The sequence below is a fragment of the Sciurus vulgaris genome (genome assembly GCF_902686455.1).
Source record: "Sciurus vulgaris genome assembly, chromosome: 6".
NCBI lineage: Eukaryota > Metazoa > Chordata > Mammalia > Rodentia > Sciuridae > Sciurus > Sciurus vulgaris.
In genome coordinates, this window is record NC_136466.1 from 65,665,159 (window position 1) to 65,801,355 (window position 136,197).

At 37.4% G+C, this 136,197-nt stretch overlaps 2 protein-coding genes across 4 annotated transcripts; both read right to left on the reverse strand.

The window, feature by feature from the left end:
* Positions 1–295: 295 nt before the first annotated feature.
* On the reverse strand, positions 296–1,623 carry POU4F3 (POU class 4 homeobox 3; the record flags this gene model as incomplete). The annotated part of the gene is made up of 2 exons (XM_079145477.1): positions 296–1,192; positions 1,504–1,623. The coding sequence occupies 2 exons, from the start codon at positions 1,621–1,623 to the stop codon at positions 296–298; spliced, it is 1,017 nt and encodes a 338-aa protein (XP_079001603.1).
* Positions 1,624–48,326: 46,703 nt separating this feature from the next.
* On the reverse strand, positions 48,327–121,487 carry RBM27 (RNA binding motif protein 27). 3 transcript variants are annotated; one of them, XM_079145469.1, is made up of 21 exons: positions 121,235–121,487; positions 108,011–108,129; positions 102,102–102,226; positions 98,436–98,527; positions 97,587–97,780; positions 96,494–96,754; positions 94,026–94,319; positions 91,915–92,049; positions 82,471–82,635; positions 79,568–79,717; positions 76,917–77,061; positions 75,670–75,823; positions 73,862–74,158; positions 71,160–71,300; positions 66,578–66,697; positions 65,102–65,176; positions 64,806–64,970; positions 62,437–62,541; positions 62,131–62,322; positions 52,859–52,969; positions 48,327–51,472 (listed from the first exon to the last, which is right to left on the reverse strand). In XM_079145469.1, exons 1-21 carry the CDS (start codon positions 121,291–121,293, stop codon positions 51,389–51,391), a joined length of 3,183 nt encoding a protein of 1,060 aa, XP_079001595.1. In that variant the 5' UTR covers positions 121,294–121,487; the 3' UTR covers positions 48,327–51,388. The 3 variants fall into 3 exon arrangements, with proteins under 3 accessions (XP_079001595.1, XP_079001594.1, XP_079001596.1); XM_079145468.1 differs by having other exon boundaries at positions 96,494–96,757; XM_079145470.1 differs by lacking the exon at positions 62,131–62,322 and having other exon boundaries at positions 96,494–96,757.
* Positions 121,488–136,197: the final 14,710 nt, after the last annotated feature.

The window sequence follows — 136,197 nt, forward strand, 5'->3', positions numbered from 1 at the left end:
ATGTCGCGCTGTCCAACGTGCGAGGGAGAGTTTCAGCACCACGGACAGCACAAGTACCACCAGGCCGGCCTCTTGCATTTTTCCCTAGCGCCAAAACTTTTTTGGTGGGAATAGAAAAAAGAGAAAGAGAAGGCCGGGAGGCAACTAGGCAGGAAAAAGGGAAAGTCTGTGGCTTCGAGGGAGAGAGCCTGACCTGCTAGGAAACACTTTAGCGTTTCCCATAACCGTCCCTCCCATCGGAAGGGGGCGATGCGCACTAGGCTCTCCCGACTCCCGACGCTATGCCCCGCCGCAGTCAGTGGACAGCCGAATACTTCATTCGTTTCTGTTTCTGTCTCTGGTTACAGAACCAGACCCTCACCACGTTCTTTTTAAGGTCCAGTTTCTCAGCAATGGCCGCGATCTTCTCGGAAGAAGGACGTGGCTGAATGGCGAAATAGGCCTCGAGTGAGCGCTTCTCAGGCGCGGCGATCGACGTGCGTTTGCGCTTACGCTCACTGCCGTTGAAGAGCTCCGGTTTGCTGTTCTTCTCTCGGTAGGCAGCCTCCGCTTCCTCCAGCCAGGCCTGGAGCACCGGCTTGAGAGCAATCATGTTGTTGTGCGAGAGAGTGAGAGACTCGAACCTGCAGATGGTGCTCTGGCTGAGTGAACCCACGCCAGGGATCTTGAGATTAGCTAGAGCCGCGCCCACGTCCGCCTGGGTTACCCCCAACTTAATGCGTCGCTGCTTGAAGCGCTCTGCAAAGGCCTCCAACTCGCGAGGGTCTGACTCCACGTCGCTGAGGCATGCGGGCATAGTGCTGTGAGGCGCCACGGCGTGCGGGTGACTCATGCCCATAGCCTGGTGCAGGTGGCCCATGGCACCTAGATGGTGCGGGTGGATCTGTGCCGGCATCACCGAGTGCTCCGGGGCGCCCAAGCCGCTCACACTGAGCGTGGGCGAGATGTGCTCCAGTAGGTCACCTTCGAGGCCCTGGTGCACTGCGTGGTGCGGGTGCGAGGTGAGCGCTGCCGGGTGGGAGATGGGCACGGTGGACGAGGTGGACGTGCAGGGCACGCTGCTCATGGTATGGTAGGTGGCGTCGGGCTTGAACGGATGGTTCTTGCCGTGGGAGACGATATCCACTGCCGCCAGAGCTTCGGCGCGTGCCAGCAGGCTCTCATCAAAGCTTCCAAATATATTACCCTGCAGCTGCAAGCGAGAAGGCGCACAGCACGGTCAGTAGGGAATACTGTCAACTCAGGATTAAAACACATTTTCAAGCAACTGAGATGCCTCTCCTCAAAGCCCAGGTCATAAAAATTAATACGGAGGCAGCAGCTCTGCTGGAACAGACGTGTGGATCAGAGACATGAATGAGAGAGAGCGCCGGGAGAGAGCGCAGGGGAGACAAGGAGAGGGGTTCAGACAGCGGCGATTGTTCTGGGCGACATGAAAAAAACATGAAGCTAGTGCCTGTCAAAAACTGTGCCTTAGAGCGGTAATTATGCTCCACTACGTACCTGCGGGGCTGGGAGACAGACTCGGCGCATGGCCTCGGAGCCGGAGTGCAGGCTGGAGAATTTGGGTTCTTGCAGCACCGGGTGCATGCCGAAAGGCTGCTTGGCGTTCATGGCCATCATCTTCGCGCGTCTGGCAGGGAGGCAGCGGGGGACATGGAATCAGGCTCGTCTTGCTTGCTCGCCGCGCTCCAAGTGAGCGCCGATCAGCGCCCGCGCTCCCCTCGCCCTCTCGCTTGCTGCCTCCCCTCTCCCCCACCTGCTTCTTCACTCATCTTACAAGCAGCCTGCCAGGAAGGGCCCGGGCGCGCGCAGGCGTGCACACGCGTCCGGGAGTCGCAGGGGCTGCCCCGGAGGCAAGGCGAGACAGCAGCTCGCGGCGCGCCTCTCAGTGCCCGCCGAGGCCGCCCCCTCCACAGCATTTATACCCCGGCCTGCCCGGGTCTCTCCCAGTCCGCCCCGCCCCGCCTGGCTCCAACCTGCCAGACCTTACGGATTCTTTCTTCTTCCTGCTGGACTCCCCTCCCCCTCCCCAAAGTCCCGAACCTCTCTGTCCTGTCCCGACTCTCACTGCCTGGATCGAAGGCAGCCTCGGGTTGAGCAGGGGCAGGAAGCTGACCCTACTCCGATACCCCACCACACACACACACACACACACACACACACACACACACACACACACACACACCACAGTCGGCCGGGCTGCCGCCAAATTGCCCATTTCCAAGGCGCTCCTGGCCCCAAGCCCCAGCGGTCCACCAGAGTCCAGCACCGCGGCTCAGAGAAGAGGCGCCTCCAAGAACCCAGACCAACTCCCGCAAGGGCGCAAAGGCGAGAGGTTGCCAGGATGAGTCCCAAGTGACCAACCCCATCCCAGCAGCCCGCCTGGGTGGAGGTCCGGGCAGTAACTGCTTTCCCCGGGCAAAAGGCCTGAGCTTCCTCCGCACGCTTGCCTTTCTTGCTTTCATTTGAGAAAGGCAACTTAGCCCACTCTCCCTTTCTCCAATCCTCCAACAGAAGGAAGCTTGCTGAGTGTTCTCTAGAATAGTGACAGTTCAGATCGGTCCACCTGGCCTCCTTTAATTAAGATCAGTGCACTTCTGCTAAGCCACCCCTGCTTACAAGCCCCATTACCCATAACAAGTTACCGTTTTTTGAGCTACTAGTATGTGCTAGGCCATTTAGAGTTGGCCAATGGTTCCGCTACACCAATCCTGTGGAGCAGATGCTATTATCCCCTTATACAGATGGGGAAACCAAAGGTCAGAGGGTTAAGACTTGGCCCAAGACTACATAGTTGAATTAGAGCCATTTGCTCACTTATTCTGTTATCCATCACCCAAATACTTCCAACAGCCTACTGTGTGTCCAGCGCCACATCTGACTTCTGGGGCTCTTGAGTACTCAGCCTCTGAGTCTTCCTGAAGTTTCGGGACTTGTGGGCTCGAGTAATTCTGCCCGGATTCCTCCTCTCTCCCCACCCACCCCACTTCTCCCGCCCTCTCTTCTCCTCTTCTTCCCTCTTCTTTTCTCTCCTTTCCCCCGAGGTAGTAAACATCGTCAATAATGGATGGGGAATCCTGGGACTGAGGCCGCGGGGGCGAGCCGCGCTCGGGGTTGGGAAAGAAACTCTGCGCGCCCAGCTGTCCCCGCAGCTGCCTCCGCCAAGAGAGCAGTTTTCAGGTTTTTCGGCACATCACCTCAGCTTTAAGAGTGTGTATGCCGCATTTCCCAGAATCTTAACGCGGTTGGGGCGGGGTGATTGAGGAGATTCTCACACACACACACACACACACACACACACACACACACACACACACACACACTGCCCTAAGAGGAAGTCCTGTCTAGATCCGACTCTCCTTTCCACTTGACACCCTCAATCCCTTCCTATCCGAACTAGCCCAGTTGGGGAGGTTGTGGGGAGGGGGGCGACATTGTGGGGAGGCGGGCGGGACTCGACCCAAGTAAAGGAGGACAAGCCCAAGCTAAATTTCTCTGTGCCTGTTTTCTCCGCTCTAATATGGGAATTGCGTTCACGTGTGCTTTCTTGGGTTCTAGGGAAGATGTTTTCAGCTAGAGTAGTAAAGAAAGCATTGAGCACCCAAACTAGTGCTCAGTAAACTTCCTCACAGCCTGGTGCACCCTTCCTTAGGCTCAAAACGCACCGCTACCTCTCGCAGGAGAGACCATGAGACCGTCTCAACGCTTCTGTATTGCAGTGTCCTGATCTGTAAAATGGCGATAACAGTTTCTTCCCCTCTGGTTATTGAGAGGGACACTCTGAGAGATACACTTGACACAGTACCTGGCACACTGAAATCATAGAATAAATGTTAGTTCCTGTCTTCTTCCTCAACTTAAACAGAAAGCGATGGAGTGTGGGAATGGTCGGGGGCATATCCCTGGAAAAAGTTTCCTCTGAGGGTGCCAACTGTGTTTCCGTCCTCTCTGTTCTTTTAGCTCCAGCTTTATGGCAGAATACTGAGGGCTGGGACACAAATGTGAATCAGATTCCGTCTCTGCCTTCAGGGAGTCGCTAGTCTAAAATCACAGCAGGAAACTGTACACTCATAAGTGTATGTAGGGCACATAGATCAGGAAAAAGACTGAGTAGGGATGGTGAGATTCTTAAAATACAGATGATATATCAGAAACGTGGGTCTCAGAGAGGGCTAGGTTTGGAGCTTAATTTTGATGCTGGACCTCAGCTTACCTACAAGGAGATCATTGCTAAATGCTTCCATCTTTAACCAAAAACTGGTTAATTTAAAAAACATTTAAGCAAATCAGAAATTTCTGTCCAGGACCCGATTTCCCAGAAGCAAAATGCAGCAATATTTTATCACTCACTAGCATTTAGGATCACTCAGTCTTGTTTCTATCCAATGCTGGAAGCCCAAAGAGAAAAGGAGGATGAAAGTGAGGGTACTGGATCTGCATCATGCCTGGTCTCAAGGTGCCCTGGGACCCACGCTCACTCCATAATATCCTTCTTGTCTGTGAAGCTGAATCTCCAGAAACTAGGAGAAGTAGGTTCATCCACATCCATCTTTTTTCTCTGTTCTGTCTCCTCAGGATCCTGGGAGATGCTGACTGGATCAAGGTCAGGTAGCAGTCAGTGACAACAAAACCAACTGACCTCCTCCTGCTGTCTCCAGAGTTGACCCTCACCTCGCCAGCTCCACTTCCACCATCCCACCCCAAGCATTAGGATCACAAACCAGAAAACATTCTCCCATCCTTCCCTCCCAGAAGTTCTACTAGCAGTTCTCTGCAGCCAGCAGTAAGCTGATACTAATCACTAAGGACCAGCCTTCTTGGAAAGGTCCTGGAGAAAACAGACTGGAGAAGACAGGAGGAAACAGACCATGCAAAATGCAGTTGGAAGGGGAGACTTAGAAGACAATGGTAAGATCCTCTACACCTTCCAGGACTTAAAAAGTTAAATTCTATTAGGGACAAATCTGGTAAAAATAAGTTAGTTACTCCAGTTGGGTACATAAAAGGAAGATTGGATGATGATAAACTGGACAGCACACACTCATCCCATGGCATTAAATTACAATTAACACATACACATAGTCCCACATGTGCACCGTGTATATGGGCCAAACAAAATTTGTCCAGGATCCAAGTAAGGACCACATGGGCATTAATGCAAGTGGCACTAAAGGAGTCATATTCTTTATTATACAAGCATTCCAGAATGCTTGGGATGCAGATGGCTGGGTCTTGTAGTAGGTTCTGTGGGTACAGATAGCACTGTTTCAGGAACTTAGAGCCTAGCAGAGACATAGAATTGCCACATAAACACTAAATCAGGACACAAGGTACTAAATGCTCCAGAAGGACTAGCTTTGTAGGGAACAAAGGGATGGGGAGGGGGTGCAGTGGCACTTTCCTATGGGTTAGTGGCTCTCACCTTTAGTATAAATAAGAATAACCTTAAGTCTTTTAAAACTACAGTATTGGGGCTGGAGAGATAGCTCAGTCAGTAGAGTGCTTGCCTTTTAAGCACAAGGCCCTGGGTTTGATCCCCAGCACCCCCAAAAAAATAGTTAAAAAAAAAAAAAAAACTATAGTATCCCAGCCTCATACCCTGAGATTTTTTTTTTTTACCACAAGGACTTTTTAAGAGATAACCATGATTTGAATGCAGATGGGACACTCAAATTGTAAAATTTATTCTGGTCACTTATCACTGGACTCATTATTGTTTCTGTCCTAGGCTAAGAGTGGTGCCACATGCCTGTAATCCCAGTAACTCAGGAGGGGGAGGCAGGAGAATCATAAGTTCAAGTCCAGCCTGGGCAACTCACTGCAACATTGTCTCAAAATAAAAATAAAAAAGGGCTGGATTTAGGGGGCTGGGGATATAGCTCATTTGGTAGTGTTTGCCTAGGATGCACAAGTCCCTGGGTTCAAACCCCAGCACCACCTAAATAAATAAATAAATAAATAAATAAATAAATAAATAAATAAATAAAGGCTGGATTTGTGGCTCAGTAGTAGAGTATCCCTGGATTCAAGTCCCAGTAGCTGGGGGAGGGAAGGCCCTGTCCTAACTATGTGTTTCCTGGAGACTCAAAGTTTTCCTTTTTTGAACTCCCAATGTCTTTTGAATCTTCCTCTATTATTTCTTAGTAAAAATGTGATGTTTTATGGTGGCCTTGGTTCCCTTGAAGAACTCTGGGACTTCTTTAAAAAAAGAGTTTTTTCTGTCTCCAGTACCTATGTCTATGGGCCAGGCACCATGTAAAAGCTTACTATAACTTGTGTTGAATGAATGAATACATGAATAATGTTCTCCCCAGGACTCTAGCACGGGAGATATACATGATGACGGTGACAATAATAGACTTCTTAAGAGTGGTTCTTATTTGCAAGGTTCTGGGCTCATTGCTTTAGAAGTACTGAATTTCTACATCAAGCCTACAAGGTTGATATCATTGCGCCCATTTTACAGATGAGAAAACCAAGACATACAGAGATTAACATTCTTGAAACCCAGGTTTATCTGCTCTTAACTAACAATCTGGGCTGGCAGCAGTTAGTCACCAGGCAAGCCCAGGGGCTGAGGGAGTAGGGTGAACACGGTTCTACTTTTCTCCTTCTTCCAAAGGCTCAGAGGCTGGACAGGCTCCAAGCAGACTTCCGCCAGAAGCATGTTTGGAGAAGCAGCAGCTAGCCCCAACCACCTTCATACCTGGTCAATCAAACCTCACCTTGGAGCTGGAGAGGGGGCAAGCAGGGTGGAATGGGAGATGGCCTCCTCCACAGGACTCCCGAACTCAAGATGCCATCGCGGGAGGCAGCTGGCATGGCTGCCTGGCCAGGTGTTCGCAGCCGCCTGCCTCGCCTTCCTCTCCCTTTCTCTCATCTCTTTTCACAAACTTCTCACATGTACTCGCCGCCGCCTGTGCATCTGCTGCGGGACTCGCCTGTCGGCCGCTGCCCCTCATTGTCTGCACCAGCTTGGACGATCCGAGATGCCCAGAGGGACTCAGGAGCGGGAGGCCAAACATCCGAGATGTTTGATCTGCTTGATCGGCACGCGACAGGAGCCTTACCTCCACCCCCACCCCCACGCCCATTGTGGACAGCGGGTCAGAACTCCAGGCACTTCCTGCCTCTCTCAGCCTCAGTTTCTTTGCTTGAAAAATGACTGAGCCAGGGGATCTCTAAAAGCACTTCCCAGACACTTTTTTTTTTTTACTGAACACATATTTATTGAGCACCTAATATTAGGCAGCCACTATGACAGAATTTAAGAATTTAACTGCAAAAAAAGACACACAGCCCCTCACCCCCACTAACCCCCTGGAGCTGACATTTGAGCAGAGGGTAAAGAATAAAAAAGATAGTAAACAACTACTACAGAGAAAATAAACCAGAGTGATGGAACACAGAATATACCCTCTGAAAGGGAAGAAGTGAACTTTAAGCCAAGGCCGGAGGGATAATATGGAAGATAAAAGGATCAGCAAGTACAAAAGCCCCCAGGTGGGAACAAGCTTGGGGTGTTCAAGGAAGGGGGAAAGGCTTGAGTGGGGCTGTGTAGTGAGTAATTGGAGAACAGAGAGAGATGAGGTTGGCCAGGAGGGATTCTGAGAGGAGTGGGGGTCCAAGAGAAGGTTTTAAGTAGGATAGTGATAGGATTTGAGGTCCACTCTCAGAGAATCTTTCTGGTGCCTTTGCAGGAATTGGATTGAAGACATGCAGAGTATAAAAGAGAGGTCCCCAATTTGGGGGATTAATCTAGCGAATCCAGGTTGCTAGTTTGGACCTAAGATGCCGTTGCCAGGAGACCCTTTTTAATAACTTCCTACCTCAGTACTTAGCTTTTTGACATGCCCCCCTCCACCCCAGTACTGTAGGTCCTGCTGTTTTCAACTGTGAGCTCTACACTTTAGATAACTGGGTGGCAGCAGTATGGCCAGCTCTGTGCTATCTGGACTCTGTGATACCAGCACTCGTCTTGTAGATAAGGACTGGTTTTGCCTTCCTTGTCTCCAATTCACAGGCATCTTAGAGTATAGAATCTTAAGGTCAATCTCCTGTGGCCTACTTGATTTCCCTCTCTTTCATAGTCAAACAGTTAGGCCACTTCTCTAGCCGGTTTGGTTGTGAAGACATAGCAAGGGAGTAGTACAGTGGACAGAGCACAGGAGGTCTGGGTTTACATATGGATATGTAGCCAAGCTGCTGTGTGACCCTGGACAAGTCACTCATGTTCTCTGGACCTGTTTCCTGATCACTACTGTAAGGCTAGGGAGAAAGGCTTCTTAGACCCTTCCTTTGTAGATATTTCAAGGCTCAAAGTATGGGTCTCAGAAAGACAATGGAGGCCAAATCCATCACCACAAATGGAAATCAGGTTCTGATGTTTCTCTAGGGTCCTCTGAACAAGATATCTGTTGCTTCAGGTATTCCGCAAAGGCTTTCTGATCACCTCAGACACTAGCACATTCTAGTCCTGAGGATAAAATGAAAAACAAGATCCCCATCATTCCCATTTCAAGATACTTAGAGTCTGCTGCTGTCTTATTCAACTTTCACAATAACTCCCCCAAATAGGTACTATCCCCTTACCCTTTCTTTATAGATAAGGAAACTAGAGCTCAAAGACGTAGAGTGACTTGTCTACCAGTATTTAGTTCTCACTTGAGAGCCTGGCTCTGTGCATTCTATCAGTTAATCCTTACTAGCTATGGGGCAGGAACTGTTATTACCTCTCTTTTACAGAGAGAAGAACAGAAGATCAGAGAAATTAAGCATATTATTTGAGGTCACACAGGAATAGGTGGCAGGGATAGGATTTAAACAAAGGTCTGCTGACCCCAGACCACAGGTTTTCCCCACACAACAGGCAACCTCCAGGAAAAGGGGGTAAAACTTTCTGCCACTTTTTCATTTCCCCTTAAGCCCCAGAATCTGCAAAGAAAACCACTAACCATCCCCCTAAATTAAAAAAAAAAAAAAAAGAAAGAAAGAAAGAAAGAAAGAAAAATTAAGATAAAAAGAAAAAGGTAGAAAAGAAAAAGGAAGAGGGAAAACAAGTGCAGGCTTTGCTCCCATCAGGGGGGAAATCGGCGTCTTGTCGCCTAGCTCCATGCCCTGATTTATGATAAAAAATTTAGAGGAAATCATTTATATTTTAAAGGATCTAAATAGCTGCATGAAAGTTTTATCTAAAGTGCCACTGTATTTATAGGCAGTTCTTCCATGCTGGAGGTAATTAATAGATGTATAAATCGCTGGGCTCCCCGCTCTCCTGCACGCCTGGCTGGATGGCGGTGCGGCCTTGGCACTTGGGGACCTCGGCGGCGAGAGAAAGGGGAGACAGCAGCTCAGGGATCTGCCCCACAGCTCACGCCTTCCGCCTTGGTTTGGGAAGCGTTTGCCGGTGACCCCAAGTTCATTTACTTCAGACCAGCAGATGCGGCTCTGCTGGGGTTCCCAACCGCCCACCTACTCCCATTCCTGGTCAGGAGTCCAAAAAGAGACCCGAGGCTCTTCGGCCCCTTTTGGGTTCCCCTTCGGTCCTCCCAGCCACTCGGCCCAGCGCCACGCAATCTGCCGCTCCACTCTTCCGGGGGTTCCATGAGATGGAATCCTGTGCTCCCTCACTCCCCCACCCCACCTTGAACCAGCTTCCCATTTCTCTCTGTGTGTGCCCCTGCCCAAGATGCCAGGTGCGTGTTTTGGAAAAGGGAGCCAGTTGCAAGAGGCCCGAAGCTCTCGGCTTACTTTAATCACGCTGTGAAATATTGATGGTTTTGGCTCTCTCTGTGGCCGCCACACCTTAGGAGAGGGAAGTTAAGCCCAGGGATGAACAGGTTAAGGAAGGCCAGATGGTTTCCCTTCAGATGCACCGCGCAGACCAAACGAGGTGTCACTGCCTGAGATCATCACCGGCCACTAAATAATTGATGGGTCTCCTGAATTTGAAAAAGAAAAAAAAAAAAAATGCACCAAGTTGGAAATATCAGTAATGACTCATTCTGGTTGAGCCTTTGGAAATGGGAGAGAGGTGTGTTCACCTAGCTGGTGGTGGGTGGAGAGGCTGGGGACAAAGAGCAACTACCTTGCCCCTCCTCCCTCCCTTGGGTTCCTTCCAGCTGACCAAATTGGGTAGCCTTTTTGGTCAGGAGGTGGAGCCATTAGAACCTTGTCCCTCTAAACACACTTTTTTTTCCTTGGGAACTAGGAGCAGGCAATTCTTACTGGGGAGAGACCATCCGGCTCCTCTTTCAAAGTGCTTTCATTTACAATACTCACCAAACAATGGGGTTCAAAACATTTACCCAGTGACTGTTTATGGCATCATTAAATTTGGGTCTGTGCTTTTTCCTCCTCCTCTCCTTCCTTCCTTTCTTCCTCTCTCCTTTCCTCCCTTCCTTTCTTTCCTTTCTTGTCTTATGGCCCTCCTCAAGGAGTTGCCATCCTGGGAAAGAGACATTTGGACCTTGTCACTTCATTCGGGAAGTTGGAGAGGAAGTGTGGTGGTGATGTTGCTGGTGGAGAGGGGGAGACCTCTCCTTCTAAGACCCATGTCTTCTGTCAGATTTATCTTATTTGGGATGGGCTGGATGGAGTAAGAGGTTTTGACATGGTTTGACCTTGCCCTTGACATATCTAAATTCATAAGCCCAGAAGGATTTTGGAGTTGCTTTCTCCTTACAAGCCAAGCACTACAAGCCACTACTACCCCATCCCACTCCTTCCCTTGTATATTTATCTAGAATTTATTAAATCTCTCATTTTTTAAAATCTAACAAACAGGACAATGAAGATATGGCCCTGTGATAGGGTTTAGCACATGAGTTCCAGTAGAGTAGGAATATGGAGAACCTGCAGGCTTTTCTCTACAGTTCTTTTTTCAGACATTTTCCCCTGCTATGGAACTAGGAGTTCATCCACTTCTTTAGTGCTTGCATTTTACTTCCTGAGCAGTGCAGAAACTTTTGCATGCACTTGCAACTGAGTCTTTTTAAAATATTTAAAAATTTTAATTAACACAGTATTTTGGATACAGTGTAACATTTCAATTCATGTATACAATGTATTATGATTAGATCAGGATAGTTGTTATATCCATTACCTTAGACACTTATCATTTCTTTGTTGGGAACATTCCAAATCTTCTCTACTAACTACTTTGAAATAGAAAGTTCATTTTTGTTAACCATGACAACTAAATCTTTCAAAATTTAAAGTCAGGTCTGAGAGTAGACAGAAGAATCTGGAAATTAATGTCATATTCTAAGGGGCTATAAGACTCAAGATATGGCAAGTGGGTACTCAGTTACATTTCACATTTAAAATATTCTTTTTCTCCAAAGAGCATATTACACTTAACCAGGCAGCTGCCCTGTAAAAGGAAATGCCTGTGTCATCTGTGAGTAAGTGGCAAGTAGCCCTAGGTCCTAGTCAGAGACCTTGATGGTTACCTGAGTGGGAAATGGTTATACTACGGAGTGTAGCCAAAGGGTCTGAGTGAATCAGGGAAGCCATCTCAGGGCTGCTGAGACCTTCATGGGATGAAGGGACTAGCCACATGATAAGCTCTGGGAAGAGTATTCTAGGCAGAGCCCTGGATAGAAATGGGTTTGCATATTCAAGGACCAGGAAGAAGACTGCTGTGGCTGGAGCCATTGGAACAGGGTTTAAGAAAAAGTGAGTTTTGAGAGGTGAAGAGACTATGACCTTAGAAGCCAACATAAGCAATAAATGTTTAATTCCAAGTACAGTGGAAGGTATTCTTGTTTTTGTGTTTTGTTTTGTTGTTGTTGTTTTTCGATATATATGACAGTAGAATATATTTTGACATATACATACATGGAGCGTAACTTATTCTAATTTGGATCCCATTTTTGTGGTTGTACATGATGTGGAGTTTCACTGGCCGTTTATTCATTCATGTATGAGCATAGGAAGGTTATGTCTGATTCATTTCACTGTCTCTCCTATTCCCATCCCTGCTCCCTTCCCTTCATTCCCCTTGCAATGGAAGGTTTTAAGTAGGAGAGTGATAAACATTTTGATAAAAGTTTCACCCAAAGGGCCAAATCTCAGTCTTAGGCAGGTAGATGGAAGGGAAATTTTTCAGGAAAAAAAAAAAAAAGTTACTCTTGCCATTCCCTCTGCCTAAAACGTTCTTCCCTGAAGAGCTCACTTTCACATTTTCCTCAGGTGTCAGCTCAAATGCCACCTCAGTGCAACCTTCCCTGACCACCCTGTTTAAAACTGCAGTCATCTCCCCTTCCATTTCTTAGACTTTCCCCCATTTCGTTTTTTTTTTCCATAGCATGCACTTATTGTCTTACATATCTTATAGCTCTATTTTATTTATTTATTAGTCTACTGTCTATTTTCCTAATAGAATCTAAGCCCAATAAGAATAGGAACTTGACTTTAATCACAGCTGTGTTCTGCCACAAATACTGACTAGCACTCAATCAGTATATGCTGAATAAGTGAATTAACCTGAGCTGAACTTTGATATCAAGTGATTTTCATACATGAAGAAGGTCATTGTCTGTACCATTGGGGAGGCAGGGTTTTTGAAAAGTTTAGCTCTATCCATATTCTCTCATTCACACCATCAGTGACTGAGAAGTGATTCACAGTTGTGGGGGTTGTTTGTTGGTTGGTTGGTCTTGGAAGGTGTCAAAGGTGAGTGGCCAACGTGGACATCTACCTCTTCTCATACCATGGTCCCCATCATTCTTCTCTGGCCCCACATCCCTCCTCCTGTTCCCCAAACTTGTTAAGCTCATCTCAGAATCTCTGTATTCATGTTCCACTGTCTCGAATCTTCTTTCCCCATTTCTTCACACTACTGACTCCTCTTTGTCATTCAATTCTTAGCTCAAATATCACCCCATCAGAGAGGACTTCCCTGGCCACCAACCAAAATTATTTCCTTCTGTCCCTTCTCCATCAGTCATGCCTATCCCATTACTCCACCTTTATTTTTTCAGCCTAATACTTATTGCAACTTGAAAACAACCTGCTCCTTTACTGCCTGACTTGTCACCCTAGAATATAAGCTCTATAAAAGCACACAAGGTAACACTCTGTGCCATGAATCCTCAGTATCTGGCAGAAGGAGTGCTCAAAATGTGCAAATGAATGAATAAGTGATTGAGGGAGGCAGACAAGCCAGGGTTGGCCTGGAGCTGCAGAGTAAATGATTGGCATTGCCTGGGAAACCTAATTCCCAGTCCCCTCCTCCCCTTTAGCCCACATTGCCTTCCCGATGTATGTGGGAAAAGATACCTGAAAAGATAAACATGAAGAGCTGGAACTTTTCTTAGCCCATCAAAAGGGGAAGTGCTGAACTCTTGTGGAGAAAAGGGAAAGTGTGTCCTGGCTTTGGGAGGATCACTGCTTCCATTGTTCACCTGAGACTTTGGGTCAAGAAAGCAGATTTCTGACATCATAAAACTGATTAAGATGAAAAGAAAAAAAAAAAAAGACTTGACACTGGCTATGACATGACTGTTCCATTGTACAATCTGATCGAGGAAATGTATCTAGGATTACCCAGACAGTCAATTATTCATGAGCTAAATGTCCAGGCATCAATTACCTGGCTTGATGCTCTTATTCATTAAGGAGATTGAACAGCCCAACTTAACAAAGCTGGAGAAAGTTGCTAAGTAACAGAAGTTACCTGACCAGTTACAATACTGCAACCTCTACAATATGAGTCCTTTCATGGCAAGAGAGGGCCTAGGGATCACCAGCATAAGAGATCAAGTGGTAAACTGCACTGGGGCTAATTTCAGCTACAGAGAAGGAGTCTGAGGGCATATGGGTTGGATTTAGAGAAGGCAGAAATAATGAGCAAGATATCAGCTAAGTCATTTTTTTTTTTTTTCCTGCTGTGCTGGAGATTAAACCCAAGGCCCTGTATACACTAAGCTGGAGTTGTACCACTGAGCTACCCCCTAGTCTCAACTGTCACCCTTCCTTAATGAGGTGGACATTTATCAGAAAGAATGAGAATATTTCACTGGGAGGAGGAAAGTTGCAATTGGGTTTCTGGGGCAATGCCAATCACTTACTCTGCAGCTCTAGATCAACCCTAGCTTATCTAACTCACTCATTCATTTATTCATTCACTTAGTACATATTTTGAGGACCTCCTATATGCCAGGCTCTGGAGATTCCATGACACACAGGGTTAACCTTTTCTGCTATTATAGAGCCTATATTCTAGGGAGAGCTCACAGGTGATATATATGATTTTTTTTTAAGTCAAAGATGCTTATGTAGCATAAAATTGAACAAAAGTGAAATACTAGAATAACGCAATTCCCCTGGGTGATAAATTCTTAGATTTTCTGTTCAAACATTTATTAGGGTAAGTACAAAAAATTTTTTTTCTAAAGATAGAGAAAATTTTCAACAGAATACAAGAGTTTATATGGAAAACATAGAATTTTATATACTCAAAATAATAAACTTTCTCTTCATAAAAATCTCACTCTACTATGTATAAAACTACATATAATCCCCTTCACTACCACCCTCAGAGCTTGTCTGCATGCCTTTTATCATCAGGAAAAAGACTTATATATGTTTAGATTTGAGGACACAAATCTTGAAAAAAGGAGTTTGTTCTGGAGTGTGCTGCCTACAGCATCTCATACAGGGCCATCCAAAAATCAGGATGCTCACTACATCTGTTGTGCTGGTACCAAACACAGTAGTGCAGGCAGAAACAGCTCATGCTCTGCAGAGTCCAGTGTTAGAAAAACTTTGTCCAAACTTATGAAGAATTTCCAGATAGCAACTGTAAACCATCTGTCTGAATTCAGGGCCTTTCTCAGCACAGGGTCTTGTGCAACTGCACAGGTCTGGTGACCAAAGCTGGTCATGTGTTGAAGGTGGTCAGGAGGTGAGCTTCTGAGTGAGACACAGCTGAGTGTAAGCCTTAGCTCACCCTTACAAGCTGTCAGCCTCCATGCATCTCCATGTTCTCCTTTGTAAAATAGAGATAAGAATCAGGTTTGGGGAGGATTAAGTGAGACTATGCCTGGCACATGCTAATCATACCACTGGAGATAATTATCTTTAATTCTGTGGAAGTGTTAGTGACAATTTAGTGACTATGGGGCCAGTCTGAACCAAGCCTGGTGCTAAGCATCTGCATGGGGTAACCTTGTGTGTGTGTGTGTGTGTGTGTGTGTGTGTGTGTGTGTGTGTGATGCTGGGAATTGAACCCAGGGCCTTGTGATTGCAAGGCAAGCACTCTACCGTCTGAACTATAGCCCCAGCTCCCTGCAAGGGGTGATTTTAATAGAAGTATAGAAGTATGCAAACTCTAAAATGACACAAATCTTCCCTCTCTGTGCTTGGCTATCACCTGGCCTTGGTGTTCACTGGAATTCCTTTCTTCCTACATCTGTCAACACCTGAGAGGAGCCTGATTTGCAGTGATGTGAATATGTCACGTGAGGTAGGGCTATTGTCAATTTGATAACTTAGATTCCTTACCAGCCAACATAATTTGGCTCATCTATTCATGAAATACTTTTATGGTTGTTTACTGAGCACTTACTGGATGCTGGGTACTTTGTCAGGCATTGAGAAAGCAAATAAATTATATGCAGTGACTATCTTCAGGGTGGGGAAGTGGGCATGGGGATATACATTCTGGAAAATACTGCCACCAGCCCTTCATGTGATAGACTTATTCTCATACTTTTAGATCTCAGCTCAAATAGTCCCTCAGACAGGCTTTCTTCAACAACCTTTCCAAGAAGACTGCCTACTGACTATCATATTGCCCCACTTATTTCCTTCCTAGATCTTGTTGAGTTATTTGTAAATGACAGGGATCATATCCTGTTCATTTCTGTAAATCTAGAACAAAGAGCAAGGCCTGGCTCACAATAGGAGCACTGTAAATACCTTCCAATAAATTAATAAATAAAGTACTAGAGAAATTTGATGTTACTGTGGGAACAGAGAGTTCAAGCACCACATTCTGCCTGAATCATTACAGATGGAGGTGTCATTTACAGGAGGTGTCATTTCAGATGACCCTTGAGGGAAAAGAGGAAGTTTGACAGGTAAACAAGGTGGGTAGATATTGCAGACACAGAGGACAGTGTGTGCCAAAGCAAGAGGACATGAGAGTTCAGGAACCTTAAGTATTTTCACAGAACAAAGGAGCAGGGACCAGATGACAGGAAGGGCAGGAACTAGAACCAGAAGTGGGAGTGGGATCCACATCATGAAAGACCTTGTATGTGATTCCAGGAAATCTGAGTTTTATCTTGCCGACAGTAAAGTATACTCCACTTATCTGCCTGCTGTGCAACAGATACAGTGGTGAGGAAGATTATGTGTGGTCCCTGCCTTCAGGGAGCTTACCTTCTAGCAGGGAGAACAGATATAATATAAATATGTAATTATGTAGTATTTAATCATTAGACAAAAATAATGAAAAGAAAGCATAGTGATTAACCATTACAGAGGAGAACATGGTGTAATGAGAACCCATAACAAGAAGATCTAACCAGGCACAGTGGTGTACGCCTGTAATCCCAGAGACTCAGGAGGCTGAGGCAGGAGGATCACGAGTTCAAAACCAGCCTCAGCAAAAGGGTGGCACTAAGAAATTCAACAAGACCCTGTCTCTAAATAAAATACAAAAAAGGACTGAGGATGTGGCTCAGTGGTTAAGCGCCCCTGGGCTCAATCCCAAGAACCAAAAGAAAAAAAAATATCTAGCCTGGTCTGAGATCACAGAAGCATACCTCCTCCCACCACCCATGTTTTTTACTCTCAAATTGATCTTGAAAAAAATATGGTGCTTGATGTCAAAAGTTAACTGAAGCCACACATATCAAAGAAGAAAGAAAGCTCACATACATACTGATGAGTTCAGTAAGTCTATTCCCAGAAAGACCTATTTGGTTGGATGCCATTTATATAAAATTTTAAAACATATAAAATACTATTATTATCTGTGGATATATACACATAATTTAAAGACAAACAGGGAAACAATGAATACCAGAATTGGTAGAGTGGCTCCCAAGGGGGTAGGTTGGAGGAAAAGATATCACTGGGGAGGTTCAACTATACTTATTTTTATTTCTAAGCTGGGGAGAGATACATGGGCTTAGTCTCCCTCTCTGTGTCTCTCTGCACACACACATACACTTTTTTTGAGGGGGCTATGCTGGGGATCAAACTCAGGGACTCACACATGCCAGGCAAGCTCTCTAATGTTGAGCTACATTCCCAACCCTCTATATGTTTATATATTGGAAATATTTCACATTTTTAAAAAGTCAACTGAAGTCTACACTGAGTACCTTTTATTAGCCACCATTACCATAAAAGAGTTTCTAATACCCATTCTCCAAGAAAGCACAGGAAATGGAATGAATTGTAGCACCAATTCTATCACATATTGCAGGGTAAATAAACCCCAAGCTCATAAAGAATTTTATTGGGTCAAAAACTTTCCCCAGTCCTATGAGTTCTTCCTGGGGATTCTGAATATAAAACAAATAAGTGAAGGAAGGAAATGCTTTTTTCTTTCTATTAGTCTGTCTTTGTGAAAGGAACTCCTTTTCTAAATTAGGACCATTTGATAGCTAGTTGGTCCCGATGAAAAGTCCCTTTATCTTTATTTGAGAAAGAGGCAACTAAAATGTAAAGCAATCCAGGGTAGGCAGAAATAGCTGGAACCCCAGATTCTCACCAACAATATCGAAGTCTGAGCACCAGTGGGACAGGTCCCCTGTCAATGGTGAAGTGTAGGGGAATGACTGATCCTTTGTCTTTTCATAAATGGCATTCAATAGGACCCTTTTGAAGGGAGGCCTGACTTTGCATGCCTGTCTAGGTTCCATGACCAAGGTCAAAACCAAGACCCTGCTATAGAGGAGGAATGATGGACTTCATTGTTTCAGAATGTTCTCTCGTGAGTCCACAGTAGCTCTCTGTGGCACTCCTTAAAATAGCCAGTGAGGAGTAACTGGACTGGCAGCCAGTTATTGATCATCCAGCAGAGTGCTAGCAGCTGTCATCAATCCAGAGTAATACAGAAGCATGTACCTCCTCCCCTAGCAGAATATATTTCCCTAAATCCTTATCACAGACCCAGAACTAAAAGCCCTAACTAATTTGCTACCTCAGCAGTTCAATCTCTAATAATATCCTCTGATAAATGGAGATAAATGGTGTTTGGAAGGTGGACAGTGCTTTCTAGATTGACAGTCCAATCCTAGGAGACAGAAAGGCGTCAAGCCATCATCTGAAGTGAACGTCTATAAAACCATAAGCAGAGGAGGCTCTTTTCCACTGTGGACTTTTTTCCAAGGGTCTATTCAATCACTAACTCCATTCATTCATCCATCCATCCATCCTTTCATCCATCCATCCATCCATCCATCCATCCATCCATCAAAACATAGTTTAGTGTCTATCTATCTGTGTCAGATTCCATTCTAGGTTGTGGAATATGAAAATGACAAAGATTCTTCCCTGGAGGGGTATACAATCAGTGTTGACCACATACCCACTGGAAATAGGATCTGGCATAGTGTTTCTAAGGGAAATAGTCTTTTTCTAGTTTTAATATGTTAAGTTGACTAAATGATAATATCAATTATGAAAGCCAGATTAGCCTTGTCCAGAAATGTCCAGTCAGTTAGTTGTGACTCCTGAGCTACTTGTATTCAACTGGTGATGGCTGTCTGGACCATTGTGATAAGAATGATCCCAAGCATGGGTTCAGGTGGTAGGAAAGAATGTTGTGGCTGATTAGTAATATCTGTTACATTTGAAGGAAGAGAGAGTGGCTGCCCATATTTGTTTTATGTTTTGTGGCGAAAAAACAACAGAAGCTTGTGCACAAAGTATTATGGATTGGATACAAGGTATCCCCCAAAAGCTTCTGTATTGATGTGAGAGGTGAAATGATTGGGTTTTAAGAGCTGTAGCTGAAGCAGTCCTTCCTAGTTTGAATGGACTGACTGGGTGGTAGCTGTAGGGAGGTGGGTCCTGCCTGGAGGAGGTGGGTCACTAGCAGTATGCCTGGGAAAGGTGCATCTTCCCTGGGACTCCTTCCCCTTTCTCTCTCTGCTTCATGGACGCCATGAATGGAGCAATACTCCTCTGCCATGCCCTTTGGCTATGGCTTGGGCTCAGAACAGTGGAGTGCACTGACCTTGAGTCAAAATAAACTTTCCCTCCTCTAAACTGCTCTTGTCAGATATTCTGATCACAGTGGTGAAAAGTTGACTAACACATAGTCATACTGATTTTATTTCCGTCATTAATAACTAAGCACTTTAGGCAAGCTAGTTGCTTTCTCTGTTTCCTCATCTATTGAATAAGAGTAATATGTACTTTACTCTATCTTTTGCTCAAGTTTGCTGATATTAAATGAGATAAAGTATGAGAAAGTACTTATAAACTGTAAATTGCCCTATATGTATTAGGAAACCCTTACAATGATTATGTGGGGTTTTGCACTAAAAAAAATAGGGCTTTAGTCAGGGGGTGGTCAATCAACTTACTTTCCTTTATTGAGGAGCTTTCTGTTGCATCCATCCTAATGAAAGAAACACTTGCATGAAGTCAGCTTTTTCAATGTCAATGGACACTCAAAATAGGAGAAGAATAACGTAAGAGATCCTTAAAAGTGAGGAGAACAGAATGCTCATGGGAATCCGATTCAAGAGAAGGTGAACGTTTGCCTTATGATCAAATGTTCCTCAAGAGTAGAATTCTTTGGTCCCCCACATCATGACAACTCTCTTGTGGTTACTCTTCTCTGTGACATTGATGATGATAATGATGAAAACAAAGGTAGTTATGAGACTGTGTTAGGCATTGTGCCAAAGACTTTACTGAGATTTCTTCATTTATTCCTTCCAACAGTCCTATGGGTAGAAACTATAATTCTTCTCATTTAGAGATGAGTTAAGCCAAGTCTTAAAAGACTAAGCAATACCCAAGGCCACTGAGCTACTGAGGACCATTTGAGAGCATGGTCTATTGCGGTCTCTTCCATTACACTCTGATGCCAGTCATCTGCTCAATTTGGTCAATTTCATTCCCCAGGATCTCTCCCAGGAAGATAGATCCACCCAACAAGAGATTACTCATATCCAGGCTAGAAGTTGGATTTGCCAGCCTTGACTGTCTCTATAGCTTGGCATTCTGTGATTCTAGCCCTACAAACACTGGTATGAAGCTGCTTTGTTTTAAGCCAAAGGTTTATTTTTCAGGATCAGGCAACTTGATGGAACCAAAAGAGCACAATTAACCCTGAAATGTTGTAGCTCTATTATTCATGATTTTAAAAGTATGTATTTTGGATTATTAAGTTCTAACAATGCAGCAAAAATTAGAGTTTTCCCTCATTTCACTCTCATCACCTGTTTCTGTTCCCAGAACTCGTAAAATTTCCATTTTCTAATATCACATTTTACAGAGCCCTTGTCCATAATGTAGACCACATCCTTTTAGCATTTACATCCTAGCAGGTAAATAACATTAATTTTAAGAAGTTCCCATCATATGCTTCTTAAGAACTAGCTAAAGTCTATATATAGTACAAATGCTTGGGCCTGTCTAGACCACCAAAAGGAACTATTCTGCCATAGAGCATTGGGTAAAATTTGTTGAACTGACAGCCCCATTATATCTACTGTTTCCAAAACATTGTGTTGCAATTTCACATTTTAAATTGTCATTTTTGAGCCAGGCACAGTGGTGCACACCTGTAATCCCGGCAGTTTGGGAGGCCGAGGCAGGATTGCAGGTTCGAGGCCAGCCTGGACAACTTAGTAAGAACCCGTCTCAAAATAAAAATCAAAAAATGGACTGGGGATGTACCTCAGTGGTAGAGCACCCCTGGGTTCAATCCCTAGTACTGGAAAACAATTTGTCATTTTTTTGTCCACAAAGTGGTTACAGAGCATTTTTCCATGTTTTTTTTCCTTTCCTTTTTTATTGGTGCATTATAATTATGCATCATATCATAATAGTGGGATTCGTTATTATAACATAACAATTTAATTTGGTCATTTTCATTCCCAGAACCTCACCTTTCCCTTCTTTCCTCCCTCCCCCTGGTTCCTTTCCTTTATTCTACTGGTCTCCCTTCTATTTTCATGAAATCTGCTCCACCTTTTTTTTGTCCCTTTTTCTCTCTAGCTTCCATATATTAAATTGAAAATATGACCCTTAACTTACTGAGTTTGGCTTATTTCACTTAATATAATGCTCAAGTTCCATTCATCTTCCTGCACATGACATAATTTCATTCTTTTTTATGAGTGAATAAAAGTGTTGTGTATATCTACCCCATTTTCTTTATCCATTCATCCATTGACTGACACCTAGGCTGGTTCCATAATCTGAGTGTTGTAAATTGCACTCCTTTAAATAAGAGTGCATATGTTGTTCCTAAATATATTGACTTTCATTCTTTAGGATAAATACCAAGGAGTGGTATGACTGAGTTATATGGTGGTTCCCATTCCTAGTGTTTTGAGGAACCTCCATGTAAGTGTAGGGACTTTTAAATGGACAGCATGGCCAGATGGAGCCCACTTATTCAGTACTAAATTCAGTTCAAGTTTAGGGGCCAGAAAGTCCTATCCTTGGGAAGAAAAATTACAAAAAATAATTTGTCTGTATCATAGTGTAATATGTAGTATCTGATCATAGAGTTGTTTTAGGCTGGGGTTGTGGCTCAGTGGTTGTGTGCTTACCTAACATGTGTGAGGTCCTGGGTTCCATCCTCAGCACCATGTAAAAATAAATAAATAAAACAAATGTATTGTGTCCATCGACAACAAAGAAAAAAGTTTTTTTTTTAATAAAGCAGCGAATGCTTGGAAAGGGTTTAGTATCTGAAACATTTAGGCCACCAACAAATGGTAGCTGTTGCCACTGTTGTGGTAGGACAGGGGCCATAGTGGGCATCTTGCCAGATCAATACACAGAGCTCTTCTTTAGTCTTTAAACTGCTATATATTGTTCCATGATAAAGATATTTCACAATTTATTTACTAATTTATATTTTCTGAATTTTTAAATGTCACAGAAGTAATAATGTATCTTTTAAAACTGGTGCTTACATATTTCCCCCCAACTCACATGTAATAAAACCACAGCAATAACAGTGCTGTTGTAAGAAGAAAACTGTGGACTTTTGTTGTTGTTATTTGTTCTTTAATTCTATGAGACACCAGAGAACTTTGCTGGAGTCCCATACCCCTAAGTTATAGCTAGAAAAATAAATTTCTCTCCATAAAAATATTTTCATCATTGCATGTTTATTATGAAAACATTAGAAAATATGGAGCGGCACAGAAGAGGTAAGAAAAGTAATTTGCAATCCACAATTACTCTAACATTTTAGTATCTATCATTTCAATATAGTTTTCTGGATATCCCTATTTATTCATACAACTATTAATTTCCACTACCTTTTCCCTAAGTTCTCTCCTCTCTCAATGCTTACTGTCCCCAGTAGTACTATCAGTGGTCCATTTGCTCAGGACAGTATCAGAATCATGTTTGATTCCTCTCTTTCATATTCCACATTAAATCCATTGACAGATCTTGTCACTTCCATTTTCAATATACTTCCAGAATCTCAGTACTTCCAAGGCCATTGCCTGTGACCAGGCCACCAACTTTTCTTGCCTTCAAACTGACCTCCCAGTTTCTGCCCTTACCTCTTTATTTCCCTAGTCAATTCTCCCCATACCCTGCCAGTTTGGGGACTGAACCAGGGCCTTGCACATGCTAAACAAGCACTCTACCACTGAATTATAGCCTAGTCCTCCCTAGTCAATCCTTAAAACAGTAGCTGGATTGATCCTTTTTTAAAGAGTTTCATCACAACATACCCCTGTTCAAAATCTTCCAATAGTTTCCCATGATGTCAAAACAAAACCCCAAGACTTTCCCAGGACCTATCTAAAACATCCTGCCCTTATAATACCATCTCCCTCCTATTGTCCACTCCCACTGGGGTACAGGAAGAGCAGGGCCCCACAGGTGGTTACTAATCTCTTTGTCAAGAAATCCTCTCCCAAGATGGCACCTGACTTGTTTTCATGCAGGTCTTTGCATTTTTTTGTGGGGGGAGCAGAGGCTTCATGAGAGCAGAGGCTTTATTGACCTTGCTTGCTGCTGTTCATCCAGGTTCTAGTACGATGTCTGTCCCCCAGAAGACAGGCATCTTTGTCGAGACAGACATAGGGAACTGCACCAGCAGGTGTTGAACGACAGCCATGATAAGTGTGTGCACAGATCAAGACAGGCTGGGTTATGTACAGGTAGTGAACACCAAATCTCAGTGGTCTATACAAACAAACAGTTGTTTCTCACAATGCACATCATGCCTCAGTGGGGGCAGGAGGTGGTCTCTGCCTAGGTCACCTTCACTCAGAGATAAAGGATGAACGAGTCTCTCCCATAACATAGTTGCCTGTTCACGCAAAGGGGGAAGAAACTCGAGCAAACTTCTTTCTTTCTTTTTTTTTAATGCACACAATACCTTTACTTTATTTATTCATTTTATGTGGTGCTAAGGATCAAACCCAGTGCTTCACACATGCGAGGCAAGCATGACCCCAGCCCTAGAACAGATTTCTTAAAGGTTTCTGCAAGGAACTGATACATGTCATTTCTGCTCCTGTTTGATAGGCCAAAGCAGGGTAGGTGGCCACAAAACTCAGGAAGCAAGGAAGCATGATCCAGTCATGTGCCTGGAAGAAGAATAATCAAGAGTCCAGTGTGGAACAGCAGAGATGGCTTGATCAGGGGCTGGACACAGCTTTCTTGGCCAGATCCCTGGATCTTCTTTTGGGTCCCACTCAAGTATCCACAGTGTTACTGGCTAGCAGGTGATTCCAGCCCTGTCCTGGCTGGGGCTCCTGGATGCCTATGGCCTACCTGCCCCGTAGTAGCCCCAGAGCAGGGCACTCAGGAACAAGGCTCAGTCAAGCAAGAGAGAACATAAGCACAAACAAGAGTGGAACTGGCTCTTGAAGGCACAGACATACCAAAGGCCAAGTTATCCCTATGGAATGCTCAAGGACAAGTTGCTGAGCCATTGAGGAGAATGACCTGATATGGGATGAGAAGTCCTTCACTGCTGACTTTGCCTAGTGCTGTTTTTGCCAGGTGCTAGGGAACAGGATGACTTCTACATGAGTGCTCTCCAAATTGTGGGACTGGCCCAGGGGAAGAGTTCCACTAGGGCTGAAAGGGAGAGTGGGAAGTCAGACCTTGCCAAGTTCCATTTTATGCTTCTGAATTAGAAAGAATTTCTAACACACTCAACAGTCCAGAGTAGTACAATGAACCCCCGTGTACCTGGTACTGGATATTCCTACCTATATGCAGAATATAGTAGCAGTTCTGGTCACCACTGCCCACAACCTATCTCCTGTGTTATTTGGGGGCAGATAGTGATTGGGTTACTTCTGTAAGCATTTCAGAACATGTCTCTCCAAGACAAGGGCTCCTTAAAACACAATCACAAAACTTCTCATACCCCAAAAATTTACCAATCATTTCTTAATGTGATTAAAGTTCTAGCAAATGTCTTTTTAAAAGTACATTTGTGGCCAGGTGCCATGGCATATGCCTGTAATCCCAGTGACTCCGGAGGCTGAGACGGGAAGATCATGAGCAACTTAGCGAGGCCCCAAGCAACTCAGTGAGACCCGTCTCTAAACTATAAAAGAGGGCTGGGATGTGACTAGGGGTTGAGTGCCCCTGAGTTCGATCCCAGGTACCCTCCCTAAAAATAAAGTACATTTGTGAACTTTTTATTTGCCTGAAAACATAGGAAAATATACAAGTAGCTCACTAACATTACAATTTGTGAGAGAATTATATTGCTTCCAGAGTTTGGGCTACCCTGTAGTGTCAAGGTAGTCATTACTGTCAATCACAGTGCTATATTGAAAATGTCTGTCTCAGATATGGTGACTCAAAGAACATTAGAGATCCAAGCCCTATGTGGGGTCAGAGAAGGCTTTCCTGAGGAAGCGATGTTTGAGCTGCTATCTGAAAAATGTGTCCCTGAAGGAAGAAGGAAGATGTTTACAGAAGAGGGAACTTCTTGAACAATAGGCCTGTGATGACAGGGAGACATCACAAGAATCAAGCAGGAGCAGAGCTGGAGATTGAGTAAGATAGTAAGGAAGGACCAGGATTCTGCGTGTGCATATTTGTGAGGGTACAGAATGTATACATATATTATTTTTGTAAAGCAAGTATCAAACCCAAATTGTCTAACAATTTAAAAAATTAACACAATAGCATAAACAACTTTCCTTGTCACTATGAACTTCAGTAAAAATGAGTTTTAATGGTAGTATATAACACCATTATATGGTCTTGTAGAACTTATTTAAGCAATCTCCCATTGTCTAACTTAGAAATGGCTTCAGATTTATTTTTTTTATCATAGTGAATGATACTAAAGAGAATACCCTTGTAATTCAATCTTTAAACTCATCCACCACTATTTGCTTTCCATAATTACTTAAAACATAATTTCAGGGTAAATGGGTGTGCACATTTTTAAATCTCTTTATTTCTTTTCCACAAATCAACAAATCATCCTCAGAGAAGCTTCTGCTGCTCTGTACTCACACACAGGCATGGCTTTACTTTCAACATTATGACATGTGAAAAGTCTTTTTATTTCAATATTTTCTATTAAAATTCATTATACTAGAGACAAGGGAAGAAGTTGGAAGGAAAGCCATCTCCAAGCACACAGGGATATTTCATTGAGACAAAACAGCAAAACTCATCTATCAGGCAATAGTTTCCAGTAAGTACCCATCTCTGCATCCACAGTATAGATCTCTCTGGCAGCGAACATTTAGGGGCCATATAATTCAGGAGTCATTGTCGAAACAGATCAATGGGTCCTGCACATGATAAGAAGCTTTCACCCGCAATTGAGAGCTGGGGAGTCTGTGCTCTCTTGACTGAGCAACCAGGACTATGAATGGCAAATCACCATTCAGTCCTTGCTGGGAGGCAGCACTTTCCGTTCCAAGCCCAGCCCCGAAGCAGCGGAAAGGGAAGCAGTGTGGCTTTGTGGTTTGATCAGAGGACTGGGCCATTAGAACTTCAAGTTCTCTTTTGGGCTCTGCCAATGACTTCTCTGATAGCCTTAATACTGTCTGTCTCCTTTTTCTTTGGGGTAAAATGGAAACAACAAAACTAGTTTCTTTCACATAAAGAATATATCCCAGTGCTTAAAGATCTTTAACACATCTGGACTGCCCAGGGCAATTCATTTTTGCTTTTTTTTAACCACTATCATGTTTATCATTTTGTTGTTATCACTTACTTCAGAAAAATCTAGATTTAACCGTCATGTAGAGGGAAATCAAAACAAAGGCACTAAATGAAAAATAAGAAATGTAGTTGATTTTTCTTTGTCTCAAAATTAGCAAGTAAAAAAAATCATATTGACATATGATGCTTATTGAAAGTATGAAGGCAATGTAGAAGAAGTATTTATAATTATGGAAAAAAACAACATTGTTGAATGAAAAAGATAATGAAAATAATATGATCAGTATGTTTCCTTTTTTAAAAATTGTGACCACACCTAAGTAATGTATTATACACAGGGAAAAATCTAGAGAAAGACATGTAAAAATTATCGAATGGTTGTCTGTGTATTTTCATTTTTCTTTCTTTTTGTCTCTTTCTGACTTTCTGCAGTGAACATAAATTACTTGAATGCTAAAATTTTTTTAAAGTAAGGGATTAATATTTTAGAAGACAATGATCTTTGTGAACCTAAATAGAGACTAAACCGGGAAGCTATTATAGAAAGAGAAAAAGTGAAAGAGAGAGAGACATGATCCCAAATTGAGTAATACGAAATATTTCTTTTCATTAGAAAGAAGTAAGTAGATCAAGAAGAGCAGACATACTCTGGGACCTGATTAGGAATAGTTACTAATATTACTAATAGTTACTAATAGTTATATAACCTCTTAGAAATTCTGTCTCTGTTGTTACAGATCAGATTCCCCTTCTCTGCAGATGATACCGATTTCAGTTCCAATCACAGATCTGATTGACAGTGAAGTGGAACACCTACACACCCATATTTCTTCATATTCTAAATAACAGTCACCATCCTAACACTTTGCACCAGGAAGTCTCATGTAAGCCTTGGGGACTCTCAAACCACAACACCTATATCCACGCACATCAAGTACAACAAGCCTGTTGTACTAAGTAACGTAGAGCTGAGTGAGGTCTTGGTCCATCCTTGTCGATCACAAGTCTGTACACAGGGTGGTTCTTCTGATAAAGACCACTCTTGGAACTGGTCAAATGAAATCCTAAAACATAATGGACACTTGCTTTTAACTGAACATCATCCATTCTCCCTTCTACTGATATACACCTCAGTTTTGCTCTGGAGAACCTTGCTGAGTAGACACAATTTTGGTAGGATTGTCAGTCAGAAGTCTACCCTCCTCTGGCTGATGGGTTGACATAGTCCAAGCCTATGGTCTCTACACAGGGTCTGACAGGGGCTGCAGCAGCTCATTCTCAGCAATGGCAACACTGAAAGTACAGTCCCCTCATTGCTACTACCTCAGACCTACCTGCTTCCTGCTATTCCTTGAGATTTTCAGCCTTTCTTCAATTCTGTAAGCTACTTTCTATTGCCAGTAAATTCTTCTTTATTAGTCAGATTTGGCCTTTACTGCTCACAACCAAGTAACCTCAAGAGATTCCAAACCCCATTTACGCACCACTTTCACAACCAGTCCTATGATTTACTATTAAGTCACACTGTTTCTCCCTGAAGATGAAATGAATGCAAACCAACGCAGATACCATAATACTGGGCTCTAAAAATAGCACTTTTTAATTTTCAGTGCTAGGGATCAAGCCCAGGGTCTTACACATGCTAGGGAAGTGCTCTACCCCTGAGCTATATCCCATCTGAAATAGAACTTTTGAGATTGAGCTAAGTCTCCACCACTACAATCTGCCAGAAGAAGACACATATTCTGAAGTATAACTAATGTAAAGTAAGTTAGAATCCTGGAAACCCAAACTCAAAGCAATAATGATGTAACAGCAGAAGTCTTAGTAACCCTCAAGTAAAGTATTCTGAAAAGGGACAGGATAATTTAAAAAAAAAAAAAAGATACAAATATGGCACAATACATTTAAGCTGCTCAAACTGAGCTAGTCTTCAGGATATAATTTTAAAGCTAATGACTTCAGGAATTTCTAAATGACATCACAGTTCAAGAAAGGAGATGGCATTATTTTTTCAATTCTTTTTTTCTTTTTCCAAATTCCCAGAAGACAGTCTGGCTGATTCTGCCCACGAATAATTGCTTCCCCCAATTATCAGATGTCTACCTATGGTTCAGTCCTCTGAGGCCACAAACGGATGTGTAATATTAAAAAAAAAAAAAAAAAAAAAAAGGTGCAGAGGCCCAACCCTGGAAGAGGAGAAGGTAGTCATTAGAGGTGGGGAACAGAGATGCAGGCTGCAGCAGGGTAATTTTAGATCAAGAGAGAGGATTAGAGGAGAGGTCCCAGTTTCAGACTAAGGCTTCAACTACTAGGCCACATTGTCACTTATAATACAGGATTTATGACATCGAGGGTCATGTGAGTAATTCCCAAAGCCCTACCAGCAATAGAGCACTGTGGCAGAGTTAAAGTACAGTTAGAGGATTATTTGTTAGTAAACACAGAGCATTTATTCACAGCGTGAGTTTCAGTGGGGGAACACATATTATGTGGTGACAGATGTAGCATAGATTTTGGAGTCAGGCTCCCTGGGTTCGATCATGACTTACTCTGCAATACTATGTTGTATGTTTACCACCAGGAATAAATGAAATCGCCGACACAAAGGACTCGTTGCAATGCCTGGCATTTGATCATCGTGAAATATAAAAACTTGACTGTGGTTTTAGCAGGAAAACAGTGTATGAACAAAATCATTTCTCCCTCTGCCCGATTCCAGTTCTCAATCCCATCATTAACTCATAATCTTGTATCAACCTTTTGCAAAAAAGTCAATGTGATCTCAGAAATAATTCTTTACTGTGATGACCTCTAAGGACAAAGTAGAACGAACAAAACAGAAGTCCGTATTTTATCACCTAAGCATTGATAGTTGATGTTTTTGTGATGAGGGGAAAGGAAGGACCTTTCTCATTAACTCCTGGCTCACATAGTGAATGTTAACAGGACTCCCACCCTCCGCCCCCTGCTCACACCCGCCCCCTCCCCCTGCCTTCATCCTTCCTGTTAGTATCTCCCTAGCACTGTCCCAGCTTCTGTGATGTACCCTCCCAGGACTATCTTCAATAGAGGGGAAAAATACACTTTTTATTGATTTCATTTCATATACATTTATGCTGTTGGTTGGCTGCTTTTATGTTACATCCAACCTTCAGAATTCAGGTTGAATATGTCATGTCATGATGTGCAGGAGGCTTCGCAGAGTCAAAAAGAGACTGAGGCCTGCAGAGAGAGCGCCCCTGGACTTTAATGGGAGCTGAGTACATTCAAAGGAAGAATTTTGCTTTCAGTGTATTTAACACTGCTTGCCTGGAGTTCTGTCTCCACAGGGGCTAACATCTGTGTACAGACAGCAGGGAGAGGAGCTCCTGACCTAGGCCCTGCTGAGAACAAAGCCAGGACACCTGAGAATTAAAGGGCCCCCATTCTTCAAAGCATTGCTTATCATTCTACTGAATATCTGGACATTTTTACTACCTCTGCATGCATCACTAAACAATTCATACATAGCATCCTTGTGTGAGTTTATAAACTTGATATAAATGGCATTGCATTGGATGCCTCCGAAGATTCTGAATTCACTTGCTCTATTTGATCAACATTATGTTTTTGAAATTTATCCACATAGCTCTGGTTTATTTATTTTAATAGCTGTACAGCATTTTATGGTTCACAAGGTTTTATTTCTTAAGCAAATGATGGATACTTTGGGGGTTTGTTATATTCTTTTCTAAACTTTATAGGACATCTCAAATAGTGATTTAAAAAATAAAGTGAGTACCATCCTTTGTTTTTCCTGGATGACATAATGCTTCCTGCTGTAACACTTGGCTGCTCTGGTAGTTAGCCACACTTTCACATTCCTGGCTCTGGAGGCTTGAGCTCAGCAAGCAATAATTGTGTAATAATACGTAGTTGTATTTGTTGAACATTTATGCTAAGGCCAGGCACGGTGCCCAGTGCTTTGAGAGGGTGATCTCATTTAATCCCCATAACAATCCTAGAGGGAGGAGAGTATCATTATTACCCTGTATTTATAATTTTAGCAAACTGGGGCTCAGAAATTTGGTAACATGGCCAGTATCTCACAACTAGGAACATGCAGAGTCAGAATTTGAGAGTAAGTCTACTGGATTCATGGTCTCACCACCTCACCATTGTTTCAATAGTTGGGATAGGGAGTGATGCCCTCGGTTTGGCATAGACACCCTCAGTTTGCCTCACCCAGGTGCCAGTGGTAGGATGGGAGAATAAAAGTAGCACTGGGATTGTGATTCTCACCTAAACCCTTCTTCACTATAGTCTTTGTGAAGAAAACCTACTTTAAGATGGTTTGACCTACGTATTAAAGTAGTTCAAAGGACCAGACATACCCATGCCCACCTCCACCCCACTGAAGGCAGCAGAAATTGCCCCATCTCTGTTCTTCCATGCAAGGCTCACCAGTGCTGAGAACCTACTTCAGGGTCAGGCCCAGGTTTGGAGTAGGGCCTAAAGCTTTTGAAATTTTTCTCCAAATAAGATTATACTTAGAGTGCTTTTCATTCTTTTCTTTCTTTCTTTTTTCCTTCTGGTACTGGGGATTCGACCTAGGGGTGTGTTACCACTAAACTACATCTCCAGCCCTCTTTTATTTTTATTTTGGGACAGGGTCTCACTAAGTTGCTAAGGCTGGCTGGTCTTGAACTTGTGATCCTTCTGCCTCAACCTCCCCAGTCTCTGGGATTACAGGCTTGCACCACCACGCTTGGCTCATTTTCATTCTTCTTTTCCCCTTTAACCATTCTTCCTTTTTGCCTTCCTCTTCTTTAAATGCTAAAAGCATTTACATTATTTAATGTGAAAATTTAAATATGTCAATTTCATAGTTCTGTTTTGACATTTTAAAATTTTGGAATATATAAGGAGCCTTTAAAATATAGAAGTAGCCTGGACCTCCGAGAAGGCTTACTTCCGCTCTGGGGAGTGGACAAGGTCCTAGGATCTTGGAGATCTGTCCCTGGGTGCTGGGAACTCCCTTGGATGGCATGGGAACCTCAATTTTTATAACAGCTGAACAACACGAAGACTCTCGGATGATTCTGAATTCACTCTCTGTTAAAGGTCTAATAAAGGGTAACATGAAAGATATGAGTGTTTTTGTTTGTTTGTTTGTTTATTATGTGTTAAATCCAAATTAGCCCTGGCTATGGATTAGTAACTATCTGCAATTGCTCTTGGAGAGCCAGGCTTAGAGGTTGACACCACTCCCCAAAACCTGTGCCAATGTCCCTGTAGCTATTAGTCCCATTTTGCAGCTGTACTACCAAAATCCAAACCAGAGGGTGAAAATGAGAGAAATTTGGTGCCTCTGAAAATTCAGCATTGTATTCATCAATCAGACAAGAATGCTTCTAGCCAGGGATCTGAGCCACAGTTGTAATAATTCCAAACATTTCTGAGAAGGACTGCTGCTCTTTTTAAAAGACTGCAGTAACTCCAGCCACTTGTGACAAAACCTGGGTGAATTATTAGACAATTTCATGCTGGTTTGCAGAGTGATTAAAACAAGTGGCCTTGAATGATAGCATATGTTATAAAGAGATGGAGCCTTTTGGTTATAAAAGATGTATCAATCAGGGGAAAGCAAATACAAATTAAAGTTTGATGAGCAATTGGATATTAATTGGTACTAACTCTGCTTTTTATGTCACTTTGATGTGGAGTGGATCATAAACATGGTAAGCGATACTAATAATGTATATTCACTTCAATACAACTTTATGGCTCCATTTATTAAAAAAACCAATATTGAGATTGAGTTGTGAGTGCTGTAGTGTGCTCTTTTCCTATTGTACCTTCACCTAACTCCTGCCATGCCGGCTCGTGGCCACCGCCTGCAGGGTCCACTGCAGTTCATTAGACATGCAAGAGTCACTGCCTAGTATTTTCCTTCTGCATCAATTCTAAATTACAGTGGGAACCAAGTGAACAGCAAACTGGGACTTTATGCTTTTTTTCTGAGTTTTTTTCACAAGTTTGTCTGCTCTTCTAAATTTAAACAGAAATCACAAAGGAAGGAATGTCAACTTGACATCATCAAGGAGACACTAAATAAACATTGTAGTAGAGTCCTATAAAGAACCACTATGTTCTATGTCAAAGATAACTCAACACATTTAATTTCAAATATAAAAATGACTTTTTCCAATCATAAAAATGCAAAGATGATACATGATACCTGGTAAAAGAGAAAAATAAAAACTATTCTTTTAAAAAATTTAAATGAGGATAATGTTTCCTATTGTCATTGTTTCCTTTAACAATTCATTTGCATAATTTTTAAAATTTAATATACCTGGATTCCTAGTCCGGTTCTGCTATTTTTTCTCTGATCCTGAGCAAGCTACTTAATCCCTTTGTACTTTACTTGTCTTACCTGTAAAATGGGCATAATAATACATACCTTAAGAATTGTTATAAAACTACATGATACATGTTTTAAACATTCCTTAAAACTATTTAACACTCATAAAAATAGAAGGGAGATCAGGAGAGCAGAGGAAGGAAGTCAGGGGAAGGGAAGAAGGAAGGGAAAGAGAAGATCCTGGGGAACAAAATTGACCAAATTACACTCTTATACTGTGTGTATGGACGAATATATAACAACAAATCCCTCTGTTATGTATAATTATAATGCACAAATAAAAAAGGGGAAAGTCCTATTTAATACTTAGCATTATGCTTGACTTGTTCTAAACAGTTAACTATTTTTATTATGACAATATTATTTATAATTAGTGTAGTCTATTCCATTATATTTCCATCCCATAATTTATTTAATCCATCTGCTATTGTTGGTCTTTCTGGTTGACACTAACATTTCTCGTTAGTACCTGGCACTGTTACCTTGGGGGTAACAGACCTTCAGGAGCCAGTAGGGCTAAGAAGACTTCCAAGAAATACTGCTCGTCTGTTCCACAATGGCTGCCACTGCTTAGAAGTTTAGCACAGCCACTTGGGACTTACACACTGATCCTGCATTTGAGGAACATGCTTCTGTGTAATCAACGTAATTTGCTAGATTTTTTGTTTTGTTTTTAAACCAACACCAACTTGCCTTTGATAAATGAAGTCTAGCCCAGCTTACAGAGAGGCTGAATAACTTTCAAGATCCTTGGAAGAACAAGAGGATGTATTGCTTGCTGATACTTGGGAATTCGCCTGCCCTGAGTGTCAGAACCAGGCAAACACTGATGTGTCCTTCTTTTCATAGAAGGAAATCAACTATTAATCAGGCAAAAGTCCTTAGGGAAGTATTTCACAGGGCTATTTGTCTCAGAACCTGTATTTTTTATTACCTCCTCATTAATTGCACCAGCTCATTTATACTAAATGTATATTAATAAATTGCAGAGTGGGAACTAAAAATTAAACTGGGACAAGGGTTCTACTGTGTATGTATCAACTCAGAGGAGTTCCCACCACCACCACCACCAACAGGCAAAAAAATGGGCTGTTTTACAAAGCAAAGGGAGAAAAAAGGTCAAGTGCAAGTTTAGGAGAAATTCTTGGGTTTTGGATCTGTTTGATTAAAAGGCAGACTTGTGTGGAAAATTAAAGAAATGGATTGACCAGCAGACACTTTATGATGCAAGGCCCTAAGCAAACAAAAGACATGATGCATCTCAGTAAAATAGGCCTTCCCTTATTGCCACTGATGGACTCAGATGTCATAATTTTCCCTTAAAAGTAAATAGCCTATTTTCAAAATAGGCAGAGTCCCTGCTCCTTATATCTGGTCTTAATTCAAGAGATATATCTAACTGTAGTCTAACAAGAGTCAGTTTCAGAAGAAATTAATGAGGAACATCCATTAAATATTTATGCTCTGAAAGAGTAGGTTCACTAATGTTTCTGCTAATCACCAAAGCTAAACAGATGTATCTTCATAAAGATGCTTTTGAAGAATAGAATGAGCATAAAAGAGGCACAAATAGAAAAAAATGTGTATATAAGTGATGACAGGAAATAATAATAGTGAATGCATCACTGCCCCAAGACAATATTTGTTTAAACTGGAAGGCACAATAAAATTGTCAGAGCAAGTTCTCTTCATGTTTTCTAATATTTAAATATTACATTAAGCAATAATAATAGGAGTTGAATTTATGGGGGCTAAAACTAGTGCTAGGGAATGAAAAGAATTAGGCTTCTACTCTTCTAAGCAGCATTTGGAAATTTCTATAACCATTCTAAGAGCAGCCTCTTTTATGGTTGACTGCATGGTAACTTTATAAATTTTAAAATCATCCTATACAAATCTGACATGCTCCAAACTTTCATTTTTGCGTTCATACAAATTTGGCCAGAATAAAACCTGTTGGTTCTTTTTTTTTTTTTTTTAAGTTTGTAAAGGTGGCATAAAATAGCCTGCCTGTTGTACTGCCATCTGGGATATGGAGTGGCAAGGTGGGGCCATTTGTGAGAGCTGGACCATGTGGATTGAAACATTAACCCTACCACTCACTAGCTTTGTGATTTGGGCAAGTTAACCTCTCAGTCCCCTGATCTCCTCATTGGTAAAATGGAATAATACAAGTACCCACCTCAAAAAGTTATGAGTTCTTAGGAGAGCCTAAAATATGTACTCAGCTTTTGTGAGTTATTCATCATCAAGATCAGCTTCCTGTGGTCAATTTATAAGAACGACAGCCCTGGGTATTTTACACAGAATTCGCCCTTTGTATAGTGATAGCTTTCACCATGTACTGCTAGCCCAGGCTCCACCTTACCTCCCTGCATATTCCCAGTCACAGTGACACTTCTCACAGTCCTTTGAATGGAGCATAATTCCTCGTCATGTGCTAGAGCATATCTGTAGAAGATGAGTATTAACATGGTGACCAGGGTGAGGGCATAGGAGACATGATTTGCTAACCTTTTTCCAGTGCTCTGCCCCTGACCCATGCTTAAGACTGGGAATTAGATGCCTTCAATGACACCTGTAGCACTCAGATCTCATATACAAAATGTCACAGTGACTGTGTCTTTACTGTGTCTTAGGGAACATAACCTATATCCTGCTTGCTGAATTGTGTGTCATCAATATGTGGAATGATCTTAGGAAGCACTTCCCATGCTACATGACTGAATCACTTGGGAAAGTTTACTATATAATTTTTTCACACACCTAGATACCTATTTGTATACATAGACATGCATCTTTATACTGGGAGCATGTGTTATGCACTCAAACTTCTCTTTCAGGACTATTAGAATCTTCAGAGCTGGGGTCCAGTAACCAGTAATTTTTAAACATTCCCTAGGAACTCACTGGTGTGCAGTCAAATTTCAGATTTGCTATTGAAAGGCAGTGATTCTCAACATCCTGTGTAATGGCACATTTTCTCTGAAGAGTGTCAACGTTTACGAAAAATCCACTGTCATAAATTAGGGTAGATTTGTATCCCGTACAATGAAGTCACTCTCTCCCTTGCATTCTCTAATGCTTTTGTGTGGAGAGGAGAGGGAATTATATTGCTGTGCATAAACTGGCATCCTGTGTAATCTCTGCAGTATTCTTTAGTAAGTGAGTGCCACTGATGGGCTGTTAATAAAAATGTTGAAATATTGCTTTACTTGCCTGAATAAAATTGAGGATTGATTTCAATAGCTAGTCATGACAGTATGCTGCTCATGAGAGTACACAGTCCACATGGAGTGGGACAGGGCCGAACCCTACTCTACCTAGGACAGACCAACAGCATGTTCTCCTGTGGCCTGGAATGACTATCTCATCTCTCAAGCAAGGACCTCTGACTGACACGAGTCCACCATCAACCACTTCCTAATGCCCCTCTATGATTTCCTCTCCATTCCTGCTCAACTGAGATGGCTACAGTCGGGGAGTCACAGGAGGTCCTAGAGGAAATTAAGAACTGAAACAATACAAAACAGCAGATTCCTTTAGTGTTCACCCTCCCACTGATTTCCACCCACCCCCATGAATGTACGCTTTAGCATCAATGATTCCTGAAGCAGATGCTAGGTTGTGAAATTAAAATAGAAATACCACAAAGAGAAGAGAGTCTATTATCTAAAACCAAGCTCTCTGGAAGTAGCACATTAGCTCATTTATCCAAATGTGGGGAAAACACGCAGGGGCTGAGCAAAGCATTCATGCCATTAGCTATAGTAACAAAACAGAAGCCAGCGTGCCACCAAAGCTTTCTCTGTTACTTCTAGATTTTATTAGACAACACAAACTACAGACCATGCAACTGCCACTGGTTTCTGTACACAGACCAACTGGACTCCAAGCCCTACTCCAGTGTTGGGCAATGTTGTCCGTAGTTCTTCCTACCCACACTCTTCATGTTTCTATTTTCCTCTCCACACATTTCTAACCTGCAGGACATGCTTAGTTTTTGGGTAGTCATAAAAATACGTAAGCTGTCACATAGCAGAATGCAATTAGTCTGAAGTAGAATCACAAGCACTTTGTAAGCCATAAAAATTAAAAAAAAAAAAAACAATGAAGAGATATTTTAATGACCACCCAAAATGCTTATATTTACATATTTTGTGCCACACTGCAGCAAAATCTTCTAATTTGTCTATGCAGCTATTCGAAAATCACAATTTTCAAGCCACCTTTTCACTTAACTGATCTTCACCAACTTCTGCCCAGTTATTTTTACTCTAGGATACATATTATTACCTTTAAGAAGAAATATCCAGAATTAAATTCATTACCAAAATAACTACAGAGTGTCTTAAAATAGTGGGAGAAAGGAAGAAAATTAAACAATTATTTCAGAGTTTCTCTTCTCAGTGTTACCAGGTTCTGATTGCAGAATATGGAGAAAATTCTTATAAAAATCTGAGCTACTAAGGTTATGCAGAATCAGTATGCACAGTGGGAAATGGCAAGAATCTATCTATTCATTCTCTGTGCTTATCATATAATGTAATGTGCTCTTTAAACAAATGTGCAGATGACAGTCATTTGTTCCTGTCATAATGCCGTGGTGAAAAGTTCTTCATATATTCTCAAAGTTGAGTTTTACTGTTAAACTACTAATGCACAGAGTGGTGATAGCAAATCATCTTTTCTTGCATGAAAGACCCAAACTCACATGCAGTTTGTGATCCCACAGTGGAAAGTACTATGACCATGTAAAGGTTTGAACGAATACATAGTTCTTGAGCTTGTTGTATCAGTTATAAGATAGGCTTGTTCCGCAGATGCTTTCCTTTCTTGGTTACAGTGTAGTGTTAAAATGCAATCCACAGGTAATATTATTGGTAGAAAAAGTCCCTTCATCTAATGTTCCAGATCTAGTCCCGATAAAGCCATTATCAAAAATTCCACACCTGCTATCCCTGTTTTGCTTTTAAGTTTGAAATGCAACTTTGCCTCTGGCTTCTGGGTAGTCACATTAAGTTAATTACTCCAATTAGAAGAAAGAATAAAGCAGAAAACAAAGAAGAGGGTCTACCTGTGAATTGAGCATAGTGCCCCTGGTTTATCCCTGAGGGAATCATGTTGCCACAACCTCCTTTCTTCCTCCTTCTAAAGAAAACTTTGCCACAAGACATTGGTAAAAATAAATAAATAAGACTTCGAATTTTTCTAAATAGAGAGTCATAATGTCCTAAGGAAGTGTAAAATAGAGAAATAAAAATAGTCTCACAGAAGAAAAAGATTCCCTTGGGTCACCTTGATGGATTGATTGATTTTCATGGTACTGGGGATTGAACCCAGGAGCACTTTACCACTGAGTTACATCCCTAGACATTTATTTATTTATTTATTTATTTATTTATTTAGTTAGTTAGTTAGTTAGTTAGTTAGTTTTTTTTGGGGGGGGGATTGAACCCAGGGGAGCTTTACCTCTGAGATACATCTCCAGTCCTTTTTATTTTTATTCTAAGACAGGGTCTCACTGTAAATTGCTAAGGGTCTCACTAAATTGCTGAGGCTGACCTCTAACTTCTCATCCTCCTGCTTCAGCCTCCTGAGTAGCTAGAATTGCAGATGTGGGACATTGCCTGGTGAAATGACGATTCTTTACTGTGCTTTCCTCCTTCCCTTTCACTTTTTATACACCTCTATTAAAGTGACCAGGGAGCCAAGCACAGTGGCACATCCCTGTAATTCCAGTGACTAGGTAAGCAGAGGCAGGAAGATCACAAGTAGAGGCCAGTCTAGGCAACTTATCGAGATTCTGCCTCAAAAATTAAAAAGGGTTGAGGATGTAGCTCAGTGGTAGAGCACCCTGGGTTCCATCCCCAGTACCACATGCACGAAATCATTTCCAGACAAAATGTGTGGAATATTTTCATGTATTTACATCTTTTTTTGTTATGGACTGTTCAATAAGTCATTTGCTTAATGGTTATAATAGAACCCATTAAAAATTAAAAGTTTGTTTTAATAACATATTTTTCCAGAATATCATTGAGCAATAATTTTATAAAGTTGTGGAATGGCAAAAATGATAGCTTGCTTTTAAGTACTTTTCTGCCTTTTACCCAGAAACAAAGTTCATGAATGAGTTGTGCAGTTACTTAAGACTTTATACTAAAAATACATCTATTCAACAGCTATTCTAGTGTCTCCCAAACAAATCTGTTCTCTATATAAAATAGTATCATCAATTTTTCTATTATAATTTTCTTCTGTCACATTCTGAAGCACAGTTTCTAGGTTGCCTTTATATATGCAAGTACATATACCTCACAGAATTAAGGGAAAAAAATCTCATTTTACATAACTAAGAGATTCACTCTAAAGGATTCATCAGACTGGAGCAGATCATATGACACCCAACAGAACAGCCAGTAAGGATCTTCTGAGGTATGACTGCTAAATAAATACATCAGAGTAAAAGACTGGGGAAATATCTATGCTTTTATGTGATATAAAGAAAACTGGTAAGAGAGGATTCTTAGTTTAGAAAGGGGATTCTTTCAATTGGCTGCAGTAAGAGACTCATATGACTGTCAAAACAGACTGTACTTGGTTTCCCTCATGGCTGCAAGTATTATGCACCAAAGATTAGAAAATATTGTCACCTAGAATCTGGTAGTCTATACCTTTTTGATCATCATGGTGTATTGTAAAACACAGAGGTGCACAGTCAGGTATGAAATGTTTCCTTCTCGTTTTTCCAACATTGCTAACACATTCTCTTAGGTGATTCCGTATGATTTAATAACCCACATAGGAAATTCAATTGTGGTTGAAAATAACTCCATTCAGGCAATATAATGAAGGTTAGATGATGTGCTAATTGTGATAAACATTTTGCAAAATACCTTTAGCGACATTATCTCATTATAATGCTCATTCCAATTCTGTGAACATTAAATGGGCACTAATTTTAAAATACCCATTTAATATGAGTAAACTGAGTTTCAGAAGACTTAATTAAAAATCTCAGCTCACACAGGTAATAAGAACTGAAATCTGAACAGAGTTACTGAACAATGGTTAAACACCCTACTTGTACAAACTTAGCAAAATCAGGACCTATACTAAAAAATATATGTCTTTTGACCCTGCATGGGGTCCACAAGGGGCATTGCTGGCCAGTACCTGAGTTGTAACAATTTATGTCTGGGCCAGGTGGGCAAAGCCTGTTTCCTCCATGTCGCAGAATAAAGCCCTGCTTCCTGATGTCAAAAAAAAAATTTATATGGAATATATCACAATATCATAATAGTTTTTACAATTTCATTTCCAAGTTTGCCACCATTTCTTCTTAACACTATTAAAATTGTAGTGAGATGAAATGAAAAAGAGCCAAATGAAAGGCAGAGATAGGTTGCTTTTTAGTACCTCTTCTGGTTCTTCATGAAATTATTTATTCAATAGTTCCTAAAGGGCCTTAGTGTGCAGAATATTTTACCCCATCACACCTAATATGTTTTCGTAGTTTCTTTGTATGGCACACATACAAAAAAAATCCATGTTTTTGGGTAAGAATGATAGATGATGTTGAACATAATCAAACCTCATTGTAACTTCCACCTATTTTAATGGCACAAATTTTCTTTGAATTCTAACTTATGTAGGCTGCAAAGAAAGGAAAACAATTGAAATCTTTAATTGTAACCAATTCTGCCACCCTAAGCCTATGGAACATGAAACTATTGCCCACGACAACAATCAAAACCTCAGAATGAATAAAAAGGCAATTCCTGAGTCATAAAATAGGAGGGACAACAGGAGGCCAAGGCAGGAGGATGGAGAGTTCAAAGCCAGCCTGGAAAACATAGCAAGAAAAAATAACTGGGGAGGTGTTTTTGCAATGTCAAAACAGCTTTGTGCACATCTGAATGCTCCAGTTAGATACACTTTTTATGGGGAAGGGGTAGAATTGCTGAGAAATTAATAGGTGTCTAGACTCACAAAAAGCTTTCCAAACTCAGAACAGAAGGGTTACATAAAGATCCTTATATAAATATGTCCCCACCCTTAAGTAGATTTTAATAATTTACTTCAATCTTTAAAGACTTTCTCAACTTTATCTGATTTATCAATAATATTCACTTGAAAATATAAAACTAAGAGTGGATTAAACTTCTTTGACATACTTGGAGCCTCAAGAGACCACACAGCACTGTTCTATTGAGATGACTCCAAATAATTTTCACATGAATGGCTAAAGTGCAGAAATGTATAATTTATTAGGATTTAAATAAATCACAGGGACAGAAGTGCTTTAAAGCTATTGGTAGACAATTTTCAAAAAGTAAAAAAGTTTTAACTCTTAGAAATTAACTTCTCTATATAAAATTCTTCCCTATCTTTAATATTTCAGAGCAAAACATGTTGAGAATTCTTTAATAACAGCAGGCAAACTTTTTTTTTAACCAGTCAATGGTAGAAGTATTTTTAAAACACATAATTCAATTTTATTTTTAGGGAGAATTATCTTACTAAAATTATGTTCTGTGTTACGAGCAGAATGTTATAATCATTCTTTTTGTCTCAGCAATTTCCTTGATATAGTTATACTGGAAATATTCCCTGTGGCTATAAAATTTGTCAAAACCAAAAAACTTTCCATTGACCCTATTAGATGGTGCCTAGTTTTCTCATGGGCTGTCAAAGAATAAAAAGTCCCCACTCCTTTAAGATTGATTACATTTTCTTTTTCTTTTTTACAGATGACTATTACTACCATAAAAATTATTAGTCGATAAGCATTTTCTAGTTGCCAAAATAGTGAAAACTAGAAAACATTACTAAAGGATTATAAAAGCATTACTAAAATTTAAAGATCTGAACATGTAAAAATCAATTCTATAAACCAAACAAAGACATGAACATCAGTTATATACCCTGAGAATGTATTCTTTTTTAAAAAAAATCTATGGCATAAAGACAACTGTAAGTGAACACTGCTATTCTCAGCACTTCGTCTATAAAATTTAGTATACTATATTAAAACACCATTAAATTAAAGCATATAAACTTATTTATGGACAACACAATTTTTCTAATGCCAAGGTTAAAAGGAAGAAGGCACCAGAAATATTAAAAACACAAAGAGGCAGGGTAGAAATACTGTAAGATTATCATAATTCAGTTTGCCACAGGGAAAACACAAGATAAAATTGAAAATAAAATAAACATAGGTTATGATATAGCCAAATTGTTGTGAAATGTATCAAATTGGCTGGCTGTACATTGTAGAGGTCACAGAAGATTATTACTTCAAAATGTTTTTCTACAAATTAGCATAAATAAACAGTTCTCTATGATTTTCAACATGATGCTGCTCCCCAAGGGAGCTAGGTTCCAATGCAAGGCAGATGAGATAGATGGAGCCAGAATGGCAGTATTTGACAGACACTAATATAAAAGATCAGTGACATTCCACAGGCTTGCAATTTTCCATTTTATTAGAAGCAGTAGAGTACAGAGAACATGGACTCTGGAGTCAAACCCATGTTCAAACCCTGACCCCACCTCTACACCTCTACCTCTACAGTGACCCTCAGGGGAGTCACTGAGTCTCTCCAAACTGAGTCACTCCAAAAATCAGTTTTCAAAGCTAAACAAGGAGGTAAAAGCATCTTTCTCAAAGGCTGTTGTAAGCACAGAATGCAGGCAAATTACTCAACCCATTACCTGGGTCCATCAGTCTACTTTTGATATATGGCAGTTATTCTTTTTTAAGTGTGTAGTTGGAAATTATAAATCATTTTAACTGAAAACATTTACTTAAGACTATGGGAAAGTCAGGTTTATTACCTAAGGAATTCTAAAAGTACAAGAGATTTAGAAATGCTATACTTGGTGCCTTGTTGAGAATCAGTTGGCTGTAGATGTCTACTTTACAGATTTCAATGGTTTTCTTTTATGGACGTCTGAAGATACTGCAACATTTTCATCAAGTTTCCAATCTTTCTGTTTACATTTTAGAAACTGAAAATGCTCAGTCATGTAATGAGAAACTGCATACTTGCCCAAGATTAAGTGGCTAGACCTCTGAAACAGAGTTAAGATCCTAGAAATAAACCAGGCATCTATAGCCAACTGATTCTCAATAAAGGCACCCAAAGATGTACCCTAGGAAAGCACAGCCCCTTCAAATAGTGGTGGTGGGAAAGCTGGAGATCATAGGCAGAAGGTTGAAATTTGACCCCTCACCATATACAAAAAAAATCAACTCAAAATGGATCAAAGACCTAAATATAAGACCAAAACTATGAAATTACTAAAATAAAACATAAAGAAAACATTTCAAGATGTGGATATAAGCAATGGCTTTTTGGATAAGACCATCAAAAGTAGAGGCAACAGAAGCAAAAATAGACAAATGGAATTATATTAAACTAAGAGGCAACTAAACAGCAAAGGAAGCAATCAATAGAGCAAAGAAGACAACCTGATGCACAGAAGAAAATATATGCAAACTATTCATTGACAAAGGATAAACATGTAAGATAGGTGAGGAACTCAAAACCTCAAGGAATAATCCAACTTAAAAATGAGCAAATGATCTTAACAGACATTTCCCAGAATACAGATGGCCAACAAGCATATGACAAAATGGTAAACATCAGCCAGGTGCAGTGGCTCACACCTGTAATCCCAGCAGCTTGGGAGGCCGAGGCAGGAAAATCACAAGTTCAAAGGCAGTCTCAGCAACTCAGTGAAGCCCTGTCTCAAAATAAAAGAAAAAGAAAAAGAAGAAAAAGGAAAAGGAAAGGAAGAGAAAGAAAGAGGAAGGAAGGAAGAGGGAGAGGAAGGAAAGGGAAGGAGGAAAGGAGGGAAGGAAGGAAGGAAGGAAGGAAGGAAGGAAAGAAGGAAGGAAGGAAGGAAGGAAGGAAGGAAGGAAGGAAGGAAGGAAGGAAGGAAGGAAGGAAGGAAGGAAGGAAGGAAGGGGAAGGAAGGAAGGAAGGAAGGGGAAGGAAGGAAGGGGAAGGAAGGAAGGAAGGAAGGGGAAGGAAGGAAGGGGAAGGAAGGAAGGAAGGAAGAAAAAGGGCTGGGGATATGGCTTAGTAGTGAGAATCCCAGAGTTCAATCCCTAGTATCAAAAAGGGGGCGGGGAGGGTAAATATCATTAGCCATCAAGGAAATGCAAATTAAATCTATGAGATATCTCACCCCAGTCAGAATGGCTATTGTGAAAAAAAAATTGCTGGGAAGGATGCAAAGAGAACTCTTACAGACTGCTGGTGGGAATGTGAATTAGAACAGCTATTATGGAGAATGGTAGGGAGGTTCCTCAAAAAGCTAAAATCTACTGACACAGCCAACACACTTCTGAGATATCCAAGGAAATGAAGTCAGAGTATCAGAGATACCTATGCTGCCATGTTTAATGCACCATTCACAATAGCCAGGATGTCCCTTTAATGAATGAATTGATACATAAGGAAAATGTGGCATGTATACACAATGGAATAGTATTAGGCATAAAAGAGAATGAAATCCTGTCATTTGCAGCAAAATGGAGGCACTTTAGGACATTAAGTATAAAAACACACAGAAAAACAAATGTATGTTCTCTCACATGTAGAGGCTAAGGAGGAGAGTCAATCTCAGGAGAATAGTAATCACTAGAGGCTAGGAAGGTCAGGGGAGTGGAGGCAGTGGAAGTGAAGGCTGGATAAGAGGTCCATAGGAAGAATTAAGTTCTTGGGCTAGGGTTGTGGCTCAGTGGTAGAGCGCTTGCCTAGCATGTGTGAGGCACTGTGTTCGATTCTCGGCACCACATAAAAATAAATAAATGTCCATTGACAACTAAAAAAATACTTAAAAAAAAAAAAAAAGAATTAAGTTCTAGTGTCCCATCTCAGGGTAGGATGGCTAACGCTCACAATAACATACTATATATTTCATGAAGGACTAGAGAGGAGCTTGAAGCTTCCAAATATAAATGATAAGGAGACAAATTACCCTGTTCTGATGAGTACACATTGTATACATGCATAGAAATATCACACTTTACCCTCTATGTACAAGTATGTGCTAAAAATAAAATTTTAAGTCTAAAAACTCAATACAGAAATTTTAAAAATCATCTAGATTTTTGAAAAAAGGAAAAAGGATAAGTAATTTTATACAGGGTTTTATTATATTTCTTATAAACTTACAGGGGCATTTGTTCAAAAAGTGTGAAATTCAATGGCACAATGTTAGAATATGCACAATTTTCTCACAGAAATTAAAATTTGTTTTGAATCACTGAAGGCTAAGGTGAACTCTAAAATAAGTGCAGAATTAAATTCAAAGCCAAGCAACCTTTTATTGATTTATACACACTAAGTATTAGTAGTAGTTATGGACTTCACAGGCAGTTTATATATATATATATATATATAATATATATATGTGTGTGTGTGTGTGTGTGTACACATATTTTTTTTTCCTGCAGTGACTTGATTTGCATAAAAAGTAGCACCAATACACTAATATTCCACCTCCTTCCCAAGAGGACAAATGACAAAATACAAAATATGGATGCAAGTTTAAAAAGTCACTCAGAAGTCATCTTTTTTTAAAAAAAACTATAAAATACCTTTCAGGTTCAAGAAAGTTTCAAGTAATTAAGTTAATGTATGCATTTCCACTCTGTAGACTAAGAAACAACTTCAGATTCTAGACCACTTTTCTGAGCAACATAGTTATATCATTTTATACTCAAAATAGTATTAATATCACAGTGAAAAAGACAGTAACTTAAAAATTCAATCCAACCTGCAACTCAATAGTTTTCCAAACTGCAACCTTGAAAGTTCAAGAGTGGATAGACAAAAATTTTTATTTAAAAGAATAAAAATGGGGGCTGGGGTTGTGGCTCTGTGGTACAGTGCTCACCTAGCATGTGCGAGACACTGAGTTCCATCCTCAGCACCACAAATAAATTAAAAATAAAGGTATTTTAAAAAAGAATAAAGATGCCAAATGCTTATTGGGTAGTAAGCCTAAATGTTGTTTGGTAAACTTGTTTGGGGTGTGTGTATATACTGGGTTATAGTGTGAAATGTCTCATTGCAAGTTGTTACCAAGATTTAGTCACTGCTCTAAGACTAAATTTACCTTTTGGAGCCCCCTACAGGCTCAAAAAAAAAAAAAACTCAACAGTAAATAAATGGCCTTTTTGTTGGAGGGCAGTTCAGGGCCTAGAACTCAGTAATTTATGCAGAAACACGTTTACATAGACAAATAGGAAGCACTTGGCCTAAGAACTCAAACGTGTGAGCAACCTCAATCCTGAGACCAATTCATCCTCAAGAAAAATTCACCAGGCCTGGTTGTGCTTGCCTATAATCCCAGCAACTCAGGATGCTAAGGCAGGATTGCAAGTTTGAGGCCAGCCTAGGCAACTTTGCAAGACCCTCAGAAACTTAATTAGACCCTGTCTCAAAATGAAAAATAAAACTGGATGGGGATGTTACTCAGTGGTAAAAAACCCTAGGTTCAATCATCAGTTAAAAAAAAAAAAAAAAGTAAAACTCCATAAAGTGGTTAGAAAACTGATGTTTAAAAAAAAAAAAAAATGAAAGCTTATTTTCATCCAAAGCAAGCTATTAGATTAAGGCTGCCTTTTCTTTTGTTGCTCTTTCACCAAAAGGAAAGATAATTTAACACACAAACACAGAAAAATGGTAATGTTTGTCATACTTAATGACTACAACCACCAAAAACCAAATACTTGCAAATAATAAAAAAAAAAAAACAAAAAAACACTGCTCTGACCTAAATTTCACCTGTATCAAGTCACTTATCTCAGAATATTGGAATGGCTTAGGTTAACCTAACGTTGACTTCAGAACTGGTAAAAGGCCAGAAAGTAGATGATCCTGCTGAAAGCAGATCTCTTGCCAATAAGAAAATCAATTTAACATAAATGGTTAATTCATAATACATACAATAGTAGCTCTTTTTGGTCAGTGATGGTTGGCCCTTACATAGGTCTTTGAGATTAAAAATAAGTCCAAAGTGCTGGGAAGTTATATTGGCCAATTTATATTGTGTGCATGTACAAATATGTAACAATAAACCCCACCATTGTGTACAATTATAATGTACCAATAAAAAGTGTAGACTTTAAAAAAAATAATAACATGAAGTACAAAATGAGCAGGTCTGCCCAACAAGATAACATTGGTCCCACTTGGACAAAAGCAGTCTTAACTGTTATTCAATATTCCATAAGTTTCCAGGTGTGGTGGCCCATACTTGTAATTCCAGTGACTCAGGGGGCTGAGGCAGGAGGATCACAACTTTACGAGATCCTAAGCAACTTTGCAAGACCCTGTCTCAAAATTAAAAATTTAAAAAAAGGAATGGGGATGTGGCTCAGTGGTTGAATTCCTGGTACCAACAAAACAAAACAAAAAGTGTTGATATATACAGTCATATCTGTGTTTACTCCTAACAAAATTCAGACTAGGAAATATGCTGGGGCTCATGATTCAAAGTCTGTCCTTAGTTTTCGCACAATTTACCTCAAAATCAGTAAAACCATCAATAAAACCAATAATTTCTATTAAGGAAAGTGTCATCTTAGTAAAACATTTGATTTGCTACTCTTAAATAGATATAACTATGTTCAGAATCTCACCCCCTATAAAAAGCCCCAGAAGTAAAGTTTATAAATATACACAGGATAGGACCACTTACAATCTATTTGAAACAAATGGCCACATACAGCTTATTTGCGGTTTACACAATACATACAAATGAAATTTCTCTAATTGTTTATATGAAAAGAATGAAAATAAACTTAACTTCATTCTTTACTACTTTTCTGAAATTTATAAATGCCCTTTCAGACAATGCAATTAAGGGGAATTTTTATAAAAGGAGCAATTTTTTAAATGAGAAAACAGGAGCCCCAGTGATATACTCCCCTTCCCTTTCCCATCACCACCCAGTCACTGCCTTCTCTGGTTAATCCTTACAAATCTTCATCATGTTTAAAACTGATGTATCTTTATAAGTCATCTCTTCCAGGTATTCTTTACCTTTTTCCTGTTCTACTTAAGGAAAATGTTCTTCCTATTATTGGCACACAAAGTGAATATCTTCCCAATAATATAACTGCTTTCAGAATATTGTTTGTGCTTTATATCTGGATACTAAAATCTATCCATGACCAATAAAATATGGCTATCAATGGTTATTTAGAAGGAACACTTTAATAGACTTCTCTTTCAGTCTCCAGACTACCCTGTTGAGGGAGTTGTTCTACTGAACATTTAAAAGCCAGTCAGTGACTCTGAGCCCAACTTCGTATTGAGTGACACTCGTTCATGTACTTGAACCCAACAGAAAGCACACATACATACCTACACTGCTCACACTCTCTCTCATGAGCAAGCATACACACGCATATTCTTTCTTTCCAGAACAAGCCAGAATTACAGCTCTTTTGGTGATTGTTATAATTTTTGGAATGGTTCATAAATTTTCCAAATTCTTTTAAATTTGTAATACTTTCATCTTTTTTTCTTTTTTCCCCAATTGTGAACCATTCCATATTGCATCTTTATTGCAAAAGTCAACATGCTTCTTAGAAATTCAGATTGTAATCAATAAAACAAACATTACATATATGAATTTAAATGTATAAACAGTTAGAAATTCAACAATATCTCCTATTTTACTATTACACAAGTTCACAATTTTGTAAAAACTATAATACAGGCATACTATACATCAAGAGGAACCACTATTCCTTTTCACATGATTTTTTTCTTCTTTTTTGAAATAATGATCCATCACAATGGACCTTTTTCACCTTAACAAGGCTGTTTTCCAATTTATCATCTTAGCTGGTGACAATATTTTCCCAATGTTACATGAAAAAACTGAGAGAAATTTTGCATTTCTTAGGGTTACCTTTTAGGCTTGGGCAGAAAACCTGTAACTCAACCTGACCTAGCCATATTGGTGGCTGTTATTGCTGATCAACTACTTATAAAGATATCATACACATTAAGGAGAACAGCAGAATTTGCCTCTGATGCTCTATGTTATTTCTGTAAATAAAGATGACAAAAAAAAAAAAAAAAAAAAAAAAAAAGTCATGGTAGTTATTTGCTTTTAAGAGAAATTTTAAGAGTTTGAGATTTGAGGGTGCAGGTACAAAAATTCCCCAAAGAGTAAAAAGTGTGTGTGGGTATGTATGTATTCAACTATTATATACTAACCTTAAATTTTATAATATAATCAATCCATATTTTGAATTCACTTTTGAGAATCAAGCATGTTTTAGAATTCTTAGGACATTTTAATAGTTTTAGTTCTATTTAAGGTACACTGAAAATGAAATTTTATACAAAGGACCTCAAACCTTAATGAAAAAAAACTGTTATTCACTTTAGCACCCTGCTCTTTTATCCCCTGCCCCCAGTAACTAAAAGTCAAAGAAATCCTCAACTTTCTATAGTGAGAGTATAGTAAGATGTCAACTTTGAAGTTAAAAAAATCATATGAAAAGGAATCTCATTCTGTTGAACTGTCAGTCTACTGAAAATTTTCTTACAGCTCCATTAATTTACTGTAATTTTCAGTTTCCAAATACAAAAATACAACAATTCTTATTGAAATCTATACGCTGGTAGTTTTAGTACACAAAAGAAAAAAAAACAAACAAATTATTTACAAAATTATACAGTTTAAGAAAAAACTTTGTACAAAAAATATATAAATCCTTTGTTCCCTCTATCACGTTTAAATTGTCAGGACTCAAAATATTCACCACAATGAATCTTTCAAAATATATACTGACTGAGCCACAGACAAGAAAATTTCATTAGAGATGATGGAGGAGTAAGGAGCAAGATTGCTTATTCTAGGTACCCCATTCTAATGTTCTCCTTCTTTTATAAGCTTATTTTAGCTTCAGTGCTATCAGAAATATAACTATAGCCTAGAAAGAGGAAGTCCTTATTATGAAGGGAAAATTACATGAACTTAAAAATGACCCTGGTTTGATACATCATCCCAGGAAAATATGTAGAAGGAAAAGGATGATCAGAACATGGGATTTAACTTTTTGAAACTAAGTAAATCTAGAGTCCTGAAGGTTTTAAGTTTCTTAGTGAATAGTTTCCATTTTCAGAAACAAGTCTTTACCTCAGGAAACAAAATCCTTGATATAGTGATCACCAAGAACCTTCTGAAGCCAAAAGGAGGTTTCAAATTTTCACACCACACACATTAAAAACACAGATGTGTATATCCTTGAAAAAGTGACATCCTATGTACAGTTTATTTCCCCAGGGGTCAGTACAGTGTAGTGTTGCTCCTCTGCTTTTCCATCTAACATTTAGAACACGAGAACATAAATTTACACATATATTTTACTTAACAGATATTCTATACAGTGTACAGTAAAAATGCACACAGTAAAGGAAGCTGTCTACTAAAGGATGCATATGTTCATGGATAGCAATAAGCTACAAAATTATGAAAATATAAGGTCATCTGATCAAGGTCAAGTTATGACTCCCATTTATTACTAGCATACCCAGCCTCCTACCCCACCCCCGACCTACCCCCAGTCACCTTACCATCATGGTTTAAATTTAGGAAAAGAATTTCAGACACATGTTAAACCTTTTGTCTAACTATAACTAAACCTTTAAAGGAGGGGGGAAGGAGAAGCTGGTGACTCTCCCTTTTTATTCTCATCAAAATATCACTTATTTATTAAGGTGGTGGTTTAAACCTTTTATTGGGGAACGACTCTTGAGGCCCAACTAAATCATTCATCTCAATAATGGGTAAGTCACATCTATGACTAAAAAGGCAACAGGAAGAAAACAGGAGACAAGAAAGGGTGAACAGGTGAAAGCCTTTTACATTTTGAGTTTAAAAAAAAAGGACCAACTGAACCAATTTTCACTAAGTATCAAAGCAAAGATCAGCAGCAAGGAAAGTCCAGGAGTTAATATGAGGATAGAAATATCTGTAGCTAGCTACCATTGCCTTATAGCATTTAAGAACAGAGTTTGTTGTGGTTTTCACTGAAATAGTACTACTGCACATAAAAACCCTGAAAAAACTAGAATGAATACAAATTGGGCTCCTCAACAGTAAAAAAATTAACTTTTCTTCCAAGACAACTCTTGAAAGCAAAAGGATATTTTAATTACAAATATCTCCTACTGTCTGACGACCCATTCATAATAGCTGAGAGTTAAGAGATTCCAGGCGATTTTGACATTTAATGAAATTTTATCAGCAGATTATAATCCAAAATAAAATTTCTGAACACCCTGTCATTTACATCATAATCCAACACCAGTAGCAACAAAAACAGGTGGTGTGGAAAATAAGGCTCTAGAGATTATCCATGTCATTCCTGTGGATCTTCATAACTGCATAAAAGTCACTAGGCCTTTGGTGCTTTAATATCATGTACAATTATGAGATGTGTTTAAATAGCAAACTTGCTGTCTTAAACCTACTGTGTTGAAAAGAAAAATAAAGAAAAAAAATTTTTTGGCTCATTGACTTCTTTAAATAATTTTAAAAAGTTGTTCTTCTAAACAATATTCCTAAAAATTATACAGCTTGCATCAGATTTCATCTTCGCCATGAACGAGACTCATATTCATCTTCATCTTCGTCATCATCATCATGTAAGAACAAATCTGAGGTTTCTGTTTCCTGAAGAAAGAGGGTAAAATCTGCTTAGTGATACACAAATATTAAATAAAATACTTTTTAGGCCAATGGAGAACTAGACTAGTATACAAAACCCAGGCAATATTTACAAGTGATATACTCAAGGGTTATCTCTCAGGGCAAAAAACATCCAAAACTTTGTTGTTGTTGAACAGGGTGGAACCTCTCTTTACAGAGTAAAGTATGATGTTTTGGTATATTCAAACATTGTGTACTGGTCAACTCAGGGCACTTTGGTTATCATCATCTCAAAAGATTTTCTTTCTTCCTGATGAGAACATTCAAAATGCTTTCTTCTAGCTATTTTGAATTATACAATATTGTCAACTATAATCATTCTGTGTAACAGAACATCAGAACTTATTCTTCCAGTCTCACTGTGCTTTTGTACTTGTTAACCAAGCTTAGCCCTTTCCCCAAACACTTTTTAAATGGATATAAATTCTCCTCTGCTAATTTTAATAGATTTTCATTCTAATTATCATCAGGAAAATAAATACTATGTGAGTGGTGTGTGAATGATAGAAGAAATTTAAAAATATCTATGAGCGATGTCTCTGATAAATTAAAATTCTTTTTATTCCATTAACTTCAAAGTGAGAAAAATAAATGGCCAAACTACTAAATTTTTCCTTTTATGTTTATCCGATTATTTGTAAGGAGTGAATATACTAACCTCCCATGACACTGACATTCCAAATCATATAGGAGAATCTAAAATCTGACACAAAGTAGAAGTAGCCACAAACATTACTAAAGTTAAGTCTTAACTTTCTGTTATGAGGAGCATTTCTGCTTCTATTATGTAAAATTACCAATACAGTCAGAAGACACTTGATCAATTCTAAATGCTTGGCATCTTTTAAAATCAAGATTATGATGAATCAGAAATAATTTGCAACAACTTAAGTGTTCACTTTAATAAACTAATTAGAAACAACAGTAAACCAAGCACAGTTGCACATGCCTATAATTCCAGCAACTTGGGAGACTGAGGCAGGAGGATCTTAAGTTTAGGCTAGACTCAGCAATTTATTGAGGCCCTAAGCAACTTAGTGAAACCCTGTCTAAAACTTAAAAAATAAAAAGGGCCAGGGAGTGGCCTCTTGGTTAAATCTCCATTACCAAACCAGAAAGAAAGAAAAAAGTAAAGAAAAAGAATAAGAATAATAAAGCAAAATTAATTTTCTCAATTTTCTTATATTTTAAGACTGATTATTACTTCTAGGCTGATCTGAACTAAATGGAAACATGAAAAAACACCCAATATATAATATTTTTAAGTTGTACTATTTAGTGAGAAGGAAAATATCTAATTGGGAAGTGGGAGATGATCTAATTGAAGTCTTAATCATTCAATTTTTTTACCTCTTCCTTGACTTCTTCTTCCTCAGTCTCAGTGGATATAGATGGTACCTTGGGTTTGTGCCATGATATTTGTAGCCGACGGTCTTTGAACTTTGACCCTTGGTTTGTAGCCTAAAATATATTTTTTAAAAAAAACATGTAAGTTTGCATCATTTTTATAATGATTTTGTCAAATTCTATATTACTTAGAAAGTGTAATGATCTTGGGGGGGGGGAATCTGTTAAGGTGGATCCACAATCTAGAAAAAAATGAAATCCCTTTTATTTAGAGTAACCTTATGTTCTGGTCTGTCTTGAATAGTCCACCATTTATATATGTCAGTAAATTTTTACCATTTGTCATAGTTGGGATAGTTTATATAGTCATTCTTCTATACACATTATGATGAGAATAACAAATATTCTTTTCTTGATCACTGACCTTTGACTTTGATGGTTACAGACTTAGATTCAAACCTTAAAATATCTAATTTTTTAAAAAGGTGAATCAAAGAGCCAGGCACAGTGGTGCATGCCTATAATCCTAGCTACTTAGAGTTCTGAGGCAGGAGGATTCCAAGTTTGAGGGCAGCTTGAGCAACCTGGTGAGAACCTGTCTTAAAATTTTAAAAAGGACCAGGGATATATAACTCAGTGGTAGAGTGCTTCGCTTAGCACGTACAAGATCTTGGGTTCAATCCCCAGTACTGCAAAACAACAACGACAACAACAACAAAGGAAACGAGTCTCATGTCTATTCATTTCATTGCATGTCTTACAGTTCATTTACTTTTTAAAAAAATAATTATTTGGGCTGGGGTCATGGCTCAGTGATAGAATCCTTGCCTAACACGCATGAAGTACTGGGTTCATTCCCCAGCACCACATTAAAAAAAAAACTAAATAAACAAAATAAGGTATTATGTCTATCTACAACTAAAAATATTTAAAATACAATAATCATCGTATTACATTTATGTGGTGCTAAGGATTAAACCCAGTGCCTCCTACATGCTAGGCAAGCACTCTGCCACTTAGCAACAGCCCTAGCCTCCTATTTCCTTTTTTTTTTTTTTTTTTTTTTGCAGTACTGGGGATCGAACTCAGGGCCTTGTGCTGGCAAGGCAAGCACTCTACCAGCCAAGCTATCTCCCCAGCCCACCTATTTACTTTTTTAATATAGCTCTTCCCATTTCCTCTTCTAAAATGCTATTCAATGACAAGTACTCCCCAGTTCATCTACATTAAATTAGCATTAATCAGACACTACATCCTAACTAGGTAAAACTGCTCTGTTCAAATGTGCTTCTTGGTACTAGATTTCCTCAGCAAATTTCAGTAACAGAAGGCAAAAAGTTTCATTTTTAAAGACAATGTAACAGAGACAAAAGAAAAAGAATTCAAAGCTTCATGAAAATGAATGCTCAGTCACTCTGACAACTTTTCTATCAAAAGTGCTAAAATGCAGAATATGCCCATTCTGGGTGCAGTTCTGAAAAACTTAACAGAAAGAGTTCTTTCTAATTTCAGTCTGGTTTGTCTATGAAAAAGCATTTGCCAAATATTTCCAAAGAACATATGGATCATTGTATGGTAAGTGTATACATCACCCAGACAAGTGATGTCAATTATTGCCTGCACAGGATATCTTCCCGAGACCTAAGGAAAAATTCCTTGTGGGGGCTAAATGCTTAAAATCTAACACAAAACATTCTGACTTGAAGGACATCCCAAAATAATGCATCAAAATGACCGCCAAAGATATATTTACCATCATCGAGCAATATGTGTAGTAGATATAATTTGCCTTTATCCTCTAAACACACAGCCCAATTATAGAGGCTTTCACTGTCTTTTGTTCATTGCTGTATTATATAAATTCTTAAGTAAAAATGTATAAATTATATAATCAGAAAAGGCAGCAGGTTCTGTACTCCAAAAGGAATTTTAAGGCATTACCTGTATTGCACACGTCTTTGAAGGAAAAACTAAGAATGTAAGTTGCATGCTGTCTGGCACTAAGAACAAATAACTCTCACTAGTTAACTTATAACAAAGAAAGAACAACAATTATAATAAAGATATGTTCTGATGATACTGAGTCAAGAACACAAACATGAATCTAAAAGAGAGGTGGTTCACTCTGCATGTGTGTACATATGCAGTAAAATACATCTCTAAGAATGCTTACAGCAACACTTTATAAAAGTCATAAAGTGAAATTAATCCAAATACCTATCAATGGAAGGATGAAAAAGTATGGCATATTTATACAAATCAATATTATAAAGCAATAAAAAAAGCAAACTAATGTCAAATAACATGATGGTAAATAAAAGAATCAAGATCCTAAGTACATACTGTGAGATTGCATTCACATACAATTTAAAGACAGGTAGAACAATACAATATCTAGGGATGCACATTTGGGGATGTACTGTCAATTCTTGTTATTTCTGGTAATGATGTTCTAAAAAGTTACTACAAACACTGAATTAGCAAATACCAAACCAATGCTTCCAGAGGAAATATAGGGTTAGGTTCTTCCACGCCTTTAGAACATCATGATATTTTTGTCAATTGATTATTACATAACCTTGTTTTATGTGCATTTCTGCTTAAGTACATCTTAACATATATTATGATCAAACACTGAGCCCATATCCACTAGTGTAGACCAATCTCTGTAAGAATTTAATAGGTGTTAAATGAAAAGAACATATGCAAGGCTGGGTATGGTGGTGCATGCCTGTAATCCCAGTGGTTTGGGAGGCTGAGGCAGGAGGACTGCAAATTCAAAGGCAGCCTCAACAATTTAGCAAGGCTCTCAGCAACTCAGCAAGACCTTGTCTCAAAAATACAAATTAAAAAATAAAAAGAGCTGGAGATGTGGCTCAGTGGCTAAGCGCCCCTGGGTTCAATCTCCAGTATTAAAAACAAAAAAAAGGAACATATACAAGAATGCTGTATAACATGTTACCATTTCTATTAAAGAAAAATAATATATGTAGAAAGAATATCTTTGAGAAGATATGTGGTGAGAAATGAGTGAAGGTAAATGCTTAAAGATAGTGAAACTGAGTGAGTGGAATTAAAGGGAATCATTTTTTCATTATAGTACACACTTGTACATTTTGTATATGTGTGTTGGCAAAAGGCATAAAGAAGTTCAAATTAAAACATACGATTATAAGATCAATTATATACCATAAAGGACAAGTTATATGCAGTCACTTAAGAGTTCTTGGAACTATATTAGATGTTGCTCAGAGAGAAATTCATCTATTCCTGCCATTTTCCCAGATTGGAAACTGATGCCAAATCTATGCCAGTCATCACTCATCAATCACAAAACTGGCAAAGATGAAAAAAACACAAAACTCAAATTCTGAAAATATAAACAAACAAGTACTCTATCCAAGGTCACTATTAGAAAAAAATTATTGAAGGGTTATTTGGCAAACTGTATGAAAACTTTACATATGCATGCCTTTCATTCAGCACATTCCTAGGAACTTACCCAAAGCAATGGTTTTAAATTGGAGATAATAACATCACTCTTGGAAATATTTTGGTTATTACATTGACTTGAAAAGCATTTACTGGCCAAGCATGGTAGTGCACACCTGTAATCCCAGTGACTCAGGAGGATAAGTCAGGAGGATCACAAGTTTGAGGCCAACTGCCTCAGTAAATTTAGCAAGGCCCTAAGCAACTTAGTGAGACACTGTCTCAAAATAAAATATGAAAAAGTTGTTAGGCACCCCTGGGTTCAATCCTTGGTACCAAAAAACAATTTACTGACATTCAGTAGGTAGAAACAGGGGGTTAAAAAGGTCTTCCAATGCAAAAAGACTGTCTCACATAAAGAATAATTGAATTGTCTTCAAACAGTAAAAAAAAAAAAAAAAAAAAGAAAGGAATAAAAGAAAAAATACTCAGTATGAAAAAACAAAACCTGTCAAATCCAGTAAGATGCATGTAACATTTTTCATAATAGTGAAAAATAGAAATTAACCTATCATTAATAGGGGGTTGAACACAAATTATGGTACATCAGAATGCCTTTTAAATAAACAAATGTAGGGGGCTGGGGTTGTGACTCAGTGGTAGAGCACTTGCCTAGCATGTGTGAGGCACTGGGTTCGATTCTCAGCACCACGTATAAATAAATGAATAAAATAAAGTTCTATCAACATTTTGAAGTGTGGGGAATATGTATATAATCATGGACACATGAAACGGGCTGTTCATAAAACATAACTGATGGGATTTCAGATTTGTGGTACCCTCTCCTTTATAATTTGTGTTATTTTGGAGGTACTAAGAACAGGAATTATCTATAAGGATTTTTTTTTTTAGTACAGAGAGAAAATGAAGTTTCAATGACTTTATAAAGATTACAAAACATTTCTGCATTTCACAACTATAGCTGTCTACCAAAATTGCATTTTTATCTGAAGAACCCTCTGTGCGGTAAAGTGTACAGAGAAAGTAACTTCCTGATCACCTGTGACAGATAATAACAGTAAATATGACCAAAATTTACTTTACTAAAAGTGTTTATAACAAAGTCTGATGAAAGGCAACCAATGAAGCATTATCCAGCAAATTTTTCCATATATTAAATTCGGAGAAAATATAAAATTTTATTCTGGTAAACACAAAAGAAAATTATTTGCCTCACTATAAGGTATCACTTCCATGTGTAGTAAAACTAAAATATGTTTTTCAGACACTTGAAAGATGAGTAAAAACTCTGGAATAGCTATGGGGAAAAGGTAACTGTATTTGAGAAATTTTATATTACAGTGGAAGTACTCAGGTGCCTTATACAAAGTTCTAGGAATGGCAGGGTTGAGGAATTAGAGTGTTTTGCCAGTAAGAACATAAAAAATGATATAAATATTTTCAGAGAGACAGTAACTCAGACTTCTAAATTTATTTTTCAAGACTCAAAGGACTTTCTGACTAAAGATGAAGGACTAACTATGGATTTTATGCAACCCACTGAAGTGACAGCATGGTGATTAAGTTTTAAAGATATAAATCCAGCAAGAGAAAATATAACAAAGCCAAAAACTTGGGGAGGTGGGAAACAGAAAGACTAATGGGCAATCAATATATGATGCCTAAAATTTAAAAATCAAGAAGTGGTAGCACACACCTGCAATCCCAGCGGCTCAGGTGGCTGATGTAGGAGGATCATGAATTCAAAGCCAGCCTCAGCAATTTAGCAAGGTGCAAAGAAACTCAGTGAAACCCTGTCTTTAAATCAAATACAAAATAGGTCTGCGGATGTGGCTCAGTGGTTGAGTGCCCCCAAGAACAATCCCCAGTACCAAAAAAAAAAAGTAACAATAAAAACAAAAGTGAAAGCATTATTAAAAGAATCAGCTAAAAAGTCAGGCTGGGGTTGTGGCTCAGTGGTAGAGTACTCGCCTAGCATGTGTGAGGCCCTGGGTTCAATCCCCAGCACCAAAAATAAAAAAAGAAAAGTCTATCAACACCTAAAAAAATGAATCAGCTAAAAAGGTAAAAGTATAGGTCTTTAATGAATAGAAGAAAATGGAACAGAAGATTTGTAGTGGTTAAGTTAATCTGATTCTTCAAATTATGCATGTGTATGAACTTTTATGTAAATAAAGTAAGAAATTTCTTAAGATGAACACAGTGGCACATGCCTGTAATCCCATATTCTTAGAAGGCTAAGGCAAGAAGATGTGGATGTAAGCCCAGTAGCAAAAGTGGTCCTGAGTTCAATTCCCAGTACCAATAATTAATTAGTTAATTAATTCTTTCCTTTTTAACAGATCCAGAATTTCATCAGCAATAGTAGCCACAAGTCTCAGCTCAGAGGTCAAACCATGATTAGTTTAATTCAATCATAGTAACTCTGTTTCCCTCAATAGGAATTAGTTTAGAAATGGGTACAGGACACTTCTGGCTAAGATGAATGCCGATATATCAATGGGTGGGACTGGTGGTGGCTGGGAGATAGGCAGAATAGTATTTGGGAAGGTTTTCTTCTCTACTTTAACAACTGGCATAAGAAAGGTAGTAACCTTATTTTTCTGCCTTTGTTCATTCTTGTTAGAGGTTGTGTATGATGTTTATTGTTGCTGTGGTCACCCTAGTACCATGAAGAAAAATGCCCAAGAACAAGAAGAGTCAACATATTTGGATAGCAGAAATATCTTGTGTAGTAGCTAAGTTTCTGAATTAACCAATTCTCAAACTTTTAGATATGAAGTGCCCCCCCAAATCTCCTGTGTTAATGCAGGAATGTTTGGAAGCAAGTAGATTAGGAGAGCTGTAACCATCCTTTGAATAAGCTGGTGGGGAGTGGCTAGAGTAGGCAGGTAACTATGGACATGCCCTGGAAGGATGCATATACCTGGCAATCCTTTCTCTCTGCTTCCTTTTGGCCACGAAGGAAGGAACTTCCCTCTCCCGTGCCTTCCCCCCCATGGTATTCTACCTCCACATGGGCCTACAGCAATGAAGTCAGACATCCATGAACTGAGATCTGTGATACTGTAAACCAAAATAAATTTTTCCTCCTCTAAGTTGTTCTTGTCAGGTATTCTGGTCACAGCAACGAAAAGGTGACTAAAACGTTCCCTGCCTCATGATTTCTTAAAAAGGAAGAAAATACACATTTAAATGTTCAAGTTATTTATCTGTTACTTGAAGTCAAACATATTGAGAGATGCATATGTTACCTTCACATCCAGGAAGAAAAAAAAAAACTAAGTTCCATCAGCGAGTACAACGGCTAAACCACACTACCACAATTCAACACTACGCAAGTTAACTGATGTATGCTACTTGAAAAATGCCAACTCAAGTCCAAATATTCCAAACACTTAGGAAAATAACTTGCCCCTGCTGAAGTCTGCCAAATGTCTCTTTAACCTGGGATTAATGAATGTACCTTAGCTCTTGTCCTGTGTCTTTAAGTAAGATTTATGACTTAAAACTTTCAGCTGCTGAACAAACCTGTAACGTTAAAATACTCAATGGAATTCTTTGAAAGAATCTTTAATATCCTCAGATCTCTGTGAGGTGAAAGATATATAGGGGACTGGGGTTGTAGCTCAGTGGCAGAGCATTAGCCTAGTAAGTGTGAGGCACTGGGTTCGATCTTCAGCACCACATAAAAAAAAGACATGCTGTCCACCTACAATTATAAAACATACTTAAAATCAAAAAAAGATATATAGGCAAAGATTCTCTTTTTTAAAATTATTTCTGAACTCACTGATTTTGATCTTTAAAATACAAGAAATTGTATTTATATTTTTACATATTCCACATTTGTAAAACAAATATTTAACATATAAAATAATTTTAGGTAAAAAGCTGATTTTAAAAGATTTATATGTTCATTGAAAGTTAGAGAAAAAGAAGTGCCTACAAAGATAACAATTAAAAACTTGAATTCTGCTACCTAGAACTAACAATTTAATTGTTTAGTTTCATTTACTTTCATTTCAAGTTTATGTGTAGTTTTAATCTAATCTTTTTTTTCTTTTCTTTTTTTTTTTTTTAAACTGGGGATTGAACCCAGGGGCATTACCGAGCTACATCCTCAGCCCTTTTATTTTCAGATAGCGTCTCACTAAGTTGCCCTGGCTGGCTTCAAACCTACAATCCTCTGCCTCAGCCTCTCTGAGTTGCTGGGATTACTGTAGGTACTTAACCTTTTCTTAAACTAATAGTTAATCCTGAAATTTCCCCCATATTGTTAAATAGTCTTTCAGAACATGTTTTTAGGGGCTGGAGTTGTAGCTCGGTGACAGAGTGCTTGCCTAGAATGAGTGAGGCACTGGGTTCCATCCTCAGCACCACATAAAAATAAATAAAATAAAGGTATTGTGTCCATCTTCAACTAAAAAAAAAAAAAAAAAAGAGAGAGAGAACACATTTTTAATGACAGTAAAATACTACTGAATATTTACATTGTTCCCATTTTCACTAAGAGTGCCACAATGAGAATATTTGGGCACCATTTGTGCAAAACCACAATTCCCTTATGATAAATTCTTAGAAGTAGACTACTAGTTACAAAAACAAACTACAAAGACCTCCAGAGTTAAATTATTATTCTAGCTTGCCTATAACCCATCAATTTTTTATATAGATGTGGTTATATATCTATATTCACATACATATGGTTTGTTCTTTCACAAGCACTAAGGACAGCATAAAAGTATTAAAAATATAGATTTCATCATCTTGGCCTTTGTGGGATATCAAAGATCTTAAGAAGAGTTCATTTTAAGTATGCTAAATTTATTCACAGTAACATCTGCACATTATTCAAAGAAAGCATACTAACTTGCCCCGAGTAGCTAATCCTAGGGTGTTTTCCTAGTACTCAATATTGTCAGATGACTCTCAAATCTGGACTTTCATAATAGCCTGCCATTCTCCAAGAGTCAGGGTAAACAAGATTAATGAGCATCAAACTACTAAAAACATTTGGAGTGAGGCCTTGCCCTTCATGATTTGGCTCACCATCTTTAACACATTTTAAATCTCAAATCTAATAAGAGGAAACCTACTTATCTTGGTTCTGGCACTTAACTGAATGGTCTTAGTTGGCATTTTAAGCTTTGATTTTCATATCTGAACACAAAATGATACATGTAGAGTTTCACATTTTCATTTTCACACTTATATGATTATTTAAGATTAATTGAGATCATGTATAAAAATGTTCTAGCTCGATAAACACTTATAGAATGAATGTTGGTTGGGGCTGGGGAAATAGTTCACAAGGCCCTGGGTTCAATCCCTAGCACCACAGAGGCAGAATGAGTGGATGGAAAGACAATACACTCTGTATGTCAAAATAATAAAGACATATGCCTGTAACAAATTTCTCTCTGTATGTTTGTCTTAAGGGAGGTGGTTGCCATGGCATACAGAATATAACTAAACATGTCTACTATCTTCATAAATTCTTTGGCTTTTACCTCTATTCCAATTAATTTTACTTACCGACTACAACTACCTGGTATACCATGTAATAATCCAAGAACAAAAATCAAATGCAGCTTTGGAACAATTTGTCCCTACACATGCATTTACATGGAGTATCATGGAATTATAAAGCAAGACCTACATTTTTGACCTTCAAATATGCTAAAAAGAATTTGCTAATACACGTTTTTACAACTAAAATTTCCAATGTATAAAAACATTTAGTAGTTATACAGACTGTAGCAAAGAAAATGCTGAACACAGTGTTTTCACAGTTAGCATTTGCTACTTTAAAAACTTACTGAGAAATGCTGAAGTAATTCATCTTTTTCTTCCTCAATGAATCCCCTAACTGTTAGTGCTTTGGGGCGGTGATCCACCACCATGTGATTTAGTGAGCCCCTCCCTCTTCCTCCACGGCCTCGGCCTCTTCCTCGACCTTGAGAGGACATGGTCTTTCCTCGACCCACAGGTAAAATACCTAATCGTGCAGCCTGAATAACAACAACAAAAAGTAGAATGTAATATACACTGTAGACTAAATCTTAGAAAATAGAGGAAAAGAAAGCTATTTTTTGAGATGTTAAATGTGATGGATCAAATCTCACCTCAACTTGTAACTGATTGAGTTTTTTCCTTAATTCTGTTGTGTCTTCTCCAGAGGATAACCTCTTATGGAGGTCCAATTCAGTATCTAATAACTCTTTCTGGGCCTGTGGAAAAATTAAGAGTAAAAAGATATTTTTTAAGATAACTTCCAAGATCTTATCAGAAAATTACAGTCACACAATGACATAATTCCTTTTTTGGAAAATAAATGAGAGGATGCCATAAACATGGGTGCTTTAAGGAAAGCAACTTTACAAAACAAAACTACAAATGTGTAGTGAGCATAATGATATTACTGGAAAATAAAAAGTAGTATAACAGCATAAGATCACCTATAATTTAGATCCTGGAAACAGTCATTTGAGAAGAGGGAGCTGAAAATAATGTTCACATAATAATGCATCATAAATAAAACATATTAGGGTAAAGAAAATTAAATGGTAAGCATTTATTAATTATACAAAGGTAACAGTTACAGAATTACTTTCTGATAAGAACTCTATAACTGTTTCCACTCTTTCTTGTATAAGATACAAAAAAAAAAAAAACAACCCAAGTCTTTAGGTGCCCTGAGAGAGAGACATTTTCCCTTCCATGACCTTTTCTTTCTTTTTTTCTTTTTTTTTGGGGGGCGGGGTGGGTACTGGGAATTTTACCCAGGGGTACTTTGCTACTGAATCACATTCCCCAGCACTTTTTAATTTTATTTTTGGTAACAGGGATTGAACCCAAGGGTGCTTAACCACTGAAGCACATCCCAGTCCTTTTTTATGTATTTTATTTTGAAACAGGGTCTTGCTAAGTTGCTGAGTCTCACTAAGTTGCTAAGGCTGGTCTTGAACTTGTGAGCCGCCTGCCTTAGCCTCCTGTATCACTGGGATTACAGGAGTACACCACCATGCCCAGCTCTCCCATGCACTTTAATTTTTTTTTTTTTTTTGGGGGGTGCAGGGGAGGATTATACTCAGGGGCACTCAACCACTGAACCATATCCCCAGTCCTATTTTGTATTTGATTTAGAGAGAGCATCTCACTGAGTTGCTTAGCACCTTGCTTTTGCTGAGGATTGCTTTGAACTCACCATCCCCTCCTGCTTCAGCTTCTCAAGCTGCTAGGATTACAGGCATGAGCCACAGACCTAGTTCTTTAATTTTTAAAATGTATATATGGTTAGGCATGGTGGTTTGTGCCTGTAGTCCGAGCTAACTGGAGGTTAAGGTGGGAGAATCACTTGAGCCCAAGAGTTTTGAGACCAGACAGGGCAACTTAGTGAGACTCTCTATATGTCAAAAAAGAGTAAAGCATATTATATTCTTTCTAGAATTGGGAAATAGTTCAATAAAAACAAATTTTTATATTTTGTAAAAGCAATCAATCTTAACTATTTTATTTTTCTACAGTTATAGAACCATAATTTCAAATGTAATATATATAATAAATATATTCTCCATATCTGCCAAATTTATTCCTAGCTCTCAAAGGGTAGAAGTGGTCTAAAATCCATTATAAAGATGTGGTATAATGGAACCTCTATGAAGCTATGGTATAAGGGTATAATGGTACTCTCCCAGGGTATAGAAACAGATACAAAATAATAAAACTAGACTGAAATGGATCTTCTTATTGTTCTTTCTAATAGCATACCACATTTTTATTTCTATTAAGACCAGTGATATCTTTTGAATATTAAAAGGGAATGGTTTTACCAAAGGCCGAATGATTTCTCTGATAAGTGGATGATGATACATAATGTGGGGGGGCAAGAATGGAGGAAGGATGGATTGTATAGAGGAAAATGAGGGGTGGGGAGCGGGTGGGAAGGGAAGATAATAGAATGAGACAAACATCATTACCCTATGTACATGTATGATTACGCAAATGGTGTAACTACTTCGTGTACAACCAGAGACACGAAAGTTGTACCCCATTTGTATACAATGAATCAAAATTTTAAAAAAAGTTTTAGACAATGTAAATCTAAAAAAAAAAGGAATGGTTTTATAGAATATAGTCCTTTTCTTCCCATCACTTGAGCAGTTTCCTTTTCATCAGCACAGAGGACAAAAAATTCTATTAAAAAAACCACATCTTTAGGGCTGGGAGTGTAGCTCAGTGGAAAAGCACCTGCTTAGCATGCACAAGGCCCTGAGTTCAATCTCCAGCACCAAATGAAAATAAAACACACTTTTGTTCCAACAGAGGATTATCACCTCTTCTCAAAGAGAGTACATACTCTATCTATAGAAACACTAGAAAAAAAAATATACTATCATTGTTTACCTGTCTCCCCATCAGAGTTCCACTGCACTTTCAAAGTGCCAAGAATGTGGCAGATGTTCAATAATCTTTGAAAAATATAAATAGATACCTCTGTTTTTGTCTTCACTTTGGATGGTGTGGAGACTGCAGAAGAAGTTTTTAATTCATCTTTCAATTGTGAGATCTTTTCTCCAAGCTCTTTCAAAGTCTTCATTATATTTGCTCTTTCTTCCGGTTTCATGTTTTTGTTCTTTTCAAGCTTCGATATCAGCATCTACAAAATAAGCAGAAAAAGTAAAACTATGCTTTGTAAACTGCAGTCTTAAAAACTCAGTACTACGAATATCTTTGTAAATCAATTCTATATATCAATTCCAACATGCAAATAATAAGTTCTTATCTTACCTTTTGACATTCTATTTGTTTTTCCAACACTTCTTGCCTCTTTTTCCTCATATCCTGTTGCAGCTTCATTGCTTCCTGTATATACAGGTAAAAAAGACATTAGTAATGGATAACAAAATGTACCAATTATACATAATTCTACTATATCTCATTTCTTCTGAATTATTCCTAAGATTTTCTTTCTAATTAAAAAAAAAAAGAGAGAGATGAAACCAGGGACACAATCTTGGAGTATGTTTTCCCCAAAACTTACAGAATAAAAGAATTCACATTTGTAACTGTGCATTTAAAAAATACTTAAAATACTGGACACTTATTAGCTCTATGAGGTTTACTGACTAGAATGATGTCTTTAAAGAAAATAAAGAGCTATTTTCAACTTAACAATGTAATAAGCCAAATCCTTATTTTTGAAGCTCCAAATTTAATAAAAATGTGAGATGCAATTATAGGTTAGAAATCACCAAAATCTGAATTTTTGCCAGGAAAATTTTGCTCTCATCCCCTTAGAAGTAAATCTCTCTGAAACCATACATATAAATATCTGCTTTACTTGAAAAAAACCTCTGAGTAGCTTAAATCTAATATGACAATGAAACTAAATATGACTACACATGACTGTGTTCATAGCTATATGAATAATAACTACATAAACATTATGTTTTATGTGAAACATTATTCAACTAACAAAACCAAAAAGGATGCAGACAAAAAAATACTAAAATAAAAGTATCTGCTCTTCATTAGGTGCTGTGGGCTAGGAGTGTTGCTCAGTGGTGGAACACTTGCTTAGCATGGATCAGACCCTAGGTTGGATCTCCAGCACTACAGAAAATAAAGAATATATATTATATCTGCTTCTCGCCACTGGAAAGAAAAGGAAACATGACAGAGCAAGGCACAATGGTGCAAGCCTGTAATCCCAGCAACTCATGAGGCTGAGGCAGGAGATCTCAAATTCAAGGCTAGACTCAGCAACTTGGCAAGAACCTGTCTCAAAATAAAAAATAAAGAGGGTGGGGATGTGGGTCAGTGGTAAAGTGTCCCTGGATTCAATCCCTCGTCCTACTCCACCCTTCTCCTTTCTCCCCCCCAAAACACACACACACACACACACACACACACACACACACACACACACACGGATATATGAGAGAAAAAAATTTAGGGCTGAGGGTATAGCTCCTTGGTAGAGCATGTGCTTATTTATTAGCATGTGTGAGGTCCTAGGTTCAATCTCCAGCACCAAAAAAAAAAAAAAAAAGTTATTCCTGTGTTTGACGGGGTCACTGAAAGGCATTGTGAAACATTTTTCTGTTTTTTCATCCCTTTTTGGTTTTTGACTAAGCATTAAATGGAGAAGGTGTAAGTATTATGATGTTCTGTAACATGAACTTATTTAAAAGTATTAACATAACTTCTTAAAAATTCAATAGGTCGTTTCCTCTACAAACCAAAAAAGATTGAGATTGGTACCTGTTTTTTTTTAAGAACTTCTTGAACATCATGAGATTTAGACCCAGAACAAAGTTTTGAAGGTGTCTTTAAGTTTGAAGAGCTGTAAATCGTTTTTGGATGGCCTGGACTTGAAAATATCTATTTAAAATACAAAACAAACAAACAAAAAAACCAAGAATATGATTAAATCAAATCTTACTAATACTTATAGTTTTAAATTTCCTAGGGGTTAATGTTTTTTATTTTAAAAACTTCATTTATAAAAGCCAGCTCTTCAACCATGACTTCAACTGTCACTCAAAAGACAAAAAAGATTATTAATTTTTAGCCACAACATTTTGTTTCTAAATACAACCCATTATTTTTCTTCAAGCTTTAATTTTAAGAAAAAGAACCCCTCCCCCCCCACCTAGAACCTGGCCTACCACTCAGATCTTAGTGCCCTTTGGTTAAACACAATTTCACCGAATAGCAATAGTAGACAAAACCACTCTTCTGACTGAGATGCATCAAGACAAAAGACAAGATGACTGCATAATCATGACTGAACACAAATTAAAAACACTAACACTAGCCAAATCATAAAAATGACTGAATATCCTTCTATTCATGATCATAAAAAATGACGGATGCTTCTTTACCAACTACACTTTTAGGTTCTAGTCTACCCTTTCTTCTCAGTGATACTGGGTATTAAACTCAGGGCCTTATACACATTAGGCAAGTGCTCTACCCCTGAGTTACAGCCCCAACCTTCCCTTTCTTGGTACAACTCTACTTCTTTAAATCCTGTTCCAAAATCACCTAAATACAGCCCAAAGCTTAAAATAAATCCTTTTAAAATCCATGCTTTCATTGTGTATGACCCCTCACATTGAATAATGAATTCAGTTTGTTTGACTATGGTTGTGTACCTGGCTGTCTTTGGTTGAATTATAATAAGTTATTTTCCAGAAGCAAAATGCCAAACAAAGACCCATATTTCTTATAACTGAAAATCCTTCTAACAATCAAGATACTTCACAATTATAATCTCAATATCAATTTAATAAAATATGTGCTCATAACAAAATATAAGTACTTGGCTTACAGATTTGACTTTACAAATAACCAGGAGGCATCCATCTTCGCTATGCTGGTTTTGGTATTAGATTCCTTTCCATTTCTAAACAGATGACTCTATAATCACTCTCTCCTCTTTAAGGCACCTCTAGTAGAGCTACACAGGACACTAAAATTTATATGGTTCAAGTCTTGCCAATCACATTGCTTTTTTCTCTCCTTTTTAATTAATTTAGAATACATGATATAAGAGATGCAGAAGATAAAATTAAGAAATTCATAGAAAATGTAAAAACATACCTAAACATAAAACTTCTCTCAATCTCTATATTTAATTATCCTCAAAATTAAAACTATATTAACTATACAGGAAAGTCCCTTAGATACTACATAGCTGACATTCACATTATTACTTATTATTCAAATTAAAATCAACACCTACAATGTACAGAGCACTTATGTGTTAATAACTTCTTACTTATACTTTATTAACGACACAATTTTAATTTCCATAGAAACTCAGTTTATTGAAAAGGAAATTAATGCTTATGAGTTGTTTAACATAGCCAGTGAGACATATCGACTCAGGATTTGTCTTCAAAATCATTTTTGTTTTTCATAATGGAATTCTGGACATTCAAGAATAGACCTGTAGAAAATGCTTGCTATATCCATCACCAAGCAGCAACAATGATCAATACAGAAAATAATCTTATTAATATCCCTAATTACTACATTCTTACCCAAACACTTTACTGTATTATCTGTAATATTTCAGTTTTATCTCTAAAAGAACTTCTTTCTTTTTTCTACATAAACAACCACAATACCATAATCACCGTATATTTCCTTTAATCCACATTTTCCTTCTCCATATCTTCCTATTTTTCGTACATTACTTATTCAAGAAAACGGGGCACTTATTCCTATAGTATCCTGCATGGGTTTCAGTAAGACCCTTTAACAAGTTCCTCTGTTCCCCAAATTTCTTTTAAATCAGCAAACAGGATCTAGAGCTTTGATGATATCTTTCTCCTTTGATAATGCTCTGGTAATCTTCAACAACTTAGGGTTTGATAAAATATTCTATATCATCCATAACACCAGACTTTAGACAGCCAATTCTTCAAGGACCTAAGGTTCCTATGAATGTTACGGGTATTCATTGTCAGTGAGTTGCACCATCTTTAGACCTTTTCAGTGAAGAGAACTAGAAAACATTTGGGGGTTATTTTGTTGCCCCCCACCCTTCTTTTTAAGAAAAAGTATAAGCTGAGTCTATAATGAACTTTCAACTTAAATGCAGGTCTACAGTGTTGTTACATAATCTCCCCTTTTCAACTATTTTGAAAAATCTCAGTTGTCAATGACATCAGCTTAATTCCTGGTTTGATTTATCCTACAATGCCCACAAGTTAGTTTCAGAACACAGGCTGAGCATTCCTAAACTGAAAATCCAAAATCTGAAACATTTTAAAGCACCAAGATGATATCACAAGTGGAAAATTCCATACCATGAAACTGTTTCACACACAAAATTATTAAAAATATTGTATAAAACTACTTTCAAGCTATGATTATAAGGTATATTATGAAATATAAATGAATTTCATATTTAGACCTGAGTCCCATTCCTAAGGTATCTCATTATGTATATGGAAAGATTACAAAATCTGAAAAAATTCAAAATTGAAAATACTTCAGGTCCCAAGTATTTTGGAGAACAAATACTCAACCTGTGCCAACACTGCCAACATGAGTTTTAAAAAGAGCTTATTAAAATTGCTTTTGGGGCCTACAGGTTTAGCTAAGTGGTGGAGTATTTGCCTACTGTTCACAAAGCCCTGGGTATGATCACCAGCACTAGAAAAAATAAAAAGCTTCTTGTCCTCAGGATATATCCCATTAGGATTATATAGTCAAATCCCTGTTTTAAAGGACTCTACTATTTTTATTTTCTATTTTTTGGTATTATTTTTATTTAACTTTATACATATCAAAAGAAGATATAGTCAGTCATCTTGCTTCTTTTATACTTGCCATAATCACTGAATTTTAAACTATATAAATTAATATTTTGTTCTTCTGTATAAGCAAATATTTATGTGTTTACTGCCCCTACATTCTTATGCCAATGAAGGCCAACTACTCTGCTCAATCCTCACTCCTTTATGAAGTTACATATATTCTGTTGTATGAATGTACAACATTTTTATTTTTTTTTTTTGGGTGCTGGGGATCGAACCCAGGGCCTTGTGCTTGCAAGGCAAGCACTCTACCAAGTGAGCTATCTCCCCAGCCCCATGAATGTACAACATTTTAAAGGACATAGGCCCTACTGATAAACACTTGGGTTTCCTACAATTACAAGGAGCTTAAAATTAGTATTAGCTTGCACATATACCTTTTCATATTTTGGCTAATATATGTTTGGCCTAGATTCTCAGACTGAAGATGATAAGTTTAAAATAAATACATACATAATTTTGCCAGATACTGCTAAAATTTCCTTTCATGGTGGTTGTATCATTTAGCATTTTTCTATCAGCATCTACATTTCAGCTCTACTTGGAATTATCCTGGCTCATAAAGTAATTTAAAAGGGTCTAATTTTATCTTTTTCAAATGGCTATCTAGTTATTCCAATACCAAAAACCAAAAAACACTTTCTTTTCTTCACTGACATGGGATACTTTGTTAGAATATAAGTTCCTAGTTGCCAATGATTCAATTTCTAGACTTTCTATTATTTTTTACTTGTCTGTCTATTCATATACCAATATGTAATTGTTTTAGCTAAAGAGACTTTTTATAGTATTTTTTGGGGTAGCTCGGTTGTTGTTCTTTTTCAGGATTTCCCTTGCTCACTTATTTTTTCCAGTCATCTCCATGCTAGATATTGACTGTATAGGTATATTCCTGAAAGCAAAAGAAGCTACTTAAGACATATTTCAAAGTACAGCTTTTAGGAATAGGGGTACAGCTCAGTGGTAGAATACTTGCCCAGCTTGCATAAGGAGCTGGGTTCAGTACCCAGTACCAGTTAAAAAAAAAAAAAAGGAAATGTAACTTTTTTTTTGAATGACAGACTTCCCTTCACTATTTTTATTAATGAGGGAAAATTATTAAAGAAATGGACTATGAAAAAATATCTACCTATTAATAAGTAGCTAAAATTCTCAAATGCCTACTTAGCCTTTTTATTGGTCATGCTCAGAATCAAATCCATAGCACTCCACCACTGAGCAACATTCCCAGTCCTCCCTTAGTTAGATTTAAATGGAAAAACAACTATCTAGCAAATTTCTGTATAATTAAGGAAATTAGGAAGATAAACCTTTCACACTTAGGTCAACTGTCACACTTGCATTGATTAAGGAAATAAGATGTTACAAATCTAGATGAAAATCAATTTGTTTAGGTACTTGGGTTTTTTGCAATTACAAGGAGCTTACAATTAGTAGAAGCTTCTCTTTATGTCACTGAATGATTCTAAATATATATGAAATTCATAGAAATATACATGAAGTTCACACACCTGGCAATCCTCCCCAGCACCACTGGACTGATTCAACAAGTGTGATGCATCACTCTGGTTACCACTTGCATGTCCAAGACGATGTTTAACAGGAACTTTGTTAAGAACATATGCACCTGATGTCTGTGGTTTGCCCATCATCTGCATAAAAAAAAATAAACACATGTGTTGTAAACATTTTGAAAACACATCTAAAAATGACATAAATTTAAGACAGTGATTACCTGGGAAGAAGATAAGGAAATGAAAATGGGACAGTATGTTAATTATCCATAAAGTTTTTATTTTTGATGAAGTGGTGAATATACAATTATGGGTTGTTTTGTTTTATTTTGTTTTTGTTTTTGCCGTGCTGGGGATTGAACCCAGGGCCTTGTGCTCGTGAGAGGCAAGCACTCTACCAACTGAGCTATATCCCCAGCCTGTGTCTTTTTTTAATGATTATGTTTTATTATGCGCACATTTTTGATGTCTAAAACATTACAACAGCTGGGTATGTAGCTGAGTTGTAGAGCATGAACTTAGCATTCACGAGGCCCTGAGTTCAATGCCCAGCACAAAAAATAAATTAAATATGTAACAACAAACAGCATATACACATATATTAAAAAACTGCTAACAATTTTTAAATGTTCCCTCTAATACATAATGCTTTGAGAAAGATGGCTTAAAAACATAGTAACTTAGTGTGAAACTGTGTGAAATGATCACCTCAAAAGGCAATTTGAGGGCGGGGATTGTGGTTCAGTGATAAAGCACCTGCCTAGCACATGTGAGGCACTGGGTTCAATCCTCAGCACCACATTAAAAATAAGTAAAAATAAAGTTTTAAAAAGCCTAAGTTTAAAAAAAAAAAAAAAAAAAAAAAAAAAGCCTAAGTTTTTTTCTTTTTTTTAAAAGGCAATCTTGAGCTACATTAAAAGAACATGGTTAAATAATCACAGAGGTAACAGTATCACTCTTTTCTTCACTATTCATCCAACATCTAGGGAAAGTATTCACCTCTGGGTCCTAACATGATGTGAGATACAGACAAAAATGAATGAAGGCTTAGATGCAAAGAGCAAGATGATGCATATATAAATACACTATAAGGAATACCTTTTTGTCTTTAATCTAAATGTATTTAATATAAACATGAAAAAAACTTAGGTGGAGATTATCATTATTGTAACTAAATGGTTGTAACACATGATTTGTTCTTTCCTTCCTTCACCTATTCATTAAAATGTTGTCAAAAATAGGTACCAGGGGGCTGGAGTTGTGCCTCACTGGTAGAGCACTTGCCTAGCATGTGTGAGGCACTAGGCTTGAATCTCAGCACCATGTATGAATGAATAAAATAAAGGTCTATCAATATCTAAAAAAATATATATATATTTATATATATATATATATTAAAAAAAAAAGGGTACTAGGAGCTGGGCATGGTGGTACATGCCTTTCATCCCAATGGTTCGGGAGGCTAAAGCAGAAGGATCACAGTTTCAAAGATAACCTCAGCAACTTAGTGAAACTATAAGCAATCTGGTAAGACCCTGTCTCAAAATAAAAAAGGGTGGGGGATGTGGCTCAGTGGTTAAGCATCCCAGGTACAAAAAAAAAAAAAAAAAACAAGCACCAAGTACTGTTTAGTCACTGAATACAATAGTTAAAATCCCAATTATCTTGGAGTTTCCATTCCAGCTTGAAATGATCATAATTTTTCTATTTAAAATTTACTCATTTATTTTTGTGGTACTAGGATTGAACCCAGAGCCCCACACAGGCTAGACAAGCACTCTACCACTGAGCTATATAACCCCAGTCCCTAGGAACAGAATTTTCTTACACAATAAAAAGTAGGTCAAATATATGGATAGAAGGGAGAAATAAAACAAGTAATCTCTAAATTTAGAGTTACTCAGTGGTGGGCAGTTATTATACTTTAGTGTGCATATGAATCACTTAAGAGTACTTCTTAGCTAGGTGTGATAGTACAGGCCTGGAATCCCAGTGGTTTGCAAGGCTGAGACAAGAGGATTCCAAATTCAAGGACAGCCTCAGCAATTTAGAGAGGCCCTAAGCAAATCAGTGAGACCCTCTCTCAAAATAAAAAATAAAAAGGATTGAGGATGTAACTCTGGGTAAATTGCCCCTGGGTTAAATCCCCAGTACCCAAAAGCACCCAAAAGAGAGTACTTCTTAAACCTGTACATTTTTGAGCCCCATATCTGCGATCAACTCTATAGATTTGGTCCTACAGGTAAGGCCAGGAGTGTGCAGTTAGAACAGGGATAACAGCCTGTAGAAAGCTTGTTAAAACATGGATTCCTAGGCTTCACACTAGGATAGGATGGGTGAGGCCCAAGAATATGCATTTCTACTAATCAGACACTGATGGTTTGCAAAAAACCATGAGTACGTTTAAGGTAGAAGACTCCAGAACCAGCAGAGGATGTGGCACACACCTGTAATCCCATATACTTGGGAGGCTGAGGAAGAAGGATTGCAAGTTCAAGGTCAGCCTAGACAAAATTGTCAAGATCATTGACAATTGTCTCAAAATTAAATAAAAAGGGTTAGATATAACTCAGTGGTACAGTGCCCTAGTACTGCCAAAACAAACAAACAAACAAACAAAACAACTCCAGGAACACAAATTGAGAAGTACTGATCTAGAGGGTAGGACTAGACCTCTAATTCCTACTGAACCAGATTACCTTCTGGATACCTCCATGCACTGAAGAGGGAGGAGACTGGGGCACCAGCACCTGCTGTGGATGAAGATGTTGTGGCAGGTGATGGTGCTGCTGCGAGAGGTGACTCAATGTTTGCTGTTGTTGCAGGAGAAGCTGTGTTGGAGACTGCATTGCTGGTTGCTCATTGTTTTCCCTATGCCACAGGACTCGAATAAATCGGTTGTTTAGAACTGCTTCTGTGCTAGAAATAGCCTTCCTGGCCTCCTCATTGGTAAGGTACTGGATGAGGGCTGCCTCAGGATCACCCTTAAAAGCAACCTTTAAGAAAATAATAGAAACAACATAAATTCCCAAGAATAGAGAATAGTTAAATAAATATGATCCACTGCATGAACTAAATTATGTCCTCCCAAAAGCATAAGTTGAAGCCCTAACTGCCACTGAAACAGATCTTTTAGGAAGTAATTAAGGTTCAATGAGGTCATAAATTTGGTCCTTAATTAGATAGGTGATCTTGTGAGAAGAGGGCCAGCTATCTGTAAGCCAGGAAGAAAGCCCTCATCAGAAACCAAATTAGCTAGCTTCCATGAGAGTGAGAAATAAGTTTCAGTTGTTTATTTATTTCAGTCCATATTATTTGTTATGGCAGTATGAGAAAATTGTTGCACCTACCTAGTTTAAGCCATGTAGATTTTCCTAAATGCCATAAAGAATAATGATGTAGGAAAATTTTAAGAGAAAAAAGAGGGACATTTGGTATAATCACATATTTTGTGATTTTAAATGTGTGAAGCATTTTTCAAAAGAGATTATGTGTTGTGTATTCTTCCATATAAATATAATCAGTATGTTTTTTCATCAAAAGATAAACAGTCATTACTGCCAAGCAGCAAGATTTGGGTGATTTGTTTTTTCACTTGGGTTTAATGTATTTTCAATTATTGGTAAAACTAAACATGTACTACTTTTGTACCCAAGAGAAAAAATTACTTAAAAATTGCTCAGGGGCTGGGCAGATAGCTCAGTCGGTAGAGTGCTTGCCTTGTAAGCACAAGGCCCTGGGTTCAATCCCCAGCACCCAAAAAAAAAAAAAAAATTGCTCAAAAAGAACACTTTTTCCCCCAATATTTTGAAATACCAAGTTCCCCAATACTATTTTCTTAAATTCAGTTATATATTTTGGTTTACTAATAACCAGCAATTATCAGACTGAAATTTCAAATTAAACTAGTCTTTATGTACCCTCAATTACAGCATAACACCCAACCACGAATTCAAATATCTAAACAAGCAGACAACAAAATAAAAAGGCTAAATTTCTTTGATCCTGGATAACATATTACACTGCCTAAAATTCTTAAGATTAGAACTATTTTTATCAATTACTATTTTACCAAAATATAAAAGTCAGTTAACAGACAAGATTACAAGCTTAGAAATTACCAAAAATCTCAGTTACTTAGTTATAACACTAATGTAGGGAAGAAAGTCACTGTTATGAGACAGAACTATCTTTCAAGAAGGGCAGCAGCAAAAAAATCAAATGAATTCACAAGAACACATTCAGCTTCACAATTCTACTGTAAAGGTGGGTATACAGCTATATAGTGTAGAGTTCACAGCATTTAGAATAATAATTATCACTGACTCATTGAACAAATTCAGCTTTACAATTCTACTATAAAGGTGGTATACAGATACACACTGTGGAGTTCAGAGCGCTTAGAAGAAATGATCATAATTATGATCATTTAAGCAAGGTGAGCTGATTGAACACTTTCCAAGACACACAGAATGTATGGATTCTGTTACTGACATAGGCACATTACCTGGATATTAACAATAGTTCCAAATTTGCTGAAGTGTTCATTGAGCTTGGTAATGTTGTTCAATTCCTGAGGGATTTTCTTGACTTCTAATTTGGTGTTTGTGTACTGATTCTTTCGTAAGAATCCTGGTTTACTCTGATTGTTATTCCCTTGCCTGAAACAAATATTAATAGATCTTGGTTAATTCTCGAATTTCATGCTTTGCCAAGAGATAAATCAGCAAAGTAAACAAAATTTCTATTCATTCAAAAGTGTTTAAGTTCTTAGCATTCTTCAGAAATTACTAAGCAATTTTCACATAACCCTTATCTTAATAGAACAGGTGGAGAGAAAGAAGAGAGAACTGTGTGATATTACAAAAAAAGGTCAAATTGACATTAAAAATCATACGCTAAAAAGACCTACAACAATTACCAGAGCCTAACATTAAAGCAAGGAGAGAATACCGTATTTTCCTTTTTGGATACTGGGAATAGAACCCAAGACTGCTTTACCACATCCCCAGTCTTTTTAATTTCTTAATTTGAGACAGGGTCTCAATAAATTACCGAGGCTGGTCCTGAACTCAATTTCTCTGGCCATAGCCTCTGGAACCACTGGAATACTGGTGTGTACCACTGTACCCAGCTTAGAGCACCATATTTTGGGGGGTGGGGGTGGGAGAAGAGTGTGGGTAACAGGGACTGAACTCAGGGGGATTCAACCACTGAGCAATATCCCCAAGACCTATTCTGTATTTGATTTAGAGACAGGGTCTCATTGAGTTACTTAGCACCTTGCTTTTGCTGAAGCTGGCTTTGAACTAGGGATCCTCCCACCTCAGCCTCCCAAGCACTGGGGGTTACAGGAGTGTACCACTGTGCCTGGCACAGAGTACCACTTTTTTTTTTGGGGGGGGGGGGTGCTAGAGATCGAACCCAAGGCCTTACTGACTGAGCTACCTCCCCAGCCCCAACATTTTTTAATGATGAGTTTTTCAACGTTTGCAAAGGTACAAAGTTTTTTCTTCTTTTCTATTCATTTCTAGTGTCTCAATAATATTTAATATTGAGTTAGGTACAGAATTAAATGTTTCAAATACCTATTATGAATATTCTCTTAGCTTTTCAATTTTTAGGACATTCTAAAATTTGAGACACAGAATTTTCAAATGATGATGAATGACAACTCTTAATTTTAACAATTTACTAATGCAATCAAATCAACAAAAACACCATTAAATGTTACTAACAAGCAAATTATCTTACTTTCCCAGCCAAGGTTTCTTTGTGAGTGGCCCTTCCAAACCACTCATAGCTCTTTTTCGGCTATCTGGTTCAAGAACTACTCTGGTTATGTTGCTATTAATTGAAACAGGAACTGGTGGTTCGGTCTGGATGACAATATTAGCAGCTGTTGGAAACAAAAATTCATATTATTGAGCTTTGGGGGAATTTTAAATGATTAAAATAGTCTAAAAATTAAAAAGTACTGTGAATAGCTTTCAACTACTATCATTTCCTTTTTGGAAATGTCTAACAGCAAGAAAAATTACAATGCTTTTTTTAAAAAATAAAAATTCAAGTTAAAAAACTTAAAGCCATCCCCAATGTAATAATTAATTCAGGCATGGATCATCAATGCATTCAAAAAATTATTGGAAAGTTTACTAAAGAATTTATATGATGCCAAAGCACCACTCTACAAATTACTTACTTTTATAATAAAAAGATAGTAACAATTATCACCTTAGAGATACAATCAAACTGAGCACCATTAATGAAGGGACATTATCTGCCTTCAGATGTGATCCCACAAAAAGTTCACCATAAGAAATGGATATTACTATGGAATTATGATTCTTAAATGGACAATAATATTGTGCTTATATAGGACTATGTATTATTCTTAGATGTAAGCTAAAGGTTTTAAAGTGTCAGTATCTGTCATTTACTTTCAAGTCTTTCAAGAAAAATGTGAGGGAGGGAAGGTCAATACTACATAGTGGCATATTTTACTTATAACAGTTACACATGTCTAAAACACTATAATAATATTGTAAAACTTAATGAGTGGAAGAAGTGAACTGAACAAAAAAGTAAATCACACAAAATATATACTCTGAGTATTTTCCCCAAATTTAGCAACTCCACTAAGTAAATAACTCATTATTGGATGCAGAAGGAGGGATACAGGTGGGAAGCGCTATGTTCCACTTAATCTATGAGACAATAAGGGAAATTAGGACATAAAAACTCATTTACTTCACATGAATTTCTTGAGCAACTATTTTACAGTTCAGAAAATGTCAAAGACCTTGGGAATAAATTAGTGAATTAAATCCTGCCCTTGGAGGATTTGTGTTTTTAGAAGGTTAATGGAGGAGACACCAATTGTGATGTCATAAAGCATTTCAGAACCTGAGATGCCCTTGCTCTTTCCTTAAATAATTCTTCTGATTACCACTTCACATTGCCTAATGCTTTTCTTGATTGAAGTGCTTCGTTAAAACAATAATAATAAAGATATCTGGAGGTTAAGTGACTTATTCAAGATGACAAAGCAAGTCTTTAGTATAGAAACCACATGACTTACTTCTTCAATGACAAAGATTATCTATGAATTACTATGTTTGAATATTCACACAGACCAGACCAGGTTATTTACAAAGGGAGACATGAAATCATTGAGAACCTGAGCTTCCCACTAATTTCAGGTAATTAGGTCAACAATATGCACAACAAAGAAGGTAAGAACATATTCTTTGGAGTTAGGTAGACCTGGGTTCAAATTCCAGTTCTGGCCCTTAAAAGTTGTGTGATATTGGGCAAATTCTTTAATAATATGCCCCAGTGGTTTCACTTGTAAAAGATAAGAATGAAAACAGTATCTATTTTATGAACTGTTGTAAGGAATATAAGAGAGAAACATATATATAATATATATGCATAAATAGAAACTGATATCTACAAATTTGTTTATACAAATTTAAGTATATATACATAAGTATTAATAATATATTTATACATATAAATAAAATGCATATGAATATCATATATTTATCTATATTTGTGTGTGTGTGTGTAAAAGCACATCATAGGCACTTGGTACAATCCTAATACAAAAACTGTTTACCACAGTGGTAACAATGTTATTAATGACAGTAAAGACAAGGGAATCAAATAAGGACAGCAAAAATAGGAAATGATTAAATTATAAAAATATGTAAGTATAGCATGTGGCCACTCAAGTTGAAATTAAATGTTGGAAATCTAACTACAAGTAGTAGTAATTGGAGTCTCGCCGAACTCGTTAAATAATCTTCTTTTGGAGGGTGGCAGAAAAGAAGTTACCAATTCATATTAAAGGTAAAGACTGATGTTTAATCTTGTGGGGTTTTTTTTTCTTTTTTTTCATTTTTTTGATTTTTTTTTGTGCCTAAGCTTTGTAATAGGTTCTAAATTATGGTTGTACTCAGAATTGGTAAAAATGGTCATGATAATTTATTTGTAATGTTTTAGGTACTCAGTGGTATTAGTGTGAAACAAAACTCTCAGGATACAAAATAGGCCCTTAAATAGTTATTGGAGAGAAAGGGAACAGTCATTTTCTATACATAATACCTAGCACAATACCTAGCACAATACCTAGCACATAGCTGAAACAGTATGAGGTCCTATTCCAAGAAACCAATTAAGGAACATTATCTTATTTAGAACTAAATATATTCTAACTTTTGCCTTAAAATCACAATTAGAGATAAAATTTTAAAATATTTGAAGTGACTTCATAGTGCCCTTCAAAGAGAATATATACATACTTTTATTAATTTCTTCAAATGAGTTCAGAAATGCAAATGTAATAGCTATCTAACTATTGTATTACATTTATCACCAGAAAAAGTTTAAGACATTCTGACCTCTTGGATTTGCATCCATATCTCCAGATGTTAGACCAATCAGGTTGGGACGCTGTGTCTGTGTTCTTGAAAAAAACTGTCTATACTGTGATCTACCAGAGCTGGTAATACTAGGAGCTTCTGGGTTATAACCATCAGGTTCATAAGTATCTGAGGGAAAACAAAACAAAACATAAAACAAATCAGAAAGAGGTTAAACCAATTCTCATTACTATAAAGTAATAACTGCTAATAAATAATGATAAACATATATTCTTCAACACATATAATTACATCAACCTGCATATATTTCTTTTTGAGTTGTAGTGGACAGATACTCTCTTTGGAAGTTAAAGAAAAAACATTATCACAAAACATAAATACGCCCATTCTCAAACTCCGATATACTTACTACCAAGTTCATTCACTTAGTCATTTCTACCCTATATATTAACTACCCAATCCAAACTTCAATACACATTTCATCTATATGTATACACTATATGGAAGATTGTTGAGTTTTGTTTCTTACCGATTTCTAGGTACATTTTTAACTAGGAGGGAAACGAAAATCAACCAATTCATTTGACTATGTGTATTTCAAAGTGAAGATGTATTACCTAGTTTCATACATAAAAAATATTTCAAACAAAACATCTAGATAAATTTTATATTTACAAATACAATAATTTATCTTAATGACATTCTTCATCAATGCACTATTATTGAATTTCCTGTATTTTTCCCTATAACTAAGATTTTAATTTTTAAATTCTAAGGCTAAATAATTACTTTGTTAATGTTAAAAAATTTCTGAAGGCATTTATTTCCAAATTGTATATATTCTTTTCATCTTACATAAAAGGAAAAGGTTATAATCAACTGAAAACACTAATTTTCATAAATGTGATTTAGAAGTCCTTGTGTCCTTAAGAGGTTCACATTAAGTTTAAGCTACAAGATAAGGTACATTCAAATCTTTACTAATGGTCAGTTACTTCTACAATTTGAAGTGTAAGATCAGCAAATTATCCCCATTTAGGGATCTTTCTAGACTCCAAAGGCATTTGAAACTGCAGTGCCTGTCTAAATGAGTACTCCTAGGATTCAGAAGTCCTCAAAGCAGCAAATTTCTCACAACCTTCTTAGATTGAACCTCTCCCCTGAATATTGTGTTTCCCCTAACTTCAGATTCATGAGCAGAATTTATATCATCTCTTGCAAAAAACATAAACAGGCTACCATGAGCCTAAACAATAAAATGATATTAAAGCACAAATGATTTTGAGATATCTGGCATCAGAACTAGAACCATTAATCAGTACTCCTTCTCCCCACCTTCCCTCCATTCTTCCCCTTCTGGTTTGAAAAGACAGTACAGAGGGACATCAGCGTATTAAAAATCTTGCAAAATGTTAAACAATGTTGAAATTTATCACCAGGGCCTTTTGAAATTCATCACCAGGGCTCCCAAGAGATGACTCAGAAAATACAATCAATTATTATCACAATAATGTTCCTATACGGAATCTGCATTTCACTCTCAAAGCTTGCATTCAGCCTCAAAGTAGTCTGATGATGATTAAGAAAACCCAAACCAAACAGATTCTTTCACCTCAAGAGTTGGAAGGCTACACTTACACGTATCTGGGTTTCATATATTTAATTATTTCAGCTTCTGCTCTAAGTCCCTTCTTCATAATTTTTGTTTCAAGACAACTAAAGACAGTATTTCAGTAGAGTATGCCCTTCTGACAGAAACATGTGTTGTAATGACGGGTGGCTTAAAAGTAAATCTCAACTACTTACTTATTAAAGTTGAATGTTTAAGACTGATATAATTTGATGATGATATGTAAAATAACTTTCATGGTTTTTGTAAGTGTCTGCTCTAAAAACTATAAATATAACATACAAAATAAATGCTGTTTCGTTTTTAAAAAAAAAATCAGCAAAATATGATTAAAAGTTTTTAGCTACCACAGGCAGTACTAACAAAATCTCATACAAAGTTACAAGAAGTTTTAAAGTTACATAATCAAAAGCCCTTGTTCTATAATTCCTGGGAATACACAGAACACCATTAAACTTAAAAGTCCTTTAGTTAATTATGATGAACTGAAATCTAAAGGCAAAGTGAAAAAGATTAATTAAAGAGAAAAAAAAGAATCTTGTGACAAAGCAATCCACAGATCTTCAAAATATACACATTAACAAGAGGAAAACGTTTTTTTTTTCAAGAATCACTACATTACATTCAATTAGTCCCACAATGAGGAATAAAGAGGGGAAGGGACATTTTATCCATAATCAGTAAGAAATCAATTTTTTTGTTTCTGTTAAAGAAAAATTACCCTAGTTTTTCTTATAATATGTAACTAATTAATTAGAAACACTCAAGTACCAGGGTGCAGTGGTGCATGCCTGTAATCCCATCGGCTCAGGAGTCTAAGGTGGGAGGATCACAATTCAAAGCCAATCTCAGCAACTTAGCAATGCCCTCAAGTAACTTAGCAAGATCCTTTCTCTAAATAAAATACAAAAAAGGGCTGGGGATGTGGCTCAGTGATTAAGCAGCCCTGGGTTCAATCCCCAGCACCAAAAAAAAAAAAAAAAAAGAAGAAGAAAAAGAAAACACTCAAGTAGATACTACCTTCCTGTCTACCCAAATAGCATGACTTTGTTACTGAGGCACAGAAAGTAAATACAGAAGACACCAAAAGATGACAGACACACAGGAGGCCTATTCATCCTGCATCCAATAGAAACAAACCAAAGAAGCAGAGGAACAGAAAATAAAACAACCTAAGAGTTAAAGTGGGAATATGTGACAGCAGATAAGGGTGTCAGGTCACCTCTTAGGATGACCAGCTTAAGGTACAAACAGATCAGTACGGTGGATGGCCATCTGTAGCAAAGCTTACCTGGGACCAGAGGGGTGGGGCTGGAGACTGAGGTATGATACCCAATGGAGGATCCCATGAGGTTGCGAGGTGGCACCAAACGAGCAGCCAACAGAGGAGGCGGTGTCCCCAACTGAAGTCGCTCAGATGCAGCAGCACCATGTTCACGAGAGTACATGGGCTGTCCTATAGAGGAAAGATAGGAGGGCAGCTGGGATTGAGAGTTACGAGCTTCTCTTAGGTAATGGTATACTTCCTGAGACTTTGAGCCAAGACAGAGAAATTATACCAAAATGGGAACGGTAGTTGAGAAAGAAGTTACTGAGATTCTTTCTAACTCAAGAAAGTATAGACATGCCACTCACTGGTTAGGATGCATTCGGGTATAAAGAAAATAAGAACTATGTAGTATGATTATATAATCTCCATCTTTTAGAATCCTAAATGGAAAAACTATGTGCTAATTATGTCCAAAGCCAAACAACCAACCATGTCAAGTTACCAAAGGTCCTGAGCTATTATTCACATAGAATTTTGTATCCAATGAGATATGCAAATGATGGCTATCCAACACATACTTGCCTCAAAACCACATGATTTTTAGGTTTGCACAAAAAATACTCCCATATCTGGGAACAGAAAAGATAATAATGGAATACTATCGCAAGCATATCCTCACAGAGAATAAGAAATGTTCAAAAGAAAAATTAAATAGAAGAGCAATAATTTTTGTTATCCCCATGGGCAGGTCAAAAGAAAAACAGAAAGACAAAAACCCTAATACACAGATAAGCACTGGACATATGAAATTATCCCAGATATTAAGAACCATATTTTGAAAGAAAGCACATTTAGAGTTCATATGCATACCTATAAATACATATAAATAAATTATATTTATATACATATATACAAAATATACAAGAATACAAACACAATGAAGTCAAATTCTATAGAACAAGATCAGAAAAAGAGTAAGCATATGGGTGAGGTCCTGGATTTAATCCCTAGTACAATTTTATAAAGAGAAAAAAAAAGTAAAAAAAATTATATCAAAAAGCAAAACTTTGGGGCTGGGGAGATAGCTCAGTTGGTAGAGTGCTTGCCTTGTAAGCACAAGGCCCTGGGTTCGATCCCCAGCACCCAAAAAAAAAAAAAAAAAGCAAAACTTTCCTTTGGCTATTTAATTACTATTAAATTGAGCTGGGGACGTAGCTCAATGGCAGAGAGTTTGCTCCCTGAGTTCAATCCCCAGTACTACCAAAAGAAAAAAAAAAAGGAAAAAAAAAAAGTATATTAACTGATAACCCCATGAAACATACAAATTTAAAGTTTAGTCAGTGTTTAAGTCAGACATTCGCTATAATAGACAAACCGAAATAAAGTGAATTCAGGACGTGTGTGTGTGTGTGTGTATGGCACTGAAAAGTGAATTCAGGAGCATTTGGTCTCTGAGCTCATCTCCAGCCTTTTTTAAATTTTATTTTAAGCTGAGTGGGTCTTGCTAAATTGCTGAGGTAGGCCTTGAATTTGCAATCCTCCTGCTTTAGCCTTCCTAGATGCTGGAATTACAGCTGTGTACCACCATGTCTTAACTTCTAAAGATCTGGGGTTTTTTTTGTTTTTGTTTTTGTTTTTTTTTTGTGGTGCTGGGGATTGAACCCACGGTCTTATGCACACAAGGCAAGCTCTTTACCAACTGAGCTATATCCCCGGTCCTAAAGATCTTTAATATACCTTAACAGGACAGGCTACAAAGCAACCACTTGATTTTATAGTAAATGTTAAGGAGAAGTACATAGGACAAACTTTACTATCCTTCTTTTCCTATATATAGAGAAAAGAAGGTGATCAACCATATAATATATTAGACTACAAAATTGGGCACTTAACACCAAACCTATCAAAATTTATAATCAAAAAGGATCAACTAATCACAGTATTGTAAAAACAATTCAACATATCTTCAATGATCTAAAAATAGTTTTAAGCATGAAATACTGCAGAGAATTCCTCGTGAAAAATAACTTAGCAGAAGAATGAAGTAGAGTACTAAAGAGAAACTGGGAAGGAAGTAACCTCAGACCCTATGACAGCCTCAAATTTATGATATACCATCAGGCGTGATAGCACACAACTGCAATCCCAGCAACTCAGGAGACTGGAGCAGGAGGATCTCACATTTGAGGCCAGCCAAAGTTACTTAGGGAAACCCTCAACAACTTAGCAAGACCCTGTCTCAAAATAAAAAACAAAAAAGGACCGAGGATGTGGCACACTGGTTAAAGCATCCCTAGGTTTAATCCCCAGTACCAAACAAATAAAATTTATGAAGCACCATAAAATAGACTAAATGTATCTAATTAACAGGAACTGTCCCAAAGTAAACTGAAAATTAAAAGGCTAGTTTGCACAGTGTTTTAAAAACCACTGACAACATGCAATTCAAATACTTCAGAAAGACTATTGTTTATTCAAATAAAACCTGATTTTTCTTTATATCTATTAAGGTCCCTAGGTAGTACTTTTAAAAGAAACAGGGACTGGGGATATAGCTCAGTGGGTAGAGTGCTTGCCTTGCAAGCACAAAATCCAGGGTTCAATCCCCAGCACCACAAAAAAAAAAAAAAAAAAAAAACCACAGTGTTCTTCAGACAAAGGGCTGATTCTAGGTCAGGGCAGAAAATATCTAAGATGAGTTTGCTATACCATGGTAATCCCTTATCCTTCCAGAAGAATTCACCGAGATTAGCATTACAAAAATAAATAAAAATCCAGCAGGGGCAATAGGAAATGGCTCCAACAGGTTAAACATGAGAAAATTTGAACATTAAAAAGTACTGTAATGGAGTAAAACATTATTAAACATAATAAAAATTCATGATCTCATAATGATACTTTAAAAAAAAACAAAGGCAGGTTGGGGATATAGCTCAGTTGGTAGAGTGCTTGGCCTTACATGCACAAGGCCCTGGGTTCAATTCCCAGCACCACAGGGGGGAAAAAAATCACACACACACACACACACACACACACACACACACACACACACACACATATACAAGGAAGTCTTTTTGGAATACACAAAGTCAATTCATCATTCTGAAAACTGAAATAAAAGGAAACAAGCATTTTTTTGTCTTTCTTATAAAACTGCATTTCAGTTAACTAAATGTTTGATACTGCCAAGTTTGACTTTATAGAATTCCAGTAATGATGAAAAAGAAATTGCAGAATTAAAGCATCACATGAAACAAAAGATTCACACATTGATCAAAACTGGCTGCTGAAACCATGAGCAAATTTTCAAAATGAATGAATCAGAATGAAAATAATCTGGATGCACTCACTGATCAATATTTATAACACAGAAAAGAGATACCAGATGCATCATAAATGAACTATTAGAAGTACATAACCCCATCTTTAAAATGTTCTTGCCAAAAAACAAACGAATATGAATCTTATTAATTAACTTGTAATTTACAGAAAATATAAGGGATAGAAAAGTGTGTTAAATGATACCAGAGGATGCAATCTGACAAGTCTAGAAGGTGAGAAAATTCTCTAGGAGACATGTATCTGTTCCCTCAACAAATAAATGTCAGGAGGAGGGGGAGGGAGCAAAACAGCCCAAGGGGAATTGTTACAGATTTTAGGAAACCTATAAACTAAGTGTAATGTATAACCTTGTTTGGGTCCAGCTTCAAATGAACCAGTTATAAATGGACATTAATGACATGACTGGGAAATAGGAACATTTGAATATTTGACAAAGTAAACTTACCAACTGTTGGGGGAGTGTGATGATAGTACAGTGATTTTGTATATTTATTCTTGTCTAATCCTTACCTTTTAAGGATACATATTTAAGTTTACACAGATGAAATGCTATGTTTGGGACTTGTTCTAAAACTCAAGTTAGAGGTGGTTTACAGATAAAGCAAGTTTAAATATAAGCTGACAATTGTTGAAGCCAGAAATAAGAACATGAAGATTCACAACACTATTCTCCTTTTGCATATATTTGAAATCTTCTTTGAGTTTTTAAAAATTCAATAGGTTACAATAATGGTAAAGATAAGCCAGTCAGAATTTAAACTCAATTAGGTTTGGTCAGTGTGCAGAGTAAAGGGATAACTCCAAACTGCAAATACTTCAAGTTCACTTGCCCCTCTTAAGTTCATATTTCTTTACATGCCTGATATCAACATTAATACATTCTTAGAACATTAACTCTACTCAGTTGAAGAGTTTTACTCAAACTGAAATTTAGTCACTTTTTAAATTTTTTCTGACTCTATCTTTAGAATATTCTCAGAAAAACAAACACAGGATTGGTCTTAACCTAAAAGCTCAAATAGAGAAAAAATAAAAAGCTATACCTTACATGTTTTGGCCATATTTATAATGGGTTGTTTCTAAATAACTACAAGGTCTCTGGTACACTTTAGAAGTTCTAGGGCGGAAGTGCTGCCTGCTGCACAGCAGAAACTCAATAAAATAAGCCACTTAAGGAATTGAAGTTTAAAGTACACAAACTGCATGCATTTCTTTGGATGAATATCTATATATTGAAATGGGCACTGTGGCAACTAATAAAAACATGAATCAAAGTAAGACACAAGGAGAGAAAAAAAACTCAAAAACAATATACAAGGATTTAAGATGCAATTGTTAGAATCCAGGACATTATACACTACTACTACTACTACTTTTTTGCACCTCCAGTACAATGATTTTGGCAGTTATATTTCCACTGTATCTTCTTCAAAGAAGCAGAGGAGGCAAATCAAATGTAAAACAAACAAAAAAGAATATACTTTTTTAAAAATGGTCTTGTGAGTTAATATTAAATGACATTAAATTAAAAAGTTTCTGCAGAGCAAACAAGACAATTAATGTGAAGAGAGAGAACCTACAGAATGTGAGAAAATCTTTCCTAGCTACTATTCTGACAGAATTAATATCTATAATATATAAAGAACTCAAAAAACTTTACACCAAAAAAAAAAAATTAATAAATAGGAAATGAATTAAACAGATACTTCTCAAAGAAAGAAATACAAATGGCCAACAAATACATAAAAAAAAGTTCAACATCATTAACAATTAGGGAAATGCAAATCAAAACTATTCTAAGATTTCATCTCACACCAGCCAGAATGGTAATCAGTAAGAATACAAATAATAATAAATGCTGGAGAGGATGTGGAGATAAAGGGATACTTTTACACTATTGGTGGGATTGTAAATTAGTACAACCCTTATAAAAATCAGTGTATGGAGGAGGTTCCTCCAAACACTAGGCAAGGAACCAGTTATACTTAGAATTAAAAATAGGGCTGGTGTTGTGGCTCAGTGGTAGAGCACTTGCCTAGCATGTGTGAGGCACTGAGATCAATTCTCAGCACCACATATAAATAAATGAATAAAATAAAGGTTTATCAAGATCTAAAAAATAAAAAAAGAATTAAAAATAATCATACTATAGCAATACATGCTTACCCATGTTTATAACACAATACACAACAGCCAAAATATAGAATGAGTCTACCTGTCCATTAGTGGATGAATGAATAAAGAAAATGTGGTATGTATACCCAAGTTTTAATTCGGTCATGAAGAAAAATGAAATTATGTCAATTATGAAATTTGCTGGAAAATGGATGAAACTAGAGACCATTATGTTAAGTGAAATAGGTCAAACTCAGAAGGTCAAAGGTTGTATGTTTTCTCTGATAAGCATAAGCTAAAGAGGAAGAAGACCAAGAAAGATGGGCAGATCTCATGAAAATCAAAGGGAGATCAGTAGAGGAAAGGGACCAAGGGACAGAAGGTGGCTCCAGAGGGAGGCAGGAAGTGCTAGGGAGTGATAGTAGTCAAATTTTATTATGTTATTGTATGTGCATATATGAATATGTAACAACAAATCCCATCATTATGTACAACTATAATGTACCAATAAAAAAATGAAAGGGGAAAAAAGAAGAGTCTATGCCCCCACCAGAGGAAAAAAAAAAAAAAAAGCTTTTACAAATTAAAAAAAGGTCTTGTAGGGCTGGGGCTCAGTGGCTGAATCCTTGCCTAGCATACATGAGGCCTAATTCCCAGATCCTGGGGTTGAGGTGGACTGTTTACCAGTTTACACTGGGTTGGTGATGTTAAAACTGAGTAAAGGGCTGGGGAGATAGCTCAGCTGGTAGAGTGCTTGCCTTGCAATCACAAGGCTCTGAGTTCGATCCCCAGTACCAAAAAAAAAAAAAAAAAAACTGAGTAAAATGTTTAAGTACTTCAGAGGAAAGAACTGACTTTAACATGTGTATGGTGTTGTGGTCTTTTCAAAAAATTCCAATTATATCAAGTCATTTCCATATGATGTCATTTTAACTCAATAAAAACTACAAAATTTCAGTCTTTTCTAAGCCATAACCAATTTGATATCAACTTCTGAATAGCATCACAAAGAATCACATATATCTTATCCAGTTTTAGAATGGACTAGTTCTTTTTATTCTTTTAACATTCAACAGTCCTCTTCCAAAACAAGTAGTAACTACAGCTTAAATAAATGCTTTGTATTTTATAGAATTCATTTCTTTATATATGTATCTTTGGAACTGGGGATTGAACCCAGGGGCATTTTACCATTGAACTACATCCCCCGTCCTTTTTATTTTGAGACAAGGTCTTACTGAATTGCTCAAGGTGTCACTAAGCTGCTGCTGAGACTGGTCTCAAAATTTCAATCCTCCTGCCCAGTGCTCAGTCACAGGGATTACTGGTATGCATCACTGCATGAAACCAAAATACATTTCTTGTATGACCTGTGCTTCTGGGGCACTCTAACAGCAAAATACACGGCAATTGGTTTTTCTTTCTTTTTCCTTTTTTGATACTGGGGATTGAAACCAGGGGTGCTTAACCACTGAGCTACTTTTCCAGACCTTTTTATTTATTTGGAGACAGGGTCTCGCTAAGTTGCTTAAAGCCCTGCTAATTTGCCGAGGCTGGCTTTGAATTTGTGATCCTCCTGCCTCAGCCTCCCAAGGTGCTGGGATTATAGGTGTACACCACCATGCCAGGCTGTAATTGGCTTCTGATTTTTATGTTGGTTTGCTGTTTTATCTGTTTTTGCAGTGCTGGGATTGAATACAGGGCCTTGTGCATGCTAGGTAAGTGCTCTAACAGTGAGCTGTATTTCCAGTCCTGTTTACTTTTTTTTTTTTAGTTGTAGATGGACACAACACCTTTATTTTGTTTATCTAATTGTTTTATGAGGTGCTGGGGATCAAACCCAGTGCCTCATGCATGCTAGGCAAGCACTCTACCACTGAGCCACAACCCCAGCTCCCATTTACTTTTTTAAAAATTTATTTCTTGGCTGGGTATGATGGTGCATTCCTATAATATCAATGACTCTGGAGGCCGAGGCAGGAGAATCTCAAGTTTGAGGTCAGCCTCAACAACATAGCAAAACCCTATCTCAAAATAAAAAAAGACAAGGGATGTAGCCCAGTGTTTTGTAAAGCACCTCTGAGTTCAGTCCTCAGTACAAAAAAAAAAAAAAAACTAAAAAGGGTTAAAGATGTAGCTCAACAGTAGAGTACTTGCAAGTGCTTGACCTCTGGATTCAATCTCCAGTACCACAAGAAGAAAAGGAAGGATTATCTCCTAGGTTTTCAAATTTCTTTAAAAATTTTAGGCTTTTAAGAGTGGAAGAAAAACCCCAAATTTGTTTGCATAGCAAAATTTTGAACTGTCCAACACAAATGCTCTATAACTTTAAAAATATTCAGTTGTTATCTAATTAAAATCTTCACAAGTACATGAGACTACCTTCTAAAGTATTCAAGCATAAATGCCAATGGGAAGTTATCACCTTTTATTGGTCTTGAAACAAAAATGGGAGAACATAGTAAATATTTCATAAAAACAAATATTAAATGACTGTCCTTTATTCTGAGATTATACCTTTTTTGGTGTAAAACCATTTTTAAAATTGAAATACTAGATATTTTCATATATAGTTCTCATTCTGGCAAAATAAGAAGCTGCTAAATATATTTGTATCCCAAATTTGCTTAGACATTATCAGCCCCTGAAAAATGAAAGTTTGCAATTTTTATTCCAGAAGGCCTACACTGCTCCATCATAAAATATTCTTCGTTTTAGAGAAAAGAGAAAAGTGAACTTCAAGCAACATGGACCTTGGATCTTATCTTTGGATCCCTAGCAAATAACATAACAACTGGCACATAATAAACACTCAATAAATATTTGCTGAATTAATGAATATTAAATTCCATTACTGAAATATTCTTAACTGCCAGCTATTTAAAAATTAAAACCAAATGGAATCTTTATCTCATGAGTCACAATACTAAATTTAACAATATAAAAATATGTCATCTGCAACAGACTGAGATAAATAATGTGGCTTTTCCTATTTCCAGTCCAAAAGGCATTTGGAAATAATGATGAGGGCCAAATCAGGTGGAAATAAATTAAAGAGAATTAGCTATGAGCTGATAACTGCTAAAGCTGGGTGATGGATACATGGGACTTCATTATCCTGGCACCTACAATTTCACTACACTATCTTCTTTATTTTATATATATTTCAGATTTCCCATAATTAAAAAATGAGAGCAGCAACAGAACAAACATGTACTGTTAAAAGACACTACTGTAATCAAGAGATACTGAACATGAAACAGAAAGGAAAATTAAAACATCAGATATAAATTCTGTTCTAAACAGCTGAATGTACAATTTATATACCAAGAAAATCACACAGACCTATACATACATCATTATAAAATGAATACTTTTTGGTAACACAGGATTTAGCGCAGAGCAACAATGTTCCCCAAGTAACTCAGAAAAATTGGATCTTAACAGAGTAGAGAATATGGTTAGGGGTGAAAAAGAAAGCCAAGTAGTGACAGGCACAAAGAGAGGATACAATTTGTCTGATCAGAAAAGACATGTGTAGGGAAAGAGTGAAAACAGATTACCAAGAAGGGAGGGGATAGATTCTAGAGTTAGAAGCCCCAGAGACAGATTCGTTGATGGTTCAGAAGGAAACGGTGGCTATTAAAAAGTTCTCATTAAGAACCATCCTAGGAAAATCAGTGTAGCAGCACTATGTGATATGGTTGGGGGGTTTGAAAGAAAATATAATGATGACAGTAATTTAAATGTGAAGTGATTTAAATATAGAAGAAACTAAAATGTTGCTACTTCATGGGAGAGACTTCTCCAAAATAGAAGACCTTGCCTTTCTCTCCCAGATCACAAAAAGCATTAAAATATGGCTATGTGGCATAATTATAGAATAAACTGCTTTGTGGATATATTTTTTGTAGTTACACAGTCCATAAAAATAGAAATTAGTTTTATAATAAAAGAGTTAGGCTGATGGGACAAAACTCATAAATTTTAAGTCAACTGTTTACTTACGTTCTGATACTGTATAAAGGAGGTTCTGGGGTAAGGGAGGAGGTAGTCTTGCTCCCACTGGTGCAAGATTGGGTACTGCACTTGTCCCAGGCTGGTCACGACTGTTTATCAAGCTTGACTGTGATATGGGTGGTCCTACAGATTACAAAAAATAAGAGGTACAGCATTAATGTTTCCTAATAAAAATGCTCACTATACTAGTACTAATAAATTAGATATTCATACTTCAAAGCTCTAATTGGGCCAGGCCTGATGGCGCACACTTATAATCCCAGCTACTCAATGGCTGGCACACTTATAATCCCAGCTACTCAATGGCTGACACGGAAGGATTTCAAGTTCAAAGCTAGCCTTGGCAACTTAGCAAGGCCCCAAGCACCTCGGCAAGACCCTTTCACAAAATAAAAAAAAGGGCTGGGGATGTGAATGAGTGGTAAAGTGACCCTGGGTTCAATCCCCAGTGCCAAAAAAAAAAAAAAATCTATTGGGCTATGAACAGAATTAATGAATTTCAGATACACAAGTTTAAACACTGATGTAAAATTAATGACGTTCTTTTTCAAAACAGCAAAACTAATCAAGGATAAACAAAACTGGTTGCCCCTGAATGGTTGGAAAGGGACTTGACATTTTCTGGGGTAACAGTAGATTGATTTCAATTTTTCTGTTGGCTTGAATTTTTCATAGCAAAATGTTAGGGGAAATGACATTCCTGTGTTTAACTTTATACAAATATGTTCCTCTAGTGAGATAACATCTTTTATTGTTAGAATTTCTACATATAAAGAATACTTCATTATCTGGAGAACGATATCTCAGCTTAAACTTCACTATTAAACTATTTGTGTAACAATATTTAAAATTCACAAATGCCAGGTTAGAAGAATCACATTGGTACTGACCAAATTTCTGCCAATCTTTACCAACTTTAAAGTGTTATCTTTAGTAGTACCACAGATAAAATTTGGTTATGGATACACGAGATCATGCTAAACTATTTTTGCAACTTCTTGTGAATCTATAATTATTTCAAAATAAAATGCTTGTGTGTGTGTGTGTGTGTGTGTGTGTGTGTGTGTTGCTCAGGAATGAATCCAGGGCCTCTCGTGAGAGAGGCAAAAACTAAACAAACCTCAGGTCTCAAAATAAAATGTTTCAAAAAAAGAAAATTTATGAAAGTACAGCTTTAATAAATTGAATGGCAATAATTTTTAAAATAATTTGCCATTCTTATAATTTTAAAATATCCTCACGTTAAATGTTTCTCATACTTTTGCATATATATAAATAATTTATGCTATCATTCAATTACATCTTATAGTCTTACTGTTATTACTACACTAGTAATTATTGTTATTATTTTATTTACTTGTTCTGTTTAGTTCTACAAGATAATAGAATGTATTTTGACATATCATACATACATGGAATAATAAAATAAAAAAATAAATAAATAAGTGCTAGGGATGTAGCTCATGTGGCTCAGTAGTTAAAGTGCCTTGGGCTCAATCCCAGGTAACAAAACCTTCCTTTGTCAGTAAAGATTCCATAATGAAATATATACTAGTAAAATGATTTGACATTTGGAATTAAATTGAGTATAACCCCACCAACCCAAAAAGTTGGGGGGGGCGGTGGCATGAAGTGAGACAAAACCAGCTAAATACTGATAATCACTGAGACTGGATGATGGTATATGCAATGCATGTATTATTCTTCTACCCCTGTGTATGTCTGAAAATTTCGATAAAAATTGTTAAAATGATATTTTGATATTCTTGAAGAGGTTTCCTTTAAAGACTGGAAAATTTCACTAAATTAGTAGCATGCTCTTTCTCTGCTATTAACTAACAAAATTTTGACCACAAGTCAATATGTTAGGCTATCATAAGCAAAATTTACAATGCTGAGGTATTACAAATAATTCCAAGCAAAAACGGATGGCAAAAAGGAAAAGTAGCATCTTAATTATGGTAATATATTCCAAATTCTATCGTTAATTTATTTATCAAACATATAAACGGAGTGTCAATTTCACCAAAAGGATGAAGTTCTTCTGAATAGAATTCATCATTAAAAAAAAAAAAAGGATTCAACCAACATGTACTTACTTGGTATGGGAAGCACAACAGAAGGTGGAGGTTGACCATGTCCTTGTGGAACAGGAAGTCTCATACTATGGCCAGGGCCTGGGCCTGGGCCTGGACCAGGGCCTGGACCAGGGCCTGGGCCTGGCCCTGGGCCTGGCATTGGAGGCATTAACATTCCAGGAGGTGGTGGAGGAGGAAGCCCAGGAGGAGGGGGTGGGAAAGGAATCATACTTGGCAGAGCAACTTCATCAACAACTAGAGGATCATTTCCATGATCAAACTGACAAAGGTCCCCCAGTACACAAAATCCTCTTTCTGTAAGAATAAAAAAAGAATCTTATTAAGATCTACCTACAGATCAAAAAATAAAACAAATCCCTGAAAAACCCACCATTCTGATTTATAAGACCGTTTTCTCTAAAGAGTTTAAAGTTTTCTTGGTGTCATTCTATTAATCATCACAGGTTCTTAAAGCAGAAAAAGGTGTATCCTCTACTTTTTATACTATAAGACTGACTTGTTGAGATAACAAATAACAGGGAAGAATAAGCTACTAGGTACAATCAGATTAACTCATTTGCTATTAAGTTTTTATAATAAAAACTCAGATTTTCTGGAACCAGAACTTGAACCCAGGGGTACTTTACCACTAAGTCACAACTCAAGCTCTATTTATTTATTGAGAAACAGTCTCGCAAAGCTGCTGAGGGCCTCACTAAGTTGCTGAAGCTGACCTTAAACTTGCAGTCATCTTGCCTCAGCCTCAAAAGTGACTGGGATTACAGGCGTGTGCCACCAAACCTAGTAAAACTCAGATATTTTAAAGAAATATCAAATTAACAAAAGTTTGGGAAGGAAAGGAAATAAAAGTATTGAACCAGATAACTTCAATAAGATATCTTCATAATGTTATTCTAAAGTAACCATTCTTTCTGTATTTGTAAGTTGAAATTTTAGTTTAAAATATTCAACTGGATAGGAGAAATAAGTTTTAATGTTCTACAACACAGGATATCTTTAGTTTACAACAAACAGTTGAATACTTCAAAATAGCTAGTAGTCAGGATTTTGAATGCTCCCAGCACAAAGAGTATTTAAGTGATAAACATGCCAATTATCCTGATCTAACCATTACACTCTACATACATAAACTGATATCTCATTTTACCCCATAAATGTGTATGATTACTGTGTCAATTAGAAATAAAAATATATTCAAAAATAAATAAAATATTTAAGTAGGCACTATATATCAGTTATTTACTACAGCACTGTTTATAAAAGAAAAATGAGAGAAATCCCAAGTATGCATCAATAAGAAATAGGTTGAACATATTTTTGTACATACAGAGTTGTAAGAAGCCTATAGAAATACTGAGGGAATTCTCTTTGTATTAATACAGGATTATTGTCAGAAAATAAGTAAAAAATATGTGAAAGGATTAATAGTATACTAACATCTATGCAAAGAAAGTAGGGGCAATTATATTTGTTAAGATATATATATATATATACAGGGCTGGGGTTATGGCTCAGTGGTAGAGTGCTTGCTAGTGTGTAAGGCACTGGGTTCGATTCTCATATAAATAAATTCACATATAAATAAGTAAATAAAATACAGGTCCATCAACAACTAAAAAAAAAAAAAAGATACATATACACAGACCATGCTTAGAAAACTATATATATGAAATTGACAACATTAAGTTGATCTTGAGAAGAATTCAGAAACAGGAGTAATGAGATTTTTAACACTGAATTACAATTACAATTTCACTCTATTCCCCATTAAAAATAAATATGTAAAAATACATTCATTCGATATAGGGGGAAAATAAGGTTATGGGTTTAGCTCTGTTGTAGAGTACTTGCTTAATATACACAAGGCCCTGGGTTCAATCCCCAGTACCTAAAAAAAATGATGATGATATTATGATTTGCTTGAAATAATACAGGTCAGGGAGAAGTGGGTAGGGTATAAATAAAAACAAGATAGCTAATGAGTTGGTAACTGTTGAAACAAGGTGATGAATATACTGGGGTCAATTATATCTTGTCAACTTGTATAAATATTTATTTCCATAATAAAAAAATTAAAATAATACATATACTGATCCATTCATTCAAATGGAAAATCAGCAAATCAAATTTCTAAGTAGGTTAAATGTGCTTATTAACAAATTTCCAGCAATAAACAGTATACAGAAATATTATAATTCCTAGTATCTACCAAACTTTATGGTATACTTAGTGTTTTATGTAACAATAAGAAAAAAAAAAACAAAGTAGAAAGGGTCAAATTTAAATATTCTCTTGATAAGAGCCAAAGCACTATACAGAACAGGTAAATAAGCATATCCCAAAAGAGATGCTTTCAATCAACCCTTATAACACAAATCTGTGCTATACTGAAAAAGTACTCAATATAGGCAACATGTACTTTTACTAATATTTTCAAGTACAATATAAGAGAAGGTTGTGATTTTTACCATCATAATCTCTGCATCGCCTCTTTGGTGGTGGGTTTCGACCAAAAGAATTGGAAGAGCTATGATTGTTATAGTAATTAGACCAACTCTCAGTTGTGTTTTCAGAATGGTGAGCAGGTGCAATCACAGTAACAGTGCTGGGAATAGACTGTGCCCCAGAGGAATACTGCTCAGAAGAGTTTGGAGGTGGTGCAGACACAGGCACATAAGAACTCTCCAGGTCGTTCCTTTCACTCTTAAACTTTGATCTTTCCCTGTGTTCTGCTTTAGAGACAAAATAAAAAGAAGAAACAAAGAGATCACACATTTTATGTTCTTAAATTTGTTTATTTTCTCACAGAAAGGAAAGATGAGAACACTGGAGGATACTTACAAAGCTATCTATATTCCAAAATGCTCTTGCTATTAATTTATCCTAAAAGCTGAACATCAACTTATTTTCTCACAGAATGGGAAAGATGAGAACACTGGAGTAAACTTACTAAACTATTTATATTCCAAACTGCTCTTGTTAATTTATTCTAAAAGCTGGAACATGAATAATGTCACATATCTTGACCAATAACTTACAAAACATCATCTTTTATAATATCAACATTGATTACACTAAATGAAAAAGGGTCAGCTTCTACTAATATTTAATAGGAATATTATCTAAGTTAGGAGATCAGTGATAAGGATCCCAGTAATCTACTGAACTTTTTTCTTTTTAATTTTATAAACTTTAGGGAACCTTACTATAAATCAACTATATTTATGAAAAACAAAACAAAAATCAAAAGCAGGCAATCCTCTTCCTCAAGTAATAGCTTTATTGATGAAAGGACATTTTTTAAATTATACAAAATGACTGAAGTCTAGACATGTACTTTGATACCTTAAAAATAATTTCTTTTTAATCAAACTCCTTTGATTCCAACCCAAGAATAGAGCCCTATCTTTCCAACAAAATCAATATTCAGTTTTTGGAGGCAATTCCAATTTTTATATTGTTTAGACATCATAAAGGTACATTTGGCTTCAAAGGACTCTCTTGTACCCCTGTGACATAAGCAATAAAACTTTTAGGGGAGAACACCTCTTATCCACTCACCAACATTCCTATTTGGATCCCGGTCTTTGCTGCGTCCCCTACTTCGGCTTCTACTTCGACTCAGGCCTCTGCTTTTACTCCGGCTCTTACTCCTGCCTCTTCTCCAGTCATACTTCTCACGGTACAATTCGTTCCGCTCATAGTACCGGTCATAGTCTCTCCACTTGCCGTCTTCTCTTTTTTTCTCACGTGTCCTATAATACACAGATATAAAAGCCATATGTAGGCTATAAAAATGAAATTAACAAACAAATCCAGAGTATGAAATACTCCCAAGTCATCAAAATTCATAACATTTGAGTTTTTATAGAAAAGTGTAAGATTATCATATAATTCTTCTAATCCATTGTATAAAAAGGAAAAAATATTCCCACTTCAAGTAAAATGGGTGGGGCGAAATGAAAAAAAGAGAAGAACCCAAAGTATTTGGGGGGGGAGTGGGGGCGGTAACTTAGACATGAAAAAGAAAAAAGGCTCAAAACCAAGTTTTCCTAAACAAAGACCAGTATTATTTTGAAGACAAGTTGATGATTCCACATGCAAATGTTTTACCTGTAATATAAAATGATATAGATAATTTTAAAACTGAGCACCCCTGACCAAATGGAACATTTCATTATTATTCTCTAAGGAGAATGCTCCCACCCATGAGCTCTTGGGGAAAGAACATAATGATGATTGTTTATAAAAGAAATAGAAAGTAAGACAAAGACAATAAATAGAAAAGATAAATAACATTCTTTCTTTAATGAATTTAGAGGAGTCAGAACATTTAAAAATTGTTTAAAAGTCCTGCAAAGCAACTAAAAAATAAAATATCAATGTCTTCCTAATTAAAAACAAACAAACCTTCGTTCACTAGATTCTGAACGAGTCTTCTGGGGACTAGGATATTTCTTTTTTCTGCCATCTCGTTCTTCCTCTGCTGGTTCCTGAAAAACCTATATAAGAACATTCATTAAAAATAAGAACAGTCTGTATAAATTACAAAACAAGGTCACTTGACAATCTTTCAAGCACAAGAGAGGGGAAAAAAAAATATACTGAAATACTGCATCATATCATTTCCAAGAATTAGGCAATAGGAAAAACAGAAAAGACACTCAGATTACTTTAACAAGCAATTTATTAATTGTTAAGAAAAGAAATGGTAGTACAGGATAAAAACAAGCAACTCATTCTTTAACCTGAAATAGAAACAGCAAACCAAGCATCATAAAGTAAAATGGTTTTTTATCTTCCTAATTTTATAAAATCTATTCACACATAAAGAGAACTTTAGATTTATTTAATTTTTAAGAGGTTTCAGAAACAAATGGTTAATTTAGTGAATGCTATAAAATTAAGTTATTTTAAGTAAATTACAGAAAAGTAGTATTGGAAATAATGGAAATGTTAAGGCTTTATTTACTTTTTTTTTTTTTTTTTTTTTGCAGTAATAGGGATAGAATCCAAGGGCACTTTACTGAGCTACACCTCCAGCCTTTTTTATTTTTTGAGACAGGGTCTTGCAATTAAATTGCCCAGGCTGGCCTCAAACTTGCAATCCTCCTGCCTCAGCTCCTGAATCACTAGGATTACCAGGTGTGTGCCACCAAGCCCAGTTTAAGGTTTCTTTTAAAGCCTAACAGTCAAGAGGGACCAGAAATAAAAAGAGAACAATTGGGCATAGTGGCACACATCTGTAATCCCAGATCTCAGGAGGCTGAGGCAGAGGATCACAAGTTCAACACCAGTCTGGACAATTTAACGAGGCCTTCAACAACTTTGCAAGACTTGTCTCAATTTTTTTTTTTAAATAAAATAAATAAATAAATGACTGGGGATACGCTTCCTTGATAAAGTACCCCTGGGTTCAAGCCCCAGTACTAAAGAAAAGAGAGAACCAGTGATTTTATTATTATCTCCAAATAAGGCCCTCTCAAAGCACAAACATAGCCTTTACTTGAGAAAGGGAACATAAAGTCATCTGCAAGAATTAAATAAAATCCCATCTAATGGAAAAGCTTCTTATAAACAAATCCAGAAGTGAGTGAAGGGACCAGGAGATGACAATTTAATAAAATTCGGGCAATATAAAATGCAGCCACAATATGGCAACCATATGGCACCAGCAACTACTATATAATCATTACACTGTGTTTAAAAATCATTCTACAATTTATAAGAAATACAGAGGTTATATTACTCCACTGGGATGCAATCAGCTAAATCCAGACAATAAAGAAACTCCATAAAACAAATGACTGAGTTTCTCCCTCCACAAAACAATTAGGGAAAAAGAAAAAGTAAAAAGGAAAAAATGTGGTGTGCTTCGTAAATCATGGCACATATCTTTTGTTGTTTTTTCAGCATCAGGATGAGTTGTGCCAATGATCCAAATTCTTTCACCTGGTTCCTCCTGTGACCAACAGTCTAATTATAAAATACCTAATGGTACAATGCAGTTGAGGATCAGAGAAGAAAATTAAGATGGCTAGTCCTTGGATTTGTTTCATACCCTGCTTATAGTAACTATATCCACAAACCATAAAACGAGATAATTAGCCAAAGATAGGTGCTGCTTCAAAAACTCCTCTTTGACGTTAGCTAACAGAATTACATTAAACTACTATATTTATACACTATAATGTGAACTATTATTTATGTCAGTAATTACAATTAAGTTATTAAAATTTTAGAAACAAGAAATGCCAGCAAGTGTCAGCTGGAGGAGCTCTATAGAGAAGCTAATATCCATTTTTCACAATTTTCAAAATTATGATTTACTGAACTGGGAATGTGGCTAAGTGGTAAAGTGCTTGCCCTGCCTGATATGCATAAGGTCGTGGGTTTGATTCCCAGCACTGCCCAAAAAAAAAAAAAAAAAAATTAAGGGGTTGGGCATGTGGCTCAGTGGTCAAGTACCCCTGAGTTCAATACTATGTACCAAAAAAAAAAAAGGGGCGGGGGGGTAAAAACACAAATGAAGGCTGGGAGTTAACGGCACATGCCTATAATCCCAGTTGACTCAACAGGCTGAGGCAAAAGGATCTCAAATTTGAGGCCAGTCTCAGCAACTTACCAAGGTTGGTCCTCAGCAACTTAGTGAGATCCTGTCTCAAAATAAAAAACTAAAAAGGGCTGGGGATGTGGCTGAGTAGTAAAATGCCCTGGGTTCAATCCCTAGAACCCAAAATAAATAAATACATAAATAAAAGTGAATATAGACAGGCATGGTAGCACATGTCCGTAATCCCAGAGCTCAAGGGGCTGAGATAGGAGGTAAAATGACTTCAAGCTGTAGGCCAGCCTCACCAATTTAGTGACACCCTCAGCAACTTAGCAAGGCCCTATCTCAAAAACAGGACTGGGGATGTAGATCAGTGGTAAAGTGCCACTGGGTTCCATCCCCAGTACCAATAAACTTTTTAGATCCAGAACTATTATAAGGACATTAAATTTAATGTAATAACAGTATTATTTTAAAAGATTAATATTCTTAGGAAATACATGTAAGTTTTTAAAGGCGAAGGGCTATGATATCTATGACTTACTAATACTAATGACAACAAAAAAAGTTATGGGTATAGACCTGCAGAGAGCAAAGAGGGCACATTTTCAATAAATATAACTACGCAGAGGGCATATGGGTGCTTGAATTACTATTCATGTTAATTTTTATGTCAGCTTAAATTATTTCCAAGTAAAAAGTGTTAAGTCATTTTGTATTCAGAGTAAGAGTAATAAAAACAAATATTGGGAATTTTTTAATAGTTAATGTTTATATGACAGGTATCAGACAAGAAAATTTCAAAAATATATATATTTAATTGATATATATATGAGATTTTATGTGTGTACCTATCTCTTTTAATCCTCAATAAGCACTATGATCCTCATTTCCTGATGTAAAAGTGAGACAGAAGTAACTTGCAGAGCTGCTATTTTAGTTCATGCAGCCTCATTATAGAACTCACATTCTTCCCATATGCTATGTTATCTATATATGAAAGGAAATACAAATGAACTCTTAAAACTTCCATCTTGGTTTAAACAATTGGGTAGCCATCCATAATCATGTCTTTATATACGAATATTACAAAGCCATTTTTGCTTTTCTAATGTTGGCGATGGTATTTACAATTAAATTAACATTTAAAATAACTATACGGTTAAAAAAAAAAAAGGAAATGGCTTCTTTATATACATGAAAAGGTGTTACCTAATCATCTCTCTTGAGGTTTCATTAATACTTTACTGTCAGCCAAACCTCTATATTTAACAAAATTTTCTTTTTCTAGAAGTCACTGGATTTAAGATTTCTCTGAATCCCTCAACAATACACTACAGTATTGCTTAGATCCCTAAATAAGCTCTCTGAAATTTTTCCAATTCTTCAAGAGACCCTAAGAATCTGTACAATGCCCTAAACACAAAAACATCAATCAATAGACAATTAAGTCTAAAATGCTCAACTTACAGCTAAGAATACTCTGAGAAGTTCCCAAAAGCAAAACAATAATTTTGCATTACCTCTTCTTTAATTTCTTCCTTTTCTTGGACTAGTGGTTTTGGTTCAGGCTTAACTGGTTCCAAAGGTGGAAGGTAGTTCTTAGTATAGAGGCTTTCAAATAATTTGTCCACAAAACCTGAAGTTTCTGAGAAGAAATAATATTTAAATGTTATACAAACCAAAAAAGAATTTAAACATTGTTAGCAAAGCTTTTGAAAAAGATACAATCACATATACTGCTGATAGGACTAAAAACAATACTTACCTTAAAGCAAAGAATCCCACTTCCAGGTTTTGTTTTTTGTTTTTTTTTTTTCCCCAAAGTACTGGGGAATGAACCCAAGGGTACTCTATGTACCACTGAGTTCCACTCCCGGACCTCTTTATTTTTTAAGAGTCTTACTAAGTTTCCCAGGCTGGTCTTGAACTTGAGATCTGCATAATTCAGCCTCCAGAATAGCTGGGATTACAGGTGTGCAACACCACAACCTGTTTACATCTAAGTTTTTTAATCCCTCTGATATAACTGAAAGTATACAAATCATACCCATAGAAGAATATTTCTTGGAATATGAAATAGCAAAAGATTGAAAACAACTCCAAATTTCCATAAAAGACTAGTAAAATAAATTATGGGACAATCATACAATAGAATATAAAACATCTACAAAAAAGAACGAGTACTGATAATACCAAATCTCAAAGATAAAAGATTTTTTTTTCTTCTTTCTCTCCCCCCACACCCCACCAGTAATGAAGAATGAACAAAGAGCCTTGTACACTGAGCTCTGGCCTCAAACTTTCTCTGTTTCAGCTTCTGAGCAGCTGGGATTACAGGTGTGGGCACAACGCCTAGCACATTATAATATTTTTATGTGTTTATCTGCATAATGAAACTGAAAGATGTAAAAATTGGCAAAACTGTGTAGTATAGGTGGGAAAGGGACACACGTAGAATAGTAAGAGTATTCTCATGATGTATCTTTTTTTGGGGTGTTGGGGGGGTTAGTGGGGATTGAACCCAGAGGTACATTACTATTGAGCTCCAGTTCCAGCACTTTTTACTTTTTAGTAAAAAAGAAAAAGTATACCTCTATACTAAGAACTACAGTCTCACTGAGTTGCTTAGGGTCTCGCTGAATTGCTGAGTCTGGCCTCAAATTTACAATCCTTCTGCCTCAGTCTCCCGAGTTGCTGAGATTACAGGCGTGCGCCATTGCGCCCAGACTTCTATTTTTTTTTTTCGGTGCTGGGGATCGAACCCAGGGCCTTGTACTTACAGGGCAAGTACTGTACCAGCTGAGCTATCTCCCCAGCTTCCCAGACTTCTATTTTAGAGATAGGATCTCAAAAACAAGTTAGCCAGCCTCAGCAACTTAGCTAGGCTCTAAGCAACTCAGTGAGATCCTGTCCCTAAAAAAAAACATAAAAAGGGCTGGGGATATGGCTCAATGATTAAGTGACCCTATTTTCAATCTCTGATACAAAAAAAAAAAAAAAACTGCTGAAGCTAATTTGGAACTTGCAATTCTCCTACCACAGCTTCCCAAGTCCCTGGGATTACTGGCATATGGCACCACACCCAAGTAAACTTTTTCACTCTAATAGTTTGTGAAGCAAGTATTTTTCCATGATTATAAAACTGTTAGCTCCTATGTTGTTAAATGTATCTTAGGGAAAAAAAAATGACCAGACCCTTCAAAATTCCCTTAATAACTAAAAGATGGGGCTGAGGTTGTGGCTCAGTGGTACAGCGCTTGCCTGGCACATGTGAGGCACTGCGTTTCATTCTCAGCACCACATATAAATAAATGAATAAAATAAAGGTCTATTTTTTTTTTTTTTTCTTTTTTTTTTCCCCCAGGGCCCAGGACCAAACTCAGGGCCTTGCACATGCTAGGCAAGAGCTCTGCCACTGAGCTAAATCCCCAACCCCTATCAACATCTTAAAAAAAATTTAAAAATTAAAAAAAGTAACTAAAAGACTTTGTTCATACTCCTCTATATTTTTACAACATATATCCTTTTGTAATTTGAAAGATATGTAGCCTAATTAAAAAAAAGCAAAGATAAACATCTAGCACTGAACAATATTCAGGACATACTATTAAGTTTTTTAAAAAAGCAAATAAAGGTCATGGATATAACTCAGTGGTACAGCTCTTTCTTAGCATGTGCAATGCCCTGGGTGTTTAATTCCCAGCACATGAAATTTAAAAAAAAAAAGCATATTATAAAACAATATGTTCATTTAATATTTTATTTTTGGTACAGGGTATTGAATCCACAGGAGTTACATCCCCAGTCCTTTTTATTTTTATTTTGTGACAGTGTCTCACTAAGTTGCTGGATTTGATCTCAAATCTGTGATCCTCCTGCTTCAGTCTCCTGAGTCCACAGGATCTCAGGGGTGTACCACCATACTCAGCTTTAATATATAATATAAACAAAGACAAGTCTAGAGCTGCACTGTCCAATAGTCCACAGCCACTTAACTACATGTGGCTGTTTAGATTTGGGTTTAAATTCATTAAATTTAAAAATCAGTTTCTCAGCCATATGAACCCCATTTCAAGAACTCAATAGTCACAAGTAGCTAATGGCTACTAAACTGGAAAAAGCAGGTGTAAATCATTATCTACTGTTGCACAAAGTTCTACTCCACAACGCCAATCTAGAAAGCCATACACAAACAACAGTGATTTTGTCTCTGATGGTAAACTTCTGGCTGTTTATTTTTTTCTTTTCAAAATAAATTTTACAGGCCTCGGGTTGTGGTTCAGTGGTAGAGCACCTACCTAACACATGTGAGACACTGGATTCGATACTCAGTACCAAATAAAAATAAATAAAGGTATTGTGTCCATCTACAACTTAAAAAAAATTAATAGAATACATTTTATAGTCCTTCCTCATGTATTGTCTTTAAAGTTTAAAGAATTATTGGAGCTGGGGTTATGGATCAGCAGTAGAGCACTCATCTTGAGCATGTGAGGTACTGGGTTTGACCTTCAGCACCACATAAAAATAAATAAATAAAAATATAGGTGTCTACCAACAACTAAAAATATACATATTAAAAAGGGGAAAAAAAGAATTACTGGGGCTGGGGTTGTAGTTCAGTGGTAGAGCGCTTGCGTAGCATGTGTGAGGCACTGTGTTCAATTCTCAGCACCACAAATAAATAAAGGTTCACTGACAACTAAAAAAATAAATAAATAAAAAAGAATTAATAAAAACTTTTGTAGCTTTTTTTGATAAATGCTTAATTTTTTTGCAATAGATTTCATTGGTTCTTTTTAGTTAATATATAAAACATTAGGATTTTTTTGCATAATTATAAAAGCATAGATATAATTTGCTTTAATTCAGTCCCCAGTACTTCCCCTCTCCCTCTCTTACCCCTTCCCCCTGGTCCCTTCCCTGTACTCCACTGATCTTTTTGATATTAGGGTTTTTTTTTAAATTAATGTCTTGTGAATATACACGATGATGAGATTCATTGTGGTATATTCTTATATATACATAGGAAAGTTAGGTCAGACTTATTCCGCTGTTCTTTCCTCATCCTATTCCTCCTCCCTCACCCTCACTCCCCTTCTTCTAGGCAACAGATCTTTCTTCTATTTTGATGGAATTCCCTCCTCCTTTTTTCCTTTCTTTTTGTCTTTTTCTCTTACCCACTTCCCCCTTATTTTGGACCTTATATTTTTCTTGTGAGAAAAACATTCCACCTTCAACTTTTGGGGTCTGGCTTCTTTCACTTAGTATGATAATCTCCAATTTTACCCATTTACCAGCAAATGCCTTATTTTCATTGTTCTTTATGACTAATACTCCATTGTGTATATATACTACATTTTCTTTATCTATTCATCTATTGAAGGTCACCTAGTTTAGTTTCATAGCTTTGCTATTGGGAATTGTGCTACAATAAACATTGCTGTGGCTATATCCCTACGGTATGCTGATTTTTAGATCTTTTGGATATATACTGAGAAGTGGGACAGCTGGGTCATAAGGTAGTTCCATTCCTAGTTTTATAAGGAATCTCCATACTGCTTTCCAGAATGGTTGCACTAATTTGCAGTCCCACCAACAATATAAAGAACCCAAAAAATTACCACCAAAAAAATAACAAGTAACCCAATTAATAAATGTGCAAAAAGAACTAAACAGATACTTCTCTCTCTCTTTTTTTATTTTTTAGTTGTCAATGGACCTTCATTATACTTATTTGTATGGGTGCCCAGGACTGAACCCAGTGCCTCACACATGCTAAGCAAGCACTCTATCACTGAGCTACAACACAGTCCCAAGATACTTTTCAAAAGAGAAATACAACCAACAAATATATCAAAATATGTTCAACACCTCTAGTAATTAAGGAAATGCAAATCAAAACCAACCTGAGATTTCATTTCAACCAGTCAGAATGGCAATTATCAAGAATACAAATGATAGTGGCGCACACCTATAATCCCAGTAGCTCAGGAGGTTGAACAGGAGGATCAAGGGTTCAAAGTCAGCCTCAGCAACTTAGCAAGGCACTTAGCAACTCAGCAAGCCCCTGTCTCTAAATAGAAATTAAAAAGGGCTGGGGAGGTGGATCAGTGGTTAAGAGTCCCTGGGTTCAATCCTGGTATAAAAAAAGAATACAATAATAATTAGTGTTGGAAAGGTTGTAGAGAAAAAGGTACACTCATACATTGTTGGTGTTCAAAATGAATCCTGAACTTCATTTCCAGTTTTTGTAGCTTTTTATAACAGTGAGTTCTCTGATGTCTAAACATTCATTTGCCTCTTACTCCAAATATCTTTACTATGTTTTGCTTTTTTTCTTTTTGGCTCTACATTTCACATGACTCATCCTCAAAGTAAATTAACACATTTTAAAAAGAGTACACTCATCTATATTGAAGAGGAATTCTGTATGTATAAGCTTGTTTTATTTTCCTCAAAGAAGTCTTAAAAATGCTTGAAAAAAAGATGTAATCCCTATCTATTAAAGTGAGAAGCCATATTATCTTCTCTTCACCACTAGATATTTGAGTTAAAGGCTACTTCCCCATCAATAGCTAGATCAACTGATGAGCATTATCCAGAGTCCTATCTACCCACTCAATAATACTTATCAAGCATCTATGTGCCAAGCACTGTAGGTTCCAAGTCTCTACTTTCAATAAAAGCAAAGACAAACAAGGTAGGGGGAGAGAGATAAACAGGCAAATAATCATGACATGAAGTGATGAGTATTCCAGTTTGAAAAAAATGACTGGAGAGCAGGGATGTTATCTACTATATAAAGGGCATTCAGGGTGAGCTGTTGGACATGTTTGCCATTTCAATAAATAGTAAAGTGGTCAATGTGGCTGCAGTGGAACAAGCGAGGGGAAGTGGCAGGAGATGTCAGAGAAGCAACAGGGGAAACCTCACAAAAACTATAGATCATGGTAAGAATTTTAGTAAAAGGATGCGAAGTTAAAGACATAAAAAGAAAAGGAACACGCCCATCTCTTTATCAAGAAACCCCAAGTGAAAGGAAGTTTAGTAGAGAAGGAGAATAACAGAGAGGAGGAGGACCGGAGGGAAAACTGGAGGGATCATGAACTAAAATTGATTTCCATGCTCATGAGTCAGGATGAACCCAACTATGTATAACTATAAAGTCTCTAAAAAAAAAGTCTCAGGCAAGAAAGAAAAAAACTGATGGGTTCACTACCTTAACAAGAATAAGGCTTCAATATCCTTAAACTGTTCTCCCTCACAACTAGGCTCTTCCAAAATCTGCAAAGCACCCAATCACTTAAAAAGCATTAGAGCATCCACTACCCTATTAAGGAAAGAGACAAGGAAAAAGAAGAAATCCTCAAAGTTTTAAATTCAAAATCTTTACATAAATACTAGGTTGAAGGCCAATAATAATTACCTTTTTGTAAAAAGACATCAAGTTGATCAGCACAAAAGGCTTTCAATTCTTTCTCAGGTTTGTCCTTCTTGACCAGTGCTACAACATAGTTGGCTAAGGCTGATGGGTCAGCATCACATCTAGTTAGACAAAGAGAAAAAAATTGTAAAATATTATTTTCAAACAGTGGTATCATTAATAAAATCACCCCTGTTTTGGAAAACCAAAGATCAGTAGTTTAAAAAGTGACTGCCAACACAGGTGACTATTATAATAAATAGCATATAAATACTACAAATGAGATTTTCTTTATTTCTGTATAACTGTCTATTTTTGAGGTTCTAATTATACCAAAAATCTTACACCAGTGTGTAAATTTATTTGCTCTCTCAGTGGAAAGGGTGGTACCCTGATGCTTTAAAGTTGCTGCTTCTCTAAGGCAATAATACCTCAGGAACTACCTGTTCCCAATGGCCAGCAAGGAAAAAACTGGGTGGGCACACCTTCACTCCCAGCTATTGCTGAGGTTGAGGCACAAAGATTTCAAGTTTGAGACAGACTGGGCAACATAGTGAGACCCTCCCCCTATCTCAAAGGAAAAGAAATGGCCATCAACACCACTGTTAATCTTCTCAACGGGTATTTTAATGACTTTTTTAAAAACTGAGAACATGAGAAGGATGACACCTTAAATAGTATCGGTCAATGCTTTAGCAGCTATAAGCAAAGAAAAAATTCTTGAGTCATTAGAAGAGAAGTTGCAAAAAGCAGAGAAAAACTTTATCTGCCTCATGCTTTCTCTAGTAGCAGGAATCTGACTTTGACACTCAAAATCATCTCTTATGCCAGGGCAAAAAATAATCCTGTATTGCCAATGCCTGTATACCAATCTGTCAGACTTAACATTTGGTCTACACCATAGGAAATTAAAAGTTTAGCTTAGTTTAATAGTCTAGATTCCAGCCAGGTGTGGTGGTGCAGCCCTGTAATCCTAGCAGCTCCAAAGGCTCTGGCAAGGATTTGCAGGTTTGAAATCAGCCTTACCAACTTAGTGATGCTGTAAGCAACCTAGCAGGGTCCCATCTTAAAATATAAAATAAAAAGGTCTAGGGATATGGCTTAGTGGTTAAACACTCTTGGATTCAATTTCTGGTACCAAAACAAACAAACAAAAATATATAGTCTAGATTCCCCCACGAATCTTTATAATTAAATAACCTATATCCATTGTGGCGTCATAAGATTATGGCATCATAAGATTATAAAAGTAGTAATGAAAATACAATGACAGCAAATAAAACCATTATGCAAACAAAGTGATCATATTCCTATAAAACACTATTCAATCTAATCTTGTTCCATAACACCTTAGGCCTCCACTGTCAACCAGAAAATTAAAAAGTTTCAGCCCAAGAATATCAATTTCATTGCCAAAAATTTTGAGATCAGTAAACAAGAAAAACCAAGCTCCAACACCTTTAGTTCTTCCATCTAGTTTTTAAAGTTCACATTTGGATAAAACAGCAAAAATTTTTTCAGTGCCAATATTGACATGGGAAAGGTTGTATCTATGCACTTAATTCTAATGGAAAAATTGTCAATTTTATAAAACACAGAACTAATTTTAAAAATTATGGATAAAGGTCATAGATGATGGGATACATATATTTTAAAAATACAATGTAGGGGGGGGGCTGGAGTTGTGGTTCAATAGTAGAGTGCTTGCCTCGCATGTGTGAGGCACTGGGTTCAATCCTCGGCACCACATAAAAACAAATAAATAGAATAAAATATCATCTACAACTGAAGAATATTAAAAAAAAAAAAAAAGCGTTGGGAATGTAGCCAGTGGTAGAGCACTCCTGGGTTCAACCCCCAATATTGTATGCATACTAGATACTCGAATTTGCTAAGACAGTAGAACTTAAGGGTTCTTACCACATAGAAAAAGACAAAAAATATTTGTGTGACAGATGTTAATTAGCTTCACTGTAGTCATCATTTCACAATGTACATATCAAAACATCATAAACATGTTATATATACACTTCATATTTTAAAAATTCATTTAGGAACAAAAATCACAAAAAAGTGGATACACCGCAGTTTTATCTTCAAAAAATATTACATGTGCAATGCTCATGTTAGAATCCTATAAACACCTTAAAATAGAGATGTGTAGGTAGACTTAACTTCACCAAAGAACAATAGCATATTTGAGCAGTATATTTCTAATCAATGTATGGATGACAGAAAGGGGGGAAAAAAAATCACATTTCTGCCTTTATTTGGAAAGTTCAGATCCTGGATAAGAATATCTAACACAAAAGAGGATTCAGAAAAATAAAGAATGGCAGAAAACAGCATTTTCTCTGGTGTTATCTGAACCTTCAAGAAGTTTCATAACCTGACAAGCATAACGATGGCTAAGGATATAAGGTTTGTGGTAAGAAACTGGCAAAATATCCAGATTACTAGATAAATGGAGTGAGTTTAACAAACTCAGATATCTTAGTCAGATTCAAATAAATGCAGCATTGGGATGCTTCTGATGAAATACATTTTGATGTAATGGTAAAAACCAAGACAAGACCAAACACAGTGACTCTCACACCTGTAATCACTATGCCTCTAGAGGTTGAGGCAAGAGGATCAAAAATTGGAGGCCAGCCTAAAGAACTCAGTGAGATTCTGCCTAAAAATAAAACAATTAAAAGGGCTGGGGATGTAGCTCAGAAGTAAAGCATCCCTGGGCTTAATTCTCAATACACACAAACAAACAAATAAAAATCAAGATGAGTATCCATAATTTCAATAGCTGACAAGGTTGAAGTTGGATGAGTTCCAAGCCAACCTTGCAACACAGCAAAATTCACATCTTTAAAAAAAAAAAAATCAAGATAAATAGTTAAGGGAATACAAAAGAATAGAAAAAGGTTAGACTCTAGGAAAAGAGTAATCACAGATTCTAAATATTTGTTAAATGTGAGTGAACAAATAATTGTTAATAACTGAAAGATTCCACACCAAAAACAAAGGCACGTTTACAAAGAAATGAGTATGTTTTTGTTGTTGTTTTTCTGGTACCAGGGACTGAACTCAAGGGAACTTTACCACTAAGGCACATATCCCCAGCCCTTTAAATAATTTAAGAGACAGGGTCTAGCTAGGTGGCAGATCTTATGATCTTCCTGCCTCCCAAATTGCTGGGATTACAAGTGTGCACCACCTCACCCGTCAGCATAACTGCATGTAAATATAACAGCTCCTACCATGTAGTGAATAAAGTGCATGAAGTCTTGGGTTTGAACTCCAGCACCAAGAAGGGGGGGGGGGAGGGGGAAGCATACTATGAAGGAAACTGCCATTCTGAAATAATAATTCTCCTGTTAATTGAATGGTGAAACCTAAATACATTGGAGAATGTTATAATGTAATATTTTAGATCTTTGGATTGTCCTTATCATTTCAACCTTATTCTTTCTGACCTCTACATATAATTTTTAAAACTTGACATACAGCTGGGCATGGTGCACGCCTGTAATCCAGGCAACTTGGGAGGCTGAGGCAGGAGGATCCTGAGTTCAAAGCCAGCCTCAGCAACTTAGCAAGGCCCTAAGTAATTCAGCAAAACCCTGTCTGAAAATAAAAAACAAAAAGGGCTGGGGATGTGGCTCAGTGGTAAAGCGCCCCTAGGTTAGATCCCTGGTACAAAAAAAGAAAAAAAAGAAAAAAAAAACTGTTTAATAATACTTTGGTTCTGGTGCAGATACTAGAAGCTCAAGAAGACTTCCAGAGTGTGTCACAAAAAATCTGAGTATGACTAAGTCCCTTGATAGATAACAATATGAATACAAGACCACTTCCATTTTGGGGGGCCAAAATCATCACTTCTTACTTCTAGTACTCAAGCAAAGTACTTAAAACCTTTCAATTACTTATTTTATTAAAGCTTATGGGAATTCATTTCTGCTCGACTATAGAGACAAGCATGTTTGATGAATGAAAGGAAATTTTAAATTTTTGATCTATGGCTATATCAAACACACATTTTCCATATTAAAAATAACCTCCTATTGTAAAAAGATTAGAAAAGGTAATAATGGGGCTGGAGTAATTCAGTGATAGAGCACTTGCCTACCATGCATGAGGTCCTGGGTTCAATCCCCAGACACAATCCAAAAAAAAAAAAAGAGCCAGTGTGGTAACACATGTCTATAATTCCAGCAACTCAGGAGGTTAGGATTATAGACATTATAGACAGGAGGCTAAGGCAGGAGGATCACAAATTCAAGACCAACTTTTAGTAAGACCCAGTCTCAAAATAAAAATATAAAAAGGGCTGGGAACGTGGCTCGGTGGTAGAGTAACCCTGGGTTCAATCCCCAATACTGCAAGGGGAAAAAAAAAAAAAGTAATACATACCTTAAATTATGACTCTAAAGGTGTAAATTTGCAAAGACAAATGAAGTAATCCGCTCAAGATTAGGCAGAGCGCACACTTTTGGAACTAAAACTCAAGTGTAATTCCATACAAGTAAAAATCTACTGCACAGTACATACACTTTTCTTTCTTTTTTGCACCATAATGGGAATTAAACCCGGAGCCTCACACATGCCAGTTGGGTGTTCTATCACTGACTTACACACATACATACACACACACACACACACACCATTACCCACCATTCCCCTTTGATACTGTGGATTGTGCCCAGGGGTGCTTTCCCACTGAGGGACATCTCCACTCCTTTCTTATGTTTTATTTTGAGACAGGGTCTGGTTAAGTTGCTGAAGCTGGCCTTGAATTTGCAATCCTTCTGCCTTAGTCTCCTGTGTCACTGAGATTACAGGCATGTACCACATTGCCTGTTTAGCCCTATGCTTTTCTAATGTACATCTCCAACACTAATTAATGCATTCTAAGTCTCCCCAACAGTTACCTTTTAATTAAAATAATCAACAAATTTACTAAAGCTTAATATATGTTACAATCATGAAGACTCCCTTAAAATTCATTCTGCATGCATAATAAGATTATGTTTTAACTATCTTCTAAGTTATTTTAAAAATAAAATAAATTAGAATGAAATTTTTTTAGGAAAACCAAAACATAAATATTGCCCTAAATACATTATCTGCAAAAACCTCAAATTATCTTTTTTCTTTTTTCATGAATTCTCCATTGCAGGTGTATTATACATCTGCTGAGTAGGCACATCAACTCCACAGAAAATTTCAGACATACATTAAATACCAAGATCAAAGAGTAAAAGTCCTACCTTTGACCCCAAGCCAAGAAACATTACTAAAAAACCATTGTAGTCTATCTGTTTCAGGAAAAAGGCCAAAACTACTTAATACCTTTTCCACATTCATAAAAATGTACATTTTTCTGAATATGGGGTCTAATTTTCAGTTCTACCATAGTATGATTTCTATTTCATAGGTAAGATATCTAAGAAATGTGCTACTGAGTGTGTGTGTGGGGGGGTCTCCTAATCCTAATTGGTATCAATAGCCATTAGAAAGTTCATATTCAAAGAGAAAAAAAAGTCCATATTTCTCAACCAGTAGCTACACTTATGGAAAACAAGACTAAAGAAACAAAAGCAAATATTTAAAATACTACAGGTACCTAGAAATACTAAAAAATATTTATTGTATAAAAACAGTATTACTTCTAACAGAAAAATACAGTTAAGGTACCCATTCTGTTGCTGTGGAGGTTTATGAAATATGCTTCTGATGTTATGTCAACTGAAGAAATCAAGATACAAAATTTCCCACTGAATCTGCTTGTAGCTACATACAAATTAGGGGTATAATGATGCATGCCTATAATTCCACAAAATAACAAAGATTTTTTTTTTTTTTTTTTTTTTTGGTGGGGCTGGGGATTGAACCCAGGGACTTGTGCATGCTAGGTAAGCACTCTACCAACTGAGCTATAGCCCCTAAAAAACAGAAGTTTTTTGTTTTTTTTGTTTTGTTTTGAGGGCTGGTCCACCCCTGGGTTCAATTCCCAGCATCCCATCCCCCCCCCCCACAAAACTTCACACATAAAACTGAAAATAAATATCTACAAATAATTGTATTTCCTTTCTATTTTTTCTGTAATGCAATAATAGAGGTCCCACCTCTTAAAACTATCACATAGGAACTAAGTTCCAACATGAATTTTGGGATAAACCAATATTCGGACCACAGCACTTTAATTTTTGTTTTTTGTACGGAGGATTGAATTCAGGGGCACTCAGCCACTCAGTGGTTTTATTAGAGACAGGGTCTTGCTAAGTTGCTCACTAAACTGCTAAGGCTGGCTTCTAACTTGTGATCCTCCTGCCTCAGCCTCCCTGAGTTGCTGGGATTACAGGTGTACACTACCATGCCCAGCTTCTTTAATCTTACTTTTAATTAATTAGGGGTTTTCATGAAAGAATATATTACAGAAGAAATACACTGAGATTCAGAGGGAAAATATACATGTAACATCTGTTGGTTGCAAACACCATTTTGATATTTGGACTATAACTCCTAAAGCAGTGAGAGCTATAATTCCAGTGAATCTGTAATCCCAGCGACTCTTGAGGCTGAGGCAGGAGGCATGCAAATTCAGACTGGGCATATTAGTAAGAACCGGGCTCAAATTTTAAGAAGAGCTAGGGAACATACCTCAGAAGTGACATGTTCCTGAGTTCAATTTTTTTTTTTTTTTTTTTTTTTGGAGTGCTGGGAACTGAAACCAGGACCTTGAGCATGCTAGTCAAGCATTCTACTACTACATCTCATCCCCAATACAGTTTTATTTTTCTAACTGTCAACCAATCTAAACATATTTGAGGATGCTCATTCATTTAAATACTTACTGTTAAGTAAGTGCCAAGCATCTTGCTTGGTAATGGAATTACTCTGAGCAAGACAGGCCTTGCCATTCAGTTATATGACCAAGAAATGGATAAGAAAATAATTACATACAAAATAACAAATGGTATAAAAAGAGATTAATAAAGAAGTAAGTAATGGAGGCTGGCATTGTGGCTCAGTGATAGAGTGCTTGCCTAGCATATGTGAGGCACCGGGTTCGATTCTCAGCATCATGTATAAATGAATACAATAAAGGTCTACCAACATCTAAAAAGAATATTGGAAAAAAAAAAAAAAAAAAAGAAGTAAGTAATGACACTGTGAGAGGATGAGAGTAGACAGTGGTAGGAAACACAGAGCTATAAAAGCAACTTCTGGCTTCTGCCCTATAGCTATTGGGCCAGGAAGAATGAAGTCAGACATATTTAGAAAGCAGATCAAGGACATAAGAACAAATACTGTTCTTAACTCAGTAGACTAAAACTTGCCAAGAAGTCTTCTGGACAAAATAAGTCCTTTTCTATGAAAAAGTAAATGCTCTCCTTAAGTTCCATAGTATGTTAAAGGTACACCGATTCTTTGAAATCACTGGGAGAATTCAGAAAATTATCAGTACTTCTCAGTCTTACAAGTGTAGCAACAAAAAATCATTTAATGCATTTTATCAGGAGGTCAGGTCTAATGACAGTTAGATAATAATTTTTCCTCCCATCTGGGTAACTGTAGAGATTACTAGACAGAGTTTAATTTGGTTAGGATTGCAAACCTATTAGCCACACGTAAACTCTAGAGTTCCTATGTATACCTCCCATGACCACAGAACCAATGAATATGAACCAATAAAATAATTGTTAACCTTATTATTGTCTTTTGCATCATACTGCAAGATAACAACACATTCAAACTTCCAGAGTATTTTTAAAAAGACTGAATCAGGAGCAATGGCACATGCCTGTAATCCCAGTGGCTCAGGAGGCTGAGATAGGAGAACTGCAAATACAAAGTCAGCTTCAGTAACTTAGTGAGACACTGCCTTGAAGTAAGCTGGGGATGTGACTCAGTGGTTAAGTACACGTGGGTTCAACTTGCCAGTACGAAAAATAATTTTTTAAAAAGACTGATTTGGCCAGAATTCGAAGAAACTGCACACCAAATCTGACTTTCACGAGCTATTTCTGTTCCTATTTATGGAACCTGCAATGAGACTCTGGCTTTGTCCTGCACAAGACTGATTAAGATTTTTTAATGGCAGTGGTACTTAACATTAATAAGATAATTTTGCCAGTCATGGTGATGCATGTCTATAATTCCAACAGCTTGGGAGGCTGAGGCAGGAGGACCACAGGTTTGAGGCAGTCTCAGCAATTTAGTGAGGCTGTAAGCAACCTAGTGAGACCCTATCTAAAAACAAACAAACAAATAAAATAAAAAATAAAAAGAGTTGTGGATGTGGTTCAGTGGCTAAGCACCCCTGGGTTCAATCTCTGGAACCAAAAAAATATATAATTTTACAGAAAGTTCAATGTATCTCCGTATTTCAAAAATCATAAAATTTATAGTATAGTATGATTAAGATACACAAAGAACTTTTTAGTCTGCATCATTAATATACCATTTTTGTTAGGCAGCTAAAAAGCTAATATAATTATCTACTTAAGAGAAAAACTTTAAGACAATTTCTCCAAATTCACAGTGAATTCAAATGCCCAATTCTAAAATAATGCTCTATTAGAACACACAAACAGACACAACTCTCCAATAAGTTTACAAAATCCATTACTCTTTTAAAAACATATACCAAGGGTTTTAGATGTAGCTTAGGGGTAGAGTGCTTGCTTGTTATGTACAAGGCTTGATCCCTAGTATCAAAGCAGGGAAAAGAAAAACAAAGACAAATTTATCTATTAAATCTAACAAGCAAGAGCAAATGTTCATATATGTTTTGTATATACAAATAACTTCCTAAAATTCCCCCATTAAATATAATGTTTTGGTACAAAAGCAGATTTGTTACTGAAAAATGCTTGCCTGAACTTTTTCTAATCTTGTAGACACTTCTTCAATGATTCATTTATCTCCTGCATTTTCTTAGAACCTTATTTTTAAGGGTTTCACATACCTAAAATGAGCAGTCAACTCTCACAGAATGAAACCACATTTCCAAATTGTGCATAAACCCTTCATAGTATTTCTCACTACAATACCTAGAATACTTTGAAGGTGGGGAGAGGTGAAGACCCCAAACAAGATCTGTTACTCTAGCCTGTTCATGCACCTCTAAGAAAGAAAGAAAAAACTTCTGGACTAAGATATGGTTTCCCTTTCCTTTATTGCATTGCCAACAAAAAATGTTGGTGATTTGTGTTTCTCCAGCCAGCTAAAACAACTAAAGGGTTATTTCTTCCAGGTTCCCTCCTTCTCTCTTTCCACTAGTAAGATTAATAATAAGAGTTCAATATCCACAAAAAAAAGAAAGCAACAAATAAGCTCTAACCATTTGTGTACAGGAAATAATCACATGCAAACTGTATTGGTTTAGAAATACCTTTTGCATACCTTTGTTTCATCAGGGATAAGATGTAACATGATTAAAAGATCCTAAAAATGGAATGCTTTTATAAATTTAAAGCAAATTAAGCTAAATAAGAAAGTGCAACAGGAAATCATGTGCACAGCCATAGTATGATTTCAACCTAGCTACAGCAACTACATTATCTCAAAGACTAACAACTGCTCTGAAATGTTATGTTGTAGCAACATGTCAATCTGCCATGAAAATTTTCTTGAATCTGGAATATGCAAAAAAGTAAATTTACAAATATAACCCACTTTAGCATATCATTTATCACATTTTAGGACATCTAAACAAAAAATAACCTCCCATAATACAGCAAGAATGAAAATATGAAATTCACATTTGCATTTACTATTTCTTATTAACGGCTCCCTCCAAAACCAATACGTACATGAGTTAAATATAAGCATTTTTGTTACTTTAGAAAGCCACCTATGATGTTAAAGTCTTAAGTAGTGATTTTAGGTCCTTTTAATTTTTACTCACTTATTTTTGTGGTACTGGGAAACTAAGGCCTTGCACATGTCAGGCAAGTGCTCTGAGTAACATCTCCAGCCCAGATCCTTTTTTTTTTTTTTTTCCAAAAAAAAAAAAAAGAATTAAATGAATAAAAAATTTTTAAAAAAAAATTTTTTTTGGCACTGGGGGATTGAACCCAAGAGTGCTTTACCACTGAGTCATATTCCCAACTCTTTTCTTTTTATTTCGGGACCTGTCTCACTAAGTTGTTAAGTACCTCACTAAATTGCTGAGGCTGGCTTTGAACTTGAGATCTTTCTGCCTCAGCCTCCCAACACACTGGGATTACAGGCATGTACCCATTGGGCCCCGCTAAAAAAAATGTTTTTAAAGGAAAAAAAAGGGCTGGGGAGGTAGCTCAGTCAGTAGAGTGCTTGCCTTGCAAGCACGAGGCCCTGGGTTCGATCCCCAGTACCGCCAAAAAAAAAAAAAAAAAAAAAAAAAAAAAGGAAAAAAAAGTAGAATGTGGACTTTAGGTAGAACACATAACTCAAATGGGAAAAATTAAATTCAAATAATCTTTTAAAAATGTTTTATTCAAGAAAATTATAAAATACTTACATTTACTACAGCCAAAAACACCTAGTGAAAACAATAAAATAAAGTTTCTACCCAAATTAAATTTTGACATTAAGGGAAAAAAGGGGGGAAGGGCTAGGGTTGTGGCTCTGTGATAGAGCGCTCGCCTGAAACACATGAGGCACTAGATTCGATCCTCAGTACCATATAAAAATAAAATAAAGGGCTGGGGTTGTGGCTCAGTGGTAAAGCACTTGCCTGGCACATGTGAGGCACTGGGTTTAATCCTCAGCACCACATAAAAATTAAAAAAAAAAAGGTATTATGTCCACCTACAACCAAAAATACATATATTAAAAAAAAAAAAAAAAAAAAGAAAGAAAGAAAAAAAAAGCTAGGCATGGTGGCGCACACCTGTAATCCCAGCAGGCCCCGGAGGCCTCTGAGGCAGGAGTTCGAAGCCAGCCTCAGCAAAAGTAAGGCACTAAGCAACTCAGTGAGACCCTGTTTCTAAATAAAATATAAAATAGGGCTGGAGATGTGGCTTTGTGATCGAGTACCCCTAAGTTCAATCCCCGGTACCCCAAAAAAAAGAACCACTCAGAGTAGTACATTTTAAAGAATTTTTTTTCAAAAACAAAAAAGAAAAAGCAATCAACTATAATCTTTAAAAATTGTTACCTTCCATCCAAGACATAAAATGAACATTTAATATTTTTTAAAAGATATGTACCAACAAAATCAGAGCTTATATGGAAAACAGTTTAAAAAAAAAAAAAAACAGGCAACAGAAATAGCAAGTGTCCAAAATCAATTTTACCTTTAAAAACACAAGAGATAACTAATTTTTTAAAAAGACAACTAATTTTTTAAGTATACATACCTTTTCTCAGTTTTGATAAAAGACACATATGGTCAATTTCACTAAATCTACTTATTTCTAACCTTTACAATTCATTTCCATCTTTGTGCCCCAAACCTTTTTGTGACAAAGTAAGATGCACATTCGAGGAGCTCATATTCTACAAAACTTTCAAGTGTGTCCAGAAATCACTTTCACATTAACTTGATTATCACTAATTTAAAACTCAAAAGCCCTTATTTCACATTTACTCATTCATTTATACCCATGCTTTACACACACACTTTTCATCCTGCGAATGCAAATACAACTTCAGACATAAAAAGTCCCTTAATGCTTCCTCTCCTGCCTTCACAATTAACACAATGAACTCAGAAGACTGTCTTCCTAGATATTACCTTCCCAACCCAAGAAACCAAAGTAGCAAATGTAAAACAAAAACAAGTTAGTTAACCAGGTTTCTCAGGAGAACCCAGGAAACAGATCAACAGAGAAGCAGCTTGACAGTCTCCCAAGAGCACCAATTTTGCCCTGCCTCCACACTACCCAAACTACTCCCAATTTCCACCCCCCTGAAAATCACTCAATTTTTCCACTAAAGCAATCTGACCTAATGAATAAAAGCCTGCCCATCCTTTCTCTAACTCTTCAGGCAGAAAGGCCAAACCTCCAATAAGAGGAAAAGAAGAAATGAGGAGGGGGCAGGAAATGATCCCTTCCCCTCCATTTCCTTCCGGTGCCCTCTTCCAAAAGAAGTAGTTGTAGACATCTCTTTCCTACCCTCTGGCCTTTTTTCTTTCCTGTCCCTAGAAGATTGTTCCACAGACTTTACCCTAGATTCCCCACAAATAAACACTCCACACAACCCTACCTCCTTAAAGTAACTATAAAACAAAGTTGATACCTCTACTATTCTCTTCAAGTCTCTGGTATTTCCACAACGCTATTCAAAATGTTAAAAGGATAGGTCTCTTTTTCTTTTCAGCGCTTCAACAATAATCCTAAACCCCAATTAACTTCAGTTATATTCTCAAACTTTCAACAATATTTACAAAATCCTTATGCCTCCAATACCCTGTATCTTAAAAAAAAAAAAAAAAAAAATCCTAGATATGGCAGATAGCCCTTAAACCCCTCCACCAATAATAAGTACAAGTGTAGTCCTTTCAATCCTCAAACTTATAAAAATATTCTCAATTTTTTCCCAATCTACCACGATAACTAAAAATCATTAGTTGGTTCTCTTAGCAGTATCAAGTCAATAACACTTTAAAAACCCTTAATACCCTTGGCTATCATACTTATCAGCTCCCCAATAATTTCTAAGACCCTTCGATGCCTACATATACCTTTCGGCTACTCCATAACATTTTTCAAATCCTCCAATACTCTTGAACCTTCAAGCTCACAAATAGCTACAGGGCTGCAAAGTCCCTACTACCTCTTTCTTCCCGAATACTTTGAAAAGGCCCTCGATACTCTGCTTCTAGATCTGTTAGTGCTGGATTAATACTGGTTCGTAAAGCCCTCGATCCTGCTGTCTTCTTCAAGATCTGATTATTCACATTTAAAAATCCCTCGATAGCCCTGCCATCCCCCTCAGATCTCAAACGGCAGTGTTTTAAATTTCCTCATTACCCCAATAGGCATATTTTGAAAGCCCTCGCCGTTCTCGCCCTCCCCCCAGTCCCACAGCAACACCGCCTCTACGCCCCTCGCTCTCCCTCTCCCTCCGCCTCCCTTCCCCCCCACAATGGTGATAGTACTACAGAGAAGACGTCGCCGGGACCTCCCCACCGCCGCCCCGCCGCGCCGCCCACCTCACGCCGCCTCCCCTCCCCCACACCCCCGCGGGCCCCCAACGCCCACGTTCGCCGGCCCCGGCCCTGGCAGGCTCACTCACATCGGCTCCAGTAACTTGGCCAGCCAGGACTTGAGGGCATCCACATCCTCTATGAGCATGGTGCAGGGAAGGCGGGCTCGGCCGCCGCTCTTCTTCAGGCCTGCCGTGGGTCTCCACTCGCCGCCTCCTCACGCTCCCTTCACAGCTCCCGGTGCCCTAACCCACCGGGCATCTTAGGAGACTTCAACCTACTCCCCCGGCCGGGGCCTAACAGGAACTAACCCAAGAGCCCTCACTCAACCTAGCCCGAAGGCTCAGGTGGGCGGGAGATAGTGACGAGTGGCGGGTGTGGCACCCAATAGAAGAGAGAGGGCCGTGCGCGCAAAGCCAATGAAAAGGCTCGCTCTCCCCGCCGGCCGGCCGTACCCAGTTAGGGAGGAGGGATATAGCAAGGTAGGTGGAGAGCTTAAGTGAACTCCTGGTGCAAGATGGTATCTTGGAGAAGGTGCTGTGCCTCTTAAAGGGGCCGCGACGCCGTTTTTGACCACGCCGTCGCCCGCCGCGGAATACCGGTGTCTGCTGTTGGGAGTGCCTGGGGGAACCCGGCGAGCCCCTCATCCTGGTTCCTTCCTCTCGTTTTTCCTGGAAACCCACACTTGTGTCCCGAAATGACTCAGCTGTAGTAAATCTGCAACACAACGTGCAATACGGTCACATTCGACACATTGCAAAGAATGCAAAATCTTACTTTTTTTCCTTACACGCTCGTTTTGATCCGCACTTGTGCCTGTATTTTTTGCCGCTATGCTTAAATTACGCAGAATGTTTCTGACAACTATGCCTTGAAATCCAGTAATCGTCATTTTAAAAACGTGGCGCACGGATGTGGAAGACTGAGGCCATTTCATTTTACTAGAATTATTAATAAATGCTTTAGGGGAAAAAATTATTCTAATAGGTTTTTGTTAAAAAAAAAACTTCATTTCATATTTAAAATAGTGGAGTTTTGTTTTCGTTTTGCAGGGAGAATTTTGATTAAAAGAGATTTTTTAAATAATTTTAAAGAAAAAAATTAAAAACCAAAATAGGCAATTTAGTTTGTACTAGGTAAGAAATTTCTTTGGAATTTCTGAAATCACTGGCTTAGCACTGGTGGTAGAATGTTTATTCAATAACAAATGCTGAGCTGCTGTTATGTGCCAGCACTGTGTATGGCACAGGAGTTCAATGGTGAACAAAGCAAACTGAGTCCCTCCTCTTAGGAAGGAGAACAGTTTATGGGTTTATGCGTTATAATATATTTGGAAAAATTCCTGATGAGCACACATTTCATACAAAAGATGGATCAATGCAAAATAAGCAAATAGACTAAATATACTGTACATAGAACAGATGTAGGCAAGCTTTTTCTGCAAGGGGTCAAATAGTAAATATTTTTGGTTTTATGGGCCTTGAGATTTCTGTGGCAAATACTCAATATGCACTGTCTTGGCATAAAGAAATATTTGATTGTATTCCAAAAACATGAAAATTTCAATTTTATGTAATTTGCATATCAGGAAATATCCTTTTAATTTTTTTCCCAACCATTTAAAAATGTAAAAGGCAGAGGCTGAGTTGTGGATCTGTGGTAGAACCCTTGTCTAGCAAATGTGAGGCCCTGGGTTTAATTCCCGGTACTGGAAGGAAAAAAAAATGTAAGAAGGAAAAAAAAAGTAAAAAGCATTGTAACCTTACAGGTGTACAAAAACAGGTGCCAGCAGGGTTTGGCTTGCTGGCCACAGTTTTCTGGCCCATTATGTAGAGTAATAAAAGCAGAAGTGCACTTAGAAACCATCTAATGAGCCTCCCTCACTAAATCTTCCCCTGCAACTTTGCAAATGAGGGAAAAAGCCCAGAGAAATTAAGTGGTTTACCCAGAATCATGGATCTGTAAATGGAGCGAACTGGCATCCAGAATTTCTGACGGTAAGTCCAGAACTTTCTCCAATTGTTGCCACCTCTTCTCTGTCTCCTCTTCCCCTCTTCCTTTACGCTTATCTATGTTTTCCCTTTACTTCTATCAATAAAGGAGATGACATGTTACCCCAAAGTGACACACATTTAAAAAAAGAAAGAAAAAGTGACTTATTAGACTAATGGCTAGTCAAGAATTGGAAAGTGTATGCTGGCAGGGTGATGCACACCTGTAATCCCAGCAGCTCTGGAGTCTAAGCAGGAAGATCTCAAGTTCAAGTCTAGTCTTGAAAATTTAGCAAGGCCCTAAATAACTTAGTGAAACCTTGTGTTAAAATAAAAAAATAAAAGGACTAGGGATGTAACTCAGCAGTAAAGTGTCTCCAAGTTCAATCCCCAGTACAAACAAACAAACAAACAAACAAACAAACAAAAATAGCATTATGGAAATGGAACAGGAATTGCTTTTACCACATTAAATCAGCCTTTTTCAAGAATGTCAAAGTGCTTTTCAAATGTATTTAATTTATAGAACAAATTCTGCAGGCTCTATTTCAGAAGACAAAGGTTATACGTGCATATATAAAAAATACATATGGTGACTATGGGCATCATTTAACAAAGCAAATTACAGACAGAACAACCATTATTATAGTGTTAAGATTTGGATTTGGGCATCCTGGGTAATTTTCCCCCTTTTTTCCTTCTTTCTTTCCTTCCTTCCTTCCTTCTTATTTTCCATCTTTCTTTTTTTGGGGTGTGTGTGTGTGTGTGTGTGTGTTGAGGATCTAACCCAGGGACACTTTGGGTTACATCCCCAGTCCTTTTTTTCCTTTTTCTTTTTCTTTTCTTTCTTTCTTACTTTTTTTTTTTTTTTCCGAGACAAGTTCTCACTAAGTTGCTGAAAGTCTCCCTATATTGCTTGCTTTTTTTTCATTTTCATTTTTTAGTTGTAGGTGGACCTATTTATTGATTATTTATATGCTACACTGAGGATCGAACCCAAGGCATCACATATGCCAGGCAACCCCTCCACTATTGAGCCACAATCCCAGTCCCCCTCACACTTGTGATTCTTCTGCCTCAGTCCGCTGAGTTGCTGGAATTACAGTCTTCACCTGGCTCACCCTTTTCTCTACTGCAATGTTATCATATTACTTCAGTGAATTGAGTACATTATGTATGCATATAGAAATATTGCTTTGAATGTAGATATTGAAGCATCTATAAAAGAGTTGCTTTTCTAAAAGTAGATACGGGATACAGTATATATAGTCAGTTCTATCTCCTTGCTTGGATCACTTCATTTGCTAGATGGTTCAGATTTGGTCACTAGTCATGAGCCAGAATTTTCCCATTTACTTTATTCAGTAGCATGCATTGTGTGCACAGGACTGACTCATCTGCAGTCAACTCATGGATGAGGTTCACAGTTACTAGCCTATCATGACTGTAGTGCATGTATATATGTATTAATTCCATATACACATACTGAGTGCTGGTTAGTTACCATGTGGCCACAGTCTATTTCAGGGCAGAGACAAAGAGAATTTTGAAGTTATAACCATTCACTAAACCTTTGGAGAGCATTCTTAACTTTCGTGGAGCTCAGATTCTGGTGATTTATTGGGCACAGGAAATAATAATCATAGCTAAAGTTGTTAAGCACATATTCATACTCTGTACTCTTCCTATGGTAAGTGTTTCAGTGCATTGTGGCCTCTCATCTTCACAGTACCCCTATATAATAGACCCTATTCACATACAAGTAAATTACATTCCAGAAAGGTCTTGAAAATAATGGACGGAAGAGTTCAGCCTAGACTGACTCCAAAGCCCACACCTGTAACCTTCACTAAATCATCTTACTATCAAACATTAAATATGAGCTATGTGGATCATTCAACATTCATTCAACAAATAGACGCTGAGCTCATTACCATCTGTTGGTCCCTGTTCTTGGATAAAAGAAAGTAAGACTAATTTTAAATAAATTTTCTTTCCTTAGTTAAGGTGGATTTCAAGTTGGAGAGTTAACTAAGATTGACTTAGATTTCTCTTAGTTTTGTCTTTATCCATAGAGAAAAAGATTGCCAATTTGTTTAAGAAAAGAGAGATTGTTAATAAGGGGCATTGAAGAGAGAGTGACTACAAGAAGACCAACATTTATTCTCATTCAAACCAATTTCCCTTTCTTGACTGGATGGTAACTGGGCCTCTACCAGAACTGTCAAAGTTGAGATCTCATGAAAGTGTTGACAGAGATTCATAAGCCCTCCAGAACCAGAGTGGATCATGCCAGCAAATTGATTTTTTGTTGTTGTTGTTGTTGTTGTTGTTGTTCTTATTCTCCACCCTGTAGCTAAAAGCTGACCCAGATGTACAATAACAGAGGTTGAGAGTCTTTTGTTGTTGTTGTTGTTGTTGTTTTATCTGTGAAATTTACAAACACAGTTTCTCTTACATGCATTCAAACAAAGCTTTGGTAGAATTTCAAACTAGGATCCCCATGCTTACAAACAGATCTCCTATAGTCTGTACATCTGTAAATAGCCAACTTAACAGCAGTCTCTCCAGACTCATCTACAGCAGCTCATCTGGCTCAGAGAAAAGTGACTTCAAAAAGAGTTGCTGGAATCTTTGTTATGCAAAGGCAAAGTGTGTTGGCAGACAAATGGAGAATCAAGTTGAAAAGTCTCTTCATTCTGGAAATGTAGATTTGTTTCCTGTGCTATAAGATTAAAGAGAGAGAGCGAGAGGGAGGGGGGAGAGAGAGAGAGAGAGAGAGAGAGAGAGAGAGAGAACTGTTTCACACTACATACCCATAAAAACGGCTAATATTTTTTAAAAGAACTAACAACACTGAATGATGTTATACATGCATAGAAATTGGATCATTCATACCTTCCTGGGAGTAATGTAAAGTGATGCAACCCCTCTGAAGAGCATTTGGAAGTTTCTTAAAAAACAAAACCTGCAACTACCATATGAACCACAATTGCACTCCTGGGCATTTATCCCAGAGAATTTAAACCTTATGTTCACATGCACAAATCTGTACACAAATGTGTATAGCAGCTTTATTTGTAATAGCCAAATAATGGAATCCGCCCAGATGTCCTTTAACAGGTGAATGGTTAAACAAACTGTGATACATATCATGGAATACTACCCAGCTATAAAAAGGAATGAACTATTGATACATACGACAACTTGGATGAATTACACAAAGCAGAAAAAAGCCAACCCCCAAAGTTTACATACTTTATGGTTCCCATTTGGATAACATTTGAAAATAACATAATAGCATAATTTTAAAAGTGGAAGGCAGAGATGGAACGTGACTTCTGTATGTATGTCTTAGAAAACAGCATTTCTTTTTCTGGGGAAAGCTGGTCACCATGTAAGTAGTCCTATAGAGAGACTTACATACACATTGAGACCTGCTGCCAACAGAGGGAAAGTGGGTGTAGTTACAAAAGAGCAAATGAAGGATCCTTGTGATATTGAAACTCTTCTGTAACTTGACTGTGGTGGTGAATCAGGATTATAACATTGTATAAAATAAAATATACACATACACAAATTAATACAAGTATCAATATTTAGTTGTGATACTATGCTATAGTTTTACAAAATGTTACCAATGGGGGAATTAGGGAAGATGTGCAAGAGTTCCCTCTGCATTATTTCTTTTTTTAATTGTAGATGGACACAATACCTTTATTTTATTTTTATGTGGTGCTGAGGATTGAACCCAGGGCCTCACAAGTGCTAGGCGAGTGAGCACTCTACCACTGAGCTTCGACCCCAGTCGGTACATTATTTCTTAAAGTGGTATCTAACGCTATCAGTATCTCAGTATTAAAAAGTTTTTTCAGATGGACACTATGGTACATGCCTATAATCTGAGCAACATAGGAGGCTGAGGCAGGAGGATCACAAGTTTGAGACAAGCCTCAGCAACTTAGTGAGACCCTCTTTCAAAAAATAAAAAGGGCTGGGATGTGGCTCAGTGGTTAAGTGCCCCCTGGGTTCAATTCCTGCTTGGGGCAGGGAGGAAAATCATCTAGGAGAAATGTGCAAAAAAATGTGCAAAGTTCCTCTTCATTGGTGATGTGTGTCATCATCCCCGACCCCTTCACAAAACAGCAGCAGTGGTGGACTGACCGGATTCTAGTTCCCTCTGGTTATTCTTCTTATGTTAGATGAGAACTGCCTTCTTTTCTTTAGATTCAGTCTTTTGGGACTTGGATGCATCAAATAATAGTATTTTATGTTTCTTCTGTGTCAGGCACTCTGCCATGTAACTTTACATGGATTACTTTTTAAGTTCCAGGATTCAGCCTCTCTTTCTTTTAAGAAATATTGATTGAAAACTTAGCATAGGGAAAGCCCTACTATAGCCCCTGGGGATAAGGCAATGAAGAAAAATAGGCATTCTTTTGGAGATCTATTTTAGCAGAATGAGAATGGTGACAAACATATAATATTTCATGTGGGATATATTCTGTAAAAAACAATGAGACAAAGTGAGGAAATAAAGACTGATAGGGATAGGAAAAAGACTCTGAACACTGGCCTAGAGGTAATCAGGGTGTTAGTATGTGGGTATTTTGAAGAGGAGCTTTCTAAGGAAGTGTAAAGACTCTGAGGCAGGAACTTGCTTGGCAAATCTGAAGAAAATCAGGAGGCAGAGGGACTGGAATAGAATGAGTCAAAAGGAAAGTGATGGTAGGTAAGGTGAGTTGGAATTAGAGGTCAGATCATGAAAAATTTTGTTAAACTAGGAGCTCTGGATTTTAATACTAAGCAAGACTGGAAGACATTTAAGGTTTTAAGAAGAGGAATGAAATTCTCTAACCTACCTTTTTAAAAAATGGGATCACTGCAACTGCTCTATGACCATCAGAGTCAAGGGGGCATAAGTGGAGGTAGGGAAAATAGTTAGAAGGCAAGTGTGATCATCCAAGCAAGAGATAATGCTAGTTTGGACTAAACTCATGTGAGAAGTTGGACTCTGAATTTATTTCGAAGGGAAAGTCCATAAGTTTTGATAACAGATTAATTGTTGATATAAAAGACAAAGAAGAATCAAGAATGACCCTAAAGTGTTTGTCCTGAGCATCGGGCATGAGATGGGGAAAAATGAGGAAAGAGAAGGTTTAGAGAATTGCCATTTGATCCAAAATTTGGTTTTAGACATTGTGGTAGCCAGCTTCAAGACAGTCCCCTGCCCCTATTTTTTTTCTCCTTCAGATCCATGTGTACTTTCCTCTCATAATGGATCAGTGCTGGTCTGTGTAAATATCCTAGAAGTGATATTTGGTGACATATGAGTCTAGGTCATTAAAAGAATTTTTCTTCTACTTTGGATCTCTTGTTCTGGCAAGACAGTTACTATGTTGGAAGACAGCCCTGTGGAGAGCTCTACAGGAGAGTAACTGAGCCGGCTACCAACAGCACAGACTAACTTTCCCGGTCTACGAGGACCCATGTTGGAAGCAGATCCTATAGCCCAGTAAAGCTTCAGATAGATGACTGTAGTTCTGGGCAATATCTGACTGCAATCTCATGAAAACCCCCAGGTCAGTCAAGCTGCTGCCAAACTCTTGACCCACAAACTCCTAGAAATAATAAATGGTTTGGTTTTAAGCCACTAAGTTTTGAAAAATTATTTTGGTTAGCAATTGTAATTAATATAAAGATCTAAGTAATGTCGAGTAGGCAGTGGAATCAGTGAATCTATACTTCATGAGAAGGTATGGGTCTGGAGTTAAAATTTATTAGATGAAAATCGTGTTTAATGCCATACATTTAAGCTCACCTATAAAGTGAGTAAGTTTAGAAAGGAAGGCTATTAGGACATTCCCCTATATAAAGGAAAGGTGAGAAATATTCAATAATCAGAAGGCAAAGCTACTTAGTAAAGCCAGAGGAAAAGACAGAAAAGAAACAGCATTCAAGAAAGTTGGACTTTTTAAGGGTGTCAACTGGAGTTCCTGGGTCAAGTCAGATGAGGACAAAGCATTGACCATTGGATTTGGCAGCATGGGATAGTTGATGACCTGGACAATTCCATGGGGCAAACGAGATGAACATGTGATTGAAAAGGGTTAAGGAGGGGACTGGAGTTGTGGCTCAGTGGTAGAGTGCTTTGCCTGGTATGTGTGAGGCGCTGGGTTTGATTCTCAGCACCACGTACAAATCCGTCAGCAACTAAGAAAATATAAAAAATTAAAAGAAAAAAGAGTTGAGGAGAGAAGTTGGATATCATATAGCAGTTCTCTTCAAGAGTCTTATTGTAAAGGAAAATAGACCAGTAAAGGTACTGGAAGGTATTATGGGGTAAACAGAAGGATGGGGTTTGCTTCCATTTTGGTTTTGCTTGCTTGTCTGCTTGTTTGCATAGAAGATATATGTGAATGTGGATAGGTACAATCTGGATCTGCGAAATACGATCATGCAGGTAGGTGAGCAACTCAGGAATAAAATCTCTAAGTATGCAAAAGACGATGGGTCTAGTGTACAAATGGAATATAAGTCTTAATAGGAGCCTTAATTGTTCATCATAAGTGCAACACAGAGCCCATATTGGTAGATGGAGATATGCTGGTAGATGTGGTAAAAGTAACTCCTGGAAGTTCCTTACTAATTGCTTCTAGGTTTTCAGTGAATTCAGAAGCAGTCATCAGGAGCTGGGCATGGTGATGTACTGTAATCCCATCGACTTGGGAGGCGGAAGCAGTAGGACTATGAGTTCAAGGCCAGTCTGGGAAACTCAGTAAGACCCCATCTAAAAATAAAAAAATTAAAAAGGGACCAGGGATGTTGCTCGGTGGTAGAGTGTTCCTGGATTTGATTCCCAGTACCATTAAAACAAACAAACAAACAAAACAAAACAAAAAAAACAAAACAAAAAAAACAAAAAAAAAACACCAGTTTAGTGTAAGGAGCAGGTGCTGGATGTTTGAGAAGAGAGGTATCAAGAGAAAACATATTTTGTTTTTCAAAATAAAAACTTTTTTTTCCACCTAGGTGGCCTTGAACTTGTAGTCCTCCTGCTTCAGCCTCCCCAGTCTCTGAGATTACAAGCATATATCATCACACCAGGCAGTTTTTCAGATATTTCAAACTACTTCCCAATGTGGAACCTGTGCCTATGTACTTGTTGACTCTTTCTTCCTGGAATTCTTTCCCACACATCTTTGGATGGGTGACCTTTTCTTTTCAGCTCAAATGTTACCTCTTTGGGAAGACCTTCCCTGACTCTCCAATCTAAATTAATACTCTACTTCTTTGTCCTATTTGCTCCAAATCATATCATCCTGTTTTATCTTTGTCATGGCAGTTTTCACCATCTGAAATACTTTTTTCACTTATTCATGCTCTCTACCCCACCCCAAGTAGAATATCTTCATACAGTCAGGGATTTTGTCTTCCTTTTTCAGTTATATCTGTAGCACTAGGATAAACACCCTAATATGTAACAGAAGCTCAATAAATATTTAATGAATAATCTAATATAGTAATTACAACAATATTACTAAATAAGTACTACTATTTATGATATTACAGGCCCAAATCGAGTAATTTTCCCAGGGTCATACAGTAAATTGAGTGTAGGGGGATTCATGATTCAAAATCAGGCAATTGGACATTATAGCACATGCTCCCAGACATTAGATGAACTAGTATCTAGAGAAAGATAGTAGTCTTTTTTTTTTTTTTTTTTTGGCGGGGGGAGTACTGGTGATTGAAGCTAGGGTGGCTTTACCTCTGAGCTATATCTTCAGCTCTTTTTACTTTTAATTTTAAGACAGGTTCTAAGTTGTAGAGGGTCTCACTCAGTTGCTGAGGCTGCCCTCAAACTTTCAATCCTTTTGCCTCAGCTTCCTAAGTTGCTGGAATTACAGGTGTGTACCACCAAGCCCAGCAAGATAGTAGTCTTCTGGTTAATAAGATATTGGGATCCTGAAGCTGAGCATGGTGGCACACTCCTGTAATGCAGTTACTTGGGAGGTTGAGGCAGAAGGGTTAAAAGTTCAATGCCAGCCTGGACAAGTTAGTGAGACTTTGTCTCAAGGTAAAATACAGGGGACCGGAGATGTACCTCATTGGTAGAACATTTGCCTAGCATGTACAGGGAGACACTAGGTTTTATCCCCAACATGCAAAAAAAAAAAAAAAAAAAAAATTTGGGACCCTGATTAATTAATGGGGGGGGGACATGATCCTGGTTGTTACCCTAATTTATAGTTTAGATCAGTCTAATTTCATGATATAATAGAGACAGGAATCTGAACTATCATAAATGCACAAAATACAATTTTTAAACAAGTTAGTGAGATTAGACTTTGAATAATATGTGAGTAGTTGTTTTTGCCTGTTTTTTTTTTTTTTTCCTTCCTTCCTTTTGTCTGCTATGAAGCCCTTGGACTATTCCACAATGACGATAATTATGGTGGTGGCAATATGGGTAGTAGGCTGTTTGGGAACCACAGTGTTTTGATGACTCAGGTGTCACATTGCCCATATGAGCCCATGACATAGGCTTTGGTGCTCTTTGGAATGTTGACAAGAGGGCAGACAGAATCTTATGGATCCTGAGCCTGCAGTTGTATAGCATGAGTGAGTGATTTCTAATTCCTAAGGATTTCAAATATCCTACTTTAGAAGAAAAATAGACAATAGGGGCTTTTCAAAATTTTTTTTTTGCACCAGCACAGTGCAACTTCTCTAATTTGGTTATATTTGTTTAAATAACAAGGCAGTCTCTTTGACTAACACAGCTACTTGTTCCAAGCTCATGTGAATCAGATTTAGAGTTTTCTCAATTTATTGTCCAACCTGTCCTCCAGTGATCTCTCTCTCTCTCTCTCTCTCTCTCTCTCTCTCTCTTTTCTTTGAACCTGTGCTACTGAGCCCTTTTAACTTTTATTTTGAGAGAGTGTCCCTAAGTTGCTTACAGACTTTCTAAGTTGCTGAGGCTGGTTTTGAACTTGTGATCCTCCTGCCTCATCCCCCTGAGCTGCTGGGATTACAGGTGTGCACCATCCATTTTTTCTTGCTTGCTTGTCTGTTTAATATTTCTTGAGCACGTACTGAGTACCAGGCATTGGGTTAATCACCTTGCTTGGTATAGCTCATTTTATTTTCACAGCAAGTTAAAGAGGTAGGTATTATTATTATCTACATTTTACATGGAAGGACTCAGAGGTCCCCAGGGTTGAAGGAACTTGCCTGAAGTTCTAGAGCTAGAATGGGACAAGGCCTCAATCGGATGCTGGCATTTGATTCCAAAGCCCATGAAACAACCACTAAGCACAGTACCTTCCTCCACTGATTCATTAACTTTGCCAGAAGTTGCACACAGATGAACTCCACTGTGCCCACCAAAGAGTAAGTATTTACCATTCAAGAAGTGTAAAGTTAAAGGTAGAGCATGTAGTACCTTGTGTCAGAGAAAAAAATCATTTAGAAACAATACAGGGGATTGAATCCAGGGGCACTCTACCACTGAGCTATATACCCCAGCCCATTTTTCAAATTATTTTTTGAGACAGGGTCTTGCTAAATTGCTGGGACTGGCCTTGAACTTGGGATCCTCCTGCCTCAGCCTCCCCAGTCACTGGGATTAGAGTCATGCACCACTGTGCCCAGCAAAAAATAAGTATTTACCATTCAAGAAGTGTAAAGATAAAGGTAGAGCATATAGTATCTTGTGTCAGAGAAAAAAAATCATTTAGAAACAAAAATCATTTAGAAACAATCATTTAGAAAGGTGTGTAATAGGGTAAGGAAGTAGTCAATAAGAGGCACATACCTGAGGAACAGAAATATCCAAAGAAGTGCTTATAATTTTTTCCTCAGAGGACCCTGTCATGTAGAGGTAGAGAAGTTAGGTAAATATGCATAAAAAGCAAGTACAAAAGAACTCAAGACATACCAAAACCAATTATAGCCTTATGAATCTAAATTTAGAAATGTCGACTATTTACTGAATTGAGTGGAGTAACCAGTGGGACAAGTTTGGGAAAAAGAGATCAGGGAGCAATTGTGTTCTGTTAAGGAGTTTTGAAGAATGAGTGCCATATGGTTCCATGGGCTGAAAGGGTATAACATACAATTATATGGTGGTAACCATCTCAGTTAGGCCAGGGAAGAGTCTTATAGGGCACAGGTAAGCTTTTTCCATTTTAAACAGTTCATAGACCAGTTTCCCTAAAACGATGTTAACAAGAGCTGATTTTAAAAAGTTTATTATTTTAAAATTTAAATTAAAAATTTTTTTTGAGGTACTGGGAATTGAGCCCAGGGATCCCGTACCACTACGTCTCCAGCCCCCAACCCCAATATTTTTTCATATTGAGATAGGGCCTTACTAATTGCCCAGACTGACCATGAACTTACCATCCTCTTGTCTCGGACTCCAGAGTAATTGGAATTCCAGATGTTTGTCACTATGAACAACAAAAATATCTGACATTTTAAAGTGCTGAGTATATGCCTGACATATTCATTGTGTACGTATGCATAACCAGGGTTCATATGCCTATTATTTCTTTAATTCTCATAGCTGTCCTATGAGCTACATACTATTATTACCTTTATTTAACAGAGTGGTTAGTTGAATTGCTTGATGTCACTCAGCTAATAAATGAACTGAATCTATTTGACTTCGAGCCTGAGCTTTTTATCCACCATGCTTCCTTCCTTCCTTCCTTCCTTCCTTCCTTCCTTGCTTTTCTTGGTACTGGGGATGGAACCCAGGAATGCTTTATCACTGAGTTATCACTGAGTTATTTTTTAATTTTGAGACAGGTTCTCACTAAATGGCTGAGGCTGGTTAAACATTTGCAATCTTCTTGCTTTAGCCTCCAGAGTCGCTGGGCTTACAGGTGTGTGCCACTGTGCCCGACTACTGTACTACCTTTCTAATTTAATTTATCTACAGAAGGTATTGCACCTGGGCTATCAAATTGCTGAGGCTGGCCTCAAACTTTCTGTCTTCCTACCTGAGCCTCCTGAGTCTCTGGAATTATAGGCATGCACCACTGTGTTGTCCCTGGCCCCAAAATAACTTTTAGAGGAATCTTAGTCATTAAAATAGGGAAATTCATAAGAATAAATTGGGAGACATGAGGGCAGATTGTGCATAATTTTTAATCACATAATTATCCTTTTGTTTTTTGCTTTAATGTCTTATTCCCTTTAGATGGTAAGCTCCATAAGGGCAGTAACCACATTTGCCTTGTTCCCTACTCCATTCTAGTTCTATGTCAGGTTCATGGGAAGTATTCAATAAATATTTGTTATATGAATAATTGCAATTACTAATGTGAATTTGAAGGTGATGAATCAAACATGACAAATAGTATAGGTTAGGGCAGAATTGGAACAGGAAAGTATAACCTAAGTTATAAGAGCTGTGGAGCATGAAATTCTTTGGTTTCCTTTTCTTTTGTACCAGGGACTGAACCCAGGGGCACTTAACCACTGCACCCACATCCTCAGCCCTTTTTATTTTTTATTTTGAGACAGAGTTTTAATATAAGTAGCTTAGGGCCTAAATTGCTGAAGCTGGCTTTGAACTTGAGATCCTCCTGAGTTGCTGGGATTACAGACACCAGCCACTGCACCCACCCATGATTCTTATATTCATTCCAATAATATTTATGAGGTAACTGCCATGTGCCAGACACTGTACTAGGCACAGTCTTTACTAACATGGAGTCTGTAGTCTGGTGATAAACAAACAGGCAATTATTGTATATAACTGTAATCCTAGCTACTCTGGAGGCTGAGGCAGGAGGATCACAAGTTCTGGGCAACTGAGATCTGTCTCAAAACAAAATAAAGAGGGATGTGGATGTGCCTCAGTGGTAGGGTGTTGGCCTACCATGTGTGAGGCCCTGGATTCAATCCTCAGTACTACAAAAACAAAGCAACACCAAACAAAAAACTTAGGCAATTAAATTTAGTGATATAAATTTTCCAAGGGAGGGTCTTAAAGAGGGTATTTAGGGGAATTTCTAGGAGGAGATATTTAACCCAGACTTGGGCCATCAGTAAGCAATTTCTAAATTGTTAGTAGCTAAAGGAAGAGGGTGTGGAAAGTTATGGAGAGTATTTAAATGTGTAAAAGCCCAAGAGGCAGGAGAGCCAGTGATGGATTCTCTATATTAAGGTCCTTTTTAAAAAAATATGTAATTTTTAGTTGTGGGTGGACACAATACCTTTATTTTATTTTTATGGGTGCCCAGGATTAAACCCAGAACTTTACGTGTTCTAGACAGGTGTTCTACCATTGAGCCACAACCCCAACCTCTGAAGGTTCCTTTTTAACTTCCTCTATCCAACAAATTTTTATTGAGACTCTCTCATATGCCAGGCATTGTTAGGCCCTCATTAAATCTGTATTTAAAAACTAGTTGTTAAAAATATGAAAAAAAATTTTATTTAGTTCTTTCCATAGACACACTCAGAACTGTTTTTTTCCCCCACTCTTAAAGTGCTTTGTAGATGCCTAATGTTTACGGGATTAATGAATAAACTCCTGAGTAATCTGACCACCAGAAAGTAAAAGCCTTATATCAGTGCTGTACTTTAATAAAAATAAACCTTTTTGCTACGATGGAATTATTCTATACCTGCAGTATCCAATACGGTAAGCCACTAACCATTTAAATGTGGCTAGTGAGACTGAAGAAACATTAAAATTTATTTAATGTTCATTATTTGGGGTTTAAATTGCCGTATGTAGCTAGAAACTAGTGTATTAGACAGTTTAGCCTTGGGTGATACTGCTGCCTAAATCGTATAAGCCTGGCACTGGGAACGAGTAGAGGGTCTCTGGTCCCTCATCTAAAAATGTAGATTGTTACTAAAGGGCTATAAAATGTCTAAATGTGAGCTGTTGAATGCCACCGACAGTAATAAATATCTATGCATAGTGGCAAGCCATAATTACCACCTCAGTCAATGAACAGTAATTAACTTCGAGTTCTGGCATCCCGACAGACACCCAGTTTGACAGGGTGAAAAGGTTGAAGTCCCTAACTCCA

Bases quoted from the DNA above. Each gene is read 5' to 3' on its own strand.
- RBM27 (XM_079145468.1), bottom strand. From the start codon at position 121,293: ATGCTCATAGAGGATGTGGATGCCCTCAAGTCCTGGCTGGCCAAGTTA. The intron at 108,130-121,234 runs GTGAGTGAGCCT...TTGTCTAACTAG, and splicing joins GCCAAGTTACTGGAGCCGAT to ATGTGATGCTGACCCATCAG. The intron at 102,227-108,010 runs GTAATTATTATT...ATTTCTTCTCAG, and splicing joins TGATGTCTTTTTACAAAAAG to AAACTTCAGGTTTTGTGGAC.